Here is a 144,179-nt window from a genome sequence, read left to right as displayed (position 1 = left end):
ATTTGCCAATGGGTGCATTATCTAACAGGGTCTGGGAACAAGATGAAAATAGATAGACATCATCTTTACATAAGGTTAATTTCCACAGGAAAAGAAACAAACCAAACAGAACTGTACTGGGTAGAATATTTTAATATAATGTGCTTTTATGAGGTCCCTTTGGAATCTAGTTTATATTACAATCACAGCGAGATGGATCAGTGTGCATCATCACATCTCTTATAGTTATTAAAAATCAGGGGTGAGAGAAAAGGCAAGTATGGAGGGTGGCTAATGGGAGCTCTGTGTGGTGGTGAGATGGGGATTTGTGTTAGAGTAACTGTGGTTTCTTCCTGTAATTTTATTTGTGCTGTTCACTTAGAGAATACTCATTGAGTACTCCCTCATGGCTTTCCTGTACTGTCTTTGTTTCCCACTCTCTCAGCTCCAGCTGCCAGACATATGTGGTAACTAACACAAAGGCTGTTAAAATATACTTTGCATGCACGAAAGCAGAATTATGCCACTTAATCTTTTTTCATCTATGCTCTAAATTTGTACATGCATGAGAGTGGCCCTCTGAAGTGCTGCCTATTCTCAGTCCAGCATACTGCCCTACTCACTGGTTTTTATTATCATCTGTAATGCTGCAAAAAATTGTGAAGATATGCACCACTGATCAGTGTTTAGGAACTTAATGAAAGGTATTGGTATGTACTGTTGTAAGCTGGGAAGAATGTACAGGTTGATTTATCTTCCAAGTGAGACAACATCATGTGGATAAAGAAGCTTGTGTATTTAGGCATCAGAATGAGGGAATGGAGAAAAAAACCCACAACTAAACAAGTAATCAAGTATCTATTTAATGAAAGAAAAAACCACCAAACCCTCACTCTGACATTAAACTAAAAGAGAAGAGATTTAGATTAGCTACAAGGAAGAAAATCTTTACTGTGAGGGAGGTTAGGCCCTGGCACAGGTTTCCAAGAGAAGCTGTGGCTGCCCCATCCCTGGAAGCGTCCAAGGCCAGGTTGGATGAGGATGTGAACAACCTGGTCCAGTAGAAGGTGTCCCTGCCCATGGCAGGGGGTTGGAACCAGAAGGTCTTTAAGGTCCCTTCCAACCCAAACCATTCTGTGATTCTAGGATACGATTCTATGATTATACCTTTTGGCTCTAGAGCAGTATAATGAAATTTTTCTTTCAAATGATGAATGTTGCGGTCCGAAAAGGGGGGGGGACCGTGGCATTACACGACTCCAGGACACAAAGGTGGGATGCAGGTAGAGTGCTTTATTCATGTGTGCACCCGGTCTTTTATCGGCTCGGGAGGGGAAAGGGCCAGAACATAGGGTGGAGCATGAGACAGGCAAGCGGGGGGACAAACCAGGATAGGGACACGGGCAAAAGAGGGAGGAACGTGGGAAGAACCGGGGAGAGAAAGGGCGAACGGAGGCCGTCCCCCCTCTGCAGCCTCCCCAGCCAATCGACAGAGAAACAGAAGAGCAGGGAGGTGGACAGGCCGGGACACGCCCGGGAAATACAAACCCTGGGGAAGCATACAATGTGTACACACATAACAACTGTGAAGTCTGTATCATAAAGTCCCCTCAATCACTGCACATCCCCTTCCACCTCCGAGATTTTCCCCGTTCTGATTCCTGGTCCTTCACAGATGAACCTTCTCCAGGCCTCTTCTTCTTTTCCTACAGCTGAGAAGATTTCATTCAATGTTCAAATGACTTAATATCATTTTGGGCAGAGATATTATACTGGGAAGGAATCTTCAGGCCTTGTCTATCTTATGGGAGAAAATGTGTCTTTCACACTCTACATTGCTCAACCTGAAGAAATTTATATCAGAATTGTCAGGATTGGAAGGGACCTCTGGACATTATTTAGTCCAACCCCCTTGCCAAGGTAAGAATATGATATAATATTTGATATGAGATATGATATTAATCAAAATGAAATCAAGGTATCATCTCATAATTTGACCATTTTAACAGGCCAAGGTGACATCCTTCCTTACTAAAACGTGAAGGGGCTTTGAGGTGGGCAGAAATGTAAATTAAACCTTAGCCTCGAATTCTGAAGGCTTTGCTGTCTTGGCTTGGAAAATCCCCAGGCATTTCAGAATTGCAGGGCTCTCAGGAATGCTTGAAGATATTTGAAAGGTAACTAATATTTCCAGCAGTAAAATTGAAGAGAAATGTCATGGGATTGTTCAGTTCTTCAAATGGTTTCAGTTTGTTGGAGAAGAGCTATAGGGCAGACTTGGCTGGAGTTTGGTGGTGTTACTAACTGAATTTCCAGCTCAGTGTCTTTGCTGTTATTCCAATCATTTTTGAGTCAAAGACAAGCTGGAGCTTGCTACAGATATTCCAATCCTTAGAACTCTGATATGAAACAGAAAAAAACTAGCAATGTTCTTACCACTGAAAAGACTGAATGCAAGAAGAGGTTTTCACAATTTTTTTTTATTTTTTATTTTATTATCTATTTCTTTCTTTTTCTGAATATATGTTTTCCACATTTGTCAATTTTAAAAGGGAGCTTTTAGACTAAAACCAAGGAAAAGGTTCTATCTTGGCTGTACACGGGGTCAGCAAAAAGGGGAGACAAGAAGTCTCTTCAGGCCCTCCTCAACTGAGAGTTGTGCGTGTTGTTAGGAAAAGTGAGTAGAGGAGAGAGCTTTTTCCACTGAAATTCACAGTAGGCAGCAGCAAGAGCCGAGCTGAGCAGAACTGACAGCTCAGCAGCTGTAAGCAGGATATCCGGAGGAATCCTTCAAGCCTGGGAGATAAAAGGGCAGCTGCTCCAGTCTTGTGCAGGCTGCAAAGCAATTCCGTTGCTCAGCCCTCTTTCCACTTCCCAGATCCTAGGTATGGTGGAGAGGGGGTGAAAAACAGGGAGCCAAAGGGGGTCATGGGGGAGGAAGGGTATTAGCAAGGGCACAAGAAGGCTTGTACCCAAAGTCTTCCACACATGCAGGCTGTGGAAACCGGAGTGTGCCTGGGGTGGGTGCGGGAGGGCGTGGGAGCACATTAAAGGAGGGGTGTAGTGGATCCTTCCTTCACGATAGGCTGTTTTCTGCCCTTGTTGCCAGAGGGTGCAGCTGGACGCTAACCCAGCGGCCCTTCTGGGTGCAATTCTGCTGGGGGAAGCAGCCCTGCTCCAGCTCCTGCAGACAGAACAGGCCTTGCGTTGCTCTCTCAATTAACTAATTTGTTGCCTTTCGTGTTGGGTCAATGAGTTACAGTGCATTATGGCTCCAGTGGATACAGACTAATTAAGGGTGAGTGAGCCAGCAAACATTCATTTAAGTTGGGATTCCTCATTGGAGCACTGGGATAGCTGTGATATCCCGTATGCAGGGCCTCATTCAAGAAGCACTGAACCTTTCCCCAGTCAAGCTGTGTCCTGAGCAGCATCTGCGTACTGTATGTCACCCCTCTCTAACCAAGGGTGCCTATGGCTGTGTTCTCTGTTCAAAGCACCAACACATTCACAACCATCAACAGACCAAGAATGCCCACAAGATGTTCTTAATGGGAAAATAAATGGGACACCAGGGCTTTTGTCCGTGACTCCAACTCCAGGCACTCCAGTCAGATGTTATGGTTAATACAGCAATTTGAACATTTCTGTCTGATGTCAGCATGTTTACACTCAGCCAGGCTACAAAATCTCATTGCCTTCACAGAAAAAAGAGAAAGGAAAAAACTTCCGTGCTCCCGTAGCCAACCTGCCATCTCACTAGCGATGGTGCCACTTCACTCCAAAAGCAGGATGAACACATCTGGGGCATGCCTGTGGCTGAAAAGGGCCAGTCATGTTCTGGCAGGAACATGCTTATGCCTGTGATAATAATATGTGGATCCCGTTTGGTTTTCTTCCCCCAGTTGCATCCCAAAATTGTTTAAAACCCCCCTGTGGGGCAAAGTGGCTTTACCTCTTTTAAAAGGCAAGGTGTGAGTATGAGGAAAAATTAGGGCTGCAGTTCTGACAGCTGGACAAAATAACATTAGACCTATCCTTAAGACTCAATTCTCATGTGTTGAAGGGTAAATACTCAAGCAAGACCCTCAACTCCAGGATTAGAAGATGCTATTTTTAAATCATTTGTATTTATTTTTTTGCTTAGGAGATCCCAAATTTTTCCGGGAGCAATTGCCCTGAAGCCAATGTGTTATGCAATACTGTAATGGTTATGAGATTCCACAAGGCTATGGAATTTGGCTTATTTCTGCTTCTTCTTTCCTATTTCTGGAATTATAGCTTACTTCTGTCAAGAACATAGTAAGAGCCACATTATCACAAAGTGGGAATGCAATTGTTTAACACATGCCAGTTTTTCACAGTGTGTAAAGCAACTATAATTTTTTACCCCATCTCTTCCACATAGCGCAGATGTTGTTGCTTTCAACATTTTCTTCATTACTGGAGCACAGCTGAAGAATAATTTTAGTCCCCTGTTTTACATAGTCCCTTTCATGTGCTGTTGCTGCAGCCATCAGCCAGACAGGACACTTGACTAAGCAAACTGTCAGTGTATTTCACACATCCATGGGAGACGCATAAAATCAGATTCCAAGTTTATGTATGAGACGCCTCCAGTTTGTTTGATTTTATGCCAGACTTACTTCCCTCATTAGTTTCCCTTTTGTTATAGCTGGGAGATTTTTGACAGCATAACTTTTGTTCTGAATAAACCAAAACTTTTCTCAAAAATAGAAGTATTTCACACAAATATCTTATGCTTTATGACAGCCACGGATTTCATTTTGATTTGTTCTCTTGAAATACCAGAATTCAATGTCCCTCAGCAGCTTGCCTGTGTTACCTGTTAGATGGAAGTGCATATATAGATTATAAATCTTCAGCCTGTTTGTACACACAGACACATTAAAAAAGTTGGAAAAATACAGGCTAAAGAAGTAACTGTTAAGTTCTGATCCGGCATTTGGAGCAGTGTTGGATTTTCCTGAGGTCCTGTCTTTATGGAGAAGGGACTTTGTTGTGTTAGATAAATATGAAGCAATGCACTTGCAGTATAACTGAACCAGAAGCTGAGGGCTGAATCTGTCCTTACAGCCTGTTCCCAGGAGACCAGCACCCCAACAGCAATAAATTTCTCTACACTGAGACCAAAACCAGTTAGCTTAAAAGACAGGAAATCCAAAACACTCAAGACTTTCTCCCTGGATGCAAATCAACAATGAACTGGGATCTCTGGAAGTCACTCAACAGCCTGTAATTTGTATGAGAAATGCTCTATTTCAAGAGAATTTCTCCATCTGGTTCCCCAGCAGATACTGCCAAAAGAAGACATAGCATTTCAGCATCTTGCCTTCTGTTTGAAACCTGTGAGTATGGGAATATGGAAATGGAAGATACTTTTAGAAACATAACAGGAAGGAGGTCTATCTCTACTTTAGTTCTTGTGCACCAAAATGATCCAGGTATGAAACTGAAGAAGAACATACAAAGAAACGGTTTTCCCTCACATTCCAAGGGGTTGAAAGACTGGGAATGTAGCAGAGCACAGCTTATTGCTTCCTGGCACCCAAACTCACAAATGTGACAATAATTCTGTGAGGATAATCAGTTCAATTTATGTTCCAAGTGTGAAATATCCAAATCCCTCACAACAGGGAGCCTTTCATCATTTCATCTGCGTGCAATGAATGCAGAGAATAATTAGCGAAATGAATGAAAAGGCTTTGGACTCGATTTTAATCCACCTCTGCCCAATGGGAATAACACCCCAATTCATTAAGCATCAGATGCACATTAGTGAAAAACAGTGGCAACTTAATTCAGTTGGGGAGGGCATCCCCCCAGGGAGAGCTGAAAGAAGCAAGCCCATCATTTCTCCATAGGTGGTTAACTTCAATTAAACTTCCCAAAACACAAATTTGTACTCACCTTGAAGGAAAACGTGGGAGAACAGCTACTTAAAGTGCCCTTCAGTTGTATTTCAGGATGGTTTCCTCATCCTGAGCAAGTTGAAACAATAGGAGAAGTGGGAATTTCGAATGAAGGGAGTTAAAGCATTGGAACAATGTGTTCAGGAGACCTCTGCAATAGTTAGGACAGAATTTACAATATCTTTAGAGAATATTATTAGTAATTTTCATGGTTTTGTTTATTCCTCTGGATTGTTCTACTCTTGCCCTTGTCACTTCTGATCAGGTGCTTCTTTGTGACCTTGTTTTCTCATTTATTTAAGGCCAAGTAGTATTCTCTTTACTCAATTCCATGGGAAAACACAGAATGACAGCTTGCTGTGGGTTTGGGGAATAAACGCTGTATCCTGAAGTTTCATTTCCTCACCAACTCTTCTATTAAAGCAATAAGAGGGAAGGGTGAGCCAATTTTCCTTTTCTCTAAATTTTCCCTAAGGGTTTTCTTAGTGTCTTTAGCTTAGACAAAGTCTAGAGTGAAAACACTTGTGTGCTTCAACTCTTGTTTTCTTGGTAAAATATCTTGGAAATTGGCAAGTGCAGGGCTGAGGGGAGAAGTTAATTTAACTGATATCCTGCTCAGCTGGAATCTTTTTGTCTTCTGAGGTCTCAGTTTGCAATTCCAGTACTGGAAAAATTGGTCATTACAGAAATTGCTTATTAATTTTCCCAGGGTTTCATGTTGCACCCCTGACTTCCAAATTCTCAAGGACACTATGTAAGGAAACTGGGATGCATTACTCCTAGGGTCTGTCCTTGACTTGCTCCTCAGCTCTCTGAGAGACAAACCTCCTTCTCTGCCTTGGCCACAGCATGCAGAGTTGAGGACACAAAGTGACTGTTGTCCCAGAATAGTACAGGCACCCTGTGGATGTTCTGAGGAGGGAAAACTGTGCTTGAATAGCTATCCTCATGTCCTGCTTGCTTTTATACAAAGGACATTTGTGACTCAACAGCAGACACAATAAGTAGATATCACTGCTGGTATTCAGTTTCAGAGAAAGCTGAGGGGGCTGAGGAATTTTCCATGTCACCAAAACCAGACACTGGACTTGATTTTGAGACTGAGATTGCTCAAGTGGAATTGTTATGCTATAACTAATGTGTAGGAAGACATGGAAGCAGAGTCCTTAACAGATCAGTCAGGGCAGAGATGTCCTCCCTTCATAACACTCCGTGCACGACTCTGTGCCATCAGACAGAGCTTTCCACCACTGCTACTCTGATCCAGAGGACATCAGGCGCATTTGGCAGGTATCAGATACCTTCTCCAGAGCAACAGAAGGGTCTGATGTTTGTTGTGAAGGGATGAATCACAAATTTCCTCATTCTTCCCACTACTACATAAGTCAGTCCTCCTGTAAGGGTTGCTCCTGGGAAAAGGGAGGTGAGAGGTAAATCTCAACGAAATGGAAATGCTTGTGCTCCAGGTCTGTGGCCAGGCATGCAGGGTGTTCCTCCACTGGCCCTATTGGTGACAGGTATTTCTGACACTCGTGATTAATCTTCTTATTCTGATTCTGGCCATGTCACTGCCACTTCTCCTTACACCTTCTCCAACCTGTCATGCAGCCCATGGACGTGACAAGAGGTGCAAATTGCAGATGCTCCAGCAAGCTCGGTTTTAAATAGTTTAATCCTGGCAAGTTTGTGCCACTGAGGTTTTACAAAGGTTAAACCCTTCGAATGTGGAGGTGATGAATAGTTGCTCAGTATGGCAAGCACTCAGGGGACAGCAGGGGCTTCTAAATTCTTCCTCTTTCTCATATTTCATGCAGAGAGCAAAGCCTTGAATTCAGTGTGATACCTGTGTTAGTGGCAGCATGGGTTGCTTGTAAACATACAGCAAGGGAAGATGATTTAGGGGATAATAACTCTGTGGACCTCAGAATTTCTCTTTCATAGCTGCCATTCTGTTAGCTGTTTTCTTTTCCCTCTGTGGCTTGGAGGTACAGCTTTCCTTCCTTCCCTCCTCCCTGCTGCCTGGTCCCCTCTGCAGATCCTGGGTCAAGGACTGGAAATGACTCAAGGACAAATCAGGCATTCCTTCCCACTGTGAGTAGGAAAAAGCCCCTCTGAGACAACAAAAAACAGTGGCTTGATTTACTGTGGGACAACGGGATTTCCAGGCACTGGAGCTGCAGAGAGCAGAGGGCAGGATGGGGGCAGAACACTGACTTCTTTTTGCCCTGTGGTCCTTTCAGGGCAGAGGAGAAAAGGGACCATTTTACAGGGACCGTGTAGCATCTTAGAGGTCCTATTATTAGTAAGCTCTGTTTAACCTTCCAAAGCATCCTACAACCCAAAGCATCACAGTAACACTCCCCCAGCTGTTATATTTCATGGATAATTATAGTCTGCAGATGCTAATGTAAGGAATGGATGTCACTTATGATACATCACACTAAAGGATGAAAGGATTTTTTTTGCAGGCTTCAAAGTAGCAAATTGTTTCTTTCTTTCCCCACTGGCTTTTGTCCTGCAGAGGTAGCAGCCCAGCCCCATTCAACAGTTTGGACTGGATTAAATTTTAAAGCTTGGAGGCTACCTGAGGACAAGCAAACACTTTGCATGTGGCTGTTGCATGAGTGGGCAGTCAAAGGAGAAATCACACAAGGCAACCATAATGTGGCCTCTCAGGGACACTGCTCAGCTTTGCTGGCTTCTGTGGCTGAGACAGTAGGCTCAGGCAAGGTCAGGCTGCAGCAGTGCAGAAATTCCTTGGTGGATTGGCACATCTCCAGTCACCACTCTCAGTGCCATTTTTCCTTCCACTCTTGTTCCTGTCTCCTACCTCTTTGCTAGACGGTTTCCAAGGAAAGGTCAAAAGATCTGAAAATCTCTTCTGTCCCTGAGGTTTTGAGGGATACATTTTCCTAAATATCATTAGATGGGTACATCCAATCTCCTTTTTCCATGTGTGTTACAACCACAAGAACAGTTGGTGCCCCATGATTATAGTCTTGAACTCAGACTGGCCTAAAATAATGTGGAGATCACAGATTAGAGGGCCAGCCACTCAACCAAATTTGAAACTGCTCAAAGGATTTACAGAAGTGCCTCCAAATCAGAGAGCATTCAGCCAGCTTTATTTTACAGGAGAAAAACCAAGACACACTCCTTCCACACAAAACCTCCTGAACACTGAAGGAAGGAGAAGCAGGCAGGCACATTTTAGGGATATGTGCCTTTGCATCATTTTCAGAATGAACACTATTAATTTTACATTCACACATTAATTTTTCACAAGATTTTATTTGAAGCACAGGACTATAATTATGGCTCAGGTTTCTGGTGAATTGAGGTTCATTTTGTTTATAACATCACCAGAAAACCTTGATGGAACTATATCTCTGTAATTCATGCTGGTTTGCTACTTATTCTCCATTTTCAGTATACAGGCAGCTTCTGTAAAAGTCACAGAGGTAACTGCATTTTTGGATTTGTTTTGTGTGATTAAATACAAGTATATGTGAAATTTGTCAGGGAAAAAAATCCACAACAAAACTGCATTCTGGAGAAAAACCTTGCATATATGAGCAAGTGGATATATTTTTGACATTCCAAACAATCATAGCTCAAACTTGAAGTAAAGCAGTAATAGATATCTATTAATGCATTCACCATTTTTCTTGCTTTCTTTCTCTTACCCTGCATGGTAGCTGGCACTGGAGAGAGATATTTGCACTGTGTAGATGACAGAGCATAAAGAAAGTCTAGACTGGGTGACAATAACATTAATTATAAAATAGTAGAGAGAAAAGATGCATGTAGGGAAGCCTTACCACTTTAATTTCTATATTCTCCTTTGCTCTGAAAGATAATGTTAAGGATTCAAAGGATTAAATTGCCTTTAATTCTCTGCACACAGTGCATCACACATTATTTGCAGTCAATAAGCATAATTTTTTTGCACCAAGAGGAGCTTTACCGGTCACGGACAGTATAAGAAGCATTTCATGTAGCATACTTTCCCCCCCCCCCCCTCCTAATTTTAACTGCTATGACAAAAAAAATAATTTCTGATATGGCATTTCCCAGACAGCACATGAGGTGCTGAGATAGCTTTAATAACTTCACCCCAGCCTCTACCTCCATATCACTTCTGGCTAATGCACATACGTGTCTGTTGACTGAGGCTTTCACAATGTCACACCTGATCTCTGGCTGCCAGTGCCATTCTGAGCTTGCTTTTATCCTTAATGATAAAGAAGGAAGCAGGATGCAAACAAGGGGGCTGGGTAGGCTGTGTTGCTGTTGTGAAATGAGAAGAATAATTGCAAATGGCTTAAAGCAGCTTCCCAGTGCTCATATGCCTCCTGTATGTATTGGTGCAGTCATTGAAGCCACATCTAGAGTGAAGAGCAAAGATGTTCTGTGGTCAGAATACAATAGATCTTAATTTTCAGCATCCTTATTAGCATTTTCCACTTTACAGAAAACAGGATATTACATGAAGATGACGCATGCTCTGATCTCCCCCAGCATGGAGTTCACAGAATCGTAGAATCACGGAATAGTTGGGGTTGGAATGAACTCTAAAGATCACCTAGTTCCAGCTTCTGTGTGTTGGGAGATATCACCACATCCCATGAGCTGGGAAGCAATCTCCAGCATCACTATTTGAAGATTATCAACTCAAAATGAGTCTCAGGGCTGCCAGCTGTTGACCCAAACTTGAATGTTCTTACTATTATTTGTTTTCACATAGCTCTGGTAGAGGGTCAACATGTTAATATGACATGAGACTGATTATTTATATGACATCAGACTAATTACAGTACAACACTCCAGCACAATAACTGAAGTTAATTCAAATAGTTGTCAGTGTGTATTTAATAAAACTGAGGCTTTCCATGTAAAAAAAAGAATGTAGCACACATCCTTCTAAGCTTATAGGTGACGTTTAGGGAATATAGGAATATACAGTATATGTCTACTAAAAAAGCCTACAACTCTTCCCTCTCTCAGGAATTTGCTGCCTCACACAATATTCCTTTTGAAGGCTGATTCTAAACTGCTCACTATTTTTTCATGCGAGACTCTTTGACAGATTCAATTCTCCTGGCTATCAACAGCTCTCTTGTCATTCTCTTATATCCCATCTTCAGTTACCCAGCCTTTAAAAACAGATTTAATTACATTCTGTCCTTTCCTGGCTATGTGGAAAAAGGTTAGCCAGAGCCATTTTCCCTGTTAGGCTATTGTGAGCCATACACATGGAAAGATTTATGTTGAAAATATATGGTCTTGATAAGTGTGGCATTTTAATTTTCTTTTAATGGGTAGAGACAGAAAGGGGTGGAAAGAGAAAGATGCATTAGATAGAAAGCAATACAGCTAGTGCCTTCAGTTTGAAAGTTAATTAAATTCTGGAGTTTAACTTTGTATTGGTAACCTCCATCCCCCAAATATACTTAATATATTAATTAACAGCTGCTCTATCTCAACCTTGTTGGCCCAAGATGTGTACATCAGCATCTACACAGGAGACAAAGCTACCTTTAATCATATCTTTGCAGTGGTTCATCCCACTGTTCTGTGACCAGAATGTGCTAATGACTGCAGGCAGGCTGGGATCAGGAAAGTGTCACCCATTTTCCACTCTGGGGTTCAAATCTTATCCGAGTCAAACTCTGAGGATCCTTTGTACACAGAAGTCAAATACCTTCCTTAAGACACAGTGTTGCTTATGGTAAATTGTACATCCTTGCATCTAGGTGCTCTCAAGTGGCTTCCTCTCACTTAGAGCTTTCAAATAAATTTGTCCTCATGCGTGTGTTTTACATGTAGTCCTGGCTTCATTTGCAGCTAAAGGTTTTGCCCTTATTTTTGCAAAGGCTATGGCAACTCAAGAAGGAATTGTTTACTCCTGAAAGTGCCATTTTCCTGTTAAACATCCTCCTTCCTTCCTCATTCTCATCTGAAGCACAAGTAAAAAGAGATGCCGATGATCTGAGCAACACAACAGAACACTCAGCAGGAAGGATGCAACGTGATTTTTGTTGTGAATCATGGAATCATACAATAGTTTGAGTTGGAAGAGACCTTTAAATTTCTCCTAGTCCACTCCCTCTATATTAAGCAGGGACAACTTTAACTAGATTGGGTTGCTCAAAGCCCCGTCCAGCTTGACCTTGAATGTTTCCAGGGTTTGGGAATTATCAGCTTCTCTGGGTAACCTGTGCCAGTGCCTCACCACCCTCATTGTAAAAAACTTATTTCTTATATTTAATTTTTATCTTTATCTATTCTAAATATATCTATTCTATATCTAATATCTCTGTCTATCTATCTATCTGTCTTCTACATCTAATCTGTGTGGGTGCCTTCATTCAATTGTGGCAGAGTAAAAACACTCTCCAAATTTGCGGATGAATATTTCCCAAAAGCTCCCTCCCAGAGCACTCACTGGCAAATTTTGGCTGTAGAGGGTGGTAGGCTCTCTGAAAATGCGCCCAGCCAGAGTACGCACTCTGTTATATCTGAAATTCCCAGGCAGGAAAGCCATGCAGTGTTAGGGAAGCAGTGGGATAAATTTAGCAAGTGATAATGTAAACAGCATGGAAAAAATGTGTGCTGTACAGGAGGGCACAGGTTCATTTGCTCGCTGGGACATTACTGACCGCTTGGAAACAAGACTGTAATACATTTAAATTTGATCCAAAGGCTTGCATGTGTCCACAGCTTTGTGCTTGTCCCACTGGAGTCAGTGAGACTGCAGAGTGTGCAGTTAAATGCTGCAGAATTATTTATTTTTCTAAGGACCGGGGACTTAGGGGGTAAAATGTCCTTGACTTCACCTCCCAAATAGATCAGCAATGTAAATAGGCAGTTACTTTTCCCTATTGTCAGTGATTAATCTGCCTAAGGAGAGCCCTTACTTTCTCTGGTTCACTTTAGTATTTCTTTCTTGATATTTGACTGACTTGTCACTTTGCTTGAAACAGTAAAACCATTAGCTTGCCAGAAGCCAGAGAACAGTCTCACTCCTTTTAATTTTCTTGTTTTCAGTATCAATTCACTTAAAAGTCTAAAGATTCAGCCTCCTGGTACATTTTCCTGCAGCTGCATTCATATCCCTATCCATAAATTCAATGCAAGTGAGTTTCTCAGAAGGAGGACATCTGAAATGTCACAGAGAGTTAGTCAAATTGCTAAACTGCAGGCATTACCAAGAAACAATGACAGAAACTCTCAAGCTGAGGCCAACCCTGCCTGCAGCAATTTGTTCAAATTCCTTGTTTTGTCTGTTGCTTCCTTAATTTTCTTGAACTCTAGCCTTATAAAAATCACGAAATATCTTCATTGCATCCTTATATTTTACTGTGAACACCAACGAGGCTGTTAAATCACAGTTCTAGGTTTCCTTCCCAGGTTACAAGCATTGCTTTCTTGCCATTGTTATTCTACAGTAAGCTTCAGTGACATTGGATTTTAATTGATAAAGAGTGCTATTGTTTCCACTTTTAACAAGCCATTGTTTGGATCTGAAGTGGGAAATATCCATCCAGGCAATTTGTATTTACAATACTTCTAGTTCCCCCTGGAATTTTTCTGTTCTTTGTGACAAAATGGCTGAGGTGGGGAAGCAAATGGATACAATAAGAGAAGTCAGCATGGAGAACCACTCCTAAATTTTAAAACTCTCAGGTAGTTTCATTGGTAATGACAGATTAATTATTTCTAATTAATTAATTGAAGTTAATTAATAGAAAGCAGGTTAAATATTTCAAACCTGTCTTGCTCTCTTTCACTGTGACAAAATGTAATGTAAAATGTTGCAGTGAAACTGGACACACCATTATCCTTAATGGTTAATTCAAGGCTATGCATTATCATCAGAAAGCAATTAGCTGATTGAATTCACAGAAATTGGGAGAGTCCCAGTAAATCTACTGTGAAGAAGAGGAATCAAGTGAATTGAAGAAAAACTTGCTGGTCAGACTGCAGTAAATATGTAGGCAATCAGCTCCTGATAATTCAGGATGCACAGAGACAAAAAAATAGCGAAGAATCCAGATGGAGTTTGTTTCAGTGTCCACCCTGGTGAAGGAAGGAAGGCATAGGGGAGGGAGAGGCTGCATTGTTGAGAGGGCAAAGGGAGGAACAGTGTTTTTTCTGTTAACATCATCGTAAAGAAAAGAAAATGGCAGTCATACTCACATGGGAAAGATGAGAAAGAGAAAATATGGTTCTGTTACACACTGAGCAGTGAGCAGTGAACAGTGCCACAAAGCTGAGCTATGCAGCAGGGACACGGTAATGGCTGTGAAAGGCTGGGTTGCTCATTTGGATGAGAAGATGACAAATTGCTAACAACAAGAGGCTCTGCTCCTGTTCAATTGCATTTTAATAACATGAAAGGGCTCAATACAACTGGCGAGAGGCTCTGAACAGAAATTACCTTGTAGAAAGATCATGTGCCTCAGTTCTGCCAGCGCTGAGCAGGAAGGATACAATAGCAGGGGAAGAGATCAGGATGCCCTTGCTGTTTTTAACACGATGGTATGAATGCCTGGATGCACAAGGATGTGGTTAAGGCAACAGACTGCCCCTGCATCTGTTTTTGTCACAGATTCTGCACAAAAGATACTGAGGTTGCCGAGAAACTGTGGGAGCAGCAGCAAATCCAGCACCACTCAGGGCTGTGGGAATCAGAGCAGAGCTTGCCTCCTGTCCAGCTTCTAAATGGAATTATTGAGATTGCTTGCTTTTTGTAGAGGTTCAGATCACACATATATGTTTTCAGAGACACAAGTCCTTTAGTAATTTGCCATAAAAATAAATAAATAGAAGAAAATGGAAGTAGAATGGCTGTTCCCATCTTCCTTAACTCATCAGCTCTTTTCCCTACCTCATTCTCTCCCTAAAACACATATAGCCTAGATGTGCTGACATTTCTAACTTCCATTAGATATGAAGAGTTTGGTATTTCCTAGAGTTTTAGATACACAAGCTGCTGAAGTGAAGGGACTAAAAAAGACTGGGTGGTATATACCATATATATAAAAAAAAAGATTGGAGGGAGAAAAGACTGGAAGATATAAGGTTTTGAGTAGCTTTTTCTTCTGTTGTATCCATGGAGCATATATAAGTCAGTGGTGAGACACTGGAACAGATTGCCCAGAGAAGTTGTGGGTGCCCCATACCTGGAAGTGTTCAAGGTCAGTTTGGACAGGGTTTGGAGAAACTTGGTCTAGTGGAAGGTGTCCTTGCCCATGGCAGGGGGTTGGAATGAGATGATCTTTAAGGCCCCTTCCAACCCAAACCATTCCATGATTCTGAAGGAACGATCCATGTTCAAGACCGGGTCCTCAAATACGAAGGCACAGCAGATGACTACCTACCTGCCTATGAAGGTTAAGGGATAAACCTTAACACTTCAAGCATCACACTCTTTGTGACACTCCTTGGATAAATTGGAGTCCACCTAATCAATGGGAACGAAATGTCATTCTAATGGTTCAAGTTCTGCAGGAAATTTTCCCTGATATTCTTTCACTGTAATTTTCTTTAATGCTGGCACAATTCCCTTTGAAATAGCATTTCCATTTCTGCACTCACACCGAATGAGCCTTTCTTGGAAGGTTTCCTCCATGCAGCAGAACAACATGGTACTAATGGGATTACTCATGGGGCACAGTTAAGCATTTATATTAATCTTTGAGAGAGTGGGGTGTTAATTACCAGCTCTCATTTCAGAACCCAAATAATGAAACATAATAGTGTACACAATTTCCCCCAAAGTTGTCTGGACTCCTCTTGGTCCGAACACTGGTGACACAGGCAGGGCTCTGCAGGAGCTCAAGCTCCATTCACTGCCACTATTGTGTATAATTAAGGGAAATTTTTTAACATGAGCACAACACTGAGCAGTATCAAATGTGGAGATTTTCAAGTCACAATGCATGCAAAAAATGCACTGAAGGTATTAAAGGTGTTTGTAAATTTTCCCTTTCAAAGTTCTCTATCAAGATTTTAGTTCAAATGAGTATTCTGATGTAAAATAAAACATAGTAGTCATAAGTATTAAACAGAAGAAAAAAACCAAAACAACCACTTAGAAGGTTGTTTCAGTCTGGAAATGAGAAAATGTCAAGTTTCCGCTTCAGGTTTCCTTCCTCCTCACTCTCTGCTCTCTCCACCTCCCTCCTTTAGAAAGCAAAGGGAAGGAAATGTGCAGGGACATATTTTTCATTCTCTTTTATTGTTCTTTTTCTTGGACATGTATAAACCCTACTGAGCTGGAATTCATTTTCAATAGACTGTTTTTTTAAAACATGCTTTTGAACATTTCTCGTCTTATATTCTCTATATTTTTGTTTCATCTCATCATCTTGAATAAAACTGTTCTCCCTCTCCCTTAATATTATCTTTTATGTTCTTTCTGAGGTAAGTCACTGAAGTGAACTTCATGTTGTGCAGATAAGAGAAGCAAGCTGTGGCACTAGTAAGGTTTTAACAATTATGAATAGTTTCATTCTGTGATTAGCTTAATACTCCCACATCCTCCCTCTTTTCAGTTTTGGACCAAGAGATGCTGTTGAAAAAAAATCTATAGAGATTCATGAATTCTCTTAGAAATATCAACACTTAACAACTTATACATGAGCTAGGCACAACCAAGGGAATATTCACATTGCCTAATGCAAGGGAATATTCACATTGCCTAATGCAAGGGAATATTCACATTGCCTAATGCAACATGGAAATTAAGTAATTGCAACCAGGCAAAACATACACCAACAATTGCAAAATACACTAGGAGAGAAGGGAAAATTGTAGCGACAAATTATGTAAATAGTCCATTCAGGAGATATGTAAATGACTAAAACCTTATTATGCATGGGCTCCTAACTGATTCCTGAGGGAATCGTTCACTGTGTGTAAAATATGTAAGATTACTTGCTGGTCCTTTTCCCTGTTATATCCTTCTTCCCATTGTCTCATTAATTAACGTTCCTCTCTCACTTTCTTCTGTTTCCTTCAAATTGTTTCCAGCTAAGTAGAAATGAAAACTACACTCTAAACTAAATTGTATGCCAGTTCCAATCAATAGGAAGTGAGGACGAGAAAGTCAGCAGAATACCTCTACATGCACTAAGAATTCACTATAATAACCAAAAATCCTCAACTGATCATTGCCATTGCCTCTTCTCAGAGCAGGGATGGGGGATTGAGGAGTTCTCATAGGACTGTGCTGGGGCTGTGAGAAAATTTGCAAAAGAAAAGCAACCCTTAATCCAGAAGCAAACCAAGCCCTCTCTCTCTCCTAGGTGGAGCAGGGAGAACCACAGCCACAAGGCTGTGACAGGAGCTGATGTGGGCAGTTAGGGAAATTTTTCCTCTAGTAGGAATCCAAGCCCAGCCCTCAGACCAGACACTGACTGATGCAGATGGGGGCAGGCACTCCATCTTTTCCAGATGAACTTCCTAAATGACCATGACAGTATGGTAAAAGCACCTGAATAGCAAATTACCCCACTCAAACCCAGAAGCAAAGGAAAAAAATCCACCGAGAAAGCCCTCCTAAGACTGTGGTAGTGCATGAATTTTAAAAGCTGATATGTAAATGTCAAAAGAAATGACATTTTAGAGCTATAAGATGAGATGCATTTCCTTCAGTGATGCTGATTGATTAGCCATTCATTGTCACGTAGCTAATTTTTTGTCAGCTGCTAATCAATGAGATCTGAAATACCATGTGTACATAAGGCTTCATCCCCAAATTGAAAGAAAAAAAAAGTAAAAAGCACAGACACCATCAATATCCCTGTGGTATTCATCCTCCAAGAGGTGTCCCATGTAAGGTAAATACTCAAATTGTATGTGAGCCTTTTGAGGAGGATGTGAGAAAGATAGAAGTGATAGGTGTGCTTTATATTAAATATCTAAGTTTTGCCTTAACTAATAAACTCCAGAAGCTGCTCTCTGACAGACACTCAGGAGGCAGAAAAAAGGGCAGCTGAAGCCCTCCCTGATGGCATAGCTCTGGTGTAGCATTAAACATACCACAGTTCTCCAGTTTCCACAAAAAGACCATCCACATGACCGCTGCCCTGTGACTTAATAGCTCTGTCAGACACTGGGGCCCATTTGCTCTGATTGTGTTCTGAGGGTCCAGAGTATTTGAGCACAGACTGAAATCTCTCTGACTGTGCTGCAAATAGCTTTCAGAGCAATTTCAAGCTGAAATTATCCAGACATTTATCCAGACATTCTCAGGGCTGTATCAGCCAAATGGCTATCTCCCAACGCAGAATTAAAAGCCTGATACTGAACAGATTATGTTTGGGAGAGTCAAAAGGATGTAGAGAGTATTCTTCTGTAAGACTGGAATGTAATTATGACTTCTGGGGCATGTAAAAATAAATTATTGCATTTGTCAAATATTTGGAAAAACACTATTTTGCATCCAGTCCAATGGGCGTGCGATATTTCAGTAAACACAACAGTACAAATTCATACTGTCAGAGCAGATACAACAGTTTGGATTGTCATGCCCAAACAAAGAGTTGTCCTGCCTTCATCCACAGCCTGTTTGCGTAGTGTGCAATTCCATAATCTTTAGCAAAAGTTGTTGAAATGAATAAAATTAAATAATTAGCTGATCCAAATGTGTTCTCTCTTTTCCTCAATACATTTTTTTTGGTATGGAGCACATGACATACACAGCTCTGTGCTTCATCTGCTCGTGGGTTCACTGCTTGGGTTTTTTTAAAGTTAGACATGGTATGCTGAAGATGGACGAGTCTCAAGGAGTCTCAGCAGCCACTGTCAGAGACTTAAAACCACACGGTTTTTGCAGGACTGCTACACCTGAGCAGGGACTGGCTGGTAGGATGCATCCAAGAAAACTTTACTGTAGGTTTTGCATCAGATATTCCTGGGATATGCAGGAACCTTCCTCTCTGATGTTTTTTGTCTGCTCTGCTGGGGATTTGCCAGCATTTAAAGCATAGGATGGGCACTAAGAAGAAAATGAAATGATCAATCAGTGCCTACAACCTCCACTTTCTCCTGCCTCCTGTTAACATGGAGGCAGTGATAAGCAGGAATGGCATTGGTGCCTCTGAACAAGCACTGCATCCATCATCTCTGTCCTGTGTCCTTCAGTGGCCAAGGTACAACTGAGTCAGAAAAAATGCATTGCACTAAAGTGTCTTCAAATGGACTAGAAGCATTCATAGCTTGCAAAGAAACAATTAAGTTCTCTTCAAAACAAGCAAAAGAAACATTTTTCACCAAGGATAATTGTAAAGGGAACAAAACTGCACAGCTTGCTCAGCCAGTGCTGCCTGGCCCTGTTGACATGCATCCCCACTCCTGCCAGGATGGAGCTGTATCCACTCGTCCTTTCTTTGCTTCCCTCCTGCTAGTGAATAACAAGCCCCAAGAACACAGATGTGCAGTGATATTAAAAATAGACACCACTTTGCAAAACAGCCCCTGAAAGAGTCCCATCACTGTGATGAGCCTCCACCTGTGTTAGCCCAGCCATTAAATACTCTGGCTTTCAGAAATGGAATCAGGCTTTCAGAAATACCTCCAGAAATAACAGAAATACTTCAGAATATTTCAGAAATAACATGGTGCCTCTTTTGAGAGGAAAGGATGCCTCCTCCTCCTACTTCTTCCTTCCTTCCTTCCTCCCCAAACTAAAAGCACTGTGTACCACTTTAAAGGAACAAAAAGGTAAACATGGCTTTTGACAATATATGAAAAGGAAAGCAAATATATTGAAATTAATAAAAGATGAAGAAATTCAGCCAACTGATGCAATGTTTTGATGTTGTGATGACACCCTTTGATGGCTCAGACATGAGTAGGAGACTGGTATATTTCATATTTCATAGAAAAAGAGCAAAGCAAGCTCAGAGATTTATGCTTAACCACTAAAGAACGGCACTTAGAAAACTGCAGCCTGGAAATGAGTCCTTTATCAAATTGCAAAAGGGATTGAGTGGGAGGATTGCACAAAGGAAACAGAAAGTGATGGTCAAAGGGGAAAAGAACAGGCCCTCATACACTGAGATGGAAATGGCAAGGGGGGAGGAAATGGGTTCATTTTTTCTCTCTTCTCTCTCCCCTTTTTTTTTTTTTGAAAAGTACTTAGAAATATTAATATCTAAGAAAAACAGTAAAGGAAGAAGACAGATATCATCGCGTAACTGAAGTATAAGATATCAGATAGCTGCATTTGCAGCTGGTGGAGATTATGTGTAACATATAACCTGCTGCCAATTCCTTTGATGAAATCAGTGCTCCCTTTATGCTACAATTGCAAATAAATGAGGTGGTGACCAGTTACCATTAATCTTCTGAAAATCACAAATGAAGGCCAACAGTTTCCTATCAGCCTCCTCATGAAAATACAGTTGAGGTAAGATCAAAGCTCTGGAGTTACAGCAGGAATGCCTGATTTTGACCAAATCTCTCTGGAGCAGCAGGAGAATGAAGGATGAACGACAGGACTGGTTTTAAACAGGTCTATCAGTGTGCCTGAAATAGTTGGCACACCCAGGGCTCCAGCTCCTGAAAGGACACAGCCCCTTCTCCAAAACCTCCTCCTCTCACCTCCTTCCTATCCTCCTTCTCATCAGTTCCAGTGCAAAGGTAGCAATGGGTTCCACGAAGGTTCCAAAGACTGCCCTTCCCTGCAGACATAAGGGCTACAAGAAAAGCCGTCCTTGTTCCCCTTGGCTTTGTAATAAATAACTTTGCTACAAACTCTGCATTCCATCACATTAGTGGCATTCATTTCCAAATCCTTCTGTTGCTCATAAACTATGTTCCCATGATAGGGAGAGGAAAATACACGCACAGAGACAAAAGCCTCTCTGCCACCGTCATCACGACAATCCCTGCAAACTATCAAGCAGACTACGACAAGAAAAGCTCTTCTGTAAAACAAGGATGGTGAGCACAACATCTAAAATGGAAGAAACAGTCCAAGGTGCAAGCAGAGCTTTAACTGATTGGAAAACTAAGGTGCCCACTACCAAAAAAACCCTTTTGGCTGACTTAGAGAGCTTCTTTCTTTGTCTTTCCCATTTGTAATTCCCCACTTATTCTGATTCAGATAAAGTCTCTCTCCAGATGAGATGGGATATTATATTTAATAGAGAAATAACACCCACATCAGCAAAGAGAAACGAAAACTGGAAGTTGCTCCCATTCCCACAGATGCCAAGTCCTGTGAGAGGCTCATGGGTCCTGTCTGGCAGAGATGAGGGACAGCAGGCAGGTTTCTGCTCTTGTTTGGCTGTTGCACTGTATGGGAAACAGGAATTTGTGCATACCTGGTAAGCAAGTGAGTAAGTTGTTGTGAAGAAACACCAAACCCATCAGCCAACTTTTTCCCCCTCCCCACTGGGACAGCTTACCAGACTTTGAAGTTTTCTAGCCAACGAGTATTAGTGTGCTGTGACAGCTGGCAACACATTCCAGTGGGTAAGTGATGGGCTGGCTCTGGAGAGAGTAAAATAAATTATGAAGTGGGTGAAATTTCAGCCTTCCAAATAACAGTCCAATGATTTCATTGGAATGGCTCTGTCTGGCAACGTATTCAAGCACATACAGCTGGGCAGAACACACAAACACTCCTATATGGAATAGCTGCATGCATGGGAAGAGAGGGAGCTCTCCTCGGATAAATGAGCCCAAATCGGGAGACAGCAAGAGGGGATTTTCAAAATATGTTTGTGTGAGAGCCAGTCACGTATGCTTCAATGTGGATGTAAATATTAGAGCCAGCAACGAGTGCATTATGTACACTGCTCAAACTCAGCATCTTCAGGATTCCTGGGATGATGATCTTGCCCAGGGGAATGTCATCTCCTGGCTGCATATTTAAAGAACCAGCATGTCCAAAAGCCTCCATTTCTATCTCAGTGTACACAATGTATATGGATAGTTCAGCACCTGGAAATATGAATAGGTAATTCAAATAAGAGCTCACGACTAAGGCTCTTTTGGTTCCCTTTTCTGGGAAGCAAAATGAAACCAGGTACCTTCCTCCCATTTTGAACTAAATAGGTTTAGATAGCACCACCCTGCCAGGTCCCTTTCAAACTCTCAGAAAGATGCCTCTCAAGATGCTTTCAGCACAGAGGGAATGTTATGGAGTAAGTTGCCTTCTTTTGTACCTGAGGCTCCAGGAGGAGCACTGGTGATGGACTTGGGCTGACTGGCAGAGGCGGAGGGTCAGAGGAGAAGAGAGCAGCTTTCTGGGGACAGGTTTCCTCTTTATACCTGTAGCTCATTCCACAAAGTTGTACATCAACAAACAACAAGCAGCCTGTTCTGCTAATATTTGTTGTTGCACAAGGATCTTATATTCTCCTTTTGTCAAATGCAGTCAGTGTAATTTGTTTTGATCAGGAAAGGACTGTGGAGCTTAGCTTTCCTGAATCTTCAAATCTTTTTCAGCCTCTGGATGGGATCCATGGAAGTGCAAAACACCAGTATGAATAGATTTTGTTGGAGGTGTATTTGCTTCCATCTCTCATCTACTCCCATTTGAACAATGGAGCAGAAGTAACTGAGACCCATAAAAGTCCAAATGTTGAATTAATGTGTTCTCACTGATACAGAAACCACACGCACAAGGAATTTCTGCAAGTTTTACATTTGGCCAGGGACACTGAGCTCTGCTACAATCTACATCTGTGCAAACCCATCTCCACTCTTCCAGCTACTGCAGAGGGGGTGTGTGCGTGAGCCTTTGTGCTTTGGGCTGACCCCAGCCGGCCCAGCTGGCCCCTGGTCCTTCCCCGCTGCCAAGCAGTGACACTGAGCTCCCACAGCTTTGTGGCTCCTCTGTCAGCTGCCTAAAAGAGAAAACTGTGTTCTAGGAACTTTTACCGCAAAACTCTTTGCCCGTCCTGTTTGTTTTGCAGTTTAAGCACCTTCAGCCATGGCTAATGGACTGTTCCAAAAATCAATTTCTTTCTATTGTTGAAAATTTCATCAGGAACTTAAACTTCAGGGATAAACTACTCCTTCTTAATATGACACCATTGCATTTGCTCTGTTTTTATCACACACTGGTATGTGTGCCTTATTCCAGTGTAATTAATGTCTCTGATAGGAGGTAATTACTAATTCCTATGTGTCTGTAAACATGTTCTTCTGTTTGGGAATCATGTCTCCAATACTTTGCTACTGTATACATACTGAATCAAAAATCAAACTAAATCAGAATAGATTTCATGTTAGTCCATTAAGCAACTCAAAGTTTATGTACATTTGCAAAATCCTAGAGGACTCTAAGAATGCAGAACTTCTTTTGTGTCATCAAATTTACAAATTTAAAGTAGGGGAAACTGTTTTGATTACTCTTAAAAGGTCCTCGATGTGGAAGGAGGAAAGGCTTGCAAAGAAAATTACAATCTTGACATTAAAAAAAAATATATAAAAAACTTTTGGTTTATTTCAAATTTAAGCAAGAGGACTGAATAGTCCAAAAAGGAAGCTAGAACAATTCAAGCTGACTTGAAATGACAGAATGGTTTGGGCAGAGTTTTGTTTGCTGTTTCATTTCAATCTACATTCACTTTCTTTCCAAAATTTTCTGCTAAGCTATCAGAGAAAAAATTTTTCTTTTGTGATCTCTGCCCCTATTTTTTTTTTTATAGAATCATTTATGCTGCCAATTTCCCTTGCAATATTGTGTGTTTTAGTTTCTCCTCTGCTTTCTTGCTGTTAGACCTCTTGAATACCTCTTCATCTAGGAAGCCCAGAGATCATGAACTCACATGAATGCTTTGATAGCATCAGGAGCACCGAGAGCAATACCTAATGTTTATTTAAATAGAACATATAATTATTATCTTTGGTATAGTTGCAAGGAGGAAATATATAAAAAAATATTAAGATTCTGTTGGACACCATCCGAGCCCAGCTGGAATCCTCAGGGGTTTCTAGGGTTTAAAATTACCAGGATGTTAATTTTCACTGAGAACAGTCAGCTCTGGATAAGGAGGTACATCTGTAGGCTCTGTTTCAAGCGAGCAAATTGCCAGAAATATTCTAAGGGGCTGCTGCTGATATTCAGACATGTGAAATAACAATGGGACAGTCACAGTTGTTCCACCCTCCACCAGCTCTCTCCTGTGACATGTCTCCCAGTTAAGGTCTATTCATCGCTGCGTTATTTTTAGCCCGGTTTCCAAAGGAAACACAGCGTATGAGACCCTGTTGTCTGTCTGTCTCTGCTTATCACTGTCTCCATAATAATGCACTGTTGCCCAGTTTTAACCAAATGGGATAGAAGTCTGTGGGATGTGAAGTAGCTGCCAGCTTCCTAAAAGTTGGTGATCTAGCTGGAGAGGCTGCAGTGGGAGCCGAGCAGCTGCCTGGTTTCTGGGGCTGGCCACAGAACACACACACACAGTCATCCTTATGCCAAAATTCTTCAAGGATATGGGGAAGGGATGGGCCATGAAGAGCCATCAGGAGCTGGATTTTCCCTCCTCCGTGGTTTTCCAGAAGGAATGTAAGAAAGACACCCGTGAGAAAACATCTTTCCAAAATGGCACCTCTGTCAGGTGTCATTATTCTTCTGTTCAGAAAAACACACCAGCATGACCCCCAGTCCTACTTTGCTGATGATGTTTAATTAGGGAAAATATAATAATGGAGAGAAAAAAAGACTAAATTTTCACCTGGTACATACACAGAGGGTACAGACCAACCAGTGGAAAAGGCAGTGGCTTGACTGGCTGGCCAGAAATTAAGATGACAGATTAATTAACTCCAGGTGATGACTGCTGGTAGAAGTCCTCTGCACCAGCTCACATAGTGGAGCAGAGATGCAACGTTTGGTGGGCAGCCAGTTTGAGTCACCCCCAGCCTGGGGCTGGGGCTCCCACTCTGACCCAGCACAAGAGGAACCACCACCATGAAAAGCTATTTGCAGTGTCTGTGGTTTAAATATTACTTACCAAGCTGGATAAAACATCTGTTTTGGCCGGTGTGAACAGACCTGGGAGCCTGCCTGCTTTGAGGCTGTTTGTTTATATATTTATTTATGTGTTCTTTGCGTTTTTTAAAATAGCAATCAAAAGCTTCACATATAGAAGCATAAACTAAAACTATATTTAAGCCTTTAAAGAGGGCCGACAGCCAGAACCGCCGAGTGCCTGCAGTTCTCATTAGGAACCAACTGATGTTTACTCCTTTGAAAGCACAGCTTGGCATCGCTGGAATTAAAGCTTTGGGAGAAAAGCTCCACTGCTCAGTTTGCTCCTCAACAAACCAAGGAGTCTGCAGATCATGAGGAGAGGGAATGACATATAGCAGTACATCGGGATCTTTGCTCTTCTTTTCTAGGGGCCCATTTTGAGTTACTGTAATGCAGTGTCATCAAGTACTGAGACTGTTAGGATCAGTGACCCCCTTGTCAAATGTAGGGTTATTTTCCTAAATATTTGTCTTTTCAGCTGAAAATGTCTATGCTTGATCTCTGACTGGAGTGATATTCTTGGAAGAAAAAGCAAAGGACTTTCAGCTGTTTAAAATAACTTTAGAAATGATTTTATAAAAAGAAGGCGTACATAGTTGCATGTATTTTGCAATGCCAAAAGCTAAAAAAAAGGAATTAAGCTTGACAACTGGCTTGGGCAGTGCTTTCATGTAGTCCAGCCTTTGCTGGACTTGAAATGAAACAAGGATCTGCCAGAGAAAACATAAAACTTTTACATTCACAGAATCATAGACTGGTTTTGGTTGGAAGGGACCTTAAATATCATTTAGTTCCAACCCTCCTGCCATGGGCAGGGACACCTTTCACTAGACTAGTTTGCTCCAAGCCCCACCTAGTCTTCACATGAGGTGTATCTTTAAAGTGCGTGTGGACAAACAGTTACTGATGTCACTGACATGAGTACCCAAAAGACAGCATAGACCTCAAAAAGAGAATCTACACCACAGCTGAGAGCTTTCATGACTCATACTCTCTTTTAGTATCGAAACAAGATGGATTGGTGGGGCAGTATAAGAAGTGGGAAGACCCAGATTAAATAAAGGTGAAAAAGGCTGGCGTTACTGAACCAAACATGAATATTAACCAATTCTCTGCATTAAGGAAAGTAAAGCATTTTCATAAAATAGATGCTGGAAAATCTGGAATGACTTTATCAGACTCAAGTCCATATTCCCTTTTAAGTTGAGTGAAGAGAAGGGATGCCGTTGAGTTTAGCTATGGAGCTAAACTTAGAAACACCCTGTACACAACCTCACTACCACACCCCAGATGACCATCAGCTATCACATAGTGCAGTGAGTGTTGTCTGTTCTCCATGTTTCATATCACTTAGAGCACATTGGTTCACAGAAGCACATTATTAGCACATTATTTTTGAAGGTAGGGGTGGAGTGAGGAAGAGAACAAAAGAAGGAAACCTGAGTCCCAAGAACAGGGATAGTGCATTAAAAAAAGAAAAACACTCTAAAAAAGAGAGATGCTGTAATACGCTGGAAAGCAGTCACTGGCCTTAAAATCTTTTCCTCTTCCTTCTGTATCTGGAATTTTCTCTATGAAATTGCTACTGAAATTACTGCAAGGAATTACCAAAATCTCCCTATAAAATCTGCACCCAGGGTCCTGGATCTGGCACTCATTAAAAGTGCAAAGATGGGAAAAACTTCTGGTCTTCTAAGTTATGCGCTTGTGCCAAGAACCTTTTGTGAAATATTCATAGGCTGACTTTTTCTACATTGTTTTCTCTCCAGATTTTAAAAAAGTCCTTGTTAATTGCATTTATGGCATCAGTCCTTTAGCTGGGAGAGGATATGTGAGATGACCCTGCCTGGTGGTAAAGCTGTGCCCTCACCCTGTGCTCGGCTCTGGTCCAGCACAGCTGACAACTGCGGTGTGAGGAAGTGGGCAAAACATCCCTTCTCTTTTTCATTTAAAGAACTGCTATAACACACATTTTTTTTTTTTTTGCTAAAGGCCTATTGCTTTCTCTATGTCATACTTGTCCTGCCAAAATGGAAAAACCCAAAAGTGGATTTTTGTCTTGTAGTGGAGGTGGGGTACGATTTCTGACTGCTATCGCAGGAAAAGTTGTTATTCTCATTAAATCATCCTCTCTGCAATATCATGCAGCCTTTGTGGACTGCTGCAACTGTTTCTTTGGCAAAGGTTCAAATTAATGTAAGCAATCACATTGTTCTAAGGTCATCCAGGAAACCAATGGCCTCCCTTTCCTCCTGACCCTCTCACCAGCTTCCTGTCTTTCCTACCCTCTTCCTAATGCACTTGCCTGATTTCAGCCTTGGGAAATGAGCTGCTCAGAGGCTTGTGCTGCCGAGAATCCCTAAGAAATGAAACTTTTTTCCTGAAGCTTCTCCTATCCTCTGTTTACTGGCCGCAGCCAAACTCCTCCTGCGCTCAGGGCCGGGAATGTCTTGCTTGATCCTGATGGGATAGCAGCACTCTGAGGAATTTACAAAGCCATTTGCTCCCTAGGAACCTTTTTGCTACACCCACAGTTTCACTTCTTTGTGTCCCACTGAGTCCAGGGAAGACGAGGGCTAAGCAAGCAATTCCCTGAGGGAAGCTTGCTGACCAACAGCAGGGAAAGAGACCCATGGCTTTCATGACCTGCCACCACCTGCCTTTCCAACCTCCTATCATGAGTCTTTGCACTCGAGGGATAAGAGGAAAATGCTTTAAACGGAAAGAGGATGGGCTTAGGTTAGATATTAGGAATAAATTCTGTACTGTGAGGGTGGTGAGGCACTGGAACAGGTTGCCCAGAGAAGCTGTGGCTGCCCCATCCTTGGAAGTGTTCAAGGTCAGGTTGGATGGGGCTTGGAGCAACCTGGTCTAGTGGAAGGTGTCCCTGCCCAAGGCAAGAGGTTGGAACGAAATGATCTTTAAGATTCCTTCTAATCCAAACCATTCTGTGCTTCTGTGATTGGTCAGATACTGATTGGTGACAGTTCACCAGGACTTTATGGCTCACCTTTCCAAGACAAAGCAAAATCTGCTAAAGTCAAAAATCAGAGTATTACAGAGAAGGATGCAGAGGGTATCTGTCCTCCTGAAGGCTGCTACCTGTCTTGTGGAAAAAGGGAGTGAAAAAGGGCCAGATGGTGACAGAGGCAAAAGGCAGCTGGATCTGTCAGGGGAGTGACTGGATGGGTGTGGGGAGCATAGATCTTTAGGTAGCTGGCCTTTGAGTAGTGCCCTGTAAACATTTGGAAAGGAATTGATATTGTGCTATGCCAGGGGCATGTCCCCAGGGACAGGATGACAAGGAGACAAGCCCTGAGACTGGCAGCCTGTTCACCTTGTTGGGCTGTCCAAGCCACAAGTAATTGTGTTGATTAAACAAATACCCCGACAGGGCTGAGAAGCACAGAGCAGCTGTAGGCATGTCAAGTGCCTGTGCTGATGGGAGCAGCTCCAGAGAGTAAACAGGGGAGAGGAGAGCCACTGGCATGTGAAGGGCTTGCTAGGAATGGGCCCACGGACATGGAACTGCAGCAAGAGGGAATGCACAGCCAGACGGAGGGAGGGGGGAATTTCCACAGAGCACTTGAAGATCTTATAAAATGTTCATTAAATTAGGTTTCCAGCGATTGTCAGCACTTGAATTATAAGGACCAAATGCAATTGAAAAACTACCTTTTGCTTTCATGTGAAATGGTAACTGCACATCAAACATTTTAATCTTCTCCAATGACTAAATACGTGGAAATCTGTAGGTCTATTTATATAAAAGCTTCCAAAAGATATGTTATCTCTGCAATTTACCCCCACTCCTTCCCCAAGGGATTTTTCTTTCATGTCTCCTTGCATGGTCTACATTTATTTACCAGTGAATATCACTTCAAATGAATTTAGTAGCATGGATGTTTATAGAAATAGCACATTTTCAATGACTTGTGGAGAATACTTACAAAGTGAATGTTGTAAAACACAAGTGTGTTTACATTAGAAAACCAATAGCAGACTGGGTAACAGCCAGACAAGGCGTGGAAGAAAATAAGAGACCTGTTCATCCACTCCAAACCAGCTTACAGTCTTGAATATCAAAATGCTCTTCAGTGGTTTTACCTCTTCTGTGACAAACCTCTTTCCAAGTAACCTTTAGACCAAGACTTTTTCACTGAAACTATTTAGACGATCACTTGAACAATAATTTGAATAATCATTTGAAAACATATTATTCTGGATGATATGAAATAAAGCAATCCTTTTCTAATAAGCAATTTGAAATAAATTATTAAATCACTTCTAGTCAAAAGTGCATAATGTGAAGGAAAGTAAAGAAAAATATGCCAAAGCAGCACTTAGTCTGTTATGTTTATGAAAGGAACCATGTGTAACAAGTGCACAAAATGAACTTTCCCAGAAACCCTGGTACATTCTTGTTTTGCTTCAGAGAACAATAATTTAGAGATTAATTTGTTTGACAAGGAGCATTTGCTTCCAGGTCATCCAGCTGCTTGGCAGTCAGCAAATAGGAACAGTGTGACAAAAGAAGGGACAACCTCATTGCCCACTTCTGTTAGTGAAGTTTATTTTAGCTGATGAAGCCTACATCCCTTCCTGTCCTATAGATGCCCTCTACCATCTGGCCACCAGCCTATACTATGTAGCTGGCACCCAGAATTTAGATAACTGCTTTTGCCACGAGAATGGGATGGAGAAAAGGGCAGTAGCTAAGGTGTTTAAACTCCTGACAACACACGAGCATTCATGACTCTCTTCTGGCCTTGCCCTCATGCCTCAGTGAAGAGATAAAACCTCTGCAGCCCCTATGAGTGCACGTGCAGCTCTGCAGCCCCTCTCCCAAACCAGACTGTTCAGCACGTCTGGTCCCTATTCATAAATGGCTGCAGGATGACCAAGACTCTACTTTTTTGTTATCCTTGCTATTGCTGGAAGTATTTCACAGAGCTTTCAAATGGTGAGCTATTATCTGACTTCATTTGACTCTCCACGACTCTGCCCACCCTGATTTGGAAGCAAAGAAAAGAGAAGAACAATGCACTGACACTTCTTATGTTCTTCTCTTGACGTACCTGGAAGGGCAGCACCAAGACATCAGGTTTCACTAAATATTCATAAAGTCCTTTTCAGGTTTTTTAGCAATGCTGTAGTTTTCTAAAAGCCAGATATGTTTTCTTATTTTGCTCTGTTTTGAAAGCATAACAAACTAAGGCCTAATTCTGCAGTGCTGAATCTGGGGCCGGTTACACCTCTGGAGAGTATCTTCAGAGAGTGATAGAATAATAGAATGGTTTGGGTTGGAAGGCACCTTAGAGACCACCTGGCTCCAACACCCTCTGCTGTGGGCAGAGACACCTCCCACTAGACCTGGTTGTTCAGCGCCCCATCCAACCTGGTCTTGAATCAAATACCAATCAGTGCCAAGACTCAGTTTCACTTGAAATTCTGCATACTTAGAGAAACAATGAGATAGAATCATTTTACTTCCAGCTGTAAGAAATCTGACAGCTGAATTGAGGCAGACTGCAATGCTCACTGTAAAGGAAAAGTTGCCATAAGTACAAATAAACATCGACAGCTCCCACGGGCAAATTAGAAGGAAAGTTCTTATGCTAAGAGGAAAAGAAATGGTCTACAATGAAATGAAAAGCAGGAATTATATTAAAGCCACCAAAATGGGAATATTTCCAGTATGGCAGAGATGATCAGTATGGACTGACTCAACAGAGGAACCCTGCTGTCATTAGCCAGGGAGAGCATGTAGATGGACACAGTGGATTTATTTTCAAGACAAGTAACACACTCCTTCCTTTCTGTTCACCAGAATGTTTGCAAAGCTAAGTTTTGTTCCTTGCCTTGACTTCAATTCCCCCAGGGTAAAGTGAAATCAAAGTTCAATTAAGGAAGAAACAGCAAGCAGGAAAGAGGTACAGACCAGAAAACGTGGTCTCAAGTTACCCAAATATCCAGGGCAGAACCAGAGTGCAGGTCAGAATTAACAGAAGGGCATGGAAAGCCTGTTTTCATACAAAAAAGACGGGAAATGATCAACACATTCCTCTCTCTAATTCATCAAAACTGAGCTGCTAATACAACATTAAAAGAAGCTCTGAGTGTCTCATGTATATTGGCTGTTTTATAAAGCACCTATTAAGTCACTAGAAACAGTAGTGTTGGTGTCAGGACAAGTCTAAGTGGGGAAAATCCAGTCTGTCAAAAAAAAAAAACACTGAAAAAGTGATTTTTAAAGCACATTAACCCCCTGACTAAAAGGTACCATTTGGAAATACAGTAGCATTTCTTATTTTTTAATCATGCACTTCTACATGAGCAGCTTCCCGTCTGTTTTAGGCAGCAGAGAAGCCATTCTGTGAAGGCTTAACAAAATTTTCCAGTCTTCCCAGTACCTTGCCAACTTTCAGCAAGGCCATGAAAAGAAAGCTACCCAGCCACCACCCCCCAGAAGCAGAGAGTTGCTTTTAATTATGGAAAAAACAAGTCCCAGCATCTAGCCAAATGCCAGGTAAAAATTCCCCTTCCAGAGTCTTGCAGAGATGGCAGGGATAGCTTAGTAATGTCTAGAAGGAGTCACTGAACCAGTGGTTTCACCAGTGCACAAACTTCCTCCCAGCTGTCATACCAGTGTGCTACCCCAAACCAAAGTAGGCATTGACTTAAGAAAACATCCTCTGCATCCATGACATTCCCTTTTCCAAACCTAAATCAGTCATGTAGTGTTCCAGTCCAGTTTCTAAAATGATGAATTACATTCTTCAGAGCATTGCTATATAATTATGGACACCTTTAGGGAAACTAGATATCCTTGTAGGTTTGGATTAAACTACTTGCAGAATGTTTACACAATCTACAGTTATCTCCTATTGTTAAAGCCAAATAGAGTAGACATTGCTTACATAAAAAGCAGTAAAACCCAATCTTTTTCAAGGAAAATTTATGTGTGGATCCTCAAGAGCTCTGAAAATTCAAGAGAAATATAGACTAAAAAGAGTAGAACTAAGAAGCGAAACAACATTGCCAAAAGTATCCCTATTTTGCTGGCACAGCCCATGCAAATGAGAACACAGCATCCTTGTTTCTTCGAGGCAAAAAACCCCTTCATGCTAAGATGAAAGGAGTTTCTAAATTATAGCTATAAGTTTTTAACAAGAGTTCACAAGGTTTCCTTCCTTAAGTACTGTTTAGATAAGGTGCTTGTAAACAGAAATTCACCCTTTCTCAGGTTCAAACAAGACCGTAGCTTCCTGTCATTCCAAATTTCTCTGTACCTCTGTCAAACCACTACTGCTTGTTCTCAGAGGTGAGGATTCACCACCAACTAACAACATGTAGGGTGGGATCATCAGGACAATTCAGACGTTCGAGTTGTAACATTTCCTTGGATGAGAAGGCAGGTAGAGTTAAGCATAAAGAAAATAAGGGGGAAAAATATCCCTGCAAGGCCATTTGGATAATAAGTGGTGGTCTTCCTAATATTTGTTGCTATACCCATACACTTCAAGACCAAAACTATCTGCCACGGTGTGACCAGTTTACCCAAATCACCCCTATACAGAGCCAGGAAAGAAAGCTGTGGCAGTGTCATCAAGGTCTCATGTCCCACCATGACAAGAAGAGCTGTAGAAGATTGTACCTCCAGTTCTCCACCACTCCCTGTTTCCAAGTTGTGATTTTGCCTCATCTGTCAAGAGAGAGAATGTTGGAGCATCAGGGTCTGCAGCCTTCAGGAGGAAGAGGTGGGGGAGATGAGGTTTACTGGAAAGCTGCTCACATTTCATTGGAGTAATCCTGTCTGCTTCCAAGCAGATTTCAGAAAAATATCGGTGTTCTGCTGAATGGCTTTAATGGGATTACCTTTAAGGCCTCTCTAATAAGTGGTGTTATTAAGTTGTCTGGCTCACACAGAGAATTATGCATAAACCACTGGCACTCCCCCTTTTTCCTGGTTTTGTTACAAATTGGAATTAGTGTCTACTTGGTGTTGGGTTTCGTGTTTTAAAGAGGATTGGGTTAGGGGAAAATCTTTTGGGTAAAGCCCTTTTAAAAATTTTGCCTATGTTAAAAAAATTGCTTTCTTTCAGCCTATGAAATGTGTCCTAAAAGGGATTAGAGATGCTGTTCAGTACAAATCTGCCAGGAAGTCCAAATCAAGATTTCACAGATCAAACACCAATACAAATAATTGCAAAGGCCTAAGATTTTGCAGGAAAAAAATTTGTCTCAGATTTCTGAAGTCAGCCTGAAAGCCCAGTAGAAATTAAAAAGAGTAGGCAGAGCTCAAAATGATGTAATTCTTTCAGCCTTTCGAGGTGAGTAATTTAAAAAAATATTTATATTTCAATCACTCTTTTTTTAAAAAGTAAGTGCACTTAGCATTGACTAGAGTGTTTTGAACTTGATGGAAAGTCTCTCTAAAAGTGAATGAAAAAAGACTATTAAATTCAAGCAGTTTTTGATTCAATCTCTTAAAATATTAGTAAAAAAGAAGTGGTATCCTTAGACCAAGATACATTAAGATAATATGAACTGTGAAAACACGAGATTCACCCCCACGAAGACAACCCATGGAAATTACATAAAATCCCAGAGCTACTGTATGTAGATAATTTATTAAAGGAAATTCCCTAGGGGATTAGGTTTGAAGGGCCTACACTCCTGTGGGATGTTCTGCAGTAGTTATGGAAAGTTACAGCTGTGTTGGCAGTGTTGACACCCAAAATGTCAGTCTCATTTACCTGTGACAGTAGAAACAGGCCCTTACTTCAGCACCATGACTGCCAACAAATCTTAGTGCAAGGAAATATGTTATCTTTCTTTTATGGCTTGATATTCCTCCATCTCTGCTGGCAGCAAAACCTCTTGTTGATTCTGAAAGGTATCTGGTCTGAATAGTTTCATGTGGAGTTGCTGAAGGAGTCAGAGCTTTTAATTGCTTCAAAACCTTTTTTAAAAATCAGTTTCAATCACTATATATATATAGCTAGCTTTTGATTGCCTTAGAAAAAGAGAGAATGCTGATTTTTCTTTGGGGTTTCTATCTTGATGTGTGGGACCCCATATGAAGCTGGAACTTCAAGTGGGAGAATGCTAATGCAGCACAAGGAACCTACGTGGGCTTTGTTTTTCACGTGGGAAATAGAGCAGATGAGCTTTAAAACTGCAATAAAAGTAATTGAGCAATTGCCAAGATTTGTAATCATTATCTCAGGATCTCACTCACTTGAGCAAATACCCTTGAAACTCCCATTACGGTTTGTGAATCAGCCACTGCCTCACTTTTTTGGAGATATCATCACTACAAATAAAGGTGTTGAATCCATGGGGAGATCAGAAGGTTCTGGTCTCTGTTCTCAGGGACTTTTGTTTTTTGGGGGTTTGCAAGGGATTCCAGCTCGATTTCTTGGAAACGGAAAAAAGCGCCTTGGGATTTGCTAGACCAACCAGCCTCCTGTTTTCTCAATATACACCTGACCTTTCCTAACTACCTGGTAGGAGGAGTAGTTCAAAACACAAGAAACCACACTCTGGCAGCCCTATATCACTGCTCAGCATTTTAAGCTGTGAGGAATTTCATTGTTGTTGGTGAAATTCCTCGTGCAGAAAGGTGTTTTCCAGGACATGTAGTGCCATCAAAATCTCACCCTACCTATATCTATTGTCATATGAAATATCCTGTACATCATTACCTTAAAGATGCCAATAATCAAAGAAAACCAATTCTGAAGTGCTATGATTCTGAGACTTCAGGATACATTTAAGCCACTTCACCTCTTTACACAGCAGAAGGTGAAATCATTCTTTTTCCAGTTGCACTGGAAAATCTATTCATGCCCAGGTTTTCTGTGTTTTTCTAGTAACTCCCAATAGACATTACCAAACCAGCATCACTGCTGAATTTCCAGGCAAAGATATGAGGCCCAGAGGTAAAAAGGGGCTGCTCAAGAGGAGTGCTTTTTTGGGATGACTTCTTTCAAAACAGCATTATTGCTATATTTGAAAGATCAAAGTACTGTTATCCGTGATTCATTTTTCACTGACTTTCAAACGTATTCTTAAACAAATAAATAGTGGAAAAGTGTGAAAAATAGAGACATAATGAATAAAATTTTCATCAGCACCTAAGGAGCCTGGGTCCTAAGGAACTACACTCTGCTTTAAAGAATGGTTTATACATCATGAGTGCACTAAAACTCATCTTCAACAATTTTAGGCTTATTGATTCAAACAAACTTTCATCAGTTGACCTGCATTTCTAAATGGATGGTACAAGCACTGAATCATTGTTGAAAGCACTTCAGTTTTTTCACTCAGTGATCTAAGTGTGTTTACAGACACAAAGTTTTATATATCTCTGATATTTAGAAAGCACTTGTGTTTCACAGACTGCCATAGACAGAACATTCCAGTTATTCATTTTTTTTGAGGCATGATAGGAGTATTGTGGCAAGAAAAAGATTATATTTACTTGCAGAAGTAAAGGAAGAAGCTTTTTATATTCAGCAATTCTTTCTCCCAAGGAGAAGAAGCTGGTTATATCCAAGACAAGCTGGGGACAGACACTGGCTGTGATAAATGACAGTTAGCATTACCATTTCGATATCTGATAAAGTTTAGGATGCTCTGATGACCTTTCTCATCTTTTTTTTCTGTGAGAAGGATGGAAAGTCACAAGCATGAGTAATAGAGGTCTAAGTCTACTCCTTTTTTAGACATGCTAAAAATTTCCCTCTCCATTCCTCACAACCCATTTACATTCCTAATCTTCATGTGGTGCCTATTAACTGAGCATAAATAAGGAATGTTAAGCCTCTGTGTATCCCAAACTATCTACAGCCTTGAAGGATTCGGGAAAAATTAAACAAGAGAGTAGGCAGACTTCCAGAAATAACAGAGCTTTAATAAACAAATGAAATATTTATAGAACATGTAAAGAACAAAGGAAATGCAGCATTTCCTCCATGTACAATTTCTATTAGTGTTTCAGGAGTATTAGTCCAATTCCACGTCACTACTTTGAGAAGGAGCACCATAGATAATACACCTAATAAACTCCCCTGGACTAACCTTATTTTGTAAAAAATACACATTCCAGTGACATATCAACTTCAATCCATAATTTCTTTGTTACTTAAGCTAAGCTTTTGAAAAGGGAATCTTACAATAAACCTTTTGGCTACAGAGAGGTGAGACTTACTGGGAGTCCTGTGAGACCTACAGTGGGGAAGTATTTGCATATCACATTTTGTAGCCACATAATGCTAATGGAACACGAAGAGTGTCTGATACTACAACAGCAAATACTGGGGTAGTGTAATCTATTAAAAAAAAAACCACAAACCCACACATAACCAGTGTCTCATTCAAGTATCTTGGGTCACACAACATTTCTGTAGTTAATGGATGGAAAATATTGTGGAGGACATTCTAGCATTGAATCAGTAGATTGATATCACCTATCAGGCTGTGTGAATGGGATTGTTCAGTTGAATTTAAAGTGGGATATTACAAAAGAGAAGGCACATTAGAGAAACTTTAGGTGTAGGGTTGCAAGTCAAAAAGGATGGTTATGGGTCCAGGGGATTGACCTGATTTGCATCTCCACCATCAAAAGTTTAACAATCTTCAGAAGGATTTTAAATTTATTTTTTTAAGAAAAAAAGCACACACTACCAGAGAAAAAGCCACGGCTTCTACAAATGTTCACTCTGCTGATTCGACAAAAAGCCAAAGCAAAAAAGTTCTTCTGTCCCAAATAAAAACCCAGGACAACAGAAAGTCATAGAAAGGGACCCTCAAAGTCAGTTCATCAACCAGAGACTCTTGCATGAAGAGGCTGGAGCTAGTGAGCTTCTCCCAGTGCTCTGAGCCAGTAATCTGTACTGAGCCATCTGCAAATCCACATATAATTGTGGCTGTTCAAAGCTTAAGCCTCACACCAGAGACTCTTTAAAATTCTCAATCTCAAAAAAAACAGCCAAAAAAGGAAAAAAGATAGAAGACTGGAGCCAAAAGATGACTTGCACTGAAAAGTTTGAGCTTCTTTCTGATATATCTAAAAATGAATGTGGAAAAAATTACAACAAATAACTCCTTGATTTTTTCACGTAAGTCAGAGATTATATACACACATACTTATGAATCTCTCTTGCGTGGGCTAATGGAAATCTTTAGAGAACTTTAATTTAGCTACTATAGAGTCAAGTGCAAAGTGCGTTGTAAATAATAGAGCTGTTTATAACCTGAAGGGCAAATCCAAATCCCGTTTAGTTTCCTTACCGTTGGTCATAAAACAGCCATTTCAAGAATAGAAACATGATGTGCAAACAGAGCAAATCCCTCACTTTTATCATCACGTTAGAACAAACCTGTCCTCTTTTCCAGCTTCGCTACCATTTTTGGAAGTGAGAGGAAACTTTATTCCTAGTGATGGAGAGGGACTCTTGACCATCCAGAGCTCCCTGGGCTTAACAACAACAACAAGAAGTCCCTTTCAGATTTCACAGATGATTTGGTTTAGTATTTCTTGGCATTGAACACCCTGAGTGGTTGCTCATCACGTTACCTTTGCTAATTGGAAAGGCACCACGGCTGGTGGTACTGGAGCTTTGCTGGCACTTGAGAGCTGAAGAACCCAAGGGACACAGCAGAGAAGTCAACGCTTCCCTGACAAGGGGCTTGCTAAAAATAAGTCACATTCACAGAGATCCAGGCCTAGTTGTGAATGATTCATGCCCGTGGAAAAGGGCCAGCTTTGCTGGGTGCATTAGGTCATTGCAATTAGTTCATGAGCTGCACTCCTCCTGCTGAATGGTGAAAAATGTGGTCTGGAAAATGGAGATATGGGTGGAAATGATTTGATACCATTTTAACTCTGAGAGACCGTGGAATGTTCAGGATGCTTGATAATATAATCTACTGAGGGATTTGCAGACAGTTTTAACACAAGTCTAGAAATCAAACCTAAAGCAGAAAATAGAACAGAAGATGACCCTTCATTACTGAATGTGTATTTAACATGTATCCTGCAAACAAACTTCAGACAAAGCATGAAAATCTTATTAAAAACTAGTGAAAATCTTGGGTCAAACTACAACTGTGGATGCTCCCTGTGTTTAAAATAAGTCCATTAACTTCTGTCTGGCTCTCTGGTTGCTAAAATTTCTTAATATACTTCACCTATTGGACAATTTATCAGTCATCATTTTGATAGCCAGACTTGTAACTCTTATTCTAGCTCAAGGATCTAATTTTTCTTCTTACTGGAGATATTGTTGGACTACCTGATTGATGAGTAGATCTGTAATCAGTGCCTTTTAGCTGCATGAAGGAGAGACATTACAAAAATGATGAAGGTTTAGTTAAAGATGACGAAGTTAATTTGAAATCCCTGTCATTCTCTAGGTAAACTTTAAGAAGGACTTCTAAGGGAGGATCATTTTGTTATCCATTTGTTATGATCTGCCTTTGCAGAAATAGTTAAGCCTAAACAGACTGGATTAAGAACAGATTTCCAGCTTTTCCAAAGATTTTAGCAGTTTGCCACATATACAAGCAAAGCTGGAAAAAATAATCTGTAGGAGATAAAATACAATTTTCAGCTTTTGTTTTCCGTTATGCCTGTGATTAAACTATATTTAGGTGAAAATAGGGCCTTTTGTATCTCATTCTCATGTGATATCTCTGCAAGGTTGGTTGAGAGGGTTATTTAATCACTGATGGTACTGAAAAATAGCAAATGTAGCAAGAAAGAAAAAAGACCTGTGAAAAGAAGATGGAATTATCTGCAGAAGTATGTACTTCAAAGTTTACCTCAGCAGAAAAGACCGTTGGTAACATTATTAATAGGGATTCTGCATGTAGTTCGTGCCTTTACAATGAGAGAAGGAATCCATCTCTTTCTTGGAAACATTTTTCATTTCTAAAACTTCCAAACTGCTTGGACAATAGCACATGTCAGGGTAGAAATTCATAGAATCAGAGAATGGTTTTGGTTGAAAGGTACCTTAAAGGGAGCTAACAAAGTGCTATTGTTGCACTTTTTCATTCCTAAATCCCATATACATCCTCATTCCCCGGGAGAAGGAAATATCAGTACAATAGACTAAAAAGTCCATAGTACAATGTTCATTTGCATGTACTGGCACCTTTGAGGTGATTTTAAAACCCAAAGAAAACAAAACACAACAAATTAAGGATGAGAACATGTTTACTATATCCAATACATGATGCACTGTTTTCTGTGTAATGATCTGCAGATGTCTGCTTATAAAGCAGAGTAAATACAAATTAGGAACCCAGTAACTGTTTACTTCTTGTGTGCAACCTGCTTGCAACTTCTAAATCATGTACAGTAAAAGTACGCTGAGTAAAATCCTGATCTCTGTAAGTGTGGCTGCTGAACCTCAACAGACTCTGTTAATTCCTGAAAACAGCCTGAAATGTGTTTGAATAAAACCCTGGGCTCTGCAGAGACATTTATATCACCTCTGCCGATGCGAGAAGAATGACAGGATTAGTAATAGCAAACCCAAACAACATGCATCAGTATTTGACAGCTACTCTGTTAACTCAGGTCACACATGCAGCAAGGGTTCAGGCAGTATTTCAAAGGAATATTGTTTGAAAGCCGTGGCTCCTCTCAGTCCAGAGCCATTCTTGGGAGAGACAATCAGACACGAGAGAGAGAGACTAGGGCCACCAAAAGCGCGGGAGCAGCCGGTGACCCGCTGTCACTGACCGGGCACCGACGCTGCTCTCTGTCTTTCTTCTAGGCCGAAGCAGCAGCAGCTGCTTTGTGGTGTGGAAAACTCTGAGGATAGAATCACGGAATCAAAGAATGATTTGGGTTGGAAGGGAGCTTAAAGATCATCTAGTTCCTAGCAGGGACACTTTCCACTGGTACAGGTTGCACCAAACCCCATTGCTCCAACCCACTTGAACACTTTTCAAGGTTGGGGCATGCACAGTTTCTCCAGGCAACCTGTTCCACTGCCTCATCACCCTCACAGTAAAGAATTTCTTCCTAATATCTAATCTAAACCTACTCTCTTTCAGGTTAAAGCCATTCCCCCTTGTCCTGTCACTAGGATGCCTTTTTAAAACATATAGATTTATTTGATGCTATTAAACAGCTACTCCAAGGCACTAAGGCACCAGCATCTGATCAGGATGTCATAAAACAGAATAATTAGAAGGAATAATCACAGCACAGAGTTTGCAGAATGGCTAATATCTTGAACTGAGCTGTGCTGGAGAAACTGGAAATAGGGCTATAATAATGTTTTATACTGTACTTATTTTTATGATCCTTGCATAGCATATTGGAAGCAGCTGTGACATTTTTGAACATGGGGAAAATGTGATGGACCTATTTATTAAGGGAGGTTAAGAGCCCCAGGTGGTCTGGAGATTTAAAGATCAGGAAATACCAGAGACAAATGGGAAAACAGGATGATCTAAGCCATACCAGTTGAAATAGATTTTGATGATAAGGCACAGTTATATATCTTACAATCTGAGATGGATATGTCATGGTAGGGACAGCATTACTGAACGGTTTTAAGGATGATAATTACATAGCCCTCCTCCCAGAGATTAATTATATGCCCTCTCCACACGGATTCACCCAGTCCCATACACTGCTGGAAAACCTGAAATTTTTTAAAAGCATAGAAATACCCAGGATTTTTATATCCCACAGTTATGTAGTCATAATAATTCATAAACTTCATCGAGTGTTTCCTTGCCTGGAATTGAACCCTGCAGAGTCCCAGCACATTCAGATCAACACAAAAACATGGAGCCAGCTTCTGCCTTCACATAATACACGCATGTTGATGCTTAATACAGAAAATTAGGCTTTCCTCTTTCTATCAGTCATATTGTGTGGGAAACACACATGAAAGAGGCTTTTAAAATGTGTCTTAGCCCATCACGCATCTGTAGCTCATCTTGCTCTGGAAGTCTATGAGTTTTGCCATATTACTGGACTTTATCCAGCCTGATAACACAATTCCATCATTTGAACTTATTACTCAGCGAACTGCTTCGCAGGACAACTGTGAATACCTAAAGAGAATTTACAGATAATCTCCACATATTTGGGTGCAAACAAAGCCGAGTGAAAACTGCTGCAAACCCTGCCTAGGTCAGCTGATTTCAGAGCTCGTTTTGCAGGGCCACAGCATCATGCTGAATTTTATGCTGTTTAGTCTCCATTAAACTCAGCCAGGTGTTGTGGGTCAATACCAACAGAAAGGCCAGTGTTTGGCCAAACTGAAGGCAGAGGGAAAGCTGCCACTCACTTCAACGGGGCCACAATTCCACCACAAATATCTTCACTGCCTACGCACACATAGCGATGCCACACAATTCTCAGGCTGTAGCCTGCCTCGTGGGCATATCTGCTGCTGGCCCTTTGTTTGTTTGCAAACAGAAGCAGAGCAGCATCAACTACATGAGTTTTCACTGAGTGGGTCAGCAACGGACCGTTATCACTCCCACTGTGCTTTAGGTATCAATGGAAGGTGACACGCTCGGAATGTCCAGCCAGTTACTCATGCTTGTGCTCTCTGGAAACAGCAATACATGATTTAGAGCTGATAAATAAAGCCCTGTTACAGTGGAGTGAGTCTGCTCAAAATGCAGAATTTCCATTTGGCCAGAAAAACCTGGGAGTTTCAGCTCCTAGTGAGAATAAGAGGAGCCCCTGAAATTGCTCCACATCAGACAATCAAAACCTTGTGAAATCCTGGGAAAAAACCCACCTATCTTGTAAACAAGAATGATTACAGCTCCGTAGCGGTGAGGGAACAACTATAGAAATATGTGTTTTTGTTAGTCAGGCTCAGGTAACTTCCCTTTGCCTGAAGATAAAAGTAAAAGTTCCTCCCATTTTTAGCAATTCAGTACTCTGGAGATAAGAAAAATGATACTACAACCTTTGGCAATAAAAAAAAAAACCAAAAAAAAATTTCCTAATTTCTCTATAGGCTTGTGCGGTCTAAACCTGTACCATGCCTGGTGCAGAAAAAGAAAAAAACAGTGCTACAAGAAATATATTTTACAGATCCAAAATTCTGTCACCTAAGCCTGGGGTAATCAAGGCCAATAGCGCTGAGTAGGTTGAATGTAAAGCTAAATTTAAAGTTTCCCAGGAGATTAGAATGACATGTGGAAGACTCAGTAATATTATTTATTATTTAAAGCAATATATTTTCATTCTGGACATCATTCCTTTGGGATATGTACTGCTGGCCAGCTACACAGATTGCAGCTGGATGCTGCCACTTCAAAATATCCATGTACTTTGAGCCAGTAAAAATGCAATCATCCAAAGAGTCTCTTGTATGATACTAGGAATGTAAGTCATGACTTAGGTTTGCAGGCCAATTTAACCAAAAGTACCGTGTATCGTCTGCAGATGAAAATGACAAACATTCCCATTTGCTTAACTTTATTTGCCTTTAAGGGTTAGGTATATAAACCTGATTAAAGCAAAAAGTAACTGAAGGCTACAGGATGGTTTCTTCAAAATGTGAAGCAGTATTTTCTATGAGTTTTCCTGTATTTCAGGGGAACTATGTGGAGTCAGGGCCCTTTGCCCACTCATAACTGTTTGCATCAGCTGTTAACCAATTCGTTTACAGTTTCCAAATAAACTGCAGCTAAACAGGGATTAAAAGTTTTCATCTGCTTTGATGTACCCGTGCTGGGTTCTTGGTGTCTTGTGCTAGATCTATCAGCTAGAAATTGCAGTCCTAATGTCTGTTTATGCCTTCTGATTTACATCTGAAAGTAAACAACCACTCTGGATTTTATAGTGCAAAAGTTTATAGTGCAACTATAAACTCTGAAGTTTATAGTACAAAAATCTTACACTCCCTTGCATCTATGAATATGTATGTTCACAAAACCTAGTGGTAAATAGAAGGAAAATGATGGCTTTTCCTTTGACCTCCAAGGTCTTGGATCACGTCAAGTTTTTTGCCTCAGAGCCCTTTGACTGTAAATACCTGCACAACTCACAAGGCAGAAAATACTTTTAAGGTAAACTCACATTCCAGGGGCAGAAAACTTAAAAACACTCAGACTTTTATTTTGTGACTGTCATTGGTAACTGTAGAAGATTCCTATGCATTACAGCTCTTCTTTACTATAGTGGGGTATTGTCCTTTCCTTATAATCTGATAATTTATGGTACAATTGCAACAGTCAGTAAAGTGGTGTCTTTCTGTGAAGTTTAACACCTGACAAAACAGCTTCAAGAGCTGCTTTGGATCTAAATCCAATATAAACAACACAGGCTGCCATTTAATGCTTAGAAACATTTACACCACAAACATTAACAATGAAGCCCTTTCACTCCCCTTTGGACATTGCTTAAAAAAAATTGGTGATTTTGATGTTCCTGAGAGTGACAGAAATAATATGCAACTTAAGACACCCATTCAAGATCGGTCTTTGCACTCAATGATTTTTTTTTTTTTTTTGAGGGGTCAGTTTTCATGATTACCCTCTACTTCTGGAACAGCAGTTTGTAATATTAGCTTCTGATCATTTCTCAATAATACTTTTTCTTTTAATTACCCCTCTCAGTTTCATTGTCACAAATATCTAGAACTCTACAGGTAGGTGAAAAATGCAGAATCGCATTGTAATTTTAATTTTTCTTTAGTTTTTGTGTTTACGTATCACAAACCGATAGAGTTCGATTGCCAACTCTTGCAAATCTTCCAAATATTTTCCATACTTAACTATTGATTCAGAGTTCCTCCATGAATAGATCATTGCCTTTGCTCAAGCCCCTGAAATATAACTTTTACCAATTGGTGAGAGGAGAACAAGGTATAATTCTCTTTGCTGACTGACTAAATACCACTTCCAAATAATTTTCTTGATACAATAAATGATTATGAACCCAAACTTTGTTTACCACAATTACTCTGTAATATTTGCCTTAAATTTCAGCCACTTGTCTCCTTAAATTGAGGGATTTCCACAGGAGAGTGATTCAGGCATACCCAGAGATGAACAATCTAAAAGCCAAGCACAATAAGTATCGTTCAGTTCTGACTTTGACCAATTTTAAGCTATTTAGTTGTGGAACTTGTTCAATCACTGGAATACCAACCCATCCAGGAGTTCACCACCTGCCAGGCTACCTCTGGAAGGCAGCATGGGTTAAAGGAGCTTAACCAACAGAAAAGCAAATAATAACCAGCAGATTTTATTTCTATAAACACAGATTAGTGCCAACAGATGACTTCATGTCTATGGAAAAGTTTAAATGTTCTTGTCTAAATTAAGCCTTGGAGATTTTATTTGAAGCGATGTTTTCTAAAACATTTAGAAGGGCAACCGGAGTTGTGCCATGGGTGGGATAGAAAATCCTGAGTAGAAGAAAAAGGAGAATGCTGACCATCTCAAAGCAGGGTAAGGTATGTCAGCAATACTGAGGTTTGTGGTTGAATGCCAAGACCTGTCTCTCAGACACCATCAGCCCAACTTTTACACTAGAAAAAGCAGTGAAGTTTAAATGCCTAATTTCCCCATTAGCTACATCCCTCAGTTTTCTGTGAGGCTGAGGAAACCATGCTGGGACACAGATCTTAAATGTATGGAAGCTTCCCTGGAGAGGCAGAGTTCTTCCTCGTGTTCAGGTGGAATTTCCTGTGCATCAGTTTCTGCCTGTTGCCTCGTGTCCTGATGTTCAGCACTACCAAGAAGAGCCTGGCTCCATCCTCTTGACACCATCCCTTTGGATACCTATATACTTTGAAGACCCACAGCTCCAGGACAGCCCACAAGTCCCCCTTCTCCTAAGGTACTGCTCCCCTTCGTGGAGAATTCCAAAATGTTTGGGTTTAGGTTTGGATTGGAACAGCACCAAAATGGTCAGGCTCAAAATTCCCCTCCCCGAGAAGATTGTGTTTCTTGGTCCCACCCAAGATCAACAGCTGGGAGTCAGCTGTGGCTGCCTGGGATGTTCACTGGTGGATTCACCCAGGCCAGCAGCCCTGCTGAGACCTGATTCTGAGGAACAGCCCAAAGAAAGATGGGGCAGATCAGGAAGGAAAAGCTGCCAGAAATGGAGATGTCTTTCTTAACTTTTTTTTTTTTTTAAATTAATTACCATTCCTAATAAGAAAAACACATTACTTAAGCAAAAGAGCTCCATATCAGCTACTGAGTCTCCTCTGCCTATGCAGCCAGAGTGCAAATTCAAGAACTACAGTTCCTTCCCACACATCCTCCCCCAGAACATCCTCCCCCAAATCTGAATACATTCAAACTAGGAATGCAATTCAGGCAAAATATAAAATCTTAGTATCTGTTCCACTCTCAGAAAGAGAGGTTAATCCTCCTTTTCCCCAAGCTATTTTATCCTCTAAGCTTCTTATCACCTTCTACACCATCCACAACATGAAGACACAGTTTTTGTACATTTCTAAAGTTTGCTGCTGCCAGTGCAGTCAGAATATTGTATTATTACAGGAATGAAATTTGCCTCCTAATCCTAAGGAAGGAAATACTGAAATAATATAGAAAAAGATGCTGTGCAGTCATAACTACTGTCCTTATTTTTAGAAGTGTTTTATAGAATAATAAAGGAAGTACATTTAAATCTATACACAAACTTGCTTGGGAGTTCTTTTCACCAGAAGAGAAAATTCAGTTCTCAGGCAACAGCTATGACTTTATTGCATGGAGAATTAAATATATAATTTATTTACTTTAATGTTTTTTTCTCATTCTAGTATCTTCTTTTCGGCATCTAACAAAGAAAACTCTTTTAAATTAGGCAGAGTTCATAATGTGTGGCAAGGAAGGACGGAAGTTTTGGGGGGCTTTTTTTATTTTAGTAAAAGAAACCACAAAGTGGAGACTTCAAATATACCTAGAGCCATGCAAGAAATGCAAGACAGCACATGCCCATCCGTGATAACCACAGATTCCATACATGGGTATGCATCAACAAAGTGAGACTCGATTACACAATAGGTTTTCCTGGCACTGAAGGAGTCAGCTGTACCTGCTTTTTAGAAATCTGAAGCTCACAGCCAAAGAGATCTACAGCCTCTTTGTCAGGAGCAATAGAAAAAAGGTGGAGCTACATTCCAGCTTTAGTAGTAGAGGCAATATTGGAGCCTTTAACATTCTTGTTCCAAATGCCAAAAACAAAGCAGTCTATTTTGTTGGTGAAAACTGAATCTGAAAACCATTCCCAGTCATCTTTTTAGAATCAGAATGAAGATGCAAATGCTAGGAACCATTCAAACTGAAGCTGCTTGTGTAACCTGGAGAAATGGGCTGCACACACAGTGAATCCAGGTTAAGAGTGACATTTGGAGGCAGATCTGCATATGGGACCAAACCAAAGCCCCAGGTGGAAACTTCTCCAAGGTTGGGTATGAATCAAACTGGAGATGAGTACCTACATCCTGATTTCTAGGCCCTTAAGTATGTCATTGCTTTCATCAATAGGGTATTACATCATCTGTAATTTGCCTTCTCCGTGCCTTTTCCCCCAAACCAGCTCTATTCTCCGTAAGGTAGCCCATCAAGAAGTTGCCTCAAGTACATTATGCTCAGCTACCATCTCTTTACTGATCAGGAAGGCTCAGGAACATCATCCTTGATGGCACAGAGATTTTCTGCTGCTGGCATCACTGGAAGACAAGTCTGTTGTGCAAAGGAACTCCACGCTGTCACTAGGGTTCAGCAATTTAATGGCATCCTTTCATGTTCAAAGGCACTGCCAGCATCTGCCAGGTGAGAAACCATCTTACCTTTGCAATCTATCCCTGCCACCTGATCCTGGGCTATGACGAACGAAAACATGACCTCTTTAATTTGCTTATCGTTTGAGACAGAGCAGCTGTCTCATGTGTTTAGGACTTGTTTATACTATCTAAATTAATCTAAATCTAATTAAAAGTACTTTGGGTTGAAAAATAATTACCACAGAAATTAAATCTGATGGATGCAGTGATAATATTCTAGTAAAGTGAAAGTGCATTATCCCTATGATTTATACAAGAATTGGAGGACATGATGGGCAATAGCACAAAATACTTGTCCAGTAGAACAAATATTTCTGCAAAAAGAAGGTCATGGCAGTTTCTCCAAATGATTGTGCTGTGGAGATAATTTTCTAGTTCTAGTTCTGCGCTATAAGAATTGCCTGACACAGATTGGATCAACATTCGAGGCAGGTTTCATGATAAGGGCAGTTTTCAGAAGAAATTATCTTCTCTGCTCAGCAAAGCAGCAGACAGGTCAGGTTCCTTCTGAAGCCAGAACAAACAACAAATGGAGCTCCCAGGGTCTGGGAAAATGAATTATCCCCTCTCCAGGGTGGAACTGCTTTCCCTGCACAAACAACTGAGAGGCAATTTTACTGGGGAAATCAGAGAAGAAATGGGAAATAAGCTTGGGAATTAGAAGTAAAGCTACTATTTCTCTATCCCCTGCTATGGTACCTGTTCTAACTGCGGCCATTCCCTAGAAGGGGTGGAGACCACACCAGGGGGAGCCTGATGTCCCCACAAAGACTCCTGGTTGCGGTGCCTGGGAAGAGCTTCCTGCTGTCCCTATGGAAAGTTGCCTGGAGTTGTCTTTGCACTGTCCTCCCTGGGGGGTCAGGGGCTCTGGATGGAGTCCATAGGCACCTTCTCCGTGGGCAGCTGATGTGTGTGGCATTGGCTTTACGTGGCGTTTCTTCAGCTGCAAAAGGCTCTAAACTTGGCCAGGGTGAGCCATTGAACCTGACACATCTGGTGAAACGTTTATATTATTTGCCATGGTGATGCAGTTCTGTTACTGACACACCAAAAACACATGTAACTTCAATTCCCTCTGTCTGCCCAGTGACAGTGGCCCTGGACATCCACATGGACCTGACCACACAACAGGTGGGACTGACAGGCTCCTTCACCCAAGGCAAGGATCAACTGCCGGGGACATCTGACAGGGAGGAGTTATTCCTGCTCGGTGACATTGCAGCCCTGCCATCTCATCACTAATCCTCCTCCTTCACCCTTACACTTCCTCATCAACTCAGCCGTGGATTATTCTTTTTATTTTCTTCTCCTTTTTTTTTTTCTTTTCTTTTTCTTTTTTTTTTTTTTTTTTTGGTGCAAATCTACAATATTTCCTTCTCACATACCCATTTCCATCATGCCTGATCCTGATTTGAGCACAATAGGTGGTGGGGGCAGGAGCCTATTTTATCTCCACTGTGATTGTCTGTTCCACAGCTATCATCTTAACTAATTTTTACTATTATATAATTTTATAAAATTAGCCTATTTACCAGGTTATCTAGGAAATGCCAAACTTTCTACACCACAGAAACCCCTTTTATTTTCTACTTGTACATATTATAATTTTTTTTTTTGCATAAAGTTTTGAAGTCCTGCCCTCCTTTATTTTTCAGAGGAACACCTAGATGAGTTTATTTGAAGAACATTACAGAGCTAGACAGGTAAAAACAAACTATAAATGAAAAATATAAAGAACTGTAAATAAATGCAGAACATATAAGTAAATACAGAATGCATTTGTACTTCTCTGCTCTCAGAAAGTAAAAAAACCATCTCCCATATCTGAATGACCCCACGTATTAAATGGCACTGTGTCTAATTTGGTTTTCATATGTGAAAACATTGGGCATTTCCCACAGTAAAACAGAATTTCTGAGGTCTTAAGCTATATCCTAAGATCACAAAGTGAGAGTATTTATTGGGTATAATTTGGTATGGGCTAGCAGGATGTTTGCTATGAACGTGTTTTCTGAGCTGCAGGTTGTGTATTGCAGTGTTTGCCTTTCAAATGCTGACTTTGAGCATCTGAAAAAAATTAACATTGCTGCAGTATTACAGTCAGTCCCTTATTAATCAATTGGCAACGTTCCCTCTATCAAAAACAAGGGATCCACTTACTTCCAGGAGTGCAGCCTTCAGATCAGTACAACCAAGATGTAAGAACTGAGTGTTAAAGCACTCCTTCCACTACACTGGCTGCAAGGATGTACTGAAAAATGTATCATAAGGGGATTGATACAAAAGCATAATGAAAGGTTTCCTTATTTCTAAGGAATAGCAACCATAAATAATTGACGTTGTTACAACAAATGCAAAACGATTAGAAGGATTTATATTTGTCTTTGGTAGAGACCATTAACGTGTGCTTTCTCGGTCTAGGAAAATGAGAAGTGAAGAACCAAACCTGGGTAATTAAAAATGCTGGAAGACTTCTGCATAAATTATTCTCCCTCCCTCCCTAATGTGGTTGTGGTTTACTTATTTGTTCTGACTAACAGGTAATAAAACCCACAGAAATGTCAGACTTGTCCACCCAGTTTTTCCATTCAGAAGATTTGTTCTGCATTTCTGCCTTGTCCCATGGAAGGCACATCCCAAAAGCTGCACCAAGGAGCGAAAGCCACAGTGTGAAACCTGCCAGAGTCCAGGCACTGCAAAGGGAAAAATTTAGCACAATATGCTTCCTGCCAGTCTCAAAGAAGTAGCATTCTTAATGCTGGGGAATGATTAAGAAACATAGAGTTCTAACAGTGACATTAAAAAAAAAAAAGTTAATTAATTCTCCATGTTTAGTTTTATATTTTATGAAAATATAGAGCTTTTTAAAATAAAAATGAAACCTAAGTGTGTTTTGTCCAGTCCTAAAAATACAGCACATTTGCTTGCTATTACTTTGATAATTTCCAGATTATTCTGTAAACTTTGAATTCTGCTTGTGAGACTAATTGGCCAAATTCAAAACTCAGCTGCAGACCAGTCCAAATTCACTTCTGCTCTGAATCCTCAGATGTCCATTTCAACTATATTGAGACTATGGTAAGGCAATTATTTGTTATGAAGTTTTGGGGGAAAAAAAAACCAAATCCAGAAGTCATTTGACTTCCAGGAATGTTGTCATTTTGCCAGATTCATCACAAAATGTTATGTTCATCACTGATCTATGACTACATAGCTAAGACATGTTGCATTAAAACATGTTAATGGGGATAACTAAGTGTGGTAGAAATGAGGATCTCTTAAAAAATGTGAATAATCTTTAAACAATACAATGGGAACACTCAAATTTTTATCAATTAAATTAACTAGTGATTCTCACAAGGTCCTGCAGCTGGTTTCAATTCAGCAGAGCAGATTCACTGTGAAGTGTTCATATCTTAATATAACCCCATATTTCTGCAGTTCAGTTTGGAATCGAGCCACTGAACAGGATTTTTTTTCACCTTCTTAAACTCTGTCTCAGGGCAGCTGCAATTACATCACATTAACACCTTTAAGAGCCCAGGTCAAAAATGCTTTTTCGTCTTGGGAACCAGCTATACATGAAGCCTGATCTAAAATCTCCTGCCGACTCCGGTTCTTCAGTGGAGCCTGGATCATGTTCAGACCCATCTGAACAGATGTGGGTGGAATCACCAGTGTACTGAGAAATTAAGCAACAAATGGCCCTGTTTGCTCAGTGCTGCTCAGTTTTCCACTTGACAAAAGTGCATGCCTAGCCAAAGGAAAAAGCAGCTTTAATTCTGACAATAAAATACAGTATTTCTAGATGGTCGGTGGGCAGAAGAACAGGCTGACAAATTTCTCCAGACTGACAAATTACTTCAGACCCGTATCTTCCCAAACTTCTGTCTGTCAATTTCAAACTTATCATTTTATAACCACATCCTGGTTATTATAAGTACAGTATAAGCAGTAGTATCTGAAATAATAATCTGAAATTGATTAGATTATCACTCTGTATCACACGAGGGGTCTGCTCTTCCTTAAATGTAAAGAAGTAGAATTATTAGTTAATTTCTTACAAATAATTTATCTGAAATATGTGTGCTATTCCTGCATCAGAAAGTAATGTCAGGCTGCTCAGTTGAGAGAAAATCTGTTTGTTATTTGCAAACCCTTGCTGCACAGCATAGGAAAACATTATTTCAGTGCATAGTCTGTTCCCAAGATGTTTGCTCCATTTATTCTCCCTTCATGCCACGTGGACACTCTGGTTATGCAGTATTTTTGTGCTTCCTGGCTGAATACAAAGTAATAGCTCAACAAATAATGTGTGGTACCACTGTCAGTTATTTTTCTTGCAAAAAGCTGATGGTGTAGGAGTTCCTCACTACAGAGCGGGCATGTGATGGAGCTGAACCACTCTTTGGGCTGAGATGAGGGATCAGGAATACTGCTTTTGCAATAATTGACCAGTTCTAAGCTCTTAGATGTGTTTGCACTGAGAGGCAGAAATTATGGCTGAGTAAAGGGTATCAGGTAGTGCTAACTCATCCAGTTATTTTTACCCATTAATAACTTTCCTCTGTCTTAAACTGCTTTTAAGCCAACCCTTTATAGTAAGTTTTTGATTTCTTCAGAGAATTGGAGGTTAAATTAACAGTATTTCTGTTTGATCAGCACACATGGAAAGAGCTGCTCTGTGTCTTCTTTGCTTATCTCTTCTTCAGGAGCAGAGGCACAGTCTGTGCCTGCTGGCATTGCCTTTCAAAGGGAATCTTTCCTGTAGTACCAGGGACAATGCACAAAATCATAGAATCACCATAGAATGGTTTGGGTTGGACCTTAAAGATCATCTAATTCCAAACCCCCTGCCTTCAGTTTCTCCTCCCTGGAAGAGGATCCAGTGAGAGAGGGAACACTTGGGGAGGCAGAGCTGTGTGCATTGGACTGGCTGAGGGGTTTTAGCCGGAGCTAAAACCACTGTCAAGCATCCGCCTTCCGTTAGGTCTTGATGGATATCATGGAAAGCTGCCAAGTTGATACAGAGCTGGAGGGGCACTGAAAATATGGCAGCTTTCACAGTAACCTCATAGTTTGCCAGCTGAGGAGATAGGGATGAGCAATGGCATTCCTGGGAGATGGATGGGAGTCTTAGAATCAACTACTGCGATGTACGAAGTGGAGCTCAAGAGTTCAGCATAGATATGACGTGGGGAGGCAGAGAAAGCATGCTCAGAGCAGTGGTGGGAGTAGCAGGAGAGCTCAAGATTAAACTTTTGCCAAAGTAGCAATTAACATACAATCATTAATTCTCCTCTAAGCTCGGCAGTGCCACTGGTTGAGTTGTTTGTATTTTATTGGCCCTGAGCCGCCCTTACCTGTCTCTTGAGTGAGATGCTGCCCTGGAAGTTAAGTGCAGCATTTGTAATGGCAGTGAGTGAGGGCCTGTGAGACTGCACAGGCACTGTGACTGCCCATGGATGGTGCAACCTCCCTGCCACTCACCATCCTAGCTTCTCCATCTGAAAACATGTGGATAATCTTTGACCTCAGGCACATTTCAATCCACTGCCAAGAAGTTACCTTTAAGTCCTATGAACTATTGTTTTTTAATGACTCTCAAGATAATCTGGGGCCCTGTCTTCTTTTTGACTTTTTTTTTAGAGATTCCCCTTTCCTTGAAGTATGCAATCTTCCAGCTGCCTTCAGTTATTTCGTTTATTTCTGTTCCTTCCTGAATCTGCCTGCACAGCTCCAAGGTTCTCTGGTACACCCAGCTCTGAGGCAGCTGCCAAATGGTATATCATAAAAATTAACATAAATAAAAATCCCCCAACACAGAAAAAAACAAAAACCCCACTTTAAATCTCCTTTAGGATCCAATCAAACCTTGGAAATGGAGTTCAGTATCTCATCTGATTTTCTGTTTTAGGTGAAAAACTGCAGGGACTTCTGTGATGAAGTGATCAGGATTGATGCTAGAGTAAAACTAAGAATTTTCATGTGATAAATTGTGTTTAGTTTCTCCTCTGTATATGCATGTAGGAGGTTATTTACAGCTCTCAGGGCACACTGTTGGCTGCATTATATTTTGAGATTGCTCAGTCCAGACACTCTGTTGCTGTTACCCCTGTCCTCTATAACTTCTGATAAAGTCAAAGATGACATAAATTCACACATGCTCAGTGATTAAACCATCTGCTTAGGTTTCTCAGTGTGCATTTTTGCCCTTTAATACAAAAAGAATATGCTGAGGTTTCCAAACCCAGCTATTTAACGATACTTGTTATCAGATGAAAACATTTAATGTGAGCCCATATCCTTTCATAAATAAGAGAGTTTCTCACTTTCTAAAATTTCTCACCTTGTGACCTCAGAAAACACTTGAGTTTCTCTGACAGGAACTCTAAGTCATAACAGCATATTTCCACAGTGTAACACAGCTCTTACTACCGGACTCTCTCAATATTTCCTGGCTAGTAGGGATTAAGAAGCAGTGAAACAAAACTGTTTTTACAGGTTTGGTTGTCTGGCACTCTCGCTATTTGCTTAAGCTGGCAATTTATGAGAAAGCAGTCTCTCTCTCTCTTGCACCATCTCAAACAGTGTTTCTCCCACCATCCCACACTCTGAAAAATATGTGCATTTTTAGGGCAAGAGAATCGCACTCATTAAACCCTAAAGACAAGTTAACATGTATGTCATAGTGTAACGGCAATAAACCTAAGCCCTTTTTCCTGAGGGACCTCCTTTAAGTCCCTCTGGCTGTTGGAAGTACATCAATGATCACGAGGAAGAATGTCACCCTTCCCTAGTTTTCCCATCCTGGAAGGTGCAGAAGCCTTGCTCTACATCAGGAAGACATCACCGCTTGAGGAAGCAAACACTAACGTCTTGTGAGCTCTTACCAAAGCTGAGCTGTGGGCGAAAAGCATGAACAGAGAGGGATGAAAGCTCTCAAGGACTTTCCATCCCACTCCGAGTTCTGAAGGGGCTGGTTGGTTTTATATTTGTTTTGTTTCTGCAGGAACAGACTGCAATATCCATGGAGATGACATTAGAATGCCAGGAAACCCTAACAAAGATGACCGTTGTGTCTTGCTCCGAAAAAACCAGATGTTTATTAAAAAGCCAGACAAATGACTTATGTGTCACTGACTCTGAGGACAGCACAGCAGTCCTGCAATGTTTAAAAAGTAATAATAATGAAAAATGGTCACTCATCACTATTGAGTGATAACTGGGATCCTTACCAAAACACTCATTTTTATTGCAGTCTAAGCAATAAAAGGAGGTGGTTGGCATCTCCATGGCTCAAGACTCCTATTTATTTCCAGTATTTAGATCCGTAGGTCAAACCGGTTATTTGGAAGGGCCTGAAATTGATACAGGCTACTTTATAGTTCTGACATTTCTATTTCTCCAACGGATTGCATTAAAGGTTATTGACCTCTCTAGGGCTGAGTAAGCCCATAGAGAATGTGCTCTGGGAGACTTTGGCATTAAAAGCTGTAGCATTTCTTCACTTTAATAACATTTATCAGACAATTCCAATTGCTGATTGCTTTTGGAGGTTCATACAGAGGGAGAAGGGGATTTACATTTACAACTCAATTCCCAGCATGCTTTACAATATAGGCAATGTCTCTATTATTTATTACGTGTCCTTTGTTCTCCCCCTGCACTCTATTAGATTGATGCTATTTGATCAATCACAGATTTGCAGTCCAACTCCGTAAATTTCAAGCACCCTGGCTTTGTCCAAATGTCACAGAAGAGCTGAGAGTGCTCTCTGGACCATGAAGAATCAGTTTTTAAGCCATAGTCTGGTGTGATGATGGGTTTAGTAAACAAGAGTAAACAAGAACACACCAGAAAACAGTCACATGATTTCATGAGCTGCAAGAACTCGGCTTCATAAATAATTTGTTGTGGATGAAGTGCATGTATACGGTCTGGAGGACAGATGGGAAGAGCATGTACAGAAGTAGCCTTCTCCCTGACAATTAGAGAGTAGAGGGAGCAGGTAGGGAGCCCTCCTGTCACAACATCCTATGGGACGAGTGTGCCTCATCAGAGATATTATAGCACTTACAAAAGACCTTAAACTTCATCAGTCTGAAGTGAATGGATTCCCAACAGTGTGTTGGCTGTTAATTCCAGATATCTTCTCTGAATGTCTCCCATGTTTCATATAGATATATTCATGATGATGCTGTTCCACTTGTAAATTACCTGGAAATGGATACTCCCATTGAGTAATTTAATACTCTGTTTTAACTAAAACAAAGGTATACCAATCTCAAAGTGTTCTTGAGATGTTCCTAAGAAGTGGGTGGACTGCTCCACAAATTCTGCCCTGGACACAGCAATTAGGAAGATCAGTAAATTAAGTGTGGCTTTTAACAGGCAGTGAAGTTTATACTTGTGTACCTTATTCTCATGCCTCAATGATTTGAATTTGGTTAAAAACCCCAATAAACAAGAATGCAACAAATATTGCTTTATACTTGGGAGGAACAAATCAGTGGTTACTGAAAGATAAATACATCCAGATGTGTTTATCAGTTGTTCATTCAAGTATTCAAGCATAAATAACTAACTTGCTTTAAGTTACATTTCTGACTTTTGCCAGGAATCCCCTTGGCAAACTAAGGAATTTTAACAGTTTTGGAATGGTCACAGGAGATTGCATTTGCTCATGTTGAATGCCCAAATGGATACACAAATATTTTGCTTTTGTATTCTTATCCGTCATCATCTAAAACCAAGAGAAAACCCTGCTGAACATCTACAAGAGTGTGGGCCTCTGCACAAAGGTACTTTGGCATCTGCTATGTGATGAGTTGAAAGCACAAGGTCCATGCACCTGCACATGGGATTCTGTTTTTCTGGTAACAGATTCTTCATTTCCTATAAAGAAATGACTAACAACTGCATTATCCACAGAATTTCACAAAACAAGGTGTTAAAATTTCTGGTTTACTACATTTGTACGGATTAAAATGACTTTCATGAGATATTCACATCACATCTAATCTCTTTCTTTTACAGCTTTTATAGAGGAGAACAGCTTCACCAGGATAAATCAGCAGTGTGGAGTACCAGAATGGGACATATTTCTTGGGAAATGGGCTCATGTGCAACAACCAAGGAGAAATTTTGCCAGGACCTGTCACAAGCCTAGTGAGCACCCTGCTGAAAAGGCTACACCTCCCTTCTATAATATTGATATGGATGCTGAGAAAGACCATCTTTGTTGCAGTGATTAACTGTGAGAAGGAGTCACAGCTGTAGTTTCATTTTGGGGGTTAAATGCACCTCTTTAGCCCAGAATTAGGTTTCCAACTGTCTTTGACAGATGGACTGCAGGCAAAAACTTTACTCTTGGCCTTTCCTGATACTACTTAAGATGCTCCTGGTTCACTGCTTAGTCTTGTCTCAGTTTACATCTTGGATATCCAAATTTTCCATATGTAGGCCTTACATAGGAACTGACCTACACCAGGAGTGGGGAGCTCTATGTGTTCCTGCTGCAAGTTGTGTTGCATCCCTGAGCCTGACTTACAGAATTTAATGACTGTGAATTTAATGACTCCTCTTTTTGTGTGGGCTGAACCAGTTTTGGTCAAAGTTTCTTGGTAAAACAGCTGGTTCCAGCAACACAAATGCTGCGTGAATCTGGGCTCACAGTGTGGCTGCTCAGAGCTCTTCTCTTTTATTTGAGTCACTAAGCCCCTGATATTCTTCACGGGCATCAAGGCACTATTCCTGTAACATGTGTTGTTTTCCTTTGGGAAAAACTCAGCATGAGCTCCCTCAGAAATCAATAGAAACTTTTCAGGTAGGATGGACAACACCTACTCAACTAATCTTCAGTTAATCTCTACTCAGGGCACAGAACTGCTGCCCCTCCTTGTCTCTGTTTTCCCTGAATTAAACACATCAGATTCACTCCTAATCTCCTTCATCAGCTTTAGAATATGGATGAAAACCAAAACATAAATTTTTAAACCTCATTTTAGATTCACATAAATATTCAAAAGTTTTCTTTTCAAAAGAAAATCTTGCTGTGAAAAAAGTGAATTTCAATCCTCCTTGTTATTTTGTGTGATACAAAATGTAAGAAAAATATGCTCAAAGAATCTCCTTCTTATAAAGGAAGAGCACTTATTTATCTAAGTCCTCACATATGTCTCATACCTAAAATGAAATTGCGTGAGTCTTAATGGAGAATTACACATAAAAAACCTACATTTAAAAGAGAGTTTAAGGTGTTTAAATTGAAATTTGCTATAAATCTCAGTGGGAGTGATTTTGATCCCAAATCTAAAAAACCTAACCACACTAACACAAATTTATTTATTTTCTAAAAGTCATGGTTTGGTAAGGAGGTGCATGATAATGTCACTGGGGGAGGGAAATGAAGTTGACTGGGTTCAGCAACCCCTCACTTCAGTGATATGTTCTGATTCCTTTTCAGTTTGTCCTTGACACCAAATATTCAACATCTGCAAATGTTTCTTTGTGTGTGTGTGGAACTACACCCTAATATTTAAATAAATATACAATCTTATGAATATTTTTTAAAATAAAATTTTCAGGTTAAGGAAAGCTTCAAACCCATTGACACACACTTTCCATTTTAGCAATTTGATCTGTGCATTTCAGTTCAATTCAGAACAACTTTTCAATCCCCCAAATGATGCAAAGATGATTTTCAGACTGTTCCCTGGCCTTTAAGTTTGCTAAATGTTGCACAGTGCTCTTATAACTGCTATGTGCAACACGATGCCAGCAAAAACAATAGCTATATTTATGAAATACATTAATTGCAGTTTCCAGCTCACAATTCAGAGACTTCATGGTTGGAATCTAAATTATGTGCCAGCATGCACTCAGTTGTTATTAATCCACAGTTGGAAATGCAAGCCAGTTTTTAGTATGATATATTCTTCTTTGTGAATTGGTGAACTACTTTTGTGAATAGAAATTACCCCAATAATTTACCAATTCAGTGATTTCCTTTGGCAAACGAGCACTGATAAATTGTTTAGTCTTAGAGTTTATCAAGGTTACTTCAGGTAAGTTTTTAGCAGAACAAGTGCATACTGGTCTCACAATTCCTTTCTATTTTCCCTTCTCTCTCTGATAATTAATCTCTCAGCGATGTGTTGTTTTCCAGAGTTTCCTGACACTTACTAGAAAACGATTCTCAGCCTGTCTTGCAGGCGACAACATTTCATTCACTCGCACGCAGATCGCACTGGTTGTCTTTCTTCAAAGATGATGACTATAAAAGCTATACTGTTCAGAGAGCCATTGCTGCTGCAGTGAATGACAGCTTTCTGGCATGAGCCAGCACTATTCAGAAAGCGACACTTGCTCACTTAAAGTGGTGCTGAGTGAGCTCCACAACACGGGTTGGGGGAAGAGATCTTACAGGAATAACACGATAGTTATGGAGCCCATCTCCAAGCAATCCTTCATCAGCTCAAGATCTTGCAGAAATGCCACAGAAGAATTTAAAAGTACAACACCCAAGCCCAGGAGCATGATGTAGAAGGCTTTCGAGCTGTTCCAAGAGCCCAGACCCTTCCTCTTTGGGAACCATCAAAATTCAGTGGTCCCTTCCAACCCCATAATTATACACAACCTAGTGAATGTGAGCATGATAATTCCTCAAGCCTGCAGAACCGTTTCAGTAGGAGCATCAACATACTTTGATTCCACTAGAAGACCATCATTATACTCTTCACTAGAAGGAGAACTGTCTAAGAAAAAGCCACTGAATACTGCCACCTCCCTGATCTCCCACAGCTGTGGTTCACATGAAGAAAATCAAAATCCCTGAGCATTGCTAATGACTGCTTTCTTTTTCCATCTCCTTATCATTATGGTAGAAGTCTCTGTAAGAAAGCCTCAAGCTTGGTGAATGGCAAACTTAATTGGACATGCCTGGCTCAATATTTCTATTTCTGATAGTCTAATTAGAGTGGGCAAAAGACAAACCACTTTTATATTCAGATTGCTGTACAGACTGCAGTGTTTTTCTTTTATTTATCAAAATCATATGTGTCTATTTTAAGCTCTTTGTCCTAAAATATTCTGTCCTGGAATCTGACAGAAACTTCCTGAAGAAAATACAGAAATGGTAATTTGAGAATTTAGGTCATTTATAATCAACGATTCAAAGCAAGACACGGGAGACAGCTGAAACAATAGGAAAAGTACTGAGGAGAAGGGCAGGAAATGGCATTCCTGCTCAGATTTCAATGGAGCAACACAATGATACTTCTACAATCAAGATGGGTGTTCATAAAAAAGTTGCTGTGCAGGAACTTTAGCACCTCCATCTCCCTGAACCACAATACATATCCAATATCCTCTTCTGCCAGATTTTTCTGTGCATAAAGACAGCAACAGATAATTCATGCTGCAACCTTCCCTGACCTGGGGCAGAAAGATGCCACTTCAATACGTTAATGAAATAATCCCATTAAATGCAAACTAACTGCAGACCGCAAGCAGATTCTGTATTGCAATTTCTCGAGGATATTTTCAGCCTATTGTGATTAGTGAATTTACTCTGCTCTCTATTCCTTCAGCTTCTGGATATTTGCCATTTTTTGTTGGGCAGGGTAGAAATGCACAGGTAACATATTTTGTTTATTTCTCTCAACTGGGCTGTAACTTTAAAAGTGAGGGGGTGTATTATGAAAATAGGAATTTGACCCTGAAATTAATTAGTAATGGGACGTCATGTGTAAATTTTAAAATCGTTTATTTTAAAATTTTAAAGAAAAGTTAAAGAGCCTAAGTGTGTTTTTTTAAGGAGTCGTATCTCCTACAGAGCAACAAAGATGTCGACAGGCACTGGAGTTTCTCTTTTTACATTGGATAATTACATTTAAAACTAAAAAATTTGCAAAAAAAAAAAAAAAGGCGTTCAACTTTTTTACAAAACCATCTGAAGCCATTTGTAGCTCTGACCAAACTCCTGCCAGCTGCTATCAGGGCAGCACTACTACCTTTATGGCGCTGGTGACAGATGAGTGGGGAGGGAAAGGGACACAGCCAGCTCACCGAGGGCACACAGCCAGCCCTGGCATCCCCTGCTCAGAAGCTCCCACGCTTTCCCAAGGCTGGCAGCAAGCAAACACCCCAGTGCCCTGCATGTTTGCCCCCGCTGCCAGCGGCACAGGGCCAGGGTGAGTGGCAGGGAGAAGGTTTGGAGCCACCTGCAGAGGAGGAGTTACAGCCACCTCCATGGGAAGCGCTGCTGAAGGGGAACAGCAGGGAGCCTTTCAGCCCCAAGGGCCAGCCCGCTCTGTATTTTCCCTGAAACACCAACGGCAAAGGCTGGATGTTTCCTTTTTATCTCATGTACATGTGGTACCTCCAGCTGCTGCAGGAGGAACAAAGGATGAGGCAGGGGGACAGATCTGAGGCCAGGCTTTTGTCTTCCTTTGTTGAACTAATTCACACTTATATACAATTGACATCACTTCAGATCTGATTTTAAGTTATTTGCCTATAGAGTAAGTTAATTTAATAGATAATTAATGTGAGAGATAATGGATTCATTAATTTTTTACTTTGTGAAGCCCTTGGTCTCTGAAAAGCATTTTTGTAATTGACTGTTGATTCCCCAAAAATAAAAATAATAATAAAAGTATTGGTGGTGTTTAATGAGCCCAAAACTATTTTACACCAACAAAAGCATAAATTCGAGACACTGGTAATAAAAAACACTATCCTCGTCTGCTTCATAATGCTTAGTTTTCCTTTAAGATATTTTGGGTGCAGTTCTGTATCATCACACCCAGAGTGAGCCTGGAAAAGGAACAGGAATTTTTATATGTCTGTAATAAAATATGATAGTATTCCTGGATTGGAAATATTAGACAGATGGAAGGAATCCTACTAATGCCCAACAATGCATCAAGCAATGTAATTACATGCTGTAGCTAGGATCCAGTTACTAATGTTTTGCAAGGCACAAAGGTATATGGAATCAACTATTTTTACAGCTGTCATAAAACTGCATTCCTGCTAATATTCCTCTACCTTTCTTATGATGCTCATTGTATTACAATAAGAAAAAATTCTAGTTTCTAGCAAAGAAGAAATAGAAATTACATCAGGACTAAACTGGTTTTAAACCCAAAGTAGAAAAGATAACACTGTATGGTATTTACAGAAATCCCTTGACCTAACCCAGTAAACTCAGCTTACCAACTTGGAAACAAGTTCTTTGAAGTTTAGGGTTAATACAGGCCCATCTTAAAAGCTAGAGGCAGTTTTTTTTCCCTAGTAAATCAACATAATGCCAGCAGAAGTCCCACATTTCTCACCATAATGCACAGCACTGCCAGGCTGCTCCATCCCTGAGTCTGGAGGAGGGTTTGAGTTTTCCAGTTCTTTCTCAATTTCTTTCCTTACTGTGTGCTGCATAGACCTAAACCCATGGATATATGCACATATCTGTGTGTAAAACTCTGTATCTGTACTGTTTGCACAGATATAATTGGCATTTTCCGAGGAGGCTGTACAGTGCCAAGTGTTGTACTCCACTGGGCCGAGGATGGAGCTTCTGCAATCAAAGACCACAGGGGTCCTGCCAACACATGGCAATCCCAAACCATTCAGAGAGACAATATTTGTCAGGAATAATACTTGATGCACACAGCCAGGAAAATTGGAACCAGATTCAGGGCTCATGTGCTGGAAAAAATAACTGTGATTGTGGAAAAAATACTCTTATAGCCAACATCGTTGACTCCAGATTACAGATATGGATTTGCTGTGCACAAAACCCCAGTGCTGGGATTGCTCATTTATGGAAGTGAGCTGTGTAGCTGGCATTTTAACTAGTTTTACCTCCATAATCTTACTACAGCTGCAACTGCTTTGCAAAGTGTATTGAATTATAATTGCTCCAGTTTTTCCATCTTTTTATGTATCACATATATCTAAATAACCTATAAAGAATATTTTCTCCTCCAGTTCTCTTTTGCTTATCATTTAATTTCAATAATTCACTTAACAAAAGATCTGCTTCAGATATGAGGAAGCCAGGGAAGAGATTAGAAGCTAAAGGCACTGTACTCTTTATTGTACATGATAGCATTACTTTCTGGAAGATTTCACATTCTTACTTTAATAGTTTTTCCATTAAGCTCAATCTTGCTACAGCTAAGTTATAAACTGAGACTTGCCAGAGTCGCAGTTACTGTATATCTGAGGTATATAATGATTCCTTATATAAATTTAACAAATCATTATATACCATGTATATTATTAGCTTTTCAAAATTATTGCAGCCTTCCCACAATGCCCTTCTAATTCCATTCATAGGGATATAAACAATGCTGTCTAATGACTATTGCTAAAAAGGTCATGGAACTTGCTCAGGTAGTTTTTCCTGGACATGCTAAAGGAAAACTCAAGTTCAGAGGTGAACAAGAGTCATTCCTGCCTTTATTATTTTAAATGTATTCACATTGGCTTTGTCTGCCAGCTTATTTACACAACAGTTTTCCTGGTCCTTATTTGGTCTACCTGGCTTGCTAAAGCTCTTGCTTTGAGTAAGTTAGAAGATACAATGGATGTGATTGTCTTAGTACTGAGAAGAACTATCTGAATCCTTCAGGTTCCTCCTTGCACTGAACTCCAGAAATACTCTATTTAATCATTTTCTAATTGAATCCATTCAGCATTTGTTCCCTTTTAAGAGGAGGGAAGATGTCAGCTAATTGTATATTTCAAACCAGGATGGGAGTGATTAGATAATTGTATATTTTCAATAGCAGAATCTTCTAGAGAACTTTTTTCTGTGGGGGTACTTTATCTGTTGTCCCTTTCTTTTCAGAGATTTTGCTTACTAGAAATATATCCTTGGGCTTTCCTTTTACCAGGGCGACTGAATAGTGCCATTGGAAAGTTGTATTCTACAGATCTCAAGGAGAAATTAAATATAAACAGAAACACTAGGAAAATATTATAGCAGGAGATTCCATATGATGATAAAGCAGTAGCACTTTTGCATATACAGTACAAAGCATACTCTGCACTAATGCAAACACCAAACACAGCAATTTCTATGATCCTTCAGGCATATTCATCACAGAGATTTTTGGCCCTAGAATTAGCTTGGAGAGTAACAAAAATCAGAGGTTTTAAGTCAATTTCATTTGCTGAGATTAAAGCAAAAAGATGAAATGAACAGCAAACATTGCCAAACTTGAAGTTTGGATATCAACATTGTCATTCTTGCAAACTTTTCCAGCGCTATAAATCTTCCATATTATGCTCAAGGATTTTTTTTTTCAGTGGTTTGATGAAAGGTAGTAGCACTTTACAGATATTATAAGTTGTGCAAAATGATTGCCAGCCTTGGGAATTCTCCTGTATTTGAATGACATTTAAAACCTATGAAATTTAATTAAAAATACATATATCATAATTGCTGTGCCTAATTTTCTTTGGCACTTTGCTATCCCATCTAAACCACCCCATTTTCTCTTTTTCCTGCACAATGGCTCTCAGCTGCCTGGCACAAACTATTGAGCCTATGTCAAAAGAAGTTGGTGCAATGTTAAAGCTTTTTTCCTCTGCTAAACCAAGTCACAGGCAATTTAGCACAATACGCGTGGGAGTTCATAATCCCTGACACAGTGCTCTGTAACCATTAAGCCACTGACCAAAAGTCTCTTCAGGGATATTCAACTTGTATAATCCTGAAGATAGCTGAAGCTTTAAGGCTTTAAACCTGTTTCCTATCAGGCCAGAAAACCTTCTTGAAGCGTATTCATGAATGTTTTATTTTTTCATCTGGTACTTCTAATGATGTAGATCACATTCCCTGCCCATGGCACAGCGCTTGGAACTTTAGAGGATCTTTAAGGTCCCTTCAAACCCAAACCATTCTATGATTCTGTTTTAGAACCCTCCAAATAAAAATGCTTTTCAGAAAAAAGCGTGTGTTTTTGCCCGAGTACGTATCTCCATTACAAGGATGAGCTTGTTTTGGAGAAAACATGGGATATTATCTCTTTCCATTCAAGGAATACTGTATGCACAGTAGCAGCAGTAGAGGTTGTAATGTTGTTGAGCAGCATAGATAAAATAAAACTGAAAATCTTGCCTGGATATCGGTTTCCACACCATAAATCTCACATCTTTCCTTGTTCTCCACCCAGAAACCATCCTAACAACAGCAACCATAACCCCTTTTATTAGATTGCTGTGAAATCTCTTGCTCTGTGTCAGAATAACTGATAATCCTCACTGACATAACAAGCCAATGAATGCAAAATAGATGGAGATATCAAACTGATATCCTTTCCTCTGCATAGACTCAGTCAGAACTTGGCTATCGGTTCTTACCTTGGCAACTGGACAGGATGCTTTCAGTGGCAGCCCCTCCTCTACACTTTAACTTTCCTCTCTGTAAACCAAGACTCACAGTACTGGCCTCAGCTGTGGTTTGTGTGGAAATCCATTGATGCAATTACTGCTACTCCCAGCACCTCTTGAAAGCTGAAAGTACTTTGTAATTTAGCTCATTTTTAAAGGAATTCTTTTCAAATAAGAGAATATTTCCTTTCTGTTTTTAAATAGCTAATTTAAATTAATATTTTAGGAGTTCCTTCAGCTTAAATTGTCAGAGGTGTTGTCCCTCTTTCCTAGCAAGTCTTGAAGTGGTAAAGATATTGGTTAAGTATTACAAACTAACTAATTAGGCCTTCAATTATCATTAAAATTGTTTTTTAAACAGCTATCTACTGAAATGAGAATGCTTTGATCCTATAGAAGAGCTTGAACTATCACACTGTTCAAAACACAATATCAGGTTACTCTTACATTAAATGTCTCTATTTATATATAAACTATTTCTATCTAAAAATTACAAAGGAGCTTGTAATATGACATGTAATTATTTAAGAAATAATCAAAAGACATCTTCTCTTTCAAACTGAAATTTGAGCCCAGCTATAATCAAAACACTTCCCAACTTTGTTTTTGTTACATCATCAAAACTTAAGAAGTTACCTTCAAGAAGATAATCTATAGAATACCTTGATATATTTAATATATTTGAAAGGAACAGTATTTTCTCAAGGAAAAAAGCTCCACAACTTAAGAAGGAGGAGGTCTCCTGGTCTTTAAAAAGATTCCACTGATGGTTGATTGCTTTTTTAAAAAAATACCAAAACCCAACTGGTTGCCTTAATTACAAGCTGCAGCAGCATCTCCTAAAATTAAAGGTTATTGTCAAACACTCTCTGTAAGACAATGCTAAACCAAAAAGAAAGATATAAAAATACATCCCGGAGTTTATGCAGTAGAGAGCTGGAGGCAATAGGACTTGGTTTATGCTGAATTAGAAAAAAAAGGGCATAATTCTTATTAACACTCATTGTGTCTGAATGGAGCCAGTAATTGCCCAGGGGTCTATATAATTAGCTTTAACACTTTCTTTGATAAAACAAGGATGCAGAAGGATGTGAACTATCATTTTCTGTAGGTCTTAAGTACTCAAGGAGCCTCTGAATACCTTATGCTAGAAAGAAACACGTTTTTGTGTCCTTAACTAAAATGACAATAATAATTATAGCAGTAGTAATAATAATAATAAATAATAATAACAAGAATAATATCATTACCAACTAGGTTTGCTTTGGTAGTGAAATTTGTGTCTCTCTGTCAGAAAGCTGGTGGTGAGGTATGAAGAAGCACCAAGCAGAGAGGTAGAGACATGCCTTATCACTGCTGGGGAGAACAGGAGGACCTCCCCACCACAGAGAGAACATGCAGAGGACAGGAGGACAAAGGTAAAATGGGATTAAAGAGATAGAAGAGAGGGGGAGCATTCCCTATACCCTTCTTCCTTCTTATTGCATTTGTGCTGTGTGCCAAAAATAACTTTTCATACATCTTGAGAGACCCCCACGAAGTAGCACAATCATCCAGCTGAGACTCAGATGCCTTTGCCTGCAGCACTAGATGTATTTTTAAGGACTCCCATCACACCCAGATCTGGTGTGACTCTGCTTAACTTGTGAAATCTGATCACAGCATTAGGTGATATGACTTAAGGCAGAATCGTGGCTCCAAGTAAGAGACAAAAACGATTGTAGTGCTGTAAATAAGTTCTTTTGTACAACATGACTTCCAGTCAGATTAAAGCTACCTTAGATTCCAAACTTGTATGATCTTCTACCAGTTACATTAACTGTTTGGAAGCTATTTTGGTGGAGTCTTTAGGACAAAAGAATGTAACTCTTGAATCATGGAGAGCGAGATCACACTCCGGTTACTTGATCTTCTGCAGTCAGCTCCAAACAGATTACTGTGACTAAAATAAACATAATTATCCATTCTTACGGAGGAACAAAGGCATTATTTCTATTATGGTAAGTCAGTAGAGTTCACGACAACATTTTCCTAGAAACAGAGATTACCTTTCTTTTCCTCACTGCTGCTTTTAAATGGTGGTTCTAACTGAATCAATCTAAAGTTAACTTCAATGAAGCTACTCCAGGTGTATAGTGCTGTAAAGGAAATTTGTTATACTTGAGGATGCATGGGTTTTCTGGGCAATCTGAGATGAGGCATTCACAGAATGCTTTGGGTTGGAAGGGATGAAACCCCTTGCAATGAGCAGGGACACCTTCAATTAGATCAGGTTGCTCAGGGCCCCATCTAACCTGGTCTCGAGTGTTTCCAGGGAGGACGCATCCACCACCTCTCTGGGCAACCTGTGCTAGTGTTTCATCATCCTCATCTTAAAAAACTTCTTCCTTATATATATTACCTCCCCATGTTCCTTTGTCCCCGGACAAAGCATGAGTCATTACACTCTGCCTCTTGGACACTCCAGGTTCCAGGCTTATGCATTTTTATGACCATGAACCTGACTCCCCTCAGTTTGACCAAGGAGGATAGGAAAGGCTCAAGAAATATGAACTAATATATTCTGGGAAAGTACACGTGCTTCAGTTTGCTTATTCTGAGCAGAAGCTCTGAAACATTATACCTGAGCAGATAAGATGCCCGTGCTTGGACTTTAGATCTATAGGGTGCTTGGAATGATTAAATCAAGGGAAAAATATGCAGGAGGAGGAAATGAGTTTCCTCCCCCACACTCTTTGGTACTGTCTCGCTTCTGAAGCCTCACCACTGCTCCCCACAAAGCCAAGTCGTGCCTGTGCCTCTTTCCATTTCCATAATGGATGGCAGCCAGAGGAAATCCAGAGAGCAGAGCAACGAGAGACTGGAATATGCCTGGTCATACTTCTGAGTGATTTGATTAAATAAAACAAGCTAAAGGAGGTAAAATCCTGCACTGTGGAAAACCTGGCACATGGCAGATTTAAGAAGTCTGGATGGCGAAAAGACAGGAAAATTAAAGTCAGGTAAAGGCTGAACTTTTGATGTTTGAAGACTTTGGACTCAACATCTGAAAGCTACCCTGACCCAGAAATCTAAAGGGGAGGAAACTGCATCAAATCAGCTAAAAAAATGCTGACTGCTCGTCTTAAGCCCTACATTTTTACGCCTGTCTTTTACTTCTGTAAGTTTTACTTTAAAAAATGGAAGTAACAAAATTACAAAAGAAAATGCTTTGATGATTTCAAACTTTGCAGAAAATTAAAACTGGAGCTGTCTCTGAATCTTCTTTCCATTGAAGAGTTTCAATTTAGATGAATTGCCACTATTTTGGTATATATATATTAATATACATTATAATATATATATTATATCTATAATGTATAATAAAAGGACCAGGACATTCATCTTTGCTTGTCCCAAATGGCTCATCAGAGCAGTAAAAAAAGAAGTGTTTCCTAGTTTGGAGGTAAAGATAGAGGGAAGAAAACCTCACAGAGGTTTGCAATGAGCTTGGTCCTGCATTTGGCAGGGAGGATTTGACAGGTCCTCCATTTTGCAAAAGGGAGGATGGACGTGACCTGCAGAGTGTGCCAGTGACTGCACTGGATGCTCACAGAGCTAATGGGGAACATGTTCAGAAACCAGCTTGCACCACAACAAAGAAATTAATCACAATTTGTTGGCACGAGCCTGAAGACAATTTCTCTGGGTCTGTAATGACTGCAGTTATATCAGGCTCCAAGTCTCATCAGCATCTATAGTGATAAAAATACTGTACTAGAAACATTTCATGGGGCCAAACTTCCATTAGATATAAGATCCATGCAAAGAGAGTATATAAGTAGATATATTAGTATATATTAAAGCAGCAGCAATTTGCCAGCCACGTGATTAAGAAAGTTGAAAAGCCAGTGGAAGCAAAACAACCTTAAAATGGGATGGGAAGAAGACTGTTATCATGCCTTGGGAATGGGATACAGCACAAATTCAGCACAGTGCCACAGCTAGGGACTAGCTCGTGATAACAGTCAGAGCATATTTAATCTCTTAAACATAAGCATCTTTTATTCTCCTTAAACCCAGCTTGAGCACCGGATGGGTCCAAGAGCAGGAAAGGATAGTGGCAAGAGAGCCTGCAGTCAGTTTTTCATTTGTCCCTTAGGATGAAAGAGGAATATGTGAGTCATTTTCTGGTACAATGGAAAAGCCTGAATCCCACTGCATCTGGTTAATGCCAAGGACTGACCAAGAGTATTCCACTGTGATTTGTCACAGATTAAATCTGATCTTGAAGTATTTTTTCATGGGTTTTGAACTCAGCAATAAAATATCATTCTTTCACTGGAATTTCAGTTACAGAACTCCTATATTAATGCCTAGTAATAAAGCAGTTCCATCAATAAGTGATAAATGAATGACATTCATTCTGCACCTCTACACTGAACAATGGAATACTGAAGGACAGTGACAGAGTCATTCATATAGGCTTAACTTTATTGTTTTCTGTGTCTTTTCAGGATCAGTTTTGAGTCTTTTTACAGTACTCTTTCATAAGCTGCAATTGCAGCAATAAAAACAGATAGGGAAAACATTTGGGAGTCATGCCTGCAATTTTCCACATCATATTGCATTGTTCTTTCTGAGATGCTGCAGTCTGGTGGGAGGAAAGGGGCTCAGGGTTTCCTTCTTTTGTTTTATTTATTTAATTTTTAAAAGCAATATGCAGATTCTTTCTATGTGAAGTAATTTTCCTTTTTAGTCAGCCTGCTCCACGTTTATAAAGATCTGTCACCCACTGCCAGCCGAGGCAGTAACAGTTTGTGAAGCAGTATTCCATCATGCTCTGTTTGGATTACCTTAAGGTAAACTAATTCTCACTTTGCAGTAAACTTCAGTCCAAACAAATATTTGGGGATTAAAGTGGTTGTGGACAATGAGCAGATATGTTTTTTCTGGTTTCTCCTCAACAACGTAATGCTAGAGGGGAAGTTCTGCCAAGAAGCTACCTCAGATAGAAAGTGGAGACAGGCACTGTGCTAATCATAGCACACACCTCCTGCTGGAAACTCATTTTGCTTCTGAGCCACAAAAACGTGGGTGACACTGAGGAAAAAAAAAAAAAAAAGACACTGCAAAGCCTACAGGAGATGGAGGCAGCAGGTCTTCATGTCAGGTCACCAGGGTCTGAGAGGGGCTTACCAGTGATGGGGCCACTGCAGGCCCCCTGTCCTGCTCCACCACCCCCAGATCAACACAGCCAGGCCTGCCAGCTCCCACTTGGTCACATAAACCGGGCTGGCAGGAGCAGAGCTGGCACAAATGGGACAGGGCGTGTTGGCCCAGGCACAGAACTGCACCAACAGGTCTCCACTGCTTCAAAGCACAGCTTGGGATCATTGCCCGGAGGCACCTCTATCCAACAGCGGGCAGGCTCGTTCTCTGTTTCCAGGAGAGGGAGTGCAAGGCAATGGAACACAGAGAAACACCCGGGGCCCCAGGGGTTCGCTAGCCCTGGCCCACCCTGCTGCTGCCTTCCTACCTGCCCCACAGCACTTGTGGGAGCTTCTCAGCTGTGGCACAGAGACCTGCAAAAGACAGCACAGAGGCACCCAAACAGCTTTGCACAGTGGTGATGCTGAGCTGGACTGGAAAGGCCCCGGGGACGGGCTGAGACACGCTGGGTCTCTCCACTTGGTCCTGTCTCTGAGGATGCTGTGTGAGCTCAGGAGCAGCCCTGGCCTCAGCTGTCTCCTCCTCTCTGCTCAGTGTCTGCATTAATTCGCCCTGTAGGAGCCAGCACAGGTCAGGAAAAGCCAGAGTTGCCCTGGGGCTAATAAACTTGCTGGCCTGTATGTGGATGTTTGCATATGGCATTCCCACGCACATCCCGCAGCACTAATGTTTGAGGGAGTGTACCCGGAGACTCCCTTATTAATCTTAACTAACAGAGAATGAACTGTGTCATAAGCTGGCTGCATTTCATATTTAGAAAGAGATTCAAGCTCTTTGAATAGCCCTGAACTTATTCCCAGGGAGCCAACCCTGCCCGCAGCCATTAGTCTGGGGGTGGGTTGGGAGTTACCCCCAGGAAGGCTACTGTTCCAGCACTGGATGCAGTGACCACGCTGCAGTCCCAGCAGTGCTACACAAAACAAGCTATTGCTGGTCTTAATTGCACAACAGACTTAGGCAAACGATCTCCAAAAGAGAAGAAACACACTTAAATCTTAAATAGCCTTATGTAATTTCAAACTAATGAATGCATGGATTAAAGTCCTCCTCTGAAGGGAGTGGTCACACAGTGCTAGCCTGCTTTCTACCCGAAGGCTATGGCAGCACCCTGATATCCAAACAATGCCCTCAGACCAGCCCTTCCCAAGCAGGGCATAGCCCAGACTATATTAGAAGGAAGATGAACACACCCTGTCGCTAACTTAGTCTTCAACTCAGACCTTCCCTTGCAGGACCTCTTGTGCTATATCCATCCCGAGTCAAGGTTCAAGGACAATTTTTCTAGCATGGCTTTTGCTATGCCACCCTCCTCTGACATGTTAAAAATGAGCCACTCATGTTTTTTTGAAGGCTTTGATTCCCACTCTCATCTCTCATCTGTTATGAAAGGGCAGCTCTCACTCTGGCCACTCTCACTGCTGATGCCCGCTGTGGAGCTGGGTGTTCAAACAAGGTATTCCACACTTCTCCCTGGGCAGTAACAAACACACACATACAGATCAAGCCTCTCTTCCACATCCAGCCTCTGTTTGTCCATCTCCACGCTCAGCACCACCTCACCACCTAATTAGGACACTTAAATGAGAACAGAGATTTGAGAGTGGTTTTGCCATGTGAGGCACAGTGCCCACAACCCAGAGGTCCTGCCAGAGTGGGAATGCTGAAGGAGCCAAGGAATACTTTGACCATGGTGTTATCTAAGTTGTGGAAACCTGTTTTATTTCTAAAGGAGTAGATTAGGAGTGTGGGGAATATCAAGTTTAAAGCAGCTTGACACTGCTTGGCAACTTCTAGTCACTGTCCATGTGATCTGTGAAAATCCCAGAGTTAAATGAAAACAGATTAAAAAGACAAACACAGTCATTATTTCTGCAGGGTAAATGCTTGATTCTGGGAATACGGTTTGGCAAACTGGGAGCTTAGGAAGTGCAGGAGGGAGCACATCTGCTAGATTAATTTTCCTTTTCACCCAGTTCCTGCCGTGTTGAATGGCGGCACTGCCGAGAAGCACAATGGAAATATGCTCTTGCACCTGCGTTCCCCTTCGTGCCCACTTTTAATTTGGAAAACATTCATTTTTGAGAGTATGCATTCCTTATTACCAGCACCTGATGGCTTTGAATATTAACCAGAAAGACAGTGAATCAATATTCAAGTTTGTTCATGTCGTTAATAAGGAAAAAGAACTCTGATGCTCTTGGGACTGTCTTGTCTCTATGCAAAAAGACCTACCAACTCTCCTACACAGATCTGGGGCAGAGCAATGTTTTTTCTTGTTTGTTGCAAAACAGGTTTTCAGCAGATGTGAGGAAGTTCTTTTGTCTCAAATAATATCTTTACTTTCTGCATTGTATAATGCTAATACCAACTGCTCCACATTTATTGCAGACCAAATTTTTTTGACATTTGGAGCTCTGGTATAAATCTACTTAGGGTTTAAAACTTATGTTCAGTGGCTGATTGTCCAGTGGTCTTATCCTTCAAGAAAAAATATTAAATACTATTTATAAATTACAATGTGGTTTTTCCATTTGTTCCTGGCTGATTTAGTTAATATTGATGAACATAGAAAATACTGATGATAAAGACACTGTCTCTGGGTTTGGAAATCCTCAAACCACAAACAGCTGGAGAGCATTCAGAGGAAAATTCATTGAATAAATAGGATACCTTTCTATTCACATCTGATATTGGTCATTGCTAATGACAGATTACTGGGCTGGATGAATTTCTGATGTGGCTGAAATGGCTGTTCTTAAATCCAACATCCCATCTTGGCAAAGGGGAAAGACTCACCCTTTACAGAAGCAGGCTTCATGTAAATGAGCCAGCAGTATGAGCCAAAAAGCACTTTAATATCAATTTAAGCACAGATTTTGCTACCTTTCCTCAGGTGAAGGGAACCACACTCTTCAAGTACTGCCATGGAAATTGATGTACCTGCTCAAGCAGGGAGTCTCAACCCCATGTAAATAAGAATGCCCCTGAATAATTCTGTTCATTAATATCACATGTTAAAAGAGCAACTAGAAAAAGCATTTCGAAAAAAACTACATCCAGTCCTCTTGTGGGAAATCTCAGCAGAAGGCAAGTAGTGTGAATTAACTGTGGTGTTACTAGGGCAAACATTGCAACAGAGTCAGAGCAAATGTGCTTCTGCTTCGTTCCTGGTCTGCAATGAACATCTCCCGAGGACAAATTATGCACTCTCTAAGCATCTCAAGATTTGTTTCAGCAATGAAGTTTTCAGATGTGGCAAACAGTGAGTTGCATTTTGAAGACTTCTGGGATGACATGAACCTTTCCTCCTTGTTTTCTCTCACACAATTAAATCTTCTACATTGCTGGTTCTGGTGCTTTTTGCTCCTGCCTTCCAGAAAAGTACAACTGGAAGGATAAATACAGAATTTGGTCCTATCCAGCTTCTTAAAAATTCTCTGCTCTGAACATTGTGCCTGTAAAAGGATCTTGTCTCTCCATACCACAAATACCATCAAATGACAGCCTTCAGAAACAGCCATCTCCATTAATTTGTCAAAAGGCTGACAGCTAACCAAGGCACAAGGGAGACATTATATGTTAGCAGAGACAGAAACATTCATGTTGCTTTATCTTCCATTCAATTCAGAGTATTACATTAGGAGAAGACTGGCACCAGGACACAAAGGCTAGATTGGTGCTCAGTATTCCTTCTCACAAAGTTCTCACCTGTCAACCCTATTGGACAAACCTATTTTTTTTTTCCTACTTTTTTTTCCAGAGGGCTTTTGAAAGTTCTGACTGCAGCAGCAAAAATGAGCACAACTACACAGGGAGCTTGGCAAGCTGTCCCACGTGCCACGCTGCTCAGCAGAGGCCTGATGCAGCGAGGTGATCCTCAGCCCAACCCTGCAGGAATCCACTCGCCGAGGAGCCTCCGAACCGGAGCTGACTCCTCTCTGACACAGCTCAAACAGCCGGCCAAGAGCTGGAGCTGGAAGCACCCAGCTGCATGGACAGCCTCCAGCCAGTTACACTGCAAATGCAGAAAAAGCAACTAAAAAAAGCAACTGAAAAAAAGCAGGAGATGAGTTAATGCCAGACAACAGGTTATTCAAGGCGGCAGAATTGCCTAGGGCTGGGAGAGACCCAGGGGCTTTTCCTGATGTTGTTTTTAGCCAGGGCAAATGTATCTTTATCTCAATATTCCTCGTCTTTTCTGTAAAATGTTTTGGGATTTACCGTTGAAAAGTAACACCTTCTATGAGAGCAGTGTGGAAAAACAGCAAGGTAACTATTATGAAACTGGAATGTTTTATTCTTGGGGAAAATACAATGATAAACTGAAGAGTCAGTATAATGGAAGACAACAGAATAAATAATAATAAAGGTCCACTCTGTCACTCTGTCATTTATGAATAAAGCTTTGAATTTTAAACAGTTTCCCTATAAGGTTGCCTAACGTTCACCAAGACATAAAAAGTAGACAAAAGCTGTGCTCACAGCCTTAACTCAGAGAGAATTTTATTACTTACCTTTTTTTTTCCCCCTAGGAGAATGAGACTGAAAATAAGTTACATCAAAGAAGTTATAGGGGGAAATAAAACACCAAACCCAACAACCAAACTCCCATAGCTTATTCTGTTTTATCCCCCAAACTCTCCTTTCTGGAATCTTGTTGTTTTCAGAGTATCAACTTCACCAAGAAAACTGTAATGCCATCAGGAACCAGGAGGTTCCTTTGCTGCCATGCTCCTTGGAGAAGGGCACCAAACATCTTGCAAAGGATTCTTTAAAAGCTTCTTGCCCTCTCTGGCAGTTCCAAATAAAACACCCAGTGTTGCAGGGTCACCTGCCTGGAGATCCAACACCCTCCTGCCATCCAGCTTTTCATGGTTCAGACATAAAGCCTGAATTAGTGCTTCAATGGAAAAAAAACCCCAAATCTTAAACCAGAGACAACTGCTTTAAACCTTCCACATTCAAAGAAGTGGCAATTATGTTTCTGATTAGCTCTATCTAGCACAGCTGGTCCCTGCAGCCTCCTCCCCATCTCCCATTTTTTCAAGGATACAGATGAGTAACAGCTGAAAGCTACCACAGTGCTGCCAATCCCCTGTGCAAACACCTGAGCAAGCCCCAAGAGACAACTACAGAACAGGCTGGGGAGTCCAAGATGAACTAATGAGGCACAGAGAAGGGAAAAAGGTCCCAAACCAAACCACAAAATCCTTTACTGTGTTCCTAATCCATTTGAAAAAAATGACAGGACACCAACTTAATTCCTGAAGACACATAATTTTGTCACAGGAGTCCAATAGAAGCTGTTTTTCTCCAGCTTAAACTCCACCTGTAATTGTAGTTCTGTGCTTTCACAGGTCTAATATAAAATTGCAAGAATAGATGTGAGAACAGTTGGTCTTTCTGGGACACCAGTAAATTAGATTTATTCCTAAAGTTCAATCTGTTTATATTACCTACATATACATGTGGAGACTTCTTTAATAAAATGATTTGCCAAGTAGATTTCTCAGTCCCACACCCTATTTCTGTGACTCTTTGTAGCATAAAATGATTAGGATGTAGATCAATGCCAAATTGTCATTGCTGTCTCTCAAAGGGCCTCCAACTGAAAAGCTTTAGTTGACTGAGCCAACTAGTCTTAGCTTTTTTTTGAAAAATACATTTTGGTACTACTTGGTAACATACAAATCAAATTGTAGTAAAGATCTCCCAGAAGATATGAAGTGCTATTCAATGCGATTGTTTATATTCCATAGAATATAGAATAAGAGATTTGAAACAGGTGTTGGACAATTTTATTTAATTATTAGTACAGTGATTATGTGAAGAAAATGTCTGTATCTGAAACATAATAGAAGTTACTCAAAGATTAATTCAGTGAAAATGATTCTTTGCCTCAATGAAAAATAGCCACTGAATTAACGCTCCTCATACTTCGTTATTTCAGATATAGAAAACTTAACAAAAGAGGGTCAATAATTGTGAGAAACAACAGAAATACACAGAAAACAAGTCAACAATTAATGACAATTTTGTCATTCTCCTAATCTTAGAAATCAGTTGATCCATGCCCACCAACCACTGAAATCTGTGTGAATGAAAATACCTGGAGGTAAACCTGAACCATCATTTGCAGAAGGCACAGCCGAACTCTTCCTTCACACTCAACAACTCTCTGCAGAGAAATCACAGCACCTTTATAATCCAAAGTGGAAACGAGACAGGATCACAAGGGCAAAGGGGATTATTGCAATGACCAGAAAACTTCTCTCTCCTGCCTTTTCTAATAACAAATTCAGGAAAAACGAGTACCCACCATCAGTAGGAGAGCTTTTGCTTAAACTGAAAATACTACAGGGTAACACTGATCAAGGTGATAATTAACAAAATCCATTTGAAGTGGTAAAGGACTTATAGCAACTGAAACAGTGAATTTATTGGCCCTCCTGGTCTTTACGGTATATAACAGTCATTTTAAACAGAAGGACACACAGCAAATTTTCTCCTGCAAATGCTCAGGGTCATAGGAATTAACATTGAGGTCTGAGGTTTGCTAGCCTGGACTGCTTACTGGACACATATATAATGCTTCATTTAGTATTACACAAATGTTAATCAAGTTTAATAACCTTTTCCTGAAATGTCCCAGGAAATGAGGTAGAAAAATTAAAACAGATGTCTGCTGAAAAGCAAATATATTTATTATGCACTTTAATATACACAGGGATTTTCGCTTAATATAATACAAGGAATAAAATAAAAATTTTACAATGTGAAATTCACTCAATGTACATTAAAGGCTATTTACAACCCACTCCAGGAAAAAAACAGTCTATCTGCAAACCAAGTTAACCGAGGAGTTCAGATGGGGAGTATTAAGCATAACAGACATTTGCATAGCAGAGTAACTGAGGAGGGAAAATACCTTTTTAGTTTTAAAGAAATGGTAATGCTTTCAATACTGATCACAGAGAAGACAAAAATGCATCAGTTGTGCCTCTGTATCTCTTAATGCATTTCTCTTCTGACGTGTTTCTCCACATGCACACAGTATTGACATCCATGTCCACAAAACAGTCTTTTTCCCTAGTTCTCCCATCAAGAATTTTAGACGTCTTGTGGAGATGATCTTGGAAGGACCAACAAAATGGGATGCAGAAAAAGAGGATTCATGTTTTATTGGTTTTTTAGGCTGTGAGAATTGTTACATTGGCAAAAGAAACCGTGCTGAGTCACAGCTCTGAACCTCTGCTCACCTCCACTCCATTGTACGGACACAAAAGGGAAGAGCAGAGGGAATAACGTGGGGAACAGCGACTTTGCTTGGCACACAAAACCCTCACAAACGGTGGTGCTAAAAATCACACGCAACAGCAACATGGAATTATGCAGACCTTCTGAGAAAGTGGATGATTTAAAACAATCCATGCTCTGTTCCAAAGTGATATTCAAAGTGTGGAAGAATTGTCATTCTGGAAACATTTTCAACAGGTCTACTTTCTGCTGATTTGGATGGAGGGTTTCACCAGCGACTGCTTCAAACGTAAATATTATTCACAAAAAACCCACCAGACTATCTATCTATATATTGTGGCCCCTTGTGAAACTGGCCATATTTTTACGTCCTCTGTCCACAAGGTGCAATTAATAACAACACAATAAAATTAAATAAATATAATCCCAATGACAGTCAAGGTCAGTAGAAAAATGCTGGCAATCAGGGATCCCTTTCTACAGAACAAAACATACATCTAATAACTAAGAAAAGTTGTATTCTTGCACAGTATTGCAAATGTACTACACTTGAGGTTTGGAACAAGTTTGCTGAAAACATTTTGGTACTTTCTCTTTACTGAGCCTCTTAAGGCCATTCTGCCAGACTCCTGTTATGTTTAATTTATAATTGTCCCACGGGGACAAGAAATTCAATACATGAAACATTCAGAATAATCAATATTGCCGTGTGTTAACTTCTAACATCTAATTTTACTATATGCTCAATGCCTGACTATAAAAGATTCTTTTTACATTTAGTAGCAAGCAAATAAAAATGGAGGTGCAAGATTAAAAAAAAAATGTTCTGATAACTGTTGGATCACAATAACCAGACATGAAGCCCTTTAGTGCCTCAGAATATGCACTATATCTACATCCAGGGGCCATTTATTGAAGTTTAAGGATCTAATTAATCATCTATGAAAAATAACCTCAGCTTTCTATCATCTTATTTCTGGAATGATCAGAATTAGAGTATGAAAAAGATGAAACCTAAGCCTTTAGAAGAAATACGTGCATACAAAAATAGGCTTATTTTCTAAAGAGCAAGGCTGTGTAATGGTGAATAGTAGAATATAGCTTGCATTTGTAGGAGAAAATAACCCACTAGTTTTATTTTATCACTTGCAGAACTGTGCGAGTAAGATGTGCACATTCAAAGGAAAAATTTCACACTGTTCACTTTCACAGCAATGACCTTGACTTTGCTCTCTTTCATTTAAGTAAAATTCTTCTGCCGTAAGAGCGGGAAACCAGCTTTCCATTATCTGTAGATGGACTATCCAGACTGCTGATTAACCGAGCTCCAGGTACAGACACACTCACACTGGCTCTACCTGAGCCACCTGAAGCAGCAACCACATTCATACAAGTTTGTGCTTTAAAGAGTTATTGTCTCAGGACAGGGCTAACTCAGTAATCTCTGTACTCCCCAGGCAACGCTGTCACTGACTGTGTGCTTTTCCACTGTACTCCGGCTGTGTATTCCCTCAGCCCCATTAACAAAGTGTCTGCATTTTCCACCCTTTGTTTTACTGACATTCTCAATACAGTCCTTGGAATAAAGAAAGAGCTGTTTCTAATGTATAAAGATATACATGAAAGCAGGATCAGACCTTTAGCACCTCAAACATACCCATATTAGTTACCTCATTACCGTAACAATAACGGAGGCTATTGAAGAACAAGCGTCCAAGAGAAAATTCACCTATTGCTTTCAGTGGTCCCAGTCTGCCATCCAGATTTGGTGCTGTAGTACCAGAGAGTGGATTTTTGCCTCTCAAAAATCCCAAAGACACTGCAGATGGTTGCAGTCCGACTCCTTTGCTACCACTGAACAGCTATTACACAGACAGAACACACAAGTACAGTATTTATAAAATACTGTTACGAGACTTGTAATTCTGGAGAGAACTTTTTGAAGTACACAGGGAACTGACCATACAGGACAACAATGCAAATGTGACAAACTCTTTGCTTATTTTCTTTGCTTATTACAGAAAAATAAATACAAAAAGCACTGCCTCTCCATACACAGTTCACTGTGGCACATGCACCTCTACAAGCGATCTGGAATAGGAAATCAGAATTCCTGGTTCTTACCATTTTCAGCTGCGGTCAGGGAAATACAGCATATATCTTTCTGCAATTAAAAAAAGTGCTCATTCTGTGTATTAAATACAAAGTACACAAAATAAAATTTCGAAGCACAGAGGGTTATACTGAGAAGGCAGCCTGAAAATGTAGGCACGTTACAGTAATTAAGGTAACTGTACTGTAGTAATCACATTCTTGAATTTCTAGGTGGACTAAACAAGCATTATATGCTTTCATCCCAGCCAGCTGATAAATCTTTCAGAGCAGAAGGGCTTCTGTTCACAGCATCATGGAATTGGCCTGGAAGGACAAAATAAAAACATTAAGTTTTGAAATAGTCCATAATACAAACAGTATCATCAGAAAGGGAGCTATATCATCTCTAATTAAAGTTTAAAGCACACAACAACCACCTGATGATGGAAAGTGCTTCCTGCCTAACCCAAATCCCCCAAATCCCATGATTGATTCTCTGTGCTCTCTGCCATCCAAAGCAGCTACAAGGTCCCCGCAGCAGGAGAGCTTCCTGAATAGCGCTCGGAAGCAGCAGCCAGGGAAGGAAAACCATTCCTCCGGTGCTCCCGTAGAGTATTTCTGATGGGATTCTCCACAGGTGACTAATTTATTCACCGGGCAGGGAAATTACAGTTTCTGTGCTCGAGACTTGGCAAAAGAGGAGGTAAATTATTGCCTGTGCCAAGCAATTCATAATCCACACAAAATTGTTTTAAACTGCCATCTTTACAATGAAGCAATGAAAAACAGTTAAGAGAAAAAGGAAAAGGAACCATTTGGTTATTTGTACTCCTTTGTTTAGCCATTTGCTAAATGCTATTCTTAACCAAGAACTTCACAGAGAAAACCCCTGAATTTTCAGTAATGCACCATTTGTTCCAGATAAAGCAAAGACCAATTTTAAAGTTACGTGTAGATTGTTCAGCTTTTTTTTATGCGCTGTTTATATTTTAAAACCAACAAAGTTGGAAAAAATCATCAAAACTAGTTTTTTGATGACAAGTCAGGTAGATCCACACTTCCCAGGTGAACCAAACAATGGATTTACAATAAAGTGTAACATGAAAGCAAGCAATGAACATCAGGTGCCGGTACATAAGAGTTAGGAAATACAATTCTTAATTATATGTTTTGATGTTTTATGGAGGCAGGAAAAAATTACAATTTAAATCCTGTCTGGGCATGATGTACAACTGTGGGAATCAGAAATGCTTATAACTTTTAAGAAGATTTAGGACCCATTCTCTCTCAGCTGATGATTCCTTTCTATGCTGGTTCCTGCTGTGCTGCCTCTTCCCTTCTTCCTGCCCTACAGCTCATCTGACCCTTTGCTAATATTTGCATTTTACAAATGTTCTGGCTGTAGTACGTATGTTTTTGAAACACTTTATTGTTTCAAATATGTTAATTTAACCAAAATGCCAAGCCCAACTTAGGGTCCTGCAGAATATTCCAATACTCTCCAATTCACAAGGGTCCTCAGCTACATTTACACTTCTTCCATTAAAGTGAAATCATTTTCCAGGACACTTTGGGAAAACTCCCATCTGTGTGTTTTTGACAGCTGAAAACTTCCCATTTGTGGACTCTGCACCACCTGCAATTGTCCTAGAACACACGGTCTGTGATGACCTGCAGCAGAACTGAGTCAGCTGGCAAGAACATTCTTGTTCTAAGGAGCAGCAGTTTGAGCTGTCAAAAATGCTGCACTTACGCAAAAAAAAAAAAAGTTTTCAGAAATAAGCAAATAAGCAATAAGAGAAGGGCATACATATCATACAGATGCTGCTTCTCTGAAATTCAAATAGAAAACATATTAATTATTAACACATTCCAAATACCCTAAAAAAGATTAAACTCAATAGGAACAGGGAGAAAAATAGAACTATTTTAGCTGACTCACTGACAGTTCAGGTCTAAAAAAGCTACTTATAATTACTTTTTCAGTTTAAAATTCAGTATGGGACAGAAAGTGAGAAATCTAAATTACCTCCACTGATTTAGAACTACAGAATGGTCTGAAAATTGGTACCATATATAATTTCTAATCTTCCTCTGAGAAAAGCCACCTCCTTTATAGGAGGGTTACCTTTACAGTAACAGAAACATAAAATCAAAGCTTAAGAATAGCATGTTTACTTTTTAATTTCTAGATAACTGTGCTACTGTGATTCAGAAGAGTGCTTGCCTGTAACTTATAAGAACCTTCAGAAGCTTACTGAAAAGTATTTTTGTAAATAATGAAATAATGACTATATCTGAAAATACCACATATTAGATTTCCCATCTATCCTTATGTCTGAAAATCTGAAATCAATGCTAGGTGAAACTTGCTCTTTTATTTATTCACATACATATCAAAGACAGTGGGGGCACAGTTTGAGCAATCTGAATTCAACAGAAAACATGACAGTGACCCAATTCCTCTACAGCTGATGCTTTTAAGTGACAGCAAAACAAACAGTTGCCAGTTTAAGATTTTAACATTTGTCGTTTTCATTATGAAAGTAATTATGAAGAGAAATGATAATAAAATGTTATCTAGCATGTTTTAAATGCTAATGATGAAATACAGACATTTGGTTCCTTTGTGACAGGGTAAGTTACCTTTTACAATGGTGTTTCTTTCTTGTAGTTGAAACTTGGGTCGCTACCTTCAATCTGAAGTTTTAAGGCTTGCTTAAGGCTGAGTTCCGTTTCTGCAGAAGGATAACCTTCCAGTACGTCCTGATGCCCTCTATCCTGCACTGTTCGTGGGACAGAAACCCTGCCAAGAAAAACCTGATTGCTCTGGAGATGGTAGTTTGGATTCGTCATAATCCCATTCCTCTTCTTCTGCTCTCCACTCTGTTGGTGAATCAGGAACTGCTGCTGAGATCGACCAACTTCTTGCTGAGCTGGCGGGACCAAAATTTTGCACTGTGGCTCTGCCGGCATTGACTTCAGTGGCATGCTTGGGCCAGATTTGGCAATAGGTACTCGCTTATCAAACTGAGTCATTTCATATTCTAACACTTTGGGTTGGGAGGAACTACTCTGCTTTATTTTCTTTCCAGCTGACCCAGACTTGCTGGAGTTGTCCGTTTTCCCTCCCTTGTTACCCTTTGTTGATTTCAAACTAGGTTTTACTTGGCTCCACTCAAACTCACTACTTGGTGAATTATGATTTTGACTTAGGGAATGAGTTGTGGAAGAAGGAGAAACAATGGACTGCCTGCTTCTGCTGCGTGGCAGGGAATGCTGCTGTATTTGCTCCGTGAACGACAGGCTGTGGAAACTATCAATGGGCACTGTCTGGGCAGTCGCTGTCGAGGACGTGGTGCGGAGGGAAGAATTTTTGGAACTTTTCAGGGAATTATTTGATAAAGATGACTTTTGACGGTCAACTGTAGAATCAGGGGACTCAGAAGGAGAACTGAAGGCGTGCGCAGGGCCGTTAGATAATCCCCGCATACTGGGCTGCATATCTCCACCAGTACTCCCCGAACTATTGGACTTCATTGTTAAGGACTGCATTTTAGAAGAGACTGACTGTAAGGGTTTTTGCTCCATTGTGTGTACTGGAGATGGAGTGCAACCATTCAGAGTTGATGCACCATATTTTTCCAGTAATTTAATAATCTGAGAGTGTCCATTTTTAGCTGCAACTCGCATAGCTGTGCGCCCAAATTGGTCGGCATGATTTGGATCAGCACCATGCTCCAGTAATATCTGGACAACGTCAATATGCCCTTCTTGGGCTGCAATGCAGAGTCCAGTAGCACCTTGATTACATGTATGGTCAACCAGAGCTCCATGCTCAATGAGAAGCTGCACTACCTTCACATGACCTTGCCATGCAGCAGACTGCAAAGCAGATCTCTTCTCGTTATCTGCAGCGTTCACATCAGCGTGGTACGTTATCAGCACCTGTACCATCTCCAAATGGCCCTGCCAGCAGGAAACATGGAGTGCTGTTCTTCCTTCAGCATCACTTGCTTCTACGTTTGCACCGTTTTCTAAAAAATACTCAGCCATTGTAAGCTGGTTTTCTAACGCTAAGATATAAAGTGTTGGCCGGCCATCAGCATCTTTGTAGTTCACATCTGCTCCATGGCTGAGCAGTAGTTCAACTATATCTCTGTGACCTTCTAAGGCAGCAACTCGGAGAGCATTTCTCCCATCATAGCCTCTCTGATCAATGTTGGATTTATTTTCCAGTAACATCTGCACACAATCATAGTGACCCTCTTGTGCAGCTAATATGAAAGGTATACGTCCATCATTATCGATTTCATTTGTTCTAGCACCTTGTTCTATAAGAGCTTCACATATCAACCTGTGACCTTCAAAAGCTGCCATATGCAAAGGTGTCCAGCCTGCATCGTCTCTATGATTTTCATCTAGCCCCCTGTCCAGCAGAGTCCGTACTACTTCAACATTGCCCTGTGCAGATGCTATGCTCAGAACTGTTCTACCTTCACTATCAATGCTATCAACAGCTGCACCCCAAAATAAGAGAGTATTTACAACTGAAGCGTGGCCCATGGAGGCTGCTGCCAGAAGCGGTGTACGACCGTTGTTGTCTGTGTGATCAACATCAGCTCCTCCTTCTAGAAGCAGATCAACAACGTCCACGTGTCCTTCATAAGCAGCCACCAGCAGTGGGGTCATGCCATCTTTGTCACAGTGGTCAACCTCGGCCCCGCGGTCGATAAGCAGGCTGACCACCGAGGCGTGTCCCTTGCTGGCCGGCACACAGAGTGCGGCGACAGACAGAGCCGTTCTTCCATCCACGTCCTCGTGGTTCACCTCTGCACCGTGATCCAGCAGGTGCTCCACAATCTCTTTGTGCCCCATGTAGGCAGCCGCAATCAACGCCGTTCTGCCCTCGTTGTCAGCTTTATTAACTTCAGCGCCATGTTGAAGCAGATTCAGCACAATATCTTCATGTCCCCCCCATGCCGCTGCTCTCAGCGCCGTTCGACTGTCAGCATCCGCACAGTCCACTTTGACTCCCGCATAAAGGAGCGCAGAGACCACCTCTGTGTGCCCTCCCCACGCTGCAGACCGCAGCGCCGTCCAGCCGTCGTGATCCGTGTGATTGACGTTAGCCCCGCATCCGATCAGGCAATTGACAACCTTGGTGTGTCCCTGACGAGAAGCCAAGGTAAGTGCTGTTTGCCCATGAGTATCTTCTATCTCTAAATCTGCTCCCCTCGAGACCAGCAGGTTGACGACATCGAGGTTGCCGCTGTATGCTGCATTGGCCAAGAGCGTTCTCCCATTGGAATCGCACTGGTTTACTGACGCTCCGTTGTCTAACAAGGTGCGAATGGAGTCCTCTCTCTCCAGAGCCTGCCGGACGATGCAAGACGTGCGGTCATCTTCGCTGTTGACGTGAGCACCAGCTTTTACCAGCAGCTGTAATACTTCTTGTTCTTTAGGAATTAAGGTTGACAGGGAGTCTTTGACAGGTGTGCCATTCCATATCATCCATAAGGCCAGCTCCGAGGTCTCTAACTGTAAATTTGAATTAATCAGATGCAATGCAAACTCTTGAGCTTCTAATGGTGTTAAATCCTTTGCTCGGCAGGTGTAGCTCATTGCCAGCATCCTGTGTCCCTCCGCTGCATTACACAAGTATTTCTGTGTACAGTGCTTTACATCCAGCAACCATTCTGCAAAACTGTAATGGAACAAGATTTTTGTATTTCCAAGGCCATCGATAAGGACTTTTGACAGGACATCCAATTTGCGTTGGAAGTCTTCCATCGTCAGCGTCATGTTTTTGGTCCACACTGCATGATACAACTCCGTGGTGGTTAAGGGTCTACAGGCTGCAAGAATTACATTAAGAATGGGCTGGACCTTCGCAAACTGTTTTCTCACAAAAAGTCTCTGGCAGAGCCAAAGGTAGAGGCCGTTTAATGTTCCTGGAATATCACGGATCTCTCGCAACATAATAAAATTCTCCACAACTCCATCTAGGACACGTTCCAGATACAAAAAGCAACCACTGCTTTTGATGTGAAGCTGATTCAGCATCTCTGCTGTTTCTTTTGTGAGATGTTGTCTCAGGGCTTCTTCCTGGTCTAAACGATGCAGAATATATTGCTGCACATCTTTCACAATATAAGCCTTTCGAAGGTCATCCAGACTTATTTTTCGAAAACCTATAAGGAGGGAAGAAAGTTACAATTACTTCTGATCCAGTTCTGCTTAACTCAGTGTTAAAAAAAAGTAACTAAAAGACTGGGTGGGGAACACCCACAATACGATATTCTCCCTGTAAACATTGTGAATGTAAAATAGTAATAACAGGAGAAAACTTTGATAATAGATGCATTTTGATCATCATCTACTGTAAGAAGAAATATGTGCTATTAACACAGAAAATACCAAAAATCACTTTGAATTAGGCACTGTGTGTCTACCTTGGACAATACTAAATACCTAAGCAAAACCATCAGAACTACAACCAAAATAAAATTATTAAGTATTATTATACTATTAAAGGAATAATCCCTTCTCCGTTGTGGTTAACACTGGAATTCCAAACAATTTTCAGTTATTTATATTAAGAAAATTATTATATTAATTTAATTACAGAAGAGGTTATTCACACCTGCTGTGTATGCATGATGAAATATATATAAAACACTAACCTGACCACCACAGTTTCTTTTAAAAGCTGTTATGATATAGAAGAGACACTCCAAAATAGTTTTAAATATCTTTAGATCACTGTGCACCAAAAATTACCTACTTTTTTTCAAGTGAGGACTGAGTTTTAGATAAACACCCTGGTTCTTTGGTAGGTGACTCATTGTATAAGGAAACAGGTTTTCTCATAGTTGTATGATCTCATTGTTTTTCCAACTTGTTTACTCTTCAGAGGAAAAAGGGAAATTATTTCATATGTGCAGACTGTGCCCGTTCCCTCCCCTCTCGAAGCAAAGGACACTATTCTTAGAAGCACGTGCAAAGAATTCCCTACGGCCACCTCAGCAGCCGTAAGACTCTCGGGAATGAGGTGGAATAAAGACATAGTTTCACGGATACACGGCTATCTCTGCCGCTTCAAACATTTGCTTTGGTAGGGCCAAGGAAAGCATTTGATGAAGACCTACCCTATAGGGACACATTACAGTGTTTGAACACTGCTTTTCCCGAAGCCCTGGGAAAACCACAGAGGTCACAGACACAGCAGCTTCGACAACTGTGTTTCAGGCCAGAACTGTACCTCACTCCTCCAGGGACAGGCTGTAATCCCATCCTCCAGAGCACACCGCACACATTTCCTTACAGGCAGCTCAGTTAGTCAGGGAAAAAATCCAACTCTGCTTTTCCAACCAAAGCAGTTACTGAACTTCTAAATAATTTAGAAGGAAAAGCAACCATAGATCAATGTATTCGATTCAATTTTGGCCCTATCTCCCTGGAACAAATAATTTTAAGTGAGCTTCTGAAGAACATTGCTTCTAAATCTATAGTTTTATTGTATTTGAACACTCTGTGGATCAAACTGCTCAGTCTGGGAGCTTGTTCTGACAGCAAATTCAGGCTGATAACAGAGCTGTGTTTTTTCTTTCCCAGTGGCTTCAACAGAAGTTCTGAATGTCCCCTTAAGCTCACTTTGTTAATTGTTTAGTCTACATGAGCATTGTACAAACACAACAGATCAGACCTGAGAGGCAAGCTATGGAAGTGTTACTAAAATATTTCTGCTTCCCTTATTAAGGAAGCATTACAAACTGAACAGGGCTAAACCAATAGAATACGTAAAATAAAATCATGCTTCTCTCCACTGGAGAGGATTTGCACAGTCAGTTCAGAGGCTAAGACTACACAAATAAGATTGACTACTTGAAGATTTTTGAGTAAGAAGGTCAGGAGAAAGAAAATAATTTTTTTTTTTTTTTGGGGGGGGGATATTTGTTCCAGAGGCTCTTTTTTTTTTCCTGGCTCTCAAAAGAATCATCTTTATCCACCATCATTTGCCACAAATTCGAGTAATGTCCTAACCTGACCTGCAGAATGGGATAATTCATCTATTTACTATGTATTTTATTAAAATATTCTGTATGTAACTTTGTAAAGCCCTTAATTCTTGCACATAACCCAAATAAAAAGCTTTGCTGAGTAAGAACAGACAGTGCCCTGCAACTCTGCAGATCCCAAGCTTTCACTTGAAGTGAAAGACTGTTTCTAGGTCAGGATCCTTCAGAAGATACACAAGTGAAAAAATAACATTAAAAACAGAGTATTACTTGGTGCATGGATTCACAGTCACGTGCAGACACAGAGCTGTAATTAGAGACAAGTGTCCCTTTGCTTGGCTCATGTGCACAGGGAAAAGCTCTGTTTTGCTCTATTTGGAGCAAATACGCAACCCTGTTCACTCACCTTCCTTTGAACTGCTCTGCTTCTCCCAGTACTGATTTGAACCTGTCACTTGGCTAAATGAGGACAGGCAGAGAGCTCTGCAAACTCATTCTCTATGTGTTTAGTCACAAGTGACCCTGCTCACAAAATCTCACACTAATCCTTTGACCACATCCTTCCTTCTACTATATACCTGCAATGTAAGCTATTTCTATTTTTACATTACTCAAGTGTTTTTTCAGTAGTTTCATTTCACCATAACGAGAAAACCCCCTGATGGACTCGCACAACAGCAAACCTGGGATTTCAGCTGATGTTCAGTGTTGCCTGACTAATGACTACACTTCACCTCTCCTGACTCCCAGCCTTCCCAGGAAAACTTGCAGAGTGATAACTGTTTAAGTGCCTCAGTCCCTGTACATGTGCTTCAAAAGAAAAAGACTCTTTCTTATCTTGCAAGTGTTCTTTGAAAAAGCAATTTTCATTTTGCTTCCCAAAATGGGTAGGAAAATAAAATAATTTCGGATGTGATATAAAAACCCAAGCCCTCCAAATAAAACAAGTGAAAAAGGAAGGGTTTGTGTGTTTGGGTTTTTTTCCCTTTAAATAAGGTTGCATTATTGCCCAGAGAAATTATGGATGCTCCATTCCTGGAAGAGCTTAAGGCCAGGCTGGATGAGGCCCTGAGCAACCTGGTCTAGTGCAAGGTGTCCCTGACAATGGTGGGGGGGTTGGAACTAGAGGATCTTTAAGGTCTCTTCCAAACCAGTCTATGATCCTCTGATTACTTTGTTCCATATTAGGGCTAAAAATATCACCCTGATCTGTACTTACCTGAGACACACGAAATATCAAAGCACTTCAGACAGGTAAAAAAATTTCAGAAGACTTCAGAACAGTTTTAAAATTATTTGAGTGGCTGTATGTTCATGGAAGCTAACAATTGCTTGGGTTTTTTTTCTGCAATATTTCCATGTATTCCTTGTAAGTGAGATCCTATATTTTCTATCTCAAAATAAGTCTGGATACCAAGAAGCACAGTACACTCACACAGGCCTTCACACATTCCAGGGATGAAACGCACTTTAAGGGCAGGGATTAACAAACTGCCATTGTAACAGACTTCTGGACAGAAATAGGTTGTTAATTTTGACCACTGCACCATGTCATACTATAATAAGCGAATAATTCAAAAAAGGCCTCACAGACAGAACCATAGTTTTTTGAAGTCTTAAATTCTCGTTGCTAGCTTGAAGAAGGAAGACAAAGCCTTGGGTTTTTTGCCCCAAATATCTATCTAACTGAGGTCATTTTACATTTCCAAACAAAGATCCTGCAAACTTGCTTTTCAACCCTGCCCCATACAATAAGTCACTTTCATGGAAAAGAAGCACCAAAACATTAAGAGAAAGCTCATTTTGTTTCAGAAGCATTCCCATGAACTACTTCAGCTCAGCAAAACAGGAGTTGCAGTAGACAGAACCTGCAGTCCCACGACCCTGCTTTTTGCGTTGTTAAAATTTTTCATACAACACATCACTTTCAAACCAACAACAGCTCCAATATGGACTGTCCTGATTTATTACATTTCTGGCAGTTCTGTAAACAAATCAGTTCCAAATGTACTTCTTGGCAAGATCTAGGGTCATTCAAAGCGGGAGAAAAAAGTATCTTGGCTATAAATACTTTTATAGTATGTCAACTTTGTCAGACTTTAATAATAAAAAATAAGCTATTAACTAGCAAGTTCCAGTAAATGCTTAAAAAATCCTTCTACTTCCATATCTTTAGATGAATTTACATAAGTAAATTACAAAAGTTTTAAACACATTTTAATATATTTAACTGAATGGTTAACTTTAGAGTAATCTAAATGATTACAAACATGACAATGATTTGGCATTAATAATTTACACTGCTGATCTGTCATATAACAAATCAGGTATTTTTGTGGCCATTTATGCACACCTGCTCAAAAAGAATAACTTATCCAGCAGAGTAAAATGCACCTGATAATTCAAGCAGCACATTTGGCTTTTAGTGCACTTGCAGTATATTGTGCATTACAAATATCACTGCATCTACTGCAGGTGCTACAAGACATTGAGGCTGAAATCTGCTGCTCTCACTGGTCCGTGTCATTGCACAGAAGTTTATTTAATTAGATTTACAGGTAACAGTTCATTTAAAACAATTTAGTCTTCCCTCTTTAATTACAAGGCGATTAAGTTCCAAATTCACATACAGTTTTTTACTAGGAAATATGAAATTCCCTAGTACAGTGCTTTCAAAGCAGTAATGACAAGAAAGGAAACAATAATTAAAAGTTCTCTGTTGATTTCCCAAGCCGTTTGAACATTTGTCCTTTCCAAAACCTGAACCAAAACAACAAATAAAGTTTTTCAAAGCTTTAGTACTTTAAAAGCAAATTTTACAACTACAGAAATACATAAAATTTATCTTTTATAGTCAAAATCCAAATCCCATAAAGTCTTTAAAGTAACATGAGGTCATCCAAATAAATTCCAAACTACAATGAAAAATTAGAGGACAACTTAGATTCTTCATTCTTAAAGCAATATCTCCTGTAGTGGTCTCATGCCATTTCTTTTCTGGAATGGCAGCTAATCAGAAAGGCTCAGCTCCAAATCAGGCAACTGCTTCAATTTGGGTATTCAGCAACATGACTTCCTGAGTGGCTTTAATCACCAAACAGTGAGGTTTTTTGGGTGCAGAGTAGCTGGGTTGTGATTTTTTACTGTATTTCTCTAAAGTATTGCTTATATTTTAGCTTTCGGAAACAGTATAAGAAAATCAACCCTCCACATCTATTCAGACCAGAACCAGTAAACAGCAAAGGGATGAGAAAGACATGGTCCCAATATTTCTAATAATAAATCTGGATAAATATCAGCTCTTAAAAATATCTGGCTGAAACTCAATGGCAGAAAAAAGGAAGAGCGAAAAATGAATGACGTTGTCTAGTTTTGCCTATGGACAAGTGGGTGAATGGAACTTAAGTCACCTCTGAGTCTAAACCAAACCCTTTCACCTCCACTTCTGATTCTTTTTATTGGAGTTTTCAGCATCTTTCTGATATTTAACACTAACTTAATGAAAACTATGGACCCCTGAGATGTGACATCTGCAGGTGTTGTGCCTCACTGGTGCATTCATGCCTCATCCACGAGAAGGAATTCTTTGGAAGAATGTCAGTGTTTAATTGAGGGGTATAATCAAGCCAGATGCCACAGATACTTGATTTATGCGTGCAGCAAAAAAGAAGAAATTAAGTAAATGCCTATTGAAAAAAGCCTCCTTGATCCAATAAATAGAGTATTTGTACATATGCACTTTCGTCTATTTAACTTTGTGCTGTTGATGAGAAATTATCTGCTCTTCACTCACACTTATCTAAATCAAACTGCCTGATTTTAAAATGCCTCAACTACTACCACGGACATTTAAGAAAGGAAATAGGTTTTGTAAGAGTGACTCCTATGCCTTCAAGATTTAGTCTCATTTTAGGAGAAGCATTTTAATTAGCTCATTAGCTGAAGTTTGAAAAAAAAAAAATGGATGTTCTGTGCCACTTTTAGGTTGGAAAGACTGTGTTTAATGTAGCTGCTTAACTGTCCATGCTTGTAGCCAAATGATAACAAATAATGATGTGGGAGACCCTGTGGATAACTATGGGTGCAAGACAGAATTGTTAAATTTGGGGGGGAAGTCATTACGAAAACCAAACAGGCATGATGTGGGAGTGACAGTGCACATGCAAGAGAAGGTCATGCATTATCTGTTCCCCTCCTTTTTTTACTCAGTTGGCTGGCTTTTTGCTCTCTGTGGAGGGTGACCACAGACTCATGCAGGCATCATTTTACATTTGGTTCATATTTTTGAGGCTGTCTCTGCAGTCACAAGAGGCAAAACCATTTTTTTTCTCCTTTTTTTTTTATTTTTTAAATTAATGAAAGCTGAGAATGTCTGTAAGGGGAAAAAAAATCTGTAGCACATTGTGCTACTACAGAATCTGGGAATACAGAAGGGTCCAGAGCACAAGCTGCAGCAGAGTCAGCACAACTATTCAATTTTCATAAATAAGTCACCAACAGAAGTGAAAGAATAAAGAGGATCAGACTAAATTACCCTGCTCCTTTTCTCATTCTTAGACTGTTAGGGATTATTCACCATTAGGATGAGGGTGGATGAGAAAAGCTTGACTCTCTCTTCCACGTCATGGCTATTTTTGGCTCAGGAGGCGCTTGCAGAACTCTCATCTGTATTGGACACCCAAAAAAGAGCATCACAGGACAAGGCCACTGCAGCAATCCAGTCATCGATAACACTTTGCTAAAATGAGAGCTAAACCTATTTGTCAGAGAGATTTGGAGGAAGTTTTCACTGCATGAAAATTTTAAGTGAAAACAGATATAATCTTATTGCAATCAGGTTAATATCGGTTAATATATATTTCATATTATACTCCAAAACTTTTTTTAGCAGAAAAAGCTACAGATGGGGCACATTTTCCTAAAACAATCCTAAAAGGGTTCCAATCTATCTTACTAAGTTACAGTGAAGATGATTTTTTGGTTTTTTTTTTTTTTTGTTTCAAATACTTATTGGTGATGTTCAATTCTGCCTGCCCACCAACTAAATATAAATAGCTTTAAAAATTGGCTCAGCTAAAAGTAAACATTCAAATACCACAAAGAAGGAGAAGAGTTTGCCCCAGCAGAAACTTTAATGTCAGTGAACCCTTTTCAGGCTAGAACCAGAGAAGAAATCCACGTTATCTCCAGTTTTACAACACGAAGTTGCAACATTTCTGAAGTTAACAGGAGCTTCATCAATGCTCCTCATACCCTGACCATACCTTTTACAAACTTGAGTATTGGCCATTAACAGGAAAATCACCCAACACTGTATTAAATGGGCAGCCATCACATTGGCTGTAATGTCCCGTTTTTCTTTCACAGCAGCTAAACCACCACTTCTTCGAATAGACCCTAAAATTCCTTCTCAATTTGTATCCAGTTCTTTCTTTTCTATACCTTTTCACAGCGAAGATGGGATTACAGCATCATACATCAACTTACTTTATGCTATTCATCAACTCATGCTCTGTGGAAATGAGAAATTAACTCACTGAAATCAAATTTATTTTAAAGGCATATCCATTAGTTCTGCTGATTTTTCCTGTCAGGAATTCCATCTGGAAATACACTTAGAAAACAACACTATATGATTCAGTGGAAAAGAAATAGAGCTGCCGTGAAGAAAGTTTTGTCTGGTTTTTTGGCAATGACAACATATCTAATCAGCCAAACTTTGACAAAACTATTCTCATATGAATGTCCAAAGTGAAGCTACCCCAAAGTTTCTTTCAGTTCTCACATACTCCCAAATACCAGTCTTCATGTCTGCCGCTGATTAATACAGTACTTCATTCCAAAATGCAATTATCCCATTGACCTTTTGCCACTGTCAAATGAGCAAGCCTATGGGTCTAAGTTCTATAATCACATTTTTGTCCTAATTGTGTCCTTAATACACACAGGCTTTATACATAGGCTTGGAATCCAGTCTAGATATTGCCTTTTATTAAATTTCAGAGAACTTCCAGTAACAATGTCATTATAGTGAAGAAATGTTCTCATGACACGGCAAAGCCTGGATGAAGAAGCTGTAAAGAATTTTTTTACTGTGCAACCTCTGCCAAAAGCACGCACCAAGAATCCACATCTACATTATTCCTCTCTCCAATTTCACCTTCTTACTCGCTTCCTGCAAATATGGGGAGAGGTTTTAATGGGAGATTAAAGAAAAACCTTTTGAGGTTGTAAGGCAAGGGTGTATGCAGCCGAAATACTTCTGTACTTACACATCACCTCGCTGTTTCAAAGCCTCATAAAAACAAGTAAAGTGAGAGGAAAACTCAAAGCAGCCCTGTTCTCGGCAGGTGCATTGCAAAGACATAATTTAACTCCAAAATATTTGTGTGATTTAAGCTATCTGTAGTCCTTGGGAAAGTGGGATGTGTGTTTTTTAGAACTGGCATTGTTTTTTGTCATTTTTTAGAACTAAGCATGCAACCATCACACCCAGGGTCTGGTAAATACGATGTCCTAGTTATGGTACCAAACACTTCCTATGCTCTGCACTCACCTGTAAACATTTTTGTAACAGCTTTACTCTGTTTGCGGGCAGAGCACAGGAGGAGCAGCCAGGGAGGGAAGAACTCGAAGTGGCTTGCTAAAATCTCTGCAATTGTTCCAGATAAACTTGTGGAAGTCTGTTCACCCTCGGAAACGTTACATCCCTCATCAACCGAATCCACGAGTATGAAGAGGCTCTGCTGAGGGGGCTTCATTCCCAGGAGAGGGAGTAGAATGCACCTGTGAGAAACAGCAAACAAAAATCGGTATTCTAAATACATTCAACAATATAGTTATTCAAGGTGAAGCTATGATCAACTTAAAATGCAAAACTAAATAGTTACCATGGAAAATACTGAAGTAGACTGAACTAACAGAAACACTTTGAACAGGTAGCGATGTAATTCTTGTTTTGGCAACATTACTTTTTCACAAACTTATAATTTATAACAATACTTTAAAACTACGCCACGGTGTTCAAGGCTAATCAGAAGACTTGGAAAAACGTTGCTTCACTAAGAAAGAATCTACTTGGCCTAAAGTTTAATAACTTCACTGCTGTTGTCTCTGCCACAGCTGTTGTCATTGCTTATCCCAAACTAATAGCGAACAACAGTCCGTCATGAAACAAAAGTCTACAATACACATAAAATACTAAAGCTCAAAGAGTTCAAGACTGAATGAATAACATGTTTACAAAGAACAGAATTTCTGCCATACCTTCACAAATAAAATGCAAATTAGTAGTAGACTGAGGCATTTGGTAGTGACTTTGATGTATTAGCTTTTATTTATATTGAAGTTGCCAAGCTTCTATTACTGAAAAAGGACTATCTGCATCCTTGGGATGCTAGGAGCTCTAACACCACATCTGATTGTGTGGCTAAAAATTTCAAATTTGCATCTACTGTTGCCCTCCTTAAGAGTGTTTCTTAAAAATACATCTAACTCTGCATTTACATGTATCTTTAAATAGCTACTACATAACCCATCATGCATCTATTCAGTATTTCCACGCTACGATACTATTTTCGGGGAAAATTCATAGTGATTTAGGCCTGTAAGTTTCACTGACTAAATTATCTTTAAATACATTTGGCAAGCAAATTTTGACTTTATAGTACAAAGATTTGGAAAATGAAATGAGGTGACAAAAATACATAACAGTTTACTCTCCTGTGTAGATTTGCTATGTGCACATGTCCAGAAGGCACACACATTGTACTTTTTGTTTTACTCAAGTCCGTAAGAATCTTTTTTCATTTCTTTTACTGAACAAATTTATCTTCAGAAGACTTTGGTCAACACATTGTCACCTACCAAGCATTCAAATGGGTATACAGGCAAATCTTGCCTGTTAATGGAAGAACACAACCCATTTCAGAAACGATTCCTAAGCCCTGTTAGGGGAAGTTTTGTTATTTTCTGGTTTTCTGACTGAGAAAATGCAAAATGGAAACAGGGGTGCACCCTTCACATCTGACAGCAATAGCAGAGCAGACTAGAGAGGAATGTCCTCAAAGGTATGAAAAGGAAGTACAAAATTCTTGTGTTCTGAAAGCACTCAGCATTAGATGGATTTTAAAATCCTACTGCATCCCCTCCCCCCCTTTTTTTTCAGAAGCAGAAGACTACTGAGAATTCTTTTGGTATTTCCCCAGGTAGGTATTCTTTCAGAAGATGCCAGAAGTACAACTAAAATCACTGTTCACTAAGCTGGGAAGTTAAGCAGCTACCGATTTACAGAACAGGAAATTAAAGTAGCCATAAGGTTAAAATTACTCTCCTAAGTGATGCCAATCCCACAATGAAAGGAGGCAGTTGGAAATGACCACATTTTCCACCCTTCCCCCACCACAATTCTGCCTTGTCCTCTCAGCTATTTATGTCAAGCCATTTTCCCAGTAACATTTCTTTTTCTATCAAAATTAATTTTCTTCTCACATAGTTCCCTATATAGAATTACTTTTCCAGAATGAATGTTACTATGATATGAAGAAATGGTATCTTAAAATCTCACTTAAAATCTGTGTGACCCTCACGAAATGCCTATAAAGTATCTTAGGAGCATCTGAAAACATTCTTGTGTCAGTATTTACCTGTTGGGAACATCACTGAGAAAAGGTAACTGATGTTTGGGAAGGAGTCTCAAATCACCCTGCTGAATTCCTGCAGTCTATAGCAGTGGGATGTCAAGAGTCAAATCAAAGGCTCACCCTGCCTCTAAACAAGTTTGGAAGCAGATTTCTAAGGAATAATGTAAGCAGTGGGTAAGCACGAAACCACATCTTCCCAGCACTTTCAGCAATCAGTGCTTCCAGGGAGTTTCTGAGCCAGAGATTCAGTTTTTGCATTTTACATCCCTTAACTGACCACACTTCCACAGGTTTGTCCAAGTCTTCTATGAACTGATTTAAGACTCCGGCGCCCACAACATCCTGCAGCTTAGCTACACACTGCATGAAGTAACACTCCCTTTTGCAATTTAAAGCCTAAAAAGTACTCATTTCATTTGATATCCTTCAGCTTCTCTACTAAAAGGGCAGTGAGCAGTAATGTCATATTCCCCCTCTCTATGACATTTGTACCACGGCCTCTCTGAGCCGTTTCTTTCCAGGCAGAAGAGTCTTAGGATATGGATGGTGCTCCATAAAATGCTGTTGCACTGGCTGTTGCACTGCCCCTTGTCTCCCCGTGCTCTGCTTTTTTTCATTTCGTAATATATTTCTGAATCTTAATATAATTTAAATTCCACTATGAAAAATATATGCATATATATATATATATATTTTCACATAAGAAATGAGGCACAATGACTTTTCCCAGCTTATAGCAATATTAATAAACGTGTGGCATTGACAAGACACTGATTGGACTTTCTCTTTAAGTGCCCTTTGAAACTGTTGGATAAACTTGTGTTCTTCCTAGACACTTCATATCACGAGTTCAGAGTGGATGCCAAGTAACATAAGTGAAACTTTTCAGTAAGTGCTGTGCTAATTTGCCAGGAGTCCCATTATGTGACAGCCAGGAGATCAGGCCTGACAGCCCAAGGTTATGAAAGGCAGGTCCTGCTTGACCAACCCGATATCCTTCTGTGACAGGGTGACCCGCTTAGAGGATGAGGGAAAGCCTGTGGGTGTTGCTTACCCACACTTCAGTAAAGCCTCTGCCACTGTTTCCCACATCATTCTCCTGGAGCAACTGGCTGGATGGTCAAGTCCAAAGAGATGTGGTGAATGGAGTTAAATCCAGCTGGTGGGCAGATATAAATGGTGTTCCCCCAGGCTCAGTCCTGGGGCCAGTCCTGTTTAGTATCTTCACTGATGATCTGGACGAGAGCACCGAGGGCACCCTCAGTCAGTCTCTTCTCCCAAGATATGTTTTAGTGATGGACTTGGCAGTGCTGAGTTAACAGCTGGACTCTGTGATCTCAAAGGCCTTTTCCAACCCTAAAAAATTCTATGATTCTTTGCTTACCCCTGTAACCTGACTTAGTAATTCCACTCCCCTACTATTTCTGGCTTACATAGGAAAATAATATAAATCAACACGGAATTAACAATGTCTTAAAGTACTTCCCTCAAGGGTGATTCATCTACAGATTGTTGTAACAGATTGCTTAATGTGCAGAGTGCCTCTCAAAGGATTAGAAGTTGATTTTCTTTACCTTCTGAAAGGGTAACAGCTTTATCTTTATAACTTTTATATTCAATACAGATATAAAAGTAGTTATCGTTAAAAACAACAAAATTAACTAGTCAGTAAAAATACAAAATCTCCAGAGAAAACAGCACAATTAGGTATTTTAAATGATGGAATTCATTTTAGTGGCAATATAATGACTTACTTATGCAGAGCAAAGATGTTTTACATGCTCTGCAGCAAATAAGAATTCCTCAAAACAATGAGCCATCCCACAGAATTCTTCAGGATTGCTACTGAGTTGACTGAACCCATGCAAACATGATTTTCCACACATGGAAGGAATATACACAGGCTATGCTGCAGTTCTGCTTGAGATTTTTAGACTGGATCCACACAAACACGAAGATACAACAGAATAAAGTAGAAAGATAGCAGTGCTGTTCACAAAGGCTGAAAAGAGCCACAGTGGAATGCACATACTTGCTTTTAAAAGGAAAAAAAAAAAAAAGAAAGAAAGAAGCAAACACATACATGCCAAATAGCAATTAATGAGTGGCTCTAGGAGCAAAAGAAATTATAAATCCTAGTTTCTCATGAATGCGTTCCTCATATTTGGCTGCCACTGGTGTATAGGAAATTTGGTTATGCCCCCACTTGAACTGTCTGATGGCCGATAGAGGGTGAACGTAGCTTATCCCTAAAAGGGTTTCCTTTTCTCTACCCAGCTGCTGGCATTTACTGCTGACAAACACACAGAACAAATGTTCAAAACATATCTCCTAAGCAGGCAACAAGCAGCAAGGGAAAAAAATTAAAGAAAAACATAATCAATCCCCAATTTGTGAAACTCCAAGTGCTGCTACTTTTAGCAAAACATGAAATACTTCAAATTTCATGATGGAAATTACTTATTTGGAAATCTGCTTTGCTGCTACTCCTGAGTTCTTATGTTTCTTTTTCTAATCAGTGTAACAATGCTTTAACAAACTGCCTTTTGAGTCACCTTCTTGCCACTAGGTTATAGTTCAGCACTTGTATTCCACTTACAGCTGCCAATGGCAAGAACCACCATTCCAGAGGTCTGCATTGGGAATTTACAAACGCTGCTCTTTCCAAAGAAAGTTTGTAAAGAAGCAGACAACATCATTATTCCACACAGTCTCCTGCTTTTTCACAAATGCTTCTACACCAGATTCCTTGAGGAAATTCACCAGCTATTTGTCATATTCGTAATAACCTCTTTTCCCCTCTTCCTTCTGTAATTAGTAAGGAAGTTAACGTTTCCTCCTCATTTTAAACTAGGAGTGGCCTCCAAACATTGTTCTTCGGAGGAAATAATCTCTGTAAACTACAGCTAGGGAAGCAGCTTCAGGATTAATTCTGGAAGTGGGCACACCCCCTGCATTCCCTCCAAAGGTGGAATGTGACACTGATTTTGCATCTCTCACTGGAAATGCTGCATGTTAAAAGACACCACTACAGGACGTGAGCACAGGAAAAGCAAGTTAAACATCCCAAACTGATTTTTAAAAATGATGCTAAATGCTCCAAGTGGTTTTACTGCTGTCAGGTAAGGTTGTCCTTAAGCTTGACTTTAGCTCATCTGCTTCTTTCTGTTTTGGGGAGTTCTAAAATGTTAAAAATTGGCATTCTCCTGTCTGAGTTCACCAGCAGCTCCCTGCCAAGATGCCCCTAGACCATCATCTTACCCAAAGACTATTTGCATTTCAAAAAGGAAAGCAATATTCAGGTGAGACAGTTCACATGTAATATTTACAATTAAGTTAATATTAACACCACTATTCTGAGTCACAAGAAACAGTAGCAGGTGATCACACGGAATAACAGAAAACAGCCGCAAACTCCATGAGGACTCTAATTCCTTGAAACTGAAGCAATTCCTTTAGGACTGTAAACATATGCTGAAAAAAAATGTATTTGTAAGACCTACATTTGGTGACTACCAGCAACATGACGGAGCTGACCCACTGCTATCAGCAATCAAAGTTACACGGGGTTTTACCTGATTATTACATTTGCAAAAATTTGCCAAAAACCCCTCATAAAACGTTCACCTTATGTGACACAGACAACAAAGTGCTGTCCTCCATATGAGATGTAGATACCTGATAGAGTTTACAAGGAAACTGCTCATTTGATCTAAAGAATTATTGAAGATTAAATGGAGAAGTATACCTATATATATCGGATGGATATCTTTGTATGCATATATATTTATACATAGAGAGTTTAACTACCTCTAGTGTTTAAAAAAATGGACAATTCTTCAGAAACTTGTCTCAATCTTCAGAAAAGCAAACAAGCATCTTCCTTCTTATAAGTGCTTTACAACATACCACAGCCCTTTACCATGTAATTTTTAAGATACTTATTTCCCTTTAAATTGTATCTGAAAATAGAGAAAACGAAGTACATGGTGAGACTGTAAATAAGCCAACTATATTTACATAATGTTGTAGTAGTTTTTGCCACCAACATAAGATGCAGAGGGATTTTTGCCTAAAAATCACCCACTGAGACCTAACAAAGATCCTAACCACTAAGAGGAAACCTGATGTTGCCTCTTCCAGCTCTAAATCAGGCGTAGCAGAAGCTTCCCCAGCCCACTGCTGCAGGACAGGCAGGGAAGCAGAAGGCTCTCTAGGGCAGTGAAGAGCTGGAGGTGCTGCATGACAGGGAAAGGGAAAGGAATTGTTAAACAGGCTCTACTGAGGGGAGCTCAGGATACTTGAGGACAGAGATGCCCAAGGGCACAAATCTATACGCAACAGGGTTTTCACTACTTCCACTGCTCATGGAATAAACTTAAAAACTTTAAAATGCCTAAGAATAGAAAACAAAAACGCAAAACTCCAGATTTTTCAAAATCATCCGTACTTGAAAACCTCTAACAAGTGAGAGCAAATACCCCACCTTCCTCTTCATGAGTTTAGAGACACATATTCATTTGCATATTGTAATAATCCACAGGCTGGTTAGCAGGGAGTATAATCCATTAAAGCTGTCTGTCCACACCACCCCCAGTTCCCAATTTGCATTTAAAAGCATGGAGCCAGTGAAGATAAAGCTGTTAAAGACTGTAGAAGCTTCAGGAAAGACAGACTTAGACTAATAGCTGCATTTTTCTCTTTTGTTTTCCAAACTGCATACGGGGCACAGGTCCCAATAAAAGATGAAAAGGTAAATTTAACTTCTAATAAAATTGACAATTCCTGCTATTCAGCTATGAAATATTAACCTCTTTCAGCAGCTGTATTCACACAGAAAGAAAAACCAGAGCATCTTTACAAATTGTTTATAGCACTGTTTGTAGAGGAGTGAGTTTTATTTTGTCCTATGACAAGGCATTTACGTCTTATGGATGACTTACAGTAAACAGTTTGTTTACCTGCCTTATAATGCATTCTGGCTAATGATTAAAAGGGAAACTAATTATCAAGTCCAAGAGCTGCTTTCTGTACAGTATCGCCCCTATTCTCGGCACTATATACATTTGTAACACAGGCCTTTGCTTCTTACTAATCGCCCAGCTGCTCAGACTGGTAATAACATCCTAAGAAACACCACAGAGGACCTTTAACTAACTGGGAATATTTAAGAAATACAAGGGCTGTGAAGCACAGTACCATTTTACACTTTAAAAAGCTGCAAAATAGAACGTAAGGCAAAAGTGAAGTAACGCAGTTTGATGTGTGCACACCTGTGTGTACACACCAGATCTGATCAGGTTATTGAGGGGCTTGTTCTGTAATTTTTCAAAATGATAAAGTGTATTGCAACTGATTATGATTTTCTGACAAAGTGCAATATTGGAATTAGGACACACTCATGGGCTACAGTGTAATGTAGATTATTGTTTTTAGTAAATTATTTATTTGCAGGTTGCACAGGACAACAAATTGGCTCTAACAATTCTACCCAACCACGCTTAATCTTATGAAGGATGAGGCAGAAAGCAGAAAGAAAAGAAAAGCCCACCCTGAGAATCACCTATTGGGAAAGCTTGAGGTGAAGTACACAGATGTAAATCAAGGGTCTGGCCTTTTCAGAAGCGGTGAATTAGAAACAGCAGGCAAGTCTTGTGCAACTCAATACCTGATTTTGCAATGTCTTGTAGCAACCTGGATTTTATCTGCAATTGTAAGGCAGACTTGTAGCCCCACCAGGAAAGCACAAAAGCCACCTCCAGGGCATCAGGCCAGACAAAAGCAGAGTTTATCGCGGAACCAGAGCCACTGGTCACACAGAAACAGGCCATACTGGACCCTGTGTATTGATTAGAGACCTCCTACAGTCTCATACAAATACGTCGGTGATTTCTGGCTATAAAGCACTGCCCGCAGATCTACTGGCGAGATTTACTTGAAACCTCAGAAAACAGAAGCCTTAAGAGTAAATATTGTGGTGTAATAGCTGGACTGCCCAGAACAGTTTGCAAACAACTTGGCTATTATAAAGGATGGACTACTGTGGCTGAAAACCATTCACAACTGCTACCATGAGCAGGTCGACTGACTACCTTTTAAACGGAACGTACTTGCTAAACATACTAAACAAACATATGTGCTAACATATACAATATGTTCTAAACTACTCCAAGTCTAACATACAAAATTCTGTGTTCCCAAAGGTGAAGAGGAGGAGAGCACAGGAGACAATACAAACGTTTTTGCCAATCACATAATATAAAAAAGCAATGTATTCTACACAAACTCTCACAGGTCTGTTTTACAGTGATGGAGAGGTCACCTAGTCCACTTCCCCGCCTACACCTAGATCGGCTCTACATCTGTCATCCCTGAGAGATACAAGTCCAGGCATTCCTAAAGACTTCCACTGATCAATAGTGTTTCCCTAAGCAATCCATTCCAGCGCTTCAATATTCTTGTGACAGGGAAGCTTCCCAATTTTACGTGTTTTCCTGCAATTCAAACTTGTACTTCTTGCCCTATAACTTGTCCCACGGGTAATACAAGGGTCAGTACAAGGAAGCCCGTAGTATCCAAAATTTATAACCATTTCCCTCCACTCAGTCAGCTGATGGCATTAAGGAACAGCCTGAGAAAAGACAGATCTCTGTGAAACCACCAGTGCTGTGTCAGTTTGAAAGTGAGCTAGGATAATTAAGTTCAGTTACTCATCTCTTAATGCACATAGCCAAATATAGTTCTACCTTGCACACAGCCTGTTTGCATGAGTCTAATGTCAGCAAAGCCTTCTTGGAGTCAAGATGACATTTATGGTTATCCCTTATCCATAAGTACTGTGACTCTTACAAACAAGTTAGATTAAATTTATCAAAACCAAGCCATGTCATACCCTGGTAGTTGTTTTTCAACTCTTTGTTATCTCCCAGCTGCTTACAAATAGTTTGGCTGATTATTTGTCCTGGCATTTTTCATTTCAATTGACAGGCCTCCAGTTCCCCACGTCTTTTTTGTCCCTTTTTAAAGCAAGGCACTAAATATGCAACTTCTTCTTTCAAGTCTGAATTTTCAGCCATCCTGATAAAGATAACCTGTCCTTTGAAGACAATCAGTAACAGTTTGAAAACATCTCACCTATTCTATTGGGTTTCTCTTTGTTTGTTTTGGGTTTTTTGTCTAGGTTATGTTTTTCTTTAATCTTCCCTCTTTCTTGCTAGTTTTAACTATGTTAGCTGACTGAAAAATGACTGTTTTTTAAGAAAGGGCAACATACACAAGCACTGAACACTTCAGCTTTCCCACTGGTAACAGTTTTTCCCTCCCTAATGAATAGCAAACCAACACTTGGTGGACATTGTCTTCTTTCTGCTAAAGCAGGTATGGAGCTATTTCTTATTACCGAACAAAACACATCTCACGGGAAACATGATTAATGCCCCCTGAACTTTCAGTCTTGCCCTCATTTTTACATGAGACTTTCACGTTCACATTTAGTAGCTGCTCTACTTGCTTTCTGCAGTCTTCCTGCTCACGTTTCACACATGAACAAAGAGGAGCTCAGTTTCACTGACTTGGACATTTAATACACTGTTTTGAGACCTCGGCGTTCATTTCAGTTAATTCCTTTCATTACAGTTGTCTTCATGAGATCTTACTCACAAATTACCCGAGGTCACCAGTATCTCCAGGCCCACCGATTTTAGTTTGTCCTTCTTTCTCCTCCCCTTCTATAAAAAGAATCACAGAATCATTTAGGTTGGAGAAAACCTTGAAGATTGAGTCCAACCATTAACCCAACACATTTAAGATAATTTCATAGTCATTGTCTCCAAAAGACTTCTTTGATTTTCTCAGCTGACTTTTTCCAATCTGATTGAAGCAAATTTATGTCTTCTCACTAGCTATTTTCTCCTCTTTGACATCAGCAGTATGGTCACTGGCAGACTCCTGCTTCTATCTTGCTTTCCCAGTTGATGCTTATCTCCTGTTTGTTTTGTTATTCAAAGTTTTCAACGAGGTAGACATTATCACCCAAATTCTACGCTTTGGATAATTTCATTTGATAGCTTAAAGCAGCTCAGTTTACTTGAGTTTGCAGATTTGGTGAAGTAAAACACTTGTATTTTAGGGAAGACATGGTTTAGAGGTGTGGGAATTTCTCTTAGTTACCAACTACTACACTTGGACAAAGTAGGTAAACTTTTAGGTACACAAGATGGTCTGATAGGTAGTTGGTGGATAGTTTTATTTACAGTCCATGAAAGATAACACTTAACAACAAACTAAGTAGAAATCCCATGTTAAACTATCACCACGTATGGTATGTATGTTTATATATTTTTTGTTTATATATGTTTATATATTTTTATAATTTTATATATGTATTTTTTAATCACAGATTTTTCAGTGGCTTTAATTTCTTCAGCTTATTCTAGAATACAAGCAAATTTTGTACATTATGTACAAAACAAACTACTTTGTTTTAAACATACCAGTTATACAAGATATCCTGACAGATCTTTTAGAGCATTTAACTCAATCTTGAGTGCATACTAATATTTCCAGTTCTGCTTGTTCACCCTTACCTTTTTTCCATTTGTATGAAAACACTTAAGGCATTTGATTACTCACTAACTTATCTTCTTCTCTGTCCATCCCATGACCTATATGACTAACCCTATTTTCCCTCCTCCTCCACCCCCAGTTTCTGAGCTGTTTGTTTAAGCTGCTGTTATTTATATTTACACCTCGAATTTTCCATTCACCAGGTGTTGTTTCAGAGCTCTTTTAACAGGGTCAAAATCAATGCTTTTCTTTCTATTAAGCATCAATTAAGTTTTCACTACTGGTTTCCACAAATCCACCTCATTCCTTGAAAAAAAAAGGTGTCACGGAAAGTACAAATTACATCAAGTATATGAGATGAAAGCATCAAATCAGACTCATTGAAAACTATTATTAGTAGAAATGAGAGAATTGCCTATACTGTATCTTATTTTCCATTCTTGTAAAGTTCGGATAATAACTTGGTAATATTCAAAACTATGTGGTTGAAATGCAACGTACCACAATAAGAAAACTACCAAGTTTATATATGCAAAGAATGTATTAAAATTACAAAATTAGCTTTAAATCATTTATGAAACCAAAGGTTTCACCATGTGAGATATATATACATAGTCTTTTCAGTTTTCCTTATTAACTACCTGACTCCTTAGTCATATAAAAAATATTTCTTTGTTAAACAAAAATGTAGCTGCTTCTATGAGCAGTGTTATCTGAACACATTAGTACACAACTGAATTGGAATTCTTGTAGCTTTACAGGCATTTGAATTTGCAGGTATTATCCTATGTTTTGGAGATAGACAAAGATCCATTTCTTTTCTCTGTCTCGATTTGTACAGCACATAAACACAACATGGAACAGATATTGCTTTCCAGGTACATGATTGTATTTGCTGACATGAGAGAAACGCTAACCAGAAAATGAAACAAAAAAACCCCACCCAGATGAGACAGGTGGAAAACTGCACTGAATACACTCATTTGTGTGGCTTTTGTCAGGCTATAGGGTAGTTTACTGTCTGGCCAACCCTATGTTCACTTATTCCATGGCCATATAACAGAATACAGTAGATTAATGCACACGATGCAAAAGTCACCATTATTACTGCAGTTCAGTCCGACAATCCTCAAATTAATTAGATTTTTCCTATGCATCTGATTCCAAATGGAATAAAACCCAACATTACTGATTGGGAAGGAGGAAGAAGAGGTGCTGCAGTAGCTGTTCCCTCAGAATAGGGGGTTCCTGAATTGCCTGCCTGGAAGAACCACGCTAAACAACAGTAGGCATTTTGAAATCTTGATCAATGCCTAATCAAATTGCTCTATACCTGCCTATCTCATTTCCTGCACATCATCATAAAGCACCCCACACTTCAACTCTTGAACTGACTGCAGGATTACGCTGTCCAATCTCATCTCGAGAAAATCCTCTGCACAAATACCAGATGAAAAGCTGTTAAGATATTACCTTCCTAGTCAAGCACTCGAGACAGTTTCCCTACTATGTTTGCGTTACCACGTATCTTTTTCCATCTTATTTTGTCAAGAAAAATGGACTATCCTAACCTTTAACTGCACTATCTTAGTTGAAGAGGCAACAGATGGAGCAGCTCTCCTGTGTCCCACTCAAAATTATTCTCCCATACTCCCCAAAGCAGAATCCACAGCATATGTTCCTCATGCATCACTCTGGGGCCGTATTAGTCATCTTGTGGTTTGGTTTTTTAGCCCCCCAGCCCCAAGTTGATATAATTTCTCTGTTTTGACTGTAAATCTCCAGTTGATCCTTTCTGCATCTTCTCCATAATTTACTTTCAAAAAAGACTGTTAGGTTAGCACCATGTGAACCTGATTCCATTACCCTATACCAGTGATGCATTTAGCTTCGGAACTGATTCTATAGTTTCATGTTTAGTAAGATCTGTTTTTAGCCTTAACTACACTAGAACAAGTGACAAACCACATCTTCCTCTCCCTTTCCCCCACAATTTATACAGAAAATGTTTACTGTGGATGACAACTTTATCATACTTTAAAATAGACAAAAGTACTAAAGAAAAAAGTATGGACACACAGAATGATTTGTGGTGTTGTGCTGTCGACTGATGAAGTTTCCATCTGTTACGACTGGGCAGAGTTGGTACTCCTTTGCTAATTTACAGTAATCCAAAATCAGACAGGGCACAATTTCTCTCATCACGGATCAGATGCACTTTACCTATTAACAGAGCTTTTTTCCAATGTCCTGCTGAATGCTACTCCAGGAAAGTGCAGAAAAGGGATAGACAGCTTAGTGATTGTATCATGTTCACTATTGCTGCAGGAGAGCAAATGTAGTTAAAACTGAGACTTGTTAATTAACGGCTCTAAGATGGAAATCATGCTGTAATCCCATTCTTAACAATTTTTCCTCATGAGGTTCATTCCTACTTTCCGGTTAATGTCATCTCTATACTGCTGGTGTTTTCCTTAACCAGCCTAGAACTTCTGAAGTTTTCTGTTTTCTAGAGGACAACTCCATGACACTGCAAAAAACCTTAAATATGATACCACCATGCCCCCTTTCCTTCTCTCGGGTACTAAGATACCATGGATCTTTAGCACACCATCTTGCATCTGTGTGTGCAGCCAGATGCCCATCTCCCCTTCTTCACACAACCACCAGTATTACTGACTCTTCTTAGTACATGACAAAGAAAAAAACCCAAGGGAAAGACACCGTTTATGGTCCGTATAATCCACTCACATATGACCCTTTATTCCCATTCTTTCTCAATTTAAACAACGGCATCCACACCTGAGCCAGGAAGTCTGATGGCCTATCTACAAGACTTTTTGGTCTTTGTATGAAGGTATCTACAAACATGCAGCATAGAGGGCTTTGACTGCAATTGGTTTGCCCCTTTCACTTCATCAGTTATGTACATGTCCCCAGTTGCCTTCTTCTCATTATCTCATTTTCAGTTCTTCTTTCATTCTCTCATCACACTTTGATGTCATCAGCATGCCAGGAACCTACCCACCCCCATTCTTTGCAGCACCTCCTCTGCAATACCTTTGAACACCTACATACAACTCAACCCTTGTGTCAACATAATTATTTTCTTGCCTTTTTTGCCCAATTATTTGTTTTTTGAGCAGTAATTCTTCAATCATGAAGCATCTTTGCATTAACTTTCAAAACATTCCTGCTCCTAAACAAAGACAGAAGATTTCTCACCATTCCCAGTGTATTGTAGATATCATCACACAGAAGAAACTGAAACCTCTTCAAGTCATTGCTTCACTAACATTTTCGGGAGGCAGTATTTCAATACTATCTTCTCCCAATACATAAGACACACTAAGTCCTTTCTACTTCACAATCTGCCAAATCCTTTTCATTTTTTCATTGAAAAAGAAGAAAGAAAAAGAAACTTAAACCCTTGCACAAGCTATGAACATGTGCATAGAAAACTGAAGGGAAGGGAAATAATTAACAAGTAAGAATTGCTACGAAGGTCCATCTAACTAAACAGCTTATAGGAAAACCTGTAAGGTTTAAGCCTGAGCCTCACTGATTAAAGGCAAAATGTTAATGCCTATAGAAGTAGAAGACAAAAAGGTCTATGTAAGTTGTCATTATTAAAATGCCTTAGGGAAACTTTCTTATGGTAATTTAATCTGAAAAGGTTAAAACCTTAAGTGGTATTATGTTCAGTCTGTAGGCTGTGCTTCCATACAATGAAAGAGGAACATACAACTTGCTCTTGCAGAAACACTAACTGCTGCTATGTGACCCGTTAACTCCACAGATTTAAGGGAAAAGCCTAAAGAGAAACATGCCACAAAGTACTTAAGCTTCAGGCAGTGCTCAGCTTTCTAACAGTCTGGAGAACACCAGAACACAGAGTTTTCTATGAAACCCAGCATCAGTTAAAAGTCGAAAGCCCCACTGACTACACATTACATGTAAATACTCGGAATCAGAAGCTCCAGGAGAGTCAAGATGCTCTCACAAGACTGAATTTACCTTCTGCAACTCCACTTTCATTGAGCTGGAAACGTAGGCTGAGTTGGCAGATTCTTTTTAATCCCTTTTGTATACTCTTACAGAAATAGTTTTTCATCTCACCCATGAATTGGTATAATTTTCAGTTGGTGTCCTGCCTCTACCATTTTTGAGTATAAAATAAATCATACAAAAATAAAACAACTTGCTTTTAACTGAAATGAAATGGTTTTTAACTGAAAATCATTATGACTCCTACTAAAAGGAGAATTCAATCTTGTACCAGATCAGGCTCCTGTGAGCTAGGATCCAAATAGCTTCAGGATTCTAGTCAAGCATAACTGAAAGATGTAGGAATAGAAAAAATTCTGGGAAAGTACAGAAGTAGAATGTTGCCTATTTACACATCTAAAACATTGGTTTCCTTTAAATATGGAAAACATTTTCTTAGCTAAGGGATTTTTTTACGTCACATTCTTAGGTGTGACCTCCGAGGAAAGTAACAAATTGGAATTATTTAATTTCAAGATGAGATGAAAGAGAATAAAGCCATATTCAAACATGTAAAAGGCTGTCCCAAAAAGGAAAGAAAGACTCTGTTCTCCATGTCTCTGCAGAGCACCGTAAGTACTAACAATTTCAGATTACAGCAGGAAAAAACAACTCAGGTTAGACATATGGATTTTTTTCCCATAAGAATTGGGAGGCGTAAGAGCAGAGGTTTTGCGCATCTCTCAAAACCAGACTCAGTTTCTCCTGCCTGGGGAAGAAGATGCTGGACCTGATTTTTCTGAGGTCCCCTTCCAACCTTCTCAAAGTTCAAATCAGTCACTTGCACATTTGAACTTTACATGTGGTAAATGAATAAACACACTGGAGGTTTAACAACTTTCTTCTTCAGAGGGTCTTGTAAATTAATTTATTATGCATTCAGATCTTTCTTTGCATGACATGGGACACAGTTAGTCCTTGGCTTTGTTTCTATCATTTGGAGCTCTACAACATTAGGAGACTTGGACAAGATCTATATTCACACCTTCCCTGTAAACACTGCAAAGCTACAACTACCAAGACTGCACTGGAGCTGTGGAAGCAGAGGGAAAGGCTCTGTAGCAGCCCTTTGAGATTAGAGAAAAGATGTAGATCACTTCCAGACAGTCTGAGACCTGGGTGAGAAAAACTGAGACATTTATTACCTATAAAACATTAATACTGAATTACTGTCTTATAGAGTAAACTGAGAGAAATCCCAACAGCTTTGAAGTTTCCAGTAGCTCAAGCTGAGGCATCTCTATGTCCAACTTGCTGCCTCTCTCTGTTATCTCATCAGTGGCCTCAGAACCTGGGTGCTGCAAAGTGCAGCAGAAACACGTATGGTGGTTAATTCACTAGCAAAGAAAACTCAAAGTTCGTAGGGTAAAATATCAAAACTCCATTAAAGTCAGGATACTCTAAGTCATCTCAAATTTACTCCAAAACACACTGAAGGTTTTTCAATTAAGAATAAGCTACTCCAAAACAGCGAAAAGCTCACTAGTTAATAAAGCCCACACAATCCATTATCATTTTAATTATATCACTGACTTCAAAGATGGCACAAGGAGTTCCAAAAAAAAAAACCAGCTTCTTCACACTTCATCTGTTATCATATACAACTCAATGTCTAAACCTGTTCCTTCATCTACACCTAAGAAACAGCAAGAAAAATGGCATTTCAATACTGCGGATTGCAAGTCCCAGGACAAGTCACGTAACATTTGGTGAACAAACCTGTGTTTTTCTACATTGCCACACAAACAATCCAGAACTTTAATTAAAACTTGTTTCCCCATATCACTAAGAGAAGAGTAAAAGCTCTATCACCTACAATTTGCAACTTTCTGGCAATACACAACTCTCGGGGGAAACAAGGAAGGAAAAAAAATAACTCAGTAGCATGGAAAGCCAATACAGGTGAAGGGCTGGGAGGAAGGAAATGCTTTTTAGCACTGGCTGACACTCACAGGTTTTTACTCTGAATTCTGCTGTTCATGAGGTTTCAGTCATATTGCCAAAGACAAAACACCAAACAGGCAGAAGTAACTTTACATAAGATAACAGCTATTGGCACAAGAGTTGTTGCACTTTAACGCTATCCAAATGAGTGACTCATACAAGGCTTTCAAATTTAATCAACATAAACCCCTGCTTCAAACTTGCAGTCAGCAGAAAACCTTACATGACCTCTCACACTTTTTACAATCAAGTCTACAGATACTTGTATGTTCTAGAGAACTGTAAAACTGTTTTGCTTTCTGTATCACTCTAACGTTGTTGGTCACGTTCCACTACAAGGCAAATCTGCTGTCCATGCAGACATAGGAGCTACATCACAGATACATAGTTCAGCTTCACAGAGCACTGAAGTGCGAAGAAATTGCAACATCAAAAAATCCTTTACTGCCATTAATTTAAACTTTTGGTGTGGATGCCTCTTGTCACCTTGCCCAGCTTGGCTAACTCTCTGGGGTTTCCCTTTCCAAATATGAGCAGGAAAGATGGTAGTTAGAAGAAAAGCTTCACATTGAATTTTGCATTAGCATGCACAAAACCTGGTGTCCCTTCTGAAAGAAAAAAAAAAAAGGCACAGCTTCCCTATATTCATTTTGGTAAAGAGGATGAATCATCAGTTGAGAAAACTTCTATGAAGTTCTTAAGTAATCACGGATTTGTTCCGCAGTTCTTTCTGTTTGTTTTGTGGTTTTATTTCTTTCAAATTTTTCATTTCTTGGGTCTCTACTGATCAGGGACATCTACTTGCATAGGAATGCAAATAAGTGGAAATCTGAATTCACAGCTTCATTTTTCCTCCAACAAAAATCACTTTGATCAGACCCTCTTCCATAAAGGTAATTGTATCGGAAATACTTTGGTAACAAAATTTTAGGATACTACACAAGCAAAAAAACACTTGAAAATCACTGAACCAAATTCAGTATCTGAGATGTATGTGAAAAGTCTTGCAAGATTTGAAGTTTCCTGAAACGACGTGCAAGAAAATGGAAAGAAACTTCACCTGCGAGTGAGAGCAAAGCTGCTCCATCTGCACCAACCTGGCTGGGAGATGTGGAAATTCACCTTTTTTTTTGTGATTTATTAATTTCAGCAATACACCCAGGCAAAATTCAAATTTTGCTTTAAGTTTGCAGTAGATCAACACACACTAAAGGCGAGTTTAGTGCAAATTTAAAAACATGTTATTTAACAGACATATTCCATCTCTAAATTCTCTAAACTGACCCAGGAGCTCTTGTCATGGATCTTTCAAACTCAAGAGCAATGCCTGCAAAACAAACCAGCTCTGTAGGGTAAACTATGCCCACACTTTCACTAAAAGCCACTTTCTGGGCTGGGAATCAACCAAGCTCTGCCTTCCATCAATAATCAGAACTGCAGCACAACACATGGGAATTCTATGCCTTTCCCTACTGTCTGAAGATGTTTAATGTCACCTCCTCTGTCTGAAAAACATAAACCAGGAACATAAGGGAAATGCCTTTCTACAGCCTAGTTTACACAAATTTCAGTATTATCCATGGTTTATATCAGAATTCCTCAGGTCCTCACGGCCTTGGATAACTGGTATCTGCCTGTATTCCCACCAATCACTGGAAATATAAACTTGCTGCAGCAAAACCAAAACAACCCTAGAGACAGTATTGAAAAATTTGGGTTATTAATTTTTCTATATGAATAGGGAAAAAGAGTCTAGTGGATCTTTTGAATTAAATTCTCTCCATTTAACACATCATTTCTTTAGGAGTTTGTAACAGTCTTTGGCTTCCCTTCTGCTTCACTTTCACCTCAAATTTGAATATGAGGCTTCAGCATCCTCCCTTAAATTTAGGACTCCTTTCTGCTCCAGTACTGTGTGACTGAGAAAAGAAGTGCCTCGGAAGCAGCACCATAAGTAGCTGTTCTTTCTCTCAGCTGTCAGTGCAGCAATAAATACTTCTTAAATAGATTTGTAAAGTTCAGCCCTTCCAGCTCTTCAAATCTGCAACATCTGCCCCTGAAAGAATTTTTAGGGCACATTAAGTTTATAAATGCATAAGAAATTTTTAAGATAAGACATTTAAACAGGAGGAGAACATCTTAACTCTCCAGGTCATCGCTTGCACATGCATCACTATGACCATCAGGATTGCTAAAAATCTCTTTAAAAACATTCTTCAGGAAAAGATTTCATTATTTTAGCTAACAAACTTTATATTGTTTAGAAATTAGAATGTCACAAAACATTAAAAAAGCTTTTCTTTCTCACTATTTCCAGGACAATTAGCACAAAAATAGAGTGGTGTAATCTTGTTTAGCACTTATGAAGAGAAGTCTTTCCATTTTAGGCCATGAATACATGGTTGGGTCTGGAGCAGCTGTGAAAAGCAGAGCAAAAATCTGACAGCACCTTTAAAGAAAAATCTTTCCCCTCTTATACTGAATAAACCAAAATAAGGTAAAATCGATGGAGCATTGAGACAAGAGCTTTATGCCGTTTGAGTGCCTTTACACAAAGCAAGAGGCAATCAGCTGACTGTTAAGTCTTCCTAGAATTCATTTCACGTTACAACAACTTTCACTCAACATAAACTACATATAAACGCATCAGAGCAGAAGACTAAAGTGCTCAGTGTTAAGTCTTAGAAACCATGAAACATCTTAACTTATATTTTTGTTCAATATTTATTGCATGCTTTATATATTAACAAAACTTCAGTTAACAAATGAAGGAGGCATTTGATGGTGGGAAGGGGGTTGCCAAGTTCCTCTTGTTTGTGGACAAGACATTGTATCATCTAGAAGAACGAGCTCGCCGTACTGCTGTCAACAGCCACCTCCTGGTCCCCTGCCACAGTGCTGAAAACTTATATTCCCAGTACAGCACCTTGTCTCTAACACCTCATCTCCCTTAAATCTGAAATATGAGAATGGAAACCATCTACCACAGCTGCTTTTGAGAGCAGGAGATCAGGGTAAGTGGGCAGCAACGGAATACGTGAAGGGCCAAAAAAACAAACAAACAAACAAACAAACAATCCCCTCAACTGAAGTTGTTGTACTACACCAAAACTATTTTTACTGTTTACTGTTCACAATCACTGCTGCAAAATCTGAGTAGGAAAAAACTATTACCGGATGTTGTGTCACATTTGATTGTTCCAGTACAAAACCAAGAACCCTGTATATTGACCTAAATATTCAAAGAGCCCATCCTTAAACCCTGTGTTCATAAAAATCACTCTAAAAAGCTGACTCTGACTCACAAGTATCTGCTAGATTTTCTATTTCTAGGTTGCATTTTTGTCTAAAGACATTTACCTAGCTCCTCTTCTGTGGAGTAAGGCAACCATGCTTAGAACAGAGGAAGGATTCCAGCCGAGAGAACTTGCCTGTGCCAAATTAGTAAGATTTCCTTGTAATAGACTTTTGAACGTAAACAAGCTTTTACTCACCAGATTAATCCACTTTCATGATTTTAAAAGACTGCCTAAAGGTAGATGGCCAGTCTGCTATTCCATTTATAGACGCTTAATTGCACCCAGTTTTTACTCATTAGAAATTAAGAGGGTTTAATACTTCTGAAATTAGGGCCTTAATAGCTGTTAGAAGTTGCATATTCACTGAGCAAAAAACCAAAAAAATCCAGTAGTCGTCTTGGTTTAGACTATTTAAGACACTACACTGAGAACAATGTAGACATGCATCCTGTTTATTCAGCAGGCAAAGACATAACAGCCATCAGAACTAGAAGGCTCTTTTACACCACCAGGACAATAAGAGCAAGCACTAGGGTTCAACCTCAGTACTTGTTTTCCCAGTCTTAAGGGTCAGGAAAGCAAAAAAATGAGAAAAGAGGATTTTTTTTTTACTGCAAACATCAGCCAACAAACCCTCAAGTACCACAAAAAGTTACATCACTACACAACATTAAAAAATTTCTGTTTAACTAATATTCCAGAAAAGTTCTATACTGGCAACTAAATCTTTGTTGGTGAAGACAAGCCTTATCCTTTACGAATTTTCCTTCATTGTTAGCCCAAGGGATAAAGACTGATAGAGACACACGTGAACAGGCTGTGCTCAAGACTGTACTTTGCTCTATGCACATACACTGTTATATACACATAACAGATCCTTATACACATCCTTATGCTTACAGAAACAAAATTATCAGTGACACGTTCAGGAGACTTTGGTTTGTTAGGGAACACTAATTAAAAAATATATTTTTTTCCATTCAGCTTAGACAGCTGACAAACCCTCTAAGGGGCAGGGTGAGCCTTCTTGTTCAATTTCTGATCCGCTCAACACTTTGAAGTACTTATAAAATAAGTGGCAATAAAGACTTGACATAATCTGTGCATATTGTGAAAAGTAACATAAGGAGTTAATTGGCATTTTCCTACCACATATTTTTAGACCAACATAAAACCGATGTGTTGGATCAGACCCAGAGATCCATTAGTCCAGTTTCCTCTTAGACAGAGCACGTTATTGGAAGCTTTTCCAAGGGTCCTGTAAGGTCTGTTTCAGGTCTGTGAAGGACAACTGCCCTACCTTTATGGCACATGAAGGCCACAGACTAGGTATTTTCCACTCTGAAGTCAATTACTTTAAAGTCCTTCCAAAACACTAGTTACAACTGAGGGTATTAATATACAAATGTAAATAAATTCACTATTAATACTAAACTTTGTTTTAAAAGTAAATATTTATTTATGTCAGCTATAACTACAAAGTTAGATTTTTCCATGGTAGGTCTGCAAGCTCTGAACAGAGATAAAAAGCCATGAACCAAACAGGTTTTAAACTATCTGCATCTTAGACTCATTGGAAGGAAGAACTAAACAGCAGATATTTTTTGTTTTATTTGTGTTTTATTTGTGATAGGGTTTTTTTTATAATTTGTTTTTACCTTTTAAATGCTTCAGCAGGGTTCCTCTCACATTCCCCGGGTTGCAAGAGACTTTGAATAGCAGGATCTCTTAGTTTGTCCTCATATCCCTGGATCAGTCCACTGCGGCAGATTTGTGTGACTAAACCTCTAATAAAGCCTCCAACACAGAGTGTGTCAGAGTCTTGGGCCCTGCAGAAGTGGAAGGCTAGAGCCTGGCGATGTAAGCCTCTCTGGAGGTTTGCAGGTGAGCTCGGCCACAGTAACTCAGTACAGAGGGCTGTCTTCCCACTACCGGGCCCTCCTACCAACAATACACCCCAGGCAGCTCCTTTCCCAGAGACACTACCGGTATTATTCCCAGAATTCGCTACAAGAGATGGTTTGTTGGCAGCGCTACCACCGCAGTTAGCTTTCTCCTGGAGGCAGTGCTGAAGCTTGTGGAAAACCCACTCCCTACAGTAGAACTGCTTTCCCTGCAGCAAGCTGGTTTGAGCCATTTTACAAAGCTTCTTCTCTTGGATGTGTCATAAGCAGCAGCACATCTTCAACATCCCGGAGCAGGGAGACACGCGCTCATCTCGCACAGAACTTGACAGAGGTTACAGAGATCAGTTAACCTTCCTCGTAAAACTTAACAGCCTCTTGGCAGGAAGGGTGTCACTCCATTTGTGTGCTTTGTTGTGATCAGCATGGCACAATCACAGCTCAGCTGACATCGTGAAGCCGTGTCTGGTACCAGCGCTCTGCAACACCTCTTGTGTGGCTCACAAGTTCACACAGCTCCATGGCTGCATCTGTAGCTTACGCGGCTGTGCGTGTTCCCAGTGTACAGGGGAGATAATACATCTGGAAAAACTGAGGGAAAGCCAACTTTGCAGTGTATACTAAATGCCTTTCAACTCTAGGCATTAATCTCCCTGGATATACATCCAGAAAAAGCTGTCCATAACAAAATGTTCCTTCTGGGAGTTTTATAAAGAAAGTGATTTTTCTTCAGAGTACTGTATACACACCACAAATGTGGTAAGTACCACTGACTAAAAGAGCCAGTTTGGACAGCGAGCTTTGCAGACTTCATACATCTGGGAGAGTGTCCGAGAAGTGCTTCATATTACGGTTTCTCATGCAGTATAGACGGCGGGGGGGAAAAAATGTTTACAGCTTCTTATTTCAATACATTCGTAAGTGTCTTCTTCAGGAACTTGGGATTGTTACTGAACCTGTTCTCAGGTATCTCAATCGCAAGATGTCAGAAGAGACAACATCTTCCCCTAGAGCCCTGAAATAAAGGAGACAGCACTTTTAACCCTACATGCAAGTCATAATTCAGTCAGCGGCAAATGCAGACAACAAAGAGTAAAGTCAAGGGCTCTTATTCCTTATTTTTGCTAATACTGTTAAATTAAACTTAAAGAGCTGTTTTAAAGAAAATTCGTTGTTACGAGGTGCGATCAGCCACATGCAAGAAAAAATAACAATAAACAATGAACAGATATGACAGTGGCCTTAAACCCACATTCTCTCCCGAGGAGAACTGAATATATCCTCTCATCTCAGAAACACTCCTCCTGACCAGGCTCCATCACCGAATCCTCTCCTCACCCCGTTTCCCAATCGCCGGCTGCGGGCGTTTCTCGGGAGTTTCGTGCGGCAGGGCACTGCTGCTCCCCGCACACTTCTTTGTTCGCGGCAGCCGAGCGCCGGCAGCCCCGGGGTCACGGCGTGACACCCGCTGCCACCGCCCCGCCCGCGCCAGCCCCTCCATCCCGGGCCGGGCTGAGCCCCGCGCCCCGAGCCCTCACACGAGCGGCTCAGCAGCCGCTTGGCAGCGCGACCACCTCCCTTTGGGAAAACCCCGAGCAGCTGGGAAGCCTCCCCAGCCCTTCCCCGGCCGCTCGCCCCCCGGCGCGGCGCCACACGCCCCGTCCCCGCTGCCGCCCCCACTCACACCCCCGGGCACCCCCCGAGCCCCGGGGTCGGTGCCAGCCCCGCCCGGGCAGGGGCCTCGCCGCCGCCCGCTCACCTCCGCCGCCGCCTCGGCTCCTCCAGACGGCTCCTCTGTCCTCTCCTCGCCGCCCGCGCCCCTCCTCTTCCTCCTCCCGGCCCCTGGGCTCCCGCCCCCCGGGCGCCGCCGTGCCAGGGCCGCGGCCACCCCGCTCCGCGGCTGCCTCAGCCCGCCCGGTGCTCTCCCTGCTCGGCGCCTCCCTCGCTGCCCGCTCCGCCCGCCCCGGGCCCGCCCCGGCCCGCCCCTCTCCCCTCGGGCGGCGGGGACATCTGGGGCGGGGCGGAGGGAGGCGGGCGGCTCCCCGTGGCCGCCGCCCCGGGCTTTGTGCCGGCCCCGCGGGCCGCCCGCCCTCTCCCCCCGCGCCCTCCCGGCGCGGCCCTGCAGGGGGCGGCAGCGCCCCCCGCGCCGGGCGGGGCCGCGCCCTCAGGCGCCGTCCTGGCCCCGCTCCACAGCGGTAAACTTGAGGGGAAAAGGTTCTGCCTGAAGGCGGACCCGCAGTTACCCCAGCCCAGGGGCACAGGCCCTCACGTTAAAACCGTATTTCTTCCTTGTTTTTGTTTTTGTTTTTGTTTTTTTTTTTCTTTTTAAGAAGCACGGACCTCATAGGGACGGAGGACACACAGCCTCCCCAAATAGTTGCACCAATTCTGACCTTCCCCCTCAACCCCCGCCCTTTCCTTCAGGGTATGCACGGACCCAAAAATTGTGTTTCCAAGACTGTGAGAGCTCCGAGGGCTCCATTGGAGTATCCCACACCCTTCTCTTCCAGCACATTAAAGCAACCCCAGAGCTTTACAGTTTTGGGTCCCTACAAGCCCTTGGAAACATGGAACTTAATACGGAAGAAAACAGGGTGGAACTTGCTCCAGGACAACTTTAACATGGAAGAAAGCAGGGTGGAACTTGCTCCTTTAAGAGGCCCTTGCGAAGCCCCCTCCACCCAGGACAACAAAGTTACAACTCTCACCCTTTATTTTGTCTTGTGACACAGCAAGGGAAGGATTTTCATTAAAATTTGCTCCCCTCCTAGCCGGCTGCATTATTTATGATAATGTGCTTTTCCATTAGCTGTTGGATCAAGGTCTTCACGATTGCTAAATAGTGCCTTCATTTTAGCACAAATTCATATACTGGGTAATTAAAGTATCATGGAGTACATACTGAATATATCCATAGGATACAACAGAGTGATTTAGGACCTTTCAAGGAGCGTCCCAGGATTCTTTGTAGGAGCAAAATGATAAATTAAATAAATTTAGTTGGTGTGCTGAAGAGCTTAGAAAAACAAGTCTGTCTGCTTCTGAAAACCAGTAGAACAAGTTTGAAGAACCTTTGGAAGTAGTGAATTACAAATTCGCAAAGCAATTGGGAGTGAGGGAGAAACAGAAATAAGATTAGTAGAAAGAAAACGTTCTGTGGTTGTTTTGTTTTCGGTTTTTTTAACCTTTCTTACTTGGTTGTATTTTTTTTAACCGTACACTTTAGGCAAATAATCTTCTCTAGGTTTGTTTTTTTTTTTTTTTTTTTCCCAGCTGCACCACCCTTCCATTTCGAAATGTTGTGGAAACTCAAGACTTCCAAAACTAATACTAATACAAGTTCAAGAGACTTTGAACTGTAAAATATTTTCTTCTTTTCTTCCTTTTTTTTTTTTTTTAACAATAAAGGAATAGGGATAGATAATGTCTGGATTGCAGCTCTGGACTGGGGAGCAGGCTGGAGGCAAAACAGAGGTTGACAGAAAAAATTATAAAAAACCCACAAGAAACAATTTCAGATTCAACACGTTAAGAAACAGATCTTAGGCACAAACATTAGAATGGTAGATGATCCAGGAAAAAAAAAAGATGAGGAAAATTATGATACTGGGGGGAAAGTGAAACTTCTGTCTTTCTGTTGACCACGGCACAAACAAAACCCGAAGTTAGATGAAAAGGCACCGTCAGATTTCACAACATGCAATATGAATATTCTGAAGCAGGTGGAGTAACAGCATGGTTTGCTAAAATCAGATATTTAAACATAATCACGATGGAGTTATAGATAATAATTGTGAAAATACTTACCTTTCCATGCTAATACAGAAATTCTACAAGCAAACAGATGACAGTAATTTGATTTCAGCATGTTACAGAGGACACAAAGTCACTAACCCCCCAAAATTAACCTGTGGGCACTGCACCTGAGCAAAGCTTCCCTTTAGGATATCTCTTCTACAGCTTACATGAGTAGTATGAAGTACTTTTGGGAATGTAAAAGGGAAGAAGGAGGGGAAAAAGAACAGCAGTAGGAAAAAAGTGTGGCTGGCCTACAGTATAATTAGGTAAAATATTGCAGAGTCTAAATTATGACCTTTCAAAAAAGTTCTTTGTACAACCTAAAGGTGAAGATTGGGAGTGGCCTTGCACTGACCCCCCCACATTACTACTAGGAAGCAAAAGCATATAGACACTTTCAGTGATAAATCCTTTTTAAAAAAAAATAAATCCTAAAAACAAGTTCAAAGGGTTAAAAACCTGAGATTGTCATGAAGAGGCACAGCCGCTTAGGCTGGGGTTCTTCATTTGTACACAAAAAACTAAGACCCTGTAGTCAACCTTCAAAAGCAAGTGAGGCATTTTGTTATCAAGTTTATTTGCATAGTACCTCCTATACCTAAAGTGACAGCTTAGATGACATCATCTTAGTGAAATATTATAGCTAAGGGTCAGATATTTCTGATACAATTGTGCAATGTTGTAGTTAATGAGACAGTATCAGGACAAGAACCAAACCTTATTTTGTGGTTTTGTATAACTTAGTTTGACACAGATAGCAAACGCCGTGATCTAATTGGCTGCAACCTTGCAGTCTGCAAGGCTGACAGATAAGGCCTAAAGAGGCACAAAGAAGATGAAACAGAGCAAAATTTCCTATCGGAAAAAAATCCCCCTCTCTCTACGTTTAGTTCAGTGGTCTGAAGCTGATGGGAGGTTTGTGTCATGCATGATTTTACATATGGATTTATACTTATTTAAATATTAGTTAGGGCTAAGAAAAGAAGGAACTTTTAGTAAAAAGACTGCACAAAAAGTTGTAGCATTGTGAGGTCTGTACTAACACTGAAGAACCTGATGGGGTGGGTTAAACAAAGACCTTTTATGCTTTCCAAATGATTTGCCATATCTTTTGCAGAGTATTAGGAAAGAGTACTGTGTGTTTTTCAATTATTTTGACACTTTCAATACGATGTTATTTGGATATGAAAGTAGGCAATCTGGATGGACAAGGGAACATAATAGATTACAATGAGAAGGGCAGCATGAGGCATACTTAAAGTCATCCAAATCTGAGCCATCATATGCATTCAAAAGCTTTTGTTTGTTTTGTGTGTAGTTTGTAGCACTATTACCATTTTGCCTCTTTTTTGTTCCGTGACTCAGACCCGCTGTGGGTCTCGTGGTTGGGGTGCACACACATCCCAGCCCGTTCGGAGCCAGCTCTGCACGGAAAGGGAGTGGAGCTGCAAATCCTTGCAAGCTTGTAATGTCTTTGGTAAAGCTTTTGGTAGGGCAGTGATTCACATCCAAAAATAAATGTTTTGCAAGGGTGGGCCTGAGGCGTGATTATCTACTTAAACACGTAGTAGTTGTTTTAACTGCTTTTGTAACTTTTAAGTCACTGATTTTCATGCGTAATTATGTATTAATTCAGATACTTTCATTCTCTGACAGGTAAAATTAGTGAGGTTGATGGCAAATAAAGATAATGCAAACTTAGGATAACATAAGAACATTAACCTAAAAAATTTTATAATTTCCCAAGCGAACAGTGGAAGTCTTATCACATGAAGTATTTAGGCAAAGGCATTTCACTGACACTGATGTTTCAGGTCTTAGTCCGAAAATCTGTCTGGGGTGAGGTGCACTTTCTTCTTGGGCCTGTAAGTATATTGTGCCTCTACAAAATCACCTGGAAGTTCTGTACATGGGCAGCCTGTGTTCAGCCTGGCATCCACTGCCATGTTTGTGGGTCCCTTTCGGCAGGGCTGGTTGGTCTCAGCCTGGGGAGATGCCTGGGGTTACTCTGTCCGACGCACAGAGCTCTGCACCTCTCCTTGTAGAGCTTTACGAGGTTGCTACCAGTCCAGTTCTGAAATTCAGCAAGCTCCCTCTGGACTGAGTGTGCTGTTTGCCATGTCAGAGACATCTCCTGTGTAGCATGGTGCCCTTGAGTTGCACTCTGTGTCACCATCCAGGTGAATATGCCGGAAAACATCAGCTCCTGGTGTGAATCTTGGAGCCCGCCACCAGCCACTGGCTGCCACACGGATATTGTGCACTAATTGGTCTCTGAACCAAGCTGTGCAGCCAGTCTCAAATCCTCCTGGTCATCCATTGCTCCAGGCCATAATCCCTCAGCTCCTAAATGATGATACTACGGGGGATGTCAAAGGCCTCACTATGGTCTGATTACTTCATATTCACCATTTACTGATCCTCCAGAGAGTGAGTGAGTTGTGCTGGTCGCTTTGTCACATACCTGAGAATGGATTCCAAGAGGATGAAGTCCTCAGGAACTGAGGTGAGGCTGACCACTTCATCCCTGCATCCTCCTTCTTGCCTTTTTAAAAGAGGAACATAATGCTGGTTGGTTTGGGTTTTTTTTTCTTACTTATCGGGGTCTTCCCTTTTCCTTGTGATTTTCAGTAAATGAAGGCAATAGTGTTCTTTTACATAAGAATATAGCTAGGAAGTATAATAGTTCCTTTCAGCTCATTCCTCACCCTTTCTCATTACCCAGTAATTTGGGTAGGAGTATTATCTATCCCATCTATTGAAACTGGATCTCTGTGAACAAAGGACGCAAGAATGATTGAGCTGAAGCAAAATTAAACAAAAGATCTGGGATAGGATCATGTGGTGGCTGGAACACTTGGCCACAAGAGGAAAGAAGAGCTGTATTCTCATTCTCCCTGAAAAGAAAATAGTTCCCACTTCCAGGCTGACAGCATTCATTTCTAGGTCATTACAGAACTGCCACCACAACATATTCTAGTTGCATTTTAGTAGAAAAATGGCTACTATGCTTTGGGTTAGAAAAGGCAATTATCTATTTCTTGATAAACAAGTCACAGAGTCTGTCCTGTAGCCACAGAAAAGGGAAGGGAGGAGGTTTGCAACCACATATCTTCATCCTTTGTACAAATACACTCATGCATTGAATACCCAGCAATGGTGGATGTTCATTTTGTAGTTTTAAAACAGATTGAAGACAAACTCAAAAGTTTGCCCTTGCCTGGAAAAGACCATTTGTATCACATGTAATTATAACTGTGATTATATCTACTACTATGTGGTACTGTCATCCTGTTAGTACAATTGCACATCACTGCTGTCAAAGAAATCACTTCTCCCCATCTCTATTCAAAATAGGAGACCAGTTTAAATGCTTTGAATTGCTCCTGGAGCAGCTTTTTTCTTGCTCTACCTTGATGTGAGAGCACCATCTTCCCAATGTAAGCAGTGGGATTGCACACTAAATTTAGTCAATAGGCTTAGGGACACTTTTATGTCTCTTGAGGAAAACGCCAGGCATTGGCTTTCAAGATTTGCTGCAGCATCTTTTTTTATTTTCAATATCTATATATCTATCTATATCTATACAAAGACACAAATATGCTTCTGCACAGAACTAGGAAGATATGAGTCTTCTAATTAATAATTGATGCCCAGCTTCTGATACTTACTGGGCATGGGTTTAGCTGGGTGTCTAGAAAACGCATCACAATTTTTAGACAGCTAAATAAGGAAACAAAAAAATCCAAACCAACTCCTTTTAGCATCCAAGAAACAGATGTTGTTGTAGTGCTCTGGAGTGCTACACTCTGTCCAGCCTGTGTCATTCTGATCTTGAATATAACTGTGTACACAGGAACATGAATATGCTTTAGCTTTTTCCTACATTGAAGTAACATGTTACCAGTATTTGTGCAATATAAATTATGGTGTAACATCACCATTCCATTTAATAACAGTTGACAATGCATAAGGCCAACCAAAATTAACACTGAAATTCTTGAAAACAGGTGCTGCAGTTGATAACTAGTTCTGTTGGATGAAAACATATCTGTTCCTTGGGAAGGGAAGAATTTAAATGGCATTAAATGATGACATGAAAATGTCTATGGAGTGGAAAGAAAAAAAATCCACAACAGTAAGAGAAAACTAAGTCATGAAAGTGACTTTTTTATGTGAGTTGGTCCAGAAGTATATTTTGGAAGTATCATTCTCAGACCAGGTATAAAAGAAATTATTATATTCTTAGGCAACTGATTCTTATGTGAATAATCAAAATAACTACAATAACAGAAGACTTTATGCTGGCACAGGATCTTGCATAAACTCAGTAAAATCTAACAAAGTATTTGATTTATGTGAGAAATGACTAAGATGTAAACTCTGGGAAATTTTGTGTAGAAATAGCTTTAGTACATCTATCTGTATATATATATATGCATATGTTCCTCACGTAACCTCACTGTTTTCATCAGTTTGTGTTGCAGACAGTATCTGAATGCTTGCCCGGACCGCTCTGTCATCTTGAGCAACTCATGTCCCCTCACCTGCTTCTATTTCTCCATCAGTACAATAATAAATGTTTCTTATCTGCTTTCTTATGCCTGGTTAAATGGCAAGCTAAAGCAAGATTTGCCAAAATATTTTATACCACTTCAGTAACGCAGGATAGCCATAAACTTGCTCTAACCAGCTAAGTGTGACTGATGTGTTATTGAATCAGCATGAACTCTTCAGGCTAAACCAGAAGTAATAAATAACCAAAATACCTTTTTGCTCTTACAAACTTTTGCCCTAAGCCTACAGTAGCTGAAAAGCTTTTATGCAAGAAGAAGTCACATTGATACACTATAAAGAGTCAATTTAATTCATTTTCTCTCCATCTAGTTTACCCTGTCTCAAGACAGTTTTGTGTTATTTGTGAATTCATGCATTTTAAACACTATTCTGCAATCCTTAAGCAGGCAGGCTGCCCATTTCTAGAATCCCCCAGGTCAGTAGGCACTTACTGTTGCCCTTCTGCAGTTCTTCTGAATTTGTGGGTGCTCTGTAAATCATAATTTTAGAAGTGAGAAAATGACAGGATTTAAATTTGCCTTTAAACAAACTTCACCTGAACAGGGAGCAGCCAGCTTCCTCTGAAGCTGGGTCAGCATTCTGCCATCCATGGCATTATCTGCAGGACTACTACATCTATCAAATGCAAATTTACTTTTATCTATAAGCTCAGCTTCCAGAGTTATCAGCATTTTGGAAAATAATATAGAATGCAATCATGCCCATCTTTATTCCTTAGCATAAAACATGCTTAAAACAGAAAATACAGATCCTCCTTTCTTACAAGGAGCTTCGTAAGTTAATAAATAAAAATAATCAGCATAATCCTAAAAAAAATTGTAATTTAAACTGTATTTTTCTACAAGCTGAGGCCACTAAACTGTTGTAGACACTCAGAAAATAAAATTATTCATGACAAATCATAATCAACAGGGGTAAAGATAAAAGATTTTTTAATCTGTTTCACTGCATCTGTGAAACCACTTGATTAGTCCCCTTCTAACACATTTCTAAACACGGAGAAAATACATAGTGAGATGATGAATTTTTAGAGCATATTTTGGATAAGTTTGCTTAGGGTAATTGCAGATCTTCTGAATCTAGAAGAGGCAACTAAAATATATTCTTAGAAATGTCCCATTAGACTTTGAAAATAAAATGAGAAAGACAAATTAATGTTGATTGAAAAACAGCATGTGCATTTTGTGTGGAAGTGAATTTAGTTTGGTCATGAGTGTCATTTGATAAGCAGAGTTTCATTCCCTTTCCCTAAATAAACTCACTCTGTTTTTCATCGTCCAGACTGTCTGTTCTAATGGATTTTAAAAATCCAAAACAATTCCTTTTAAAGGGAATAAAAAGGAAAGAGTCAAATTATGTTTCCTCATACAACACAATAACTCAAAACTGTTGAGGCATACTTGCATCAAAGCAACTAACTCTTCCACTTGCTATTTTCCAACATGAAAAAATTGGTGGTTTATGGGCTAAAATATAGTTTGGTGTGTTATAATAGTAAAATCAGTTATTTCTGCACCTACCAAACACATAAGCTGTGGGTTTACTTACCTTTTGCAAGCTAAACGTAGCTCAGGAGAGATTCAGAAAGTACATAAAGTTGATTCATGGCACATACTAACTTTGGATATTAAATGATATTGGTAGAAATCCACATACCCCCTGTTCTCTGAAGGGCAATGCCTGCAGATAGGCAGTGAAGATGCACATAGAGCTGCAGTATGGAATGGAAAATATGGGCAGTTTCCAACCACAGAGGCAACAAAATCTTCTTTGTTGTGCCTACGCAGTGTGCCATAGGCCACCACAACCTAAATAGTGGTAGTAATACCAGTGACAGCTTCCACGTATTCCCCTTTTTTTCTTTTTCTTTTTAAAGTAATTGGCAAAAAATTCCCAGATACAGGCAGTTCCTCTGGAAAAGCCTGTATGTTTCTGAAGATGTCACCATGTTTTCCCTCTTCATGCCGGCACAGGACCTTGGTGTCCCATGTACTTTCTATAATATCGAGAGACTCCCCTGGTTTAACTTGTAATTCTTTAAATCTCCATTTTTTCTTGGGCAAATCCTGAACTGTGGTGGTATAGAACTTTTAGTTCACCTAAAAATTTGAACTTTTTTTCAGAACTCTCTCTTCTCTTTCCGTCTTCTTATGCTTTTGTACCTCTTTTTCGTCCGATTTAACATTTTCCAAAGCTTGCTAGTTTTGGTGCAGTGGGATCAGGAGGTGGCAGAGGGAAGTCTGAAGAATACATCGTCATACACATCCTCTGCACAATCTTTTCCAGAGTGCTTTGTGGAAGAAGGCATGCTAGTTATAGGATCTTCATCATCGATTTCATCATAAATCTCTTGATCACAAGGAGGAGGAGGGAACGCTTCCAGCTCCACTTTGGTCACTGCACGGACTGATAATCATGCCCTGCTCTGCAACATCATCGTACACTTCCATGTCACTCTCTGCAAATTTCACATCAGCTCCAGCAGGAAATTGTTGCTTTCTTTTAAAAGAATCGTAATCAATCCATGGTTCTTTTAAATGTATACATAGCATCCTCTCATCCTGCCCAGCCGCTTTCCTTCTGGGCTGTCTGTGATGTGAATGATATCAGTCTTATCCCTCTGTTTGACAGTCAGTTCATTCTTCCCTTCCTTGTGGTCAACACAAACTCATGCCTGATGAAGGACTGCACTTGGGAAACTGGAAAACAAATGTTTTCATGAATATCTTACTTTTACTCACTATTTTAGTCATTATTAACTGATCTCCTACCATTCAACTTGCACTACCCAGTACCCCTTTGTGAATTGCATTAGCACGCTCTAGAAATCCAAACTGAAGTCAAAATCTAGGACACGTCTTAAGATCAAAGGGTTTGGGTACAGGCTGTTTTCCATGCATGTACCATCTTCATAAAATCCCGTTAACACTCTTATGATGAAGACAATTGAAATGGAACCTGTAAGAAGAGGTAAAGGCTTGGATTATGAAGCAGATAGTTTATGAGGTTGTTTTATGGCTACAGAATACACTGCCCAAAAGTATTAAAGGATATTTAGATATCGAGCAAGACTCATTTTAGCTTTCTCTTGAAGACAAGTCTCATAAAAAAAGATCTAAAAAATACAAATGGAGTTGAAGAGAAAAAAGCACTAATTTAATGTTACAGTTCCTCTGGAAAAACAAAGAAACAAAACCCAGTCTATTGTTGAAAATGGTGTGTTCAACTAAACAGATTTACCGGTCTGACCTATTCATTGAATCGTTTAGGTTGGAAAAGACCCTTAAGATCATTGAGTCCAACCATAATTCACTTCCTTGTAGGTGAATTCCTGTGGTCCTGAACCTGCAGGAAGACTCAAAAAAAGCACAAAGTCCATTTTGTTACTTAGTCATAAGCAGCAGACAAAAGGCCAAAAGATAAATTGTCTTTCCTGGCTCTACTGAGTCTTGGCAAAACCACTCCAGTACTGTAGTTCTGGATATACTTGGAGACTTTAAGAGGTGGCACACAGGACCTTGAAGCTGAGGATTTAGCAGAGGAAAAAAAATAATAGAAGGATTTAAATGGATTAAGAGGGTGATGAGACCCAGGCAGAAGGAAGTGGAGATAACTTTAGCTGTCTAGTAAATGAGAAGAGAGAGAGAGATGATAAATGGAGTCCTAAAGCCTCCACAGATTAAATTATCTGGGTGATAGTCAGGTGTGAATTACCAGGGAAGTGAAGGGTCTAAAGGGATTTTTGTGTTTGCTGGTGTAAGTAAAATTCCCCTTCAGGAGACACAGTCGGTGGTGGAAATGCTTGGAACTCTATGTCTCTCCATATACACATTATCCAAGGCCTGGGGAATAATTCTCAGTGTGAGAAGAGGGAACCTTTAGTGTCTCACTAGAGACTCACTAAAGTGAGACAGAAGGGCAGCAGAAAAATCAACCTTGACATACATAGGAAAAAGTCATTAGTCACCATGGCAAAGACAATCTTACTATAAAGGAGAGGATTGAAAGTAGTCTGAAAAAAACCTGAGGAAGCTCCCTATGCAGCAAATAGGCACACACTATAAATCAGTATGTATCCATGACATCAACAGCTTTGCAATCTCATTGCTCAGTCTCATTTTAAAATACTTTTGCAACTATTTGCAGATCAATCTGTATTTCACAAACAGTAAGAATCCATTTGGTGGCTGGGACTATCATATCTGCTGTGTTTTGCTACAGTTCTTAGCAACTCTTTATTTTCTTCCCCTTTCAAGAGGGTAATCACTATTACCCTTACAGTGAATCAAACCAAACTGATTAAAACCAGGTTTATCAGAAGTTCTGTCAGGTTTTGTCAGAAAAAATAGGAAATAAACTCAATGATTTTCTAATCAAGAATGATAAATTGTGGCCTTGTATGAAGCCACTATATTAACTCCCCATATTAAGACACTTATTAGTGTCATTGCCATAATAGAGACAGTCTTTTCCCTCTTTTGACAAGTGTTCCAGATCTCAGAAATCACTGAAAGTCAAGTAGAGGCTTTCTACTTTACAACAGCTTCTAAAGAAAGTCAATAGTTAAATGGCTGTTTCCAAGGAATTTTAGACTCATCTGTGTTTTCTCTTGCACTTTATTCACAGCACTAAATTCAGTGGAAGAGGATTAAGTGTTTTACTACTAATTCAGCATCTTATTACTGGAGGTGATAGCATTCATGTGTATCAACAGCTTCATAATCCTATTGACATAAACTAAAGTCAGATGTGAGCAATGTACAAGTGTGGTGGTGACCACAGCACTTGTCCAAGCAAGGCTCTATTCTCCCATTGATATAGAAATATTTTTTCAATAGTTTTATACTTACATTTTCTACTTGTTTCTGCCATACACCTTAACCATGTGCATGGGCTGGTTATACTCTGTAGTCTTTTGCATTCTCAACAGAGGGTTACAACCACTAAATCCCCTACTAGCTTCTTAAGTAGCTTGCGTGATTTTTCTAAACCCTCCTCGAGATCCACCCACACTGTGAAAATTCCCTCCAAATGAAATCAAATTATATTTAATCGGGAAATTTAATTATGCCACGGCATTAGGTATTTTTTGAATGCTATAGATTAGGTGGATTAATCAGATGCTCAGGAGGTGGGTGGTTGGTATTAATAAGGCAAAATTTGTTTGCACTGGATGTACAGACAATTCTGAAACTGCCAGCCAAAGCAGAAAGAAAGGATTTGCCTTGGTGCTTTTAATGAGAAGTAGATTAGTAGAAGCTGTGCAGTTAAAACAAAACTAAACTAAACCAGCCACCACTTTAAGCCAAGGAGAAGAGTGCAAAAACAGCATTAATTTTTAATAAATACAGCATCACTGGCTGCTGACTGACAGCTTCAATGTTATCTCATTAGAAATGTATAATAATTAGTTGGGTAATTTGGCTTTCTGAGGAGCATTATTAACTATATCAGAATTGCAATCAACTCAGGAGATCAGATTCCTAAATACACTGAATCCACTGCCTGCTTTGATAAACAGCTTGTGGGAGGGAGCAGGAATAATGAGCACAATTAGAGTCAGGAAAATGCAACACAAGTACTTTAGGAACCTAGACCCAGATTCTCCTTAGCTTATGGCTGAGCTGGAACTGTTTCCAGCTCCACAATGGGGCAAGACCCCAGCATAAAAACATTCCCTGTGTGGGAAGCAGCGTGCAGTCGGAGCACGGAGATGGCCCTGGATGCCGCAGGGAGAGAGCAGCAGCAGCAGCCCTCGTGGGTATGGAGTCAGAGGAGTGTGTGTGTATATAATTATATTCATGTTCTGATTATATAGCCAGATGACTCAAACACATGTTGCTGCTGTTCCTAGGAGCGTAGAAAATTTGGACCACACCAGTTGCCACAAAAATGTATAATGGCTGTCATCACACTGGTTTGTAAGCAAGGCACAGTGTCACCTTCAGGAAAACCTATTTCATTAATAATAACATCAATGTGACATTTTCATTTAATCCTAATGACTGTGTAATTATTAATTACTGTCACTACAGAAGCAAAATCCCAGGAAAGCTGGAATCTCAGTCATATCATCCCTCACAGTTGCCAGGTATTTTTGGATTACTTTACCCAGAAAAAAAAAAATCATTTAGTCATTATTTTTGAGAAACAGTCATCATTAATATAAAAAATCTGAGACACTGAAGATTCTTATATGTCAGAATTATAAACAGCATTTCTTTTGAAAAATGTTATGACAATTCACTTTATTCAAATCACACCTTGAAGTTGTCGATATAGTGAGCACACACATCAAATAATGTTGTTCAACATTGGACTAAATCCTGCTGAGTTAATAATTAAGCATGATCCTCATTGTCAGTGAGTTGCAAATTTATATTCTATTACTAATAGCATCTGTGCTAATTTAAATCTGCTTTCTCCTGTTTAAGCTTTTGGTACCTCAAATACTTAATTTAAATTAGTGAAATGAAACCAATTTTTTGTTTTAATCAAATTTCTTTTTTCAGATTATTTAAACTACACTCATTGCAATTAGAAAAGCTCCCATTTAGCAAGTTAGGGAGAAAAATCCAAATTGTCATCCCCACAGTATATTCTTTTTAGAGTTAGTTTTTCAAAATTATAGGATACTTTGAGAGGAAGGGTTTCTGATGCATTTCAAATGTGTCAATATTTACATCCATTATTAGTTTTGCTCTTTTTGCAGAATTAAACAGATTCAATATTTGGAGGAGAAGGTGAAGCAAAGGGAATGTTCTAACTCCCAGTATTTTTCCCACACTGAAGCAATGAGCCAGATTACAGAGGATGAAGATAAAAGGGGATTACGCTACACATATCGTGCTCAGCGAGGGGGTCTGATAATATATAAATACTATAAATGCTATTTTTTAGTAAAGGTTTCATATTAAAATCAGCATTTTTAGCCCTCTTTGAGGAGTTAATTTTGAAGAATGGCAGCATTAGCCTGAAGTAACCTTCACCTAAGTTTCAAACTTCCACTGGTGTATTTTAGGTGTACATTTTTGGCAGAGGAAGCATACAGACATTTAGCATACAGACATAAGCATTACAGACATGCTTATCTACCTCACAGATGTCAGTCCGCCAATGAGAACCCAGGTTATTCAAGACAAGATACCATGGATGACAGACACCTATTAAGAATTTGATTCTGAAATTGCTTTTCTTTTGGTATTCAGTATGTGCAAATATTCAGATTTGTACATATTAAATATGCTCATATGTAAAATACTATGAGTCTTCTTTGAAGTGTAGAACCCTTTAAAACTTCACTGAATATCAAATTTGTTTGTCTTTACCTATTTACAACACGAAGAGGACAACTTTACAAACTACTTGGTAAAAAAGAAATGATTATTAACTAGCAATTCTTTGGTTAGGAATGAATACCCCTGCAACATGCAGCACTGCAGAGGAGACTCCTGGAAGGAGAGTCGAGGAAAGGAGAGCCAGCAGCTGAGAGCTACAGAGTTCTTGGGGGTAAGACTGATATCAGATCCCCAAAACTCCTTTGAGACCTCCTGGAAGGAGGAAGATGATGGACTCTTACTTGAAAGAGCCTTGAAGTGCGACATGCACTGTAGAAAGGAGCTAGAGAGCTCCGAGAGGAATGCAGGGGGAGCTGACCTTGGCTTCCCCCTCGCACTGCTGCCACGGTGGCAGCCTGAGAGACAGGGCACAGAGGCCCTGCAAGAGATACCAGACCGTCACGAAGACCCCCCTGTGTCTTCGTGATATGACATGGTGAAACGACCTTGTCTGGGGTTACGAAGACCACGGAAGACCCCTCGGTTGTGAGGCGATGGGGCCGGGGGAGCTTGAATACCTCCCTCGTGGACACTGGCAGAAAGCCAGCTATCAGCTGCTGCATGAGATGAGAAGAAACCTGCTGCCTTAGAAGATGCTGCTGTTCAGAGACTGGAAGGGATCTGTCCTTCTTTCCCTCCTGGACTTTTATTTGGAGGGGAGAAGGGATCTGATCCATTGTAAATATATATGTCATGGTAGAGATAGTTTGTGATCATGTGTATAATGTGATATGGTATTTATTTGTACAGTCATTGTAATATATTTCCCTTTCCCCCGCTTTGGAGTCTGGTGTGTTTTGTCTGGAAAAACCTCTCTCACATTAGGTTGAGATGTGGGAGGGGGGATGGAGCTAGGGAATTGGATTTTGGGACTATCTCAAACCATGACACCATGTCTCAGTGAAACTGAGAAATGTTTCTGAACCAGCACTCAGTGAACACCAACACACCTTTGTTAAATAGATGCTGATAAATACATTTATCTGTAGAAAATGCTATGGGTACGCCCTACAGTAAGGCAAGATGCAGCAGCGCAGCATCAAGAACAAGGACATCTTTAAGAAACATATGACTAGAAATGCTGTGACTATTAAGGGTCTAGGCAAGCATTTTGAGGAGTTCCGGAGATGCTAGACACAGGAATATTTGGAAAGTTGTTTTTTATGGTCATAAAACCCACAAGCAGACATGTTACAAGGGTGCCCAAGCAAGAGCAGCGTACCAAGACTATTGATATGCCAAAGATCTTTGCAGTCAGAAAATTGGCAGGGGAGAGAAGTTAGGAAACCTTGATAGGAAAGTGTAAAGTCTGTACTAAAGGACATGAGTGGATTAACAAAACTTCATTCTAAAGGTAAAAAACCAGTGGTTAGTAGTAAGAAACAAGGTCCCAGAATGGAGGAATTTAATTACAACACCAACTATGTGTTCTGTAAAGAGTTCTGGGACATGAAAGACTGTATAGCAAAAAGGAGGGCAGGGTAAGCTTTAATTAAACACAGAGCATAGAGCTGGCCCTCTAAATCAATCATTATTTCTTGGAGGCAAGGACAAGTGCAGAGCTCTGCAAATGTGTGAAGAGAATTTTGGGTAACAGCCCTGCAGATTTCTCAGAGGAAAATGCTTTGACAGATGCCGAGTGGGACTACTTCTCCTTATGGTGAACCCAAAGGCAACAAAAAAAAAAAATAAAGTTACTTCATGGTATCCAAGAAAAGTCTAAAAGAAATCTTGGTGAGTTTATTTTTTCCCCAGGTCTGGAGTGAGATGTTGGAAGGAAAACAGACTGATAGTCTGATTCAGGTAAAATTCAAGACACCACTTCGGGAAATTTAGGACAGTTTTTTCCCCTGCAAAGACTAATTCTCTTGCTCTTTTTACATACTTAGCTACAATTAAAGCATTCTTCCAAATCTTTATGCAGTTTAAAAACACACACACTCTTCATGCAGTTTACATCCATAAACATGAGCAGGAACATGCTTCCTGGACTTTAGCCAAAGATCTTTAGTCCACTTTAGTGGTAAGTGGTCTGAAATGGGAGTCTGCCAGAGGATGAGAAAGTATGCTCACTATCCTTATGCAGAAATCATGTCTGAATAGACTTCTTGGTAATAAACCATCACTGGGTCTTTCCAGGAAAGCTAAAAAAAAGCATTTATTTTTAAACTCTGAAACAACAGGTTCTTGGCCATGACATCTGTAAATGCCTGTCATGTAAACGGTGGGAAAGGGAACACCTTGAAGGCTTGTTATTTGCTAGTCAAGGCTTTGCATCTCCCTGTTTCTTGGAGTTATATTTCTATTCAGTATTTTTTTGTGAGCCTTGTCCTCGCATAATGTGACAACACCACAGTGAGAAGTAGCCAGTGGTCCATGACTTGAGGAGACCAACCATGACAGAAACAGGCTTTGGAGAGGGAGGCAGATGAGATTAAGACAAGACAAAATAGTTCTGGCGATGACAGCAGGAGACTAGACAGATCCTGTGAGATACACAAACCCTTATTCTATCAGAGTTGGGTGGTTAAGGCTGTGGGAATGAGAATGGCAGACGTTCAGTGAATGCAACAGAACTAGGACAACAACATGCTCAAGATTTCAAACCCACTATGACTGGAACGCAAAGATCTTTATACCTCTTTCTAGGTCTCGTGAGAGAACAGCTCCACCTCTGAGCAGCATCAGTTTTCTCAGACCATTGTCTCTACTAGGATGCAATGAAAGTTGTTAGGTGCTTTCTGAACAGATTGTAGGGGATAGAGGGATAAATCTTATTTATCCACACAAGCCCTTGAGTCAGGAAAGGTTATAAAAATGTGTACATTTAAAATCTTACTAGCTCTGCACAAATTTATGGTCATTCATGAACAGGAAGTATTCTAAACATGTAAAGTTCTTAGACGCATTCTTAAAAAATTAATCTATCTGTAGGAAAATGAACCTTCTCTTTCTCACTGAAAGGAGTCCTGTCCCATGCAAGTAGTTGTGTCCAAGAAAAAAAAATCACCATGTATTTATCTCTAGGTAAGAGGGTAACTTCCATATTTAAGGTTTTATACCATGTAGCATCTTACGTGGGATAGCAGTATGGCACTATTTGCTCACAATTTCTTTGTTGACTCATATGTCTGGTTGGCTGCTCAGTGTTCAAGTGTATATTTAGTTCTTGGAAAGAAGGAGTTATTTGACTGGACATAGATTTAAGGTTAGAAAACTCCATCTTTTTTTTCCGAAAGAGCATGCTATAACCTATATAATTGTGGAAAAAAATAATTGGGAAACCAGTCAGCTACTTCTAGAACACGATAAAGTAGTCTTTTTACTGAGGAAAGGGCTTTCAATCAAACATCTGGAAACAAATCAGTCACAATATTCCTGCAGCTTTGAAGGAAAATGAATAGTTGGAATGGAAGACAGGAGAGAAAAATGAAGCCTCAGAACGAGTTGCCTTCTTCCAGTCATCAAAACCTCATGCATTTAATTTGTCCCAGTTGTTTTGGTCTGCACCAACAGTAAGAGTAAACCTCACTGAGGAGTCCCCCCTTAGATAAGATCACATCTCAGTTACAATGATATATCTTTCAGATCTGTATTTCTACTCATCTGATGTCACAGATATTCTTGCACCTGCTATCTTCCACAAACATATTCCATTCTCTAGGAAAAAGTGCTTTTGTTTTAAATCTGTTTTCATCGTAAGAGTGGAGCTGGAATGCAAAGCTATCATCTCTGGTCAGAGCACTAGCTGAGGTGCACTGGATTGCTCTGAAGCAGCACAGACTTACTTGCTTTAGCAAATGTGGGGTTTAATACATCAGTATAGTGCAAGGAAAACAGCAAATCCAATGTAAATAAAAAGTAAAACATACTGCCCAGTTTCACTGTAAATAAAGTATCTGAAGCTGAAGCTAAAAAAGCATTGAATTCTGTAATATGAAACAACCATCCATAGAAGACCAATACAAACATTTAAAAGAACATTAGTTCAAGAATTAAAATGTAACTAATTTGCTCTGAAATAATTTGTTAATGTGACTTACTAGCTTGTCAAGGGGTTCCAAGATAAATATCCTTTGATGTTTACCTTTCCACGACTTGAAGATCATACTTAAACCTTTTGATTACTTACCCCACCCCCACCCCCCCGCCCCCTCGGTCCTGCCACCCTCCAAAAATCTGAATCTCTGTTATGGTGTGGCATCTGAATTAAGCCTCTCATAACTATTAGATTTCTAACACCACCATCAGATGTGGCAGATTTTTTTTTTAAGTAGTTGCAAAAGTTTAATTCTAACAAGTGTATCATCTAATGACATTATGTGAAATGCAACAGTGAAATGAGGTTGCCGAATCATTTTAAATATGTCAGCTGTCATAAGTCAGGCTTTGCTACTATGGTTATACTCTGAGGTTTTTAAGGGGTAAAGGATGCTTAAAGACTACTTTCTGCCAAGGAAAAGCCCTAAATTAGTAGGAATTCATAGAAATGATTACACTTATCTGCCTTGACCCTTGCATAACATGGGACAAAAGAATATTTTAAAGAAATTTTGTTACATTTGACTGAATAATTTTAAAAAACATTTTCCTTCAATTTGTTTTAATGTCTACAACCTTCTTTTCTAATAGGCTGGATTTTAACTTGCAGGGACAGGTGTTTTAACACTATTATAAGGCACAAATCCCTTTTCCAGGATAAATAGAAACCCCAGGGAATACAGAAAATTCCCTTCCATCTTTCCATTTGTCCCGTCTGTTCCTGCAACAAGATAAAGTTTCCCTTTTCAAAAGTATCTCTGAACATACCTATGAACACATAAGAAATTAATTAACATTACACACTCATATATTCTTTAGGAGTTATGTTCTTCCAGTATTTGAGCTCTTTTGTATTTTCCTGGGGCATACTAAAAGGCCCACTGGAAAAGTAATGCAGGAAAGGTGTTTTGGGATTAAAAAAAACCAAAAACCCAGAGAATGGATTTTCTACTCTATCTACAAAAGCAAGTCTGGAAACATGACTAAGGTACCCAAAATTTGATTTTAATAATCTTTCTGGCAATAAATTGTATTATATTCTACAGGTGGCTCCAGTAAAGTGGAGTAAAGTATTATATAGGCAATTGTAAGAATGAGCTGTTAGGCCTACCCCTACCTCAAACTTAGAGTAAATGAATAAAGGCGATATTAAATATGAGAATTTGAAGAGTCACAACAAAACACAAGTTAATCAGTTTGGCTTTTTCACTGACAGCATATATAAGTAATATATATTTTCAGATGTACTTGTCTGAATGGCCCATGGGAAAGGACCAAATTAAACATCTATTACAATATACTTCTCATCTTTGGTCAGTCAATATGTCAAACAAAATAGTGTTCATGTTTCTAAACCTGGAATTTTAAAAAAGTTCTTATTTTACAAGTTGGAATTTTGCCCTGGGTAATAAATTAAGAACATGAACTGTTTCAGGCTGTGTTGTGGTTCTTTGCAGAACATTAATAGCAATGAGCATACTTGACTGTTTCTTTTTAAATAACAGAAAAAAAGAGGCAAAATAAAAGGGGGGGGGGCAAACCAAAAATATTCAAGAAATACCTAAATGGTTTGCATTTTTGCATCCTATTGACAAACTGCCTAACAAATCACATTCTCAATCTATTTTCAAACAATCCCTAGAAGGGTTACCTCATGCAAGTTGCATCCTGTACTTGAATTAAACCAGATGCAGGTATATTACTGACTTACTTCAAAAGAATTGGGGTTTTCATCTTATCTAACATTTCCTAAACACTACGCAGAATTTAAAAGATGCAAGAGAATCCCAAGTGCAACTGGTAAAATTTCCTTTGCTTTTTGGTTACTTGCTTGCTCTGGTGTTTCCGAGAGACACTTTGTGCTGTTCCATTTCCAGAATTGCCTGGCTGAAATATCAATGATTAGGCTCTTTTTAAGTGAACATTTGCTCTTTAGAAATTATTCAGAAGACAGGAGGTATTCCTCACTGAAATTACTACCTTTTGATTCAAAAAAATCACTCATCTACCTCAAAATGAAAGAAAAAAAAATCACATGAAAAATAGTCACATTACTTTTTCAAAAATCCTGTCTGGCAAATATCTTCAGATATCTGTCTGAAGAGGACAGATTATGTGTCATATGGCATTGCTTCTGCTTCTTTGGCTGCCTGAACCCATCCTGTGTAATCAGAAAATTAGCAGAAATTACTACAATAACACCTCAGAGGACAGCAGGAGGTAAACTGTGCTCCTTGCCCAGCCCTGCTTGCAGAGCTGTGGCAGAAGTGAGGGAAGCACACAAGAAGGACACAAAGCACTCCCTTATTGTGCACTGTCAGATCCTGGGAAGGATGAACCCTTGGGTTGCTGTAGCTCTGCACGCTCAAAGGAGGGCCAGCCCTTCCCTGACAGTCTCCAAAAGCATCAGGTCATCTCTTTCCTAATAGGGATATTCTAGGCAGGGAGAGATGCCATTAGCTGAAGACAGGCTGGTTTGGTAGGTCCTCCAGGCTCAGGTAACTGAGATAGGCATCTCAGTGCTCATTCCTCACTCTCCCAGTTTCCCCCAGCCTGTGGTTTCCCTTGCAGCATTTTTTGGTGATGTGGTGGCTGGGTGCCTTCCCAGGCCTTCTGCAGAGGGGTGCACAGGCAGCATTTGGGTGGCTGGGGGCTGGTGGGAGGCACAGCTGGCTCCATATCTGCACCTACATCATGGGAGTCACCAGCCACTACTCTGTTGACTCCCAGCTTCCTTTGATTTGGTTACCTCAAATTCAAATTGGAAGCAGCTTTCCATATGCTGACATACCACGCAGGAAGGGACATCTTCCAGGGGAAGGACTGGTGGCACAGGCAAAGTGCAGTCATTCTATCCAAGACATGTGAGGAATGAAGTAATATGGGCTATTCCTCCCACTCCTCACAGGATGTCATCAGAACTGCAGCCAGCTGAAGCCATTGATCTCAGGCTGCAGCCCTCTTGGAAGCTACTCCAAAGAGTGGGAAATTCATTTACAGAAGAATTAAAGCCTGTTTCAAACCTCAGCACTCTCCAATCCAAGCTCTTTTGGCAGCCTTTTCTTCCTAGAGCCACCCAACCAAAATAAGCTCAGATATTTTTTCCCTGACAAATGCAGAGGGGGATACTAGTTACATTGTTTTTAATGTAGTTTTACCCTCTATTGAATACAATCATTTACCACAGGTATGGGTGTACAAGAAAGCAAATAAAATTGACACCCACTGGTTCACCTCCTAATGAACGGGGAAAGAGCCAAGTCATGACTGGAGTGCCATGGCAGGAATGCACAGTTTTGTCCTTCCACATAATAGAGAATCCAGGTCAGTGTCAGCCAGTCGTTTGACCCTGTGCTTCACCATTTGCAGCAAACAATATAGCAGCTTTCAAAGTCCTACCCCCTGCCATGGACAGGGATGCCTTTCACTAGAGCAGGTTGCTCCAAGTCCCCATCCAACCCAGCCCTGAACATTTCTAGGGATGGGGCAGCCACAGCTTTTCTGGGCAACCTGTGCCAGGGCCTCACCACCCTCACAGGAAAGAATTCCTTCCTAATCTCTAATCTAATCCTACCCTCTTTCATCTTAAAGCCATTCCCCCTTGTCCTATCACTACACGCCCTTGTGAAAAGTCCCTCTCCAGCTCTCTTGGACCCCCTTTCAGTACTGGAAGGTGCTCTAAGTTCACCTCAAAGCCTTCTCTCCAGGCTGAATAACCTTGGCTCTCTTCAGCCTCTCCTCATATGGGAGGTGCTTCAGCTCCCCAGTCACCTTCATGGCCTCCTCTGGACCCACTCCAAACAGGTCCATGATGTCTGACAACTACTTTTCATTTATCTACTTCCAACAGGACAAACAGTGCCAAGAGAGTTAAAGGGGTACTTGAGTAAGTGTCATGCCTCAAGAAGTGCAGAATATTCAGTAACAAGACTGCTGCAGGAGTTAGTGTGCAGCACAACTGCCAAGATTCTAAAGCTCTTCTTATCCCATACACACCCTCTCTTACTCCTGTACAACACTGAGTCAGCTCCTCTGCATGAAAGAGTTCACCTTCTATTTACAGAAACATCCTAAAATTTTACGAGTTCCAAGTTTAATATTCATGCTTTCAAAACCACAAAGTATTTTAATTTCTAAATCTCCATGGCTCCTTTTCAGAAAGTGTTCCTGATGATGCTCCATTGATAGTGTTTTGTGTTAGGAACATCTTGAAAGAAAATAGTATTTGCAATACACTTTCTGCATGTTTTTGTCTTTGTACTAATCAACCATCTGCACTCACAATCTAGATATTTTCTCTCTCAAATTCTTTTGTTGTGTCTTATGGTTTATTCAGATAAGCAAATGATGACATTCACCTCTGAATCCTGGTTCTTTTCTACGAGACCTAACAAAGCTTTATACCTACATAAGGTTTTAAATAATTATTGGTTTGATTCACGAGTTCATGACATCCGTAGATAATTACTTCATAAAGCAATTTATGGCAATAAGATGTTCTCCACTAGCAAACACGAGTCAAAGGAAAACAAAACAAAACACACACTGAATGAAAACATCTTAAAGCTGCATTTTTTCCAGACAGAAGATTGGAAGATCTCCAGTGAAATCTTGATTTAATTCAAGCACTGGAGACTGTACAACTTGGGTTGCTATTTCTCTCTTTCATACAAAGTAAAGTCTTTATCCTGACCTTGGAAAAAACATCTAAAGAGACTTTTGTCCTGTAGAACACAAATAAACAAGATTTCGTATGTTGTGATTATTTTTCTCATTAGTCAGTCTTGCATTTAAAAATAATCAACAAAGCCGTAATTTTTCCTTTGATGCTTTGCAGTAAGAGAAGTAATGATATCAACAATATTTCCATCAGGTACTTGTCAACATTAGTCTTTATGTGGTTTGAATTTGCCTCCCGCACACTCCAAGATCCAAAGAGTCACTACTAGGAACTTCAGAGTTCAAGCAATGTGTGGATTCCAGAAACCTCTTCCTCATGCCAGTAAAAAAAAAAAGTAATTTTTCCAAAGGAGCAAGTGGCACGTGGCTATTCCCTTGGAAGATCTGTATGGTTTCAAGGCAAAAGTTGGACTGTAGGATTTATCACCTTGAAGATTAGGAAAACTTTGTTCTGATAGGAGCTGGTTTAAAAGGTCTTTTTTAAGCAGCCACCATAATTTAGGAAGTCAGGCATTTGTTCCTCATAAAACCTTCACAAAATGAGTTGTAATGGTACCCTTTAAGCTGTAATTGTCTATGGTATAAGCAAAGCCATATTAAAACCGTTCAGAGACAGTAACTTACACAGTCAGCATGTAGGACTCCTCTGCCATCGAATTAGCATTTAGTTTTATTATATCTTCACCCTGTGAAGCCTTGCAAGCTGACCTTATGCAAACAGAAGAAATCTAAAGAAACTCTGGGTGCTTCAGATGCACTGCCCCTCTAAGTCTGAAAGCCCTCTCAGTGCCACACTGGGATTGCAACAGGACCTAGAGTTTGCCACTGGCTTTAGTAGAATAGTAGGTCTTTGATCCAAACATGAGGTACCACTGGTTCCTCCACAAACTTCAACTGCTGGGACTTACCCAGTTAACAGCAGCAAGTTCCTTATTTCCCAAAGGAGCTAAAAAGAGATGATGCACCACCCTCACATCCAGAGGGCAAAACCGGGTGCTTCCAGAGACAATATTCAGCATGGTACTCAAGGAGCATCAAGCAATAATTTGAGAAGAGGCTTAGAAACAGCCATTGATCAAACCAGGGCCAGGGCTGGGCTGAAAATACCCTCAGGGACAAGGGGCAAGTGGGGCTCCCAGGTGAGGTTGTTTGAGCAACTAATGCCTATTAGTGACCTCAGGGTTAGGAACGTGGTCTTTTAATTATATGTACTTGATGAAGTGATCTACTCTAATTTTTTTGTTGGTTTTGGTTTTTAGTGTTTGATTTTGGTTTGGGTTTTGGGTTTTTGTTTGTGTTTGTGTTTTTGTTGTTGTTTTGTTTGGTTGGTTGGGTTTTTGTTGTTTTGTTTTGTTTTGTTTTAAATTTTGGACTTTTTTTCACAGTGCTGTGGTTTTTGTTCCATCCTGTAAGTCTACTCTGGTCCACCCCAGAGACAATCACAAGAAAGAAAATGTATTTCCAATCAGTTGCTCATCAGCCCTAAGTGTGGCAGAAGCTACAGAAAGGAGAGTAAAACACAAACTGCACCTGTAACATGGATTTGGTGTCCCAGCCCTTCTGGTGCCAGACGAGCAGTTTTCCAAAGCAACCCCAAGCATTTGTTTTTGCCCCTTCCAAAATATTCTGGACTTTTCTGACTGTTCTATTCCAGAGAGTGGCTTGACCCATAGATGATAAAGGTGTGTGCTGTGGTCTTGAAAGGTGTAAGGCAGTTCAAAATGGAAAAGATTACTTTATTTATTGCTATTTGTTTATTTATCATCAGTCTTTAGAAAAACCTCTTTGTGCTCTCATGGCTTAAGTAGAGGCTTTTGGCAAAATGAGTAAGGAAATTCCCTTCCAAACTTTCCACAGGTCTAAGTATCCCTCTTAAAACTGTCAGTAATTGAATTTTATTGCACAGCAGAAATGCTCTCAATCTCCATCTATTTATTGCATTGTAATTTAACTTCACAAAAGACACAAAAAATGTCTTACAAATGCTTAAGAATATGAACAGCCTAAATTTAAGTAGAATAAATGATGGATGTATTCACACAAAACTTCTAGACTTGTACATTTTCTTAAACAAGACGCTTGTTGTCTCTATAACGTTTGGGGATTTTTGCTTCTTGTTTTGGTAGTGGCTGTTTATGTAGCAACGTTAACTGACACTTGATCATTCTTCTGATTTTAATTACTTCTGACATATTTTGTTTAAAATTCCACACTGCTGTTGTAAGACAGTTTGACTGTAGACACTGCTTAGTGATATTTCTCCCTGATGAAAACATCACAGTTAGGGGTCTCTTAAGGTCAAATATTTCCTGCTGCAGTTCTGGAAGTTCAAGAACTTCCCACCACATTTATTGGTGTTTTGCTTTTAGATAAACTTCCCACAGAAAAAAAGATACAGACCTTAAAAATTAACTCATGATATGTCCTCAAACAAATCTTAAGGGATAATTTATTGAGGGAAATTGGCAGTTTCATTTTACTTTTCTTACTTGTTAGCAGAATGCGTATTCTTTTTTGAGTTAATTTATTTCCATACTCCAGTTTCCTCTCCAGCTTCAGAGGACCACAGAATAAAATAGTATGCAGCTGGAAAAGGGGATTTGAATTATTGAATCTAGTATTATATTGCAAATAGTCCCACCATTGATCTTCCATCCCCTTAAATGTGGTGAGGTGTATTTGTGTGCAGACGCAAGAGGGTACCAAGGGACTCCTTTGTGTCAACTCTGCAATGTGAAATCTTTCAAGTTTCTCAGGATTCTCACAGTCTTAAGAGCACCTGGGACCATTTATTTCATCTCAAGGTCCTCTGAGGATGCTTTACTGTATTTCTAATACAGAAAGAACTTTTACTTTTGTTAAATGAGCTAATTTCTTCTGTTTTCCAAGGCAAATCTATTTTCATTTCACTGGACATTCTGCGTTAAATATATAATTTTACATTATATGTATCTGCCGTGGTCACTGAGATACAGCTTAGACTTTCCTACAGGAGGTGAGGAGCATTCTTTATTCTTCAGGTAGAGAAAAAGAGCTTGAGATTAGTGGGGCAGAAGATGAGGGGGAACCAAGGCTGAAGGCACACACATCTGGAGGAGGAAAAGGCTGGAGTCTGGTCTCTGCTTCCAATATGTTTTTATGCCTTTTGTATTAAAAAAAAAAAGAAAAAAACCACAAAAAACCAAAAACAACCCACTTATAGGGATTCATATTTTTTGATAGACAGGTAGATATCCTATCTCACAGATTTTTCACTCTTATAGGTTGTCATTGAGAATATTTGTTCGCCTGTGTCTTCATCCACTTGAAAGACAAGTCCTTTGGCTAAGCCGGTCATTTAGGACCTGTCTAAAGCTGTTTGAACTCCCTCAGTAAAGAGAAATGTCCAGGAGACATGCATTTCACTTAGTGTAGACAATTATCTTTGAATGGGAAGAAAAATCCTTTGGAGGCACTTCTCTGCATGGCCTTCTGTTTGCTTTGAGAAGGAGCCTGGGAAGTGAGGTGTCACCATCTGATGGTCACCTCCCTGGAGACTGGTGGAATCTCAGCTATCCCTCTGCACTTCCTTTCCACAAGTTCTTTTTTCTTTTCTTTTTTTTTCAATTTTTCTGCCTTTTGGTACATATTTCAAAGCAATTTCCTAGCAGCATGACATCTTTATGGAATGCACAGTGATCTTCAGCAGTTTCCTCTACGTTCAGAGGAGGCTGACACATCTCAGCTGGATTTGCAACTAGGCCTAGGTGATGACATTCTTTATAAAAATCCATCTTCTTGGGGCTCATTTGGCTGTTCACGTCTGGGTAAGCAGGTTTATTTTCAGCTGAGGTTATTCAAAAATATTTTGATGAGAAATGCAATTTAGAAACAATGTCTTCACACTGGTAGCATTATCCATTAGAAGTTCACTTTGAATCTCATTTTTCCAAACTATACTCAGATGATTTGAATAATTAAAAAGCTTAGTATAACTTGAACTTCTGCATACAACCAGTCTGGAGGAAATTTGATCAACCCAGCTGGGGATTAGAGACAACATTTTATAAGTGACTTTCCCCATCTTACAGTGAAAATTGTAATATTGAATAAATATAGAAAACCATCCTTTGGATATTCGTTGATCAATATTAGAATCACAGCTGTATGCAGAAACAAAAAGGTTCATTTTGTCAGACTTATAACTGAGGTCAGTTGTGAAAAACTACATCTACATGCTCTGTTAGGTATGTTGTTATGTGTAAGCAACTTACTGGCTGCAATATTTGGCTATACTTCTGAACATGGCACTGTAGATCCAATGTGTTTCTAATGCCTTGGAAAATTCTTTTAAAACAAGGTAAAACTGAAAACCAGCAAATCAATTATCTGAACAACAAATCAATTATAGTATAACTGGAAGTGTTTATAATGGAAAAGATCCCTCAATTATAAAAGAGTGATTAATAATATTAATAATAATAATAATAATATCTACAATACTAAAAGATTTCCAGGTGCGTATGCAAGTGCAAGACTTAGGTTTACATACAATAATTTAAGAATACAAAATTCTCAGAGACAAGATCAGAGGAGAATTTAGTAATGATAGAGTGAGTTCACAGGAAAATATATTGAATACACAGTTA

The 144,179-nt window shown here is 40.0% G+C and overlaps 1 protein-coding gene across 1 annotated transcript; it reads right to left on the bottom strand.

Moving 5' to 3' along the window:
• Window positions 1–75,125: 75,125 nt before the first annotated feature.
• ANKRD50 (ankyrin repeat domain 50) lies at window positions 75,126–117,154 on the bottom strand. Its single transcript, XM_027722391.2, has 5 exons — window positions 116,877–117,154; window positions 114,872–116,132; window positions 93,273–93,502; window positions 81,342–84,889; window positions 75,126–79,019 (listed from the first exon to the last, which is right to left on the bottom strand). The coding sequence occupies exons 2-4, from the start codon at window positions 115,348–115,350 to the stop codon at window positions 81,345–81,347; spliced, it is 4,254 nt and encodes a 1,417-aa protein (XP_027578192.1). The 5' UTR covers window positions 115,351–116,132; window positions 116,877–117,154; the 3' UTR covers window positions 75,126–79,019; window positions 81,342–81,344.
• Window positions 117,155–144,179: the final 27,025 nt, after the last annotated feature.

The sequence above is a fragment of the Pipra filicauda genome, unplaced genomic scaffold (genome assembly GCF_003945595.2).
Source record: "Pipra filicauda isolate LSUMZ 115617 unplaced genomic scaffold, ASM394559v2 scaffold136_size1984543_pilon, whole genome shotgun sequence".
Classification (NCBI taxonomy): Eukaryota; Metazoa; Chordata; class Aves; order Passeriformes; family Pipridae; genus Pipra; species Pipra filicauda.
Note: the sequence above shows the minus strand (reverse complement) of the source record. Positions and strands in the feature narration are given on the sequence as shown.

What these genes read in the sequence shown, in the direction of transcription:
- ANKRD50 (XM_027722391.2), bottom strand. Translation starts at nt 115,350, where the DNA reads ATGGCTCAAACCAGCTTGCTGCAGGGAAAGCAGTTCTACTGTAGGGAG. An exon ending in CCTGCTGAAGCATTTAAAAG is followed by an intron (nt 93,503 to 114,871) that starts GTAAAAACAAAT and finishes TGTTTCTCACAG; the next exon opens with GTGCATTCTACTCCCTCTCC. An exon ending in TGTTACAAAAATGTTTACAG is followed by an intron (nt 84,890 to 93,272) that starts GTGAGTGCAGAG and finishes CCCTCCTTATAG; the next exon opens with GTTTTCGAAAAATAAGTCTG.